This window comes from Seriola aureovittata, chromosome 10 (assembly GCF_021018895.1).
Source record: "Seriola aureovittata isolate HTS-2021-v1 ecotype China chromosome 10, ASM2101889v1, whole genome shotgun sequence".
Lineage (NCBI taxonomy): Eukaryota > Metazoa > Chordata > Actinopteri > Carangiformes > Carangidae > Seriola > Seriola aureovittata.
The window spans coordinates 8,826,927-8,957,500 of NC_079373.1; the positions used below are offsets into that span (position 1 = coordinate 8,826,927).

A 130,574-nucleotide genomic window follows, 5' to 3' on the forward strand; every position below is an offset into this window, starting at 1 on the left:
ACTTTTACTTGTTGACACACACATGCACACACACCCACACACAAATACCCACCAACAAATATATACATATAAAGGTGCAAATTGTTTTCATTTTGATTGTGGCAGAATTGGCTACAGTGAAGTGTAGCATACATCTTTATTGTGTGATATAATGTTTTGTTAGATAATGAGTCATTTGTGGTTACATTATGTAGCACTGAGCATACCCGAATAACAAGGTTATTTATACAAGTTATTCAGACAGCCGGCAATGACAGAAGAGTCTGAAAGCTGAAAGTAAAGCAGATAATTATTTATTCATTCATTATATTTCCAGTAGCTTGAATATCATACTTGCACTAAAAGGATAAACTTAAATAGAGACAAAGAAAGTATCTGTTAGTAGAAATCTGTTTCTTAAATACAAAACCCTTTGCAATACTGTCAGAAAAGAGCATCATTTTGGCAGTATACTGGGACTGCGTAGAACCAGTACAAATCAGAGTAATATCATTCTTTGCATCAATTAATATTGTCCCTACACCCTAAAGGTTGTTGTACAATACCAAAGTTATAGAACTCGCTGACAAGCAAATCAGAAAACAATCTGAATTCAAATTCATATGCACTTTTCGATACAGTTAGTTACAGTACAATATACATTGTGCACAGCAAGGGAAAAAAAATGAATATAGATATTTTCTACAAGTAATCTATATTTAATACAGTCCTATCAACAAGTTAAACCATATCATGCACAATATTGCCTCTTTAGGCTGCTTCAGAAGCTGCTTGTCCCTGTACAATCAATTAAGGTATTTACAAATTCAACAAATACTCTACACGTCTTTAAAAAAAAATAAAACTTGATGCAAGTTAAGAGAAAAGAAATCTTGATCCCATCCAAAGGCCCTCAAGTGTCGTTAGTACAAATGAACATTTTTTTGCCTAATGGGAATTGAATAATGTACTGTATCTGCACACACACACACGCACACACACGCACACACACACACACACACACACGCACGCACACACCTATACACTCAGATATCCATACATTCACACACTGCAGAAATACAATCAGGTACTGTACATACTGACTGCAGAGTTTATGTACCAGAAATGGTTTTAATGTTTTAGCCTGATCCAATGTGGCTACGTTTAGCTTCTTGGAGGAATCAAAGCCAATCCAGTGTCTCAAGGCATTGGGAGGAGTCTTTAAAAAAAAAAAGATGTGAAGAAGAGTGTATGAATTATTCCTCCCTCCACAGGGTCTTCTTCTCAAGCTTATCTTATCCATCCTTGGATATGACTTCTGCAGTCCTACTACTGTCTCTGTTCCAGTCACTGAACTCTGGAAAGAGACTTCAGAATTGAGTGGTGGTTTTGAAGTAAAAGGCACTACCTGCTGAAGGAGCACTGCAGGGACTGAGACGAGAGGCTGTCATACCCTCAGCGTTTCCCACCGGCCCTCAGATCAAGCTCAATAAGCGGAGGTCACATGCAGGGCAAAGGTCATTTGACATGCCATGCAGCATTTCAGCTTCCTCTTCCATAGGTGCAGATGGACCATTCAACAGAGTGGTGACAGATGCAGATGTGTCAATGCAGCGATCTCAAGCAAGCTGTGTGCACTGCTCCTAATATTCAGTTTACAGATAGTTCACTTTATATTTATATATATATATGTATATATATACACACACTATACATGATCTGCATTGCCCACTGTAAATGCATGATGGAATTACATGAATTAATTACATTATTAAATACAGATTTCCTGTACAAGCTTCTGTGTTGGGAAAAAAAAAAAACATGGAGTATAGTGATTTACTGTAGACACTGATTACTATTTGAACATAGTAGATAATATAATAACTGATAACAAAAACAAGTATAGTTCAGACGAGCACTGCATAGTCCGTAAGAGATTCCTGGTACAGCAAGAATGCAACACTAGTTAATATCAAAGTGTTAATTTATATATGGATTTAGGTAATATCAGGTATTTCATGCACTGTTAAAATCATAGGACCGGTTGAGCTACTGCCTGTGTAATGAGCTATGGGTTTCCAAGCCTCTCCATAAAGATTTCCAAGTGAAAACAGAAATGTCTTTGATGAGTTGTGTGTGTTTAATGTGTCATGTGTGGCACTGGGGATGGATGTGTGATCATAAAGCCATGCGGTGTTGGGACAGCCCTCTAAAGAGAGATGTTGGGGATTGAGCAGTCAGTGCAGCGCCTCATGCTGGTCTGTGAGGACAGATCGGCTACACAAACGAGTTCAAGGAGCTCATGGCATTAATAGGAGACGGGGCCTCCGAGCTCTCGTGGCCCTCAGCAGTGTCCCTGCTGGCACTCTTTCCGCTATACTGGCCGATAAACGAGCCATCCTCGTTGAACTGTCCGTCTCCTCCTTCCCCGTAGTCAACTAAACTGTCGTCACTGTCGTCTCTCTTAACCGTCCCATTAGACGGTGTGCGGCTCCCTTTTAATGGTTTATGGTCCTCATTGTCACTGAAGGAGAAAATAACATGCAGGTGTTACAGGTGAGATGATGTGACAGATGCAACAAGGAGATTAGTGGTCACTTTTTTTAGATGGAGCACTGGACAGCCAATGGTCACTTTTACCACCACCTACTGTAAATTAGGCAGGTCGCGGTAAAGTTTTTTACATATTGAGAATAAGTTGACGTATTTCTTTACTTTTTAATAAACTAAACAGCAGCACTCATTAATATGCAACAGTGAACATTTCTGCCCACAGCCTAGGAAGCAAATTTGAATTTGTCTTGCTCCATGTCTAAAAAACGGCAGCTATGAATGATTAGTTGGTTTCCATCAGGCAACAGGGGAATAAAGCTCAAGCAACCATACCCTGTTCAAATTCCCCCTGAAACCAAAAAATGAAGTGGTAAATGTGTTGTTTGACAAAAGCATTACTACCCACCCCCCCACCACCAACCGAAGACAGAGGTTGTGATGAAAAACAGAAAAATCCAAGGCAATGATATGAGTAAAACTTGTAAAGCAAAGTTTCAGCCAAACATCCCCCAAGGCAAGCATGATAATAATCACAAATTGGCAAAATGCATGAAAAATCTGCAAAGAAAGTTTTCTTTGGATTTCAGATAGTTGAAAACATTCCACATCCATGAGTTGAATATCAATGGGCTAAGATCACAAAGCCATCATAATGCTGGAATGTTCTTACATCTGAATATAATAGATCAATATGCAAAAGCATTTTCAGGAAAAAAAAGACAGATCAATGACTTCAAAGATTTCACTGTACATGATGAAGGCTTTATGACCAGATATTAAACTTGATGACAGCCGTGAAAACCTGGGATGTGTATACAGCGAGCATTTTTCTCCACAGTGACTCGACTATCCACTTCACCCTCGTCACATGCTAGACTTGCAGACAATGACCCCACCTCCCCTCCCCTCACACACCACCATCACCCTTACCTTTCCTGAGACCTACACCCCTGGGTTCAGATGAGGAGATCCAGCTGAGATCCCGCACAATACAACAGTCACTCCTAGACATGATTGCACTATGCACACACTTTAAAAAGATTTGATGCGAGTGTGGCGCTTGGACAGGCACGTATGCCATGTACATGTACAGTCCTGAACTGACAGTATGCTCTCCTGCAGTCAAACAAGAACAGCTCAGTTGAGTTTAGTGATGCCTTTATTGACATACTGTAAGGTTCCAGCTGAGCCTAATGAAACAGCATGGATATAAATTATACTCTCACAAAGGCACTATAATATTTGTACACTTTGCCTTGTGATTTATTGTCTACTGTGTTCTCTGATGTCCATCGGAGAAGTTTTCTTGTGGTGTAAAAGGCCCTTCTCCTTATCTTCCCAAACTATGATAAGTTTCATGATATTCTACATTTTTCATAATGTCATAAAATCCCATGAAAAGAAAACAACAAACAAACAATGAATTAATTATACTAACAAGTATTGATTGTTTGTCTAAGTCTGATATATCTCCTTCCTCTGTCACATAGAGCTCCATTATTGTTCAAAAGCTATTAATAACACATGGATAAACCACACTGTTGTGCCGGGAGACATGTTCCTTCGTTATAGGCGCTGTAGTTTATTTTTAGTCGCTTCCCCATACACCATCCTGCTTTTGTAAATACTTACAAGTGTAACAAATCTGCTGCAAAAAATAGTCCCCAATAAATACACAATTTACCCTTTTTATTACCAAAAACTACAGTCCCCAGCTCTTTTAAATCAAAGATTTAAGTCTTCAGTAGATGTACTGAGAGGCATACCTACACATTGTTGGTTTTCGTCTTTTCATTGCATTTTTTGACGATAATAAAATGTAGAATATCAGCACGATCCTCCTTTAAGAATTATTACTATTAAAGACTGGCGTCTGGCCTATTATAAACAGCATTAACTAGCTCTTGTACACTCAGTGATGACTGCTTCCCTCAAACATGCTGATAATTTCATAGTAGATCCATATGCATCTATATACTGTATATCTATATATGACCAATAATTCCATTCAACACATTATTGCCTAGAGCAGATTTTCATATATCAGATCTTCACACCATGCATATCACATTTTTTGTATACTGTATATATCGATATGTATTTATCACAGCAAAAAATCCATAGAATAGATTTATGTATACATAATACAAAAAGGAATATAAAATATAAAAGCAAGACATCTTATAAATCGACTTATATAAAAACAATATTCAAAAATGCTAGCTATACAGAAGTAAAGTGCTTCATTTTTCTTTATTCTGCGTGCGATTGGAGAAGCAGCCTAAGAAGAGGATGCTAACAAGCATAGCTGGGTAACTGCTGTAAGTTAGCAGGAATGATAGTTTCAATGATTTTCAATCCTCTCGGGGTTGTGTATGTCAGTAGCAATACACTAGGCAAAGTGTTAATACTATATATACTGTACACACAATGTATTATGAGTAGCTTATTAGTTGGAGTGGGATTTGATGCTTAGGGTCATTTTAGTATGTGATGCAAATGAATCTAGCTTATTTTTTTTTTCCTGACTGTCTCATTTGAAGTTTTAAAACACCCAAACCCCTAAATCCCTTGAACCTGAAGAATCCTGCTTCTCAAATGACACCACAATGTCATATCAAGCACATACAATACAGAGTCCAACACAAGTAGCATCCAGGACGTCCCAAAACCCAGGAGAAAAAAGAAATAAAAAATCTTGTGCTTCACGGTGGTAGAAGTTCAAATCGGGGTGGGTGGGGGGGCGGGGTGACTTGAAATTCTGTAACTGGTGATCCTGGATCATTTATTGGTCAGCTGTAAGGGTTGAGAGGAGGGAGGGAGTGCAGAGCTCCAGCCCTGCCAGAGAGAGCAGATCTGGGCACAAGCAGGGACGGGGCAGGGGTTGATGGGTAAAATTGGCTCTGGGGACTCCAGAGGCCGGAGCACTTTCTCTCACCTGTATTCCCCAAAAGTGCAGTCGTCTTCTTTCATGGGCTGGAACTCCGGGTCTGTGTGTGCGTCCTCCTTCTCTTTGACTGGTGAGAAAAGAGGAACCAATTTAAACAAACCAGCTTATGAAGCAGAGTAACCTGTGAGGGTGTATGTTCAGTCTTCAGATTGAATATGACTGAAATGACTACAGCAGAGTATTGCTGCCTCCATGACAAATTATTTGTTTAGTTTCTTGTTATTACAAGAACAATTTCTTGTTTTAAATAAAAATCTTGTTCTTACTACACAACACAATTCTGTTTTACTAAGAAATTTGTAATGACTACATATCACTTTTTCTTTTTAAATCACAAAAGATTGTCAAAATATCATAAATCCTTTTATTATTTCAAATATATCGACATGATTGAATTCCATATGTTGTTTTAATGTGAAAAGTTCTCTGCTTTAATGTCATTTAATGGAAAACATTTTTGTATATACTGATTTTGTGTGATAAGAAAGTTTTGTAATACAACAAGATAAAGAGGTTATCTTTACACTTAGAAAAGTTTCAGGTGTTTGTAGTGAAAATTAAAACAATGTGTCTATACAACCCGAGAAATATCTTGTTACAACAAAATAAGTATTTGACTTTCACTTCAAAGACAAAACAAAATCTAATCCTAAAATCCTATTAAATGTAACTGAATGCCAGCAAATAAAGAATTATAGAGCGGGGTTATATATGAGTGTGTCAATCATGGTGCTCACCCGGGTATTTCCCTCCTTTATTCCTCTGGATGAAGCAGATAATGAGGAGGATCAGGATGAGCAGAGCGATGGCACACATGAGGCCAATGAACCATCCCTGAGTGGCGATGTCCACCTGTCTGCTCGCCACAGCTGGCCAGAGGAGGAGAGGAACACTTAAAATTTATGGCTGGACTATCTTTTCTCCATTGGAAAGGAAAGACCAAGGAACAATTATCCACACTAATGTGTTAAAATAAACATGTAACAGGTGTAATAAGTCAGCGTTAAATGTTTTTTTAGCATTCTCTTAGTACTAGTTAGATATTTCTGTTCATGGTTGGACCATGATTGCTTATTGTTACAAAAAAAGACAACTTTCATGTTAGAACAAGTTAGAAATCTCCAAATTAAGCTAATGGTGACTTGAAGTAATTGAAACCACATTAGTACTAAATGCAGGAGATCAATCTTTGTCTCACAAGTGCACACAAAGACTGCCACAGATACACGCATACATACACATACAATCACAATTACACACAAACACATATACAGGTAGGTTCACTGAGTGATATTAGGTTGGATATTGTAACAACATATATTTAACTTCTATATTAGAATGATATCCACTTTTCTAATGACCAAGTCTACAGGACTGACTTCGTTAGGCTGAAATTGAACCAAACAATCATGCACGCTGTTATACGCTGTCTCTATATCACTACAGTACATGCCTTGCATACAGAGTGACCACAGTATATATGTTAAACCCATGCTTGACTGGGTTATAGTTACTCAATGGCACAAACTACTACACATTCTACACACGACACAGTGCGAGGCCAGGCCAGGCCAGGCCAGGCCAGGCCAGGCCAGGCCAGGCCAGGCCAGGCCAAGGTGGAGGCGACCGCCCAGGAACTGCCTCACCTGGTACCGTGACCAATAGCTCCTCAGAGTGGTGGAGCGGCTGGTCGTGGTGACCTTTGGCCACCAAACGCACCCTATAGGCGAGGCCCCCCTTTAAACCCTTCAGCATAACGTTCTGAGAGCCGTTCACAAGCTCTTTCTGCCATTCCTCTTCACCTTCACCTGCAGGAGGGACGGTCATGAAGAGAGGTATGTTTGATGGAGCGAACACAACTTCAAATGGGCCATGGAGGTCATGACATCATGAGAGCTGGTTGGTTGATAAAAAAAAAACATCTACTGGCATGGAATTACGCTACAGGCGATGCTAACTATATTAGATTTAAACAGTTCAATAAGTAATTTAGTCTATTAATGAGTTGCTACAGAGGCCCTGAAAGCACAACCAACTACAACACCAACTTGACAGCACATGTGACAGCACATGTGTAGCATTTAGAAAAAACATTGTGCTAAGTGAGAAAACACAACCAATTACAGAAACTCAACCACGTACAGAAATGCTACACTGCAACGTTTCATATGGTTACGAAACAACAGTTTTAAGTACTAGTAGTAGGTTTAATAAGTTTCTATGGGATAATAAAAAGTGATTTATTGTCCCCTGGAAACACGCTGTTGTGTAACTACTCTCTGTTGTGTTCAGTTACTCTGTTGTTTTCTCAGTTTGCAGAATTTTTAGCCATACACACAACATGGCTCTGAGGATAGTAATGTCAGTCCACCACTTTCCAGACTGAAATACGTTAAAAAAAAACTGGATGGACTGCTATGAAATTTTGCATTCATGGTCCCCATAGGATTATTCCTACTGTCGTTGGCAATCACCTCACTTTTCCTCTGGCAAAACCCTGAGATGATTTTTAGTGAAATGCCTTGACAAATGAGGGATGGATTGCCATTAATTTTGGTAAACACACTCATGTCCACTTCAACATGAAATAATAACTTTACTGATCCTCTGACTTTTCATCTAGCGCCAAAATCAAGACTAATGACAATCCCGTCAACCTGGAGTGTACTTTGTGTTTGGCGCTTATTAGCAAATGTCAGCATGCTAACATGCTAAACTAGGATGGTGAACATATATTATACCTGCTAAACAATAGTAAGTTAGCATGGTCATTGTGAACATGTTTGCATTTGGCTCAAAGTAGCTATTAGTGCCTATTATTACAGCCTCACAGAGCTGCTAGCATGGCTGTACTCTTGTTTTCTGAACACTGCACATGTGGTGTCAAATTGGTGATGTTTTCTTCATTTGCTTTTGTCTGTTTGCATGTGTTTTCTTAAGTGGCAGTGGGTTGAGCCCTCAGGGTCCCCCACGGTAAATGCGATGTGGTGAGGATCTAAATATGAAATGTGTCTGACTAATGATAACAAGATTATGTTTCTGATGATGACATTTTCTAAATTACTAGGATCTATGATCATGATATTTCCCTAATTTAAACCATGAAGCAGTAGGTGTGAGAGAGCCATACTACAACAACATGGTGCTTGTCATCTTCACTGCAGGTGGATAAAAACAATGGAGAGCAAAATCAATTGGCATAACAAGAATGTTTGTTCTGCTTTTTATGAAATTTGTCTGCATAAGTTCCAACGAGATTGTCATGGGAAATGCACGCAACTCTAGTCAATAACAGCACTGACTAATTAGCAATCCAATCACAGGCAGCCTTGTTTATCACATCTGGGTCCACATTGGCAGAAGCCAGCGGCAACATGACTGCCAATATTTCTATTCACCTGCACAAGCCAATAATGAAGTAGGGATCTCTTGCCACCTATGTGTAGAACTGACACAAACAAAGATGCCTTGCTTACTGTTTTGCACTATGTATTCTACATAAACGTTTTTCTCCGGGCCCCAGTACTCCCAACTGATCAGGGCCCCATCCTCTCCGACCGAGGAGCTAACGTTTCCAAAAGGACTCACAGGCCGTGCTGAGCACACAAGAGAGAAGACAACCATCAAGAAAGGTCTGTTGGTCAAAGGACAATCCAATAACTGCCAATTACAAGCTTTGATTTAATTATAGTTTCATTATGTGCTATTAGCATAACTGAATCAAGACCCTCATAGCCTTACACAAGCAATTTCAAATCAGTACACTAAACCGACAAAGAAAAGAATGCACAAAGCTGATCATGTGACAAATTAGACATGTAGCGCACTATGATCACAGCACTATCTGCACCCTCGTGGGGCAGACGGCATGGGGGACACCATGCTATGGGATGAGACGTTTGGGTATTTCCTGTAAACTACATGGAAAGGGGTAAAGATCGCATCACACACCAGACACAAACAGAGACACAAACACTTTCCACAGGCAGGGACACGACAGATGCTGAAGTCATTATACACACTACACACAATTCACCGGCATGCCAAGCAAAGCTTTGCCATGCAGCTGGAAGCATCACCAGGGGCCAAAACGGAAGAAGTGACAAGGGGTCAAAGTTGCCAATAGCGCTTAACAAAAATGCAGCAAAGCGCTTTGAAAAGACTTGTGTAGTTTTATCACATGACATTAAAAAGGCACACGTCACATCTTTTTCTTTGTGGCTTTGAACTTCCCCAGCTTTGAACTCAGTGGAGCATTTTGGTGGGCAGCAGAATTTGAAAGAGGTGGGGGGGGGGGGGTTGCTCAAATCGTAAGGAGTGCATGCTCGTGGCGGGGTTTTGGAGCTGGGTTTTCGACACAGAGAAACAACAGGACAGTGAGACGTTCAGGTGGTCATGCTGTGTAATGCAAGAGTGAATTAAATGTAAGATGATCAGTCTGAGGTTTCATACCAGCGTGGGTCACCTTTTATAGCAATGCAACCGGACAACACGCATGTTCCACTTAACATGGACATGGATGAAGAACATATGATAACATGCTGTGTAAAATACTTAAAAATACAATAAAAGTGCTGTGGAATAATGTGTGCTACACTGTACATTGAACATTTCACATACACAAGTCACATCATAATAATCTGACTCAGCATTAGGGTTACAACTAACAATTATTTTCATGATCAAAATAATTGCAAGCATTGCAATTATTTTTTCAATATTCAATTAACTGTTTGGTGTAAAAAATGTCAGAAAATAGTGAGAAATGCCCGTTATCATTTTGCCCCGGGCCTTTAAATTGCTTATTGTGTCTGCCTGGCAGTCCAAAACTACACAATATTCAATATAAAACAGATATAAGACATCTGAGAAGTGTGTGGCATGTTTGACAAAAAAAATTCTAAATTGTTGTGATCTTGTCGATTATTTTGTCAACTAACGGATAAATCAAATAGTCGTTTCCACACTACTTTACAGAGAACACTCAAAATCAGAACACTGCACTTTACAATAAACAACATTTCAGTGTCTGGAGGAATGTTAAAGCCAACATTTCTTTCGCCAACCCCCCTGATGAAGGTAAGATAGTGGAAAACATTAAATTAAGTATGGTGTATTGAAATGTTCTGTGATGTGCTTTCATCTTGCTGGACTTCAGTCTGCATCAAACACATGATCTGTAGCTTCATGCAAAGTTTGGATCCTCTTACCTGAATTTTATAAAAATCATAAATCACCTTAATATTCCTCTAGCCTTCCAGCTGCAGAAACATGAATACTGTTTAGATCATTTTCTTTTAGTCATCTACTTTTGTTGACTTACCTTCATCCATGACGGTGGACTCTTCCTGAGAAATGGCTGGGCCTGCTCCCCTGACTGTTTTCGCATTCAAATAAAACTTGTAGCGTGTGCTGTACTTGAGGTTGGGCAAAGTGACTGAGGTCTCATTGGCGAGCAGGGCCAGCTCCTCCACTGGGCCCAGCTCATTGGAGTTATTGACTACAGGGATGGAGGTCGGGGTTGACAAGAATAATGGGATGGAAGGGGGTGGAAGTAGTAAAGGTAAGTTGAATGGAAGTAAGAGGAGGAGGGGGGTCGTAGATGGGGTTGGAGTATCAATAATGAGAAAGGTGGAAATGAAAGCATTTGGAGCACAGAGGTGTAGGGTTCAGGAATAGAAGGTGGGAGTGACAAAAGTTGACTTGTTAATTTGTGTTGCTGTAATTTAGGCAAAATAACTTTGAAATGCTCTTAGACTTTTCTAACCCTTCATCGTTATTCCTTTCTGTCTCATAATCTGACTTTGAACAGGATGGCAGTACAAGACATGAAAAAGAATGACAAAACTACAAACTACATGACAGAAGGTGACATCAAACACTGGGCTCACTGATGCCCGCTGCTATGACTCATTACTGTAAAGGCCTCACCTGGCTGATATTTGAGGGTGTAGCCAGTGATGCGTCCATTACGATCATGAGGAGGACTCCATTCAAGGGTTAAAGAGTCCGGGTTTGAGTTGGTGACTACCAGGGAAGTAGGAGCCCCAGGCACTGTGGAAAAAAACATAGATCATGAAACCTTTACCCGAGCTCATCAAAGTAAAGCTAAAGAGGGTTCCACAATAATAAATATTTAAATGAATGATCGAAGAGACGCAGGATGTGACGCAAGGATTTCAGGGTTTCACTTTATGCAGAATGTAAATACCTAAAGTTGCCCTCCACTCAAAAATTCACATAATAATATATGATGCATAGAAACCTGCAGCACACACACACACACACACACACACTGAGAACAAACTTCTCAGTGAAGTAGGAGACGTCTTGCATCCCGCAATTCAACTTTTGAAATGAAAAATATTTATATATTCATGGATTCTGGATTTTTTTTTAATCAAGGAGAAAAAGTAGATGAAATTTCTACTTATTGATTTTTGTTTGTGTAAAAACCATATTGGATACAAATTATTATTCAAAGCAGGGCACTTTTATATACCTTCAATCACTTTCAGCGGGGGTCTATCATTTATTAATAACTGAGCATCAGGACGCATTTTAAAACTGAATTCACTTGTCCAGTGTTTAATCCATAACATGAACTGTTACAAGGGTTTTATAGTGTTTTCAACATCACTGAAGAGTTGGAGCCATAGATGGAAAATGATCTTCATTTTGTATTTATCAACAATTCATAATGTGACATGACACGAACAACATAAAGGGAGAGCATGTCTTCTCTTACCTCCCTCGGGTGTCTCAAACTGCTGGGTGGGGCTAGGGGGGCCTTCTCCTCTGCCATTATAAACTCTCACGTTGAAGGAGTAGAGACTGAAGGGGTGCAGACCAGGAAGCAGCCCGTGGCTGTGGTTCCCACTGAAGGTCAGGATCAGCTTCTCCATATGATAGGGGTTGTGTTTGTGGAGGCTGCGCTCTCTCCAGTAGTACACCTACGAGATGCAGTTCATATGCAGTGAGCATTGAGGGCGTCTGTGTGTTTGTGTTATGGGTGGTGTGCATCTTACACTGCGTGTAGTCTATCTTACTGCACCTTATATCCTTTGAGGTGGCCCCGGATTAATCTGCGAGGCACATGATCCCAGTGCACCTCTGCCAGAGTGCTGTTCAGCACCACAGCTTGAACATTTTCTGGAGCTGCTGCAGGCACTGTACAACAGACAAGGAACACAACAACAGCTAAATACAAAAGTAAACATACTGAGTAAATGTTACATGTTACACAGCCAAGCGCGTCAACCCAGGCTCTTGCACACAGTCCAAAGACTCAGTCTAACTCACAGTCCTCTCCTGAGAAGCCGTGGGCAATAGCAGGCTCAGGTCCAGCTCCGTGGTCGTTCACAGCCTGAACTTTTAGTTCATAGGGAACAAATGTGGGCGTTCCAGAAACAACAAACTTGGAGTTGTTGGCCACAGTCACTGAGGTCCAATCGCTTTCCATTGCCTTCTGCCTCCACATTACTCTATAATGAAGCCCTGGACCATTAGACTGGAGGCCTGTCAGCGGCTGCAGAAGAGAAAGTTTTAAAATCTTATTTTATTTTTTAACAGAAAAGTTACAGAAAAGTTAAGTTTAAATTATGCAATATGTGATTTTTGTTGGCAGATAATAAAGGAGAAATTTTGAAAAGAACAAAGGAGAGCTCATAAGTTTCATGCTGGTCCCCGGACAACAGTAAATGCCTCAGGATTAAAATGGATAGCCTTGTACAACTTTATTACCTTCCATGAGATTACAAGATTGTCATGTTCTGTTCCAACTCCCTGAACACCTGCTGGGTTCTCGTCTGGAGCTGAAAAATATATCAATAAAGACAAGATGAAACATTATCCAATGGAAAACCTTTCCCCGAGGCTCACATCAACATACTCATTTGCTTCTGAAAAGAGGCATCCATCTTACATTAATATGTTTACTCACAAAATAGCTTTGATTGTCAGGATGGAATCATTTAGAAACGGCACAATAAATCATCTGGGTCTCTACCTGCAGGTTCTGTCTTGTACATCCTGGAGGGGAAGCTGGGGCGGCTGAGACCCACGCCATTGTAGGCAAACACTCTGAAGGTGTAGTGGACGTAGGGCGACAGCTTGAGGTGAGCCGTCGTCCTGGTTCCAGGCACCTCGGTCAGATTATGCCAGTGACCTCGGTGGTGCAGCGAGTCTTCATACTGGATCAGGAATTCTGTGTGAAAAAGACAAGCACTTTGCATAATTGAACACTTTGTACACGATCTGACAGTATGTTCGCAAAACTGGAATGAATACCCTCAAGGTTTATTTGGCCACTGTTTCTCAAAAAACAAAAGCTTTAGCCAAAATATGTCTATTAATGTGCTTCCTCCAGCAGTGAAACGATGAGTGTTTACAACATGCTGACAATACTAATGGACAGTGAAGAAGTAACACATGATGCACTGGTGTTTTGAGACTCTTCTATGAATTGTTTGGTGTTTTTTTTTTTAATGCTGTTAAAACTTGTCAACACTGAAATGCATTATAACTGAATGGAAACTACAAACTATCTATAGCCTCCATTCAAGCCTTCAGGGGTGAGTGGTATTTTTCTCCCCGAAACATTGATTTTTGTTTTTTTTGCAGACTTAATTATTGATCATTGTGATTTTGTTCACATATCCCCACTCTCTGCTTATGTTAGTCATCTAAATGCAGAAAATGTAATGAATTAAAAGGCTACTCCAGCTATTTAGGCCTGCAGTTTCATAATGTTGTGAAAAAAATGGTCAAAATCAGACCTCAACCTCCTTGGATATGAATCCAAAAACACTGTATTCTACATACACTGTTAGAAGACATCATGTAAACTGTTTTCACATTCTGAGCAGTAATCTACATGACTGAACTTCATATGTAAAAATCAGTTGCATGGCCGTTTAAAAACTCATTCATAACGGGTAAGGTTCGTGTATACCCAAACACAAAGCCTAAGATACAAAGAAGCTCTCTCTCTCACACTCACACACACACACACACACACACACACACACACACACACACACACACACACACACACACACTTAAGACATACTCTGAATAGGACTGTTATGTTCATCCCCAGGGGTCCAAGTGAGCTGAACACTCCTCTTTTTCTGGTCCGTCAGCTCCAGGTCAGTTGGGGGGTCGGGTTGTTCTGGGGGGGGGGGATGCATAACAGAGCAACATTAACACATTGTACTGGGACGACATTCACACTCACTTCATATTACAGTTACTGAGTATGAAGGGTCCATGCCACGACAAGATGAAGCACAAACAAAACAGTTGACATTCATTTGTTTCCATGATATTATAATATAGTGTGTTGGTAGAACCAAGCACACCTTTCAGTTACTCCTCTATTTCTTTACATGTTCTATTTGACAAAGTTATTCGACCTGCGATACACATGCAGGCGCCACATCATGCATATGAATCGACTGATGCTCCAACCGAGCATCTTCCATAATCACTCTGCATGAAATCGAGTCTCAGGCTCACTAGAGAGGCTAAATTGATGCTCATGTTTTGGAATTGCAGTGATAAAGTGAAATGCATGCTTTGAATAAATGAGTGACGAGCAAATGGTGCATTTCAAAAATATCCCAAGTGGTGAAATGGAGAGATGTTTGCTTTATAAATTGTTTTGCATTGAAGTGTGAGAGGAAATTGCTTCCCCTTTGCCTAAATGTTTAATTTTTGCATCAGTGGTTTAACGCATTCAAACTTACAAACTTACAAAAATGTAAAAACATACAACTTACAAAAAAAATCTGAAAAAAACTAAAACAAATCAATGTTGGCAGATCAAAATGAAAAAAAAAAAATTGGAACATATTCTGTGACTGTCAAAAACAAAAAGCATCTTCAGGCCACAACATGCTTCACTAAAACAGAAACATCTGACAAACAACACAAGGCCGCATCAGCAGAGCACATCTGGGTGCTCATGCACGCTGCAGCTTTACCGTAGAGAACAGCTGGTGTTGGTGTGACCTCTGCCGGGTGGGAGGGCAGGAGTGAAACAGGGAGTTTAGTGGTCAGTCAGCCATAAGAAAACAAAGATTATCTGGCTCGCTAAGAAGGCAACAGTTAAATATTCATGCTGCTGACAGGATAGCTGATTAAATCCGCCCCAACCCTCTTAAGTAAACTCTCAGGTAATTAACCTTGAAGGGCTGAAATTCAATCTGTTGTGTAAGTTATTGGACAGATTCACTTTTCTGGGAAGACCTGAGATGGAGAGAGGTTACACTTTAATCATTTGTGAGTTTGTTTTACCAGTCAGTGAAAAATAGCTTCTGCCAAGCGGTACATACCAACAACAGTGAGTTCAGCGCTGGCTGAATCATGGTCCAGAGTGGTGTTCATGATGCAGGTGTACTTGCCCGCATCGCTCTCTGTCACGTCAGTGATGGTGAGGCTGTCAGAGTCTACAATTAATCTGTCAAGAAGAGCAGTTCATACAGACGGATCAGCACCTTCAGATTATATATAATGCTAAAGTTATTTCACTTGTTTTAGCGCCAGGCAGTCAAGCAATGAATAAACCAGTACGAGAAAGGGGAAAATCCTTCCTTTTAAGAGGCAGAGATCTCGAGCAGAACCAGGCTCAGGGTGGGCGGCCATCTGCCTCGACCGGTAAGATCTCGTGTAAGGAAAGTGGGCTTAACAAATAATGACTAGATCCATTACATCTGATGCAGAGTGACAGCAAACACAAGGTTAATGGTCTAGAAAGTGAGAAACCAGCTCTGACCTTTCATCATCAGGCAGCTCTCCGTCATCTTTGAGCCAGGTCATGGTGGGGATGAGCGACGGGTCGTGTTTCACCTTACACTCAAACACCACAGACCTGCCCCTCTGGATCTGTTTGTACTCCGGCTGCCTCAGGATCCAGGTGGGCTCTGATGGGAGGGGAGGAAGGAGGTTAGGGACAATCAAAAATTAATTCTATAAACCCGATCAGTATTCTTCACGCCATGAGTTTGGAATTGGCTAAACTTAAAAGGTTTATATTAGGGTTCAACTAAAGATTATTTCCTTTACAAAAATCTATAGGCTTTCTTTGATTAATAAATGAATCTAACGAATATAAAATATTAAAAATACCAACAGATGCCCATTTAAAGTTAGCAGCTAGCGGTTCAACAGTTTTGGGTATTCACTTTCTTGCTGAAAGTTAGATGAGAAGCTTGTACTCCTGATTACTCCTTTCCTAACCACGAAAAGAAAACAAACAGGATTAAAATGTTGAAATGAGATAACAGGAAGGTAATATACAAGTAGAGAAAGTTGAGCCATTAAAATAATAATCAAATAAAAATAAGGAAGGGGCCAGAATAAATTATATTCAGGCATTTAAGTATATAGAGTTTCCTGGCATAGGCACTCTTGGCCTTTTTAATACATTTGTTAAGTAGAGAAAATACATTTTTAATTAAACAAAATATATGGACATAATATTTTTTTATGATTGTGATATTGTTAACTGGAAATTCAGTATGCTTGTTCTTCAAGATGACTCCTAACTGGATTTGAAAGAGAAGAAATTTATATTTATGGATTTGGAGCTCAGCCAATCTTACATGGATTGAGACACAAGTTTTGCATCCTGTCTCAAGCATAAAATACAGTAGATGCTTTGTTGTTTCTACATTTTCGTGGGTCTGCCGGGGTTAAACTACAATGATGCTTTAAATGTTGCTGGTGCAAGCAATTGTGGGACAGCATTATCTCCTTTCCTTTCGTAAAGGAAGGTGTACCCTATCTTAAAGGTGATAAGATAGGAAGCATTGAAGCTCCTTTCCTCAGCGTTTAGAGAATCGGACCAGCTCTTATCATGGCTGCCACTTAGATACGAAGAAAAAAAAAGACCCTTTGACCACAGCCTAAATACAAAGCTGGAGACAGCATCTTGTTAGCTTGCTTAGCATAAAGACTGGAAACAGCCAGCTGATCCATAAACTTCAGAACAGCTTCTGAGCAGACATTGTGGTGAGATTCTTTTGTCAGTAATTTTTATTTTATGAATCTCAAACTGTAATTACAACAGCAGTGCGTTTGTTACTTGTATGCACAGAAACATTCTCACCTTTGACCTCCAGGTAGACGTGATTCTCATAGATACCAAGGTTGTTTCTGGCCACGCAGGTATATTTGCCACTGTTTCGGGACTGAGCGATGCGAATCTCTATAGTCCCGTTGTCGTGCAGGGTGTAAGGATCTCCGTCCAGGGTGCTGGACCGACTGTCTTTGAACCTGAGGGAGGGAGAGAGAGAGAGAGAGAGAAAGAGAGAGGCAAGCACTTTGAGCCTTTGAAGCATAATAGCATAAAATCCTCTGTAAAAGTTCATTAACTCACCATGTAATTTTAGGAATGGGTGATCCAAAGGAAGCACAGTCCATCAGGGCCCGGTGATTTTTGATGACCTGGTAGACTTTGTTGGCTGGTGTCAGCACTCTGGGCGGCTCCGCTGCAGTGAGGCAGCAGCAATTATTGACAAGTTATTAGACTCCAGAAATCAATGTAAATGGAAAACAGCATTCAAATACAAATGGATCCAGTGTAGTGAACTTACAGAGGACATTGACAAAGGCGTTGGACAGCAGGTAACCATAGTCATTGGAGATGTTACACTGATAGACGGCGCTGGATCCAGTCTGTACAACGGTGAAGATGATGGTGTCGTCTTCCACCTTTCTGCTAGGATCTTTAGGGGAATCTGTTTGTGGGTGACAGGGGGTTGTAAGATGTAACTCTGGCTTTGTGAATTTCAGTTAAAGTCAATATATGTGAAAAACAGATGACTTTTAATTTAATTTTTTTATATTCTGGGAAATATTCTTCCTATTCTTATAAGAGTAATACATTCCATTCTGATGTTTGTACACTAACAGCAAAGCTTAGCATAAAGACTGGAAACAGCTAGCACATTACATCTTGTTTGTTTAATCTTCACAAAAACAAAATGTGAAAACAACAGGCTGTGGTTTTACAGTTGGGTGTGTGCGGGGACTATTTTTTTTAGGTGGTCGTAGATAAGATAAGCAAACGAGTTCAGGTAATGTTAAATTAATCCTTTACGATAAAATATGACACTGATGCAACTGAGAGGTTTGTCATTGTAAAATAGAAAAAAAAAGATTTTTGTAATAAAACATCTGAACTGTAAATATCAAAAGGAAATAATGCTATGGAATACCAAGGTGGCTAAAATTTGTAATAAATAAATAAATAAAATCCTGTCTCAGATAATGGAATTTAATATCATACTCAGCTTATATGAAAAATTAAAAAAGGCAATATACACTGGAAAGATATTTTCAAAGTAGCGTGAGCTTTAGTCAAAAAGAACAGGTTGCACTCACTCTCTATGGGGATGCCATTCATAGCCCAAGTGACAGAGGGCTTGGGCGTGCCACTGGCCCTGCAGGTCAGAACACCATTCTCTCCTGGAGCTAGGACAAGGTTCCTGGGAGCGCCGCTGATCCAATATGGAGCAGCTGAAAATAGAACAGAAGGCTGGAGAATTAATCACCGAACACGCTGCCCTGTTGGCATCTGTGCATAAATCAATTATGAGACGGAGGGAGAGGGAGAATGAAGTGACAGAAAGAATGAGCGACTGAACCGCCAACAGGGAGGTCTGGCCCGTTTGGACAGTGTGCGTTTCATCACTGACGCACCTTTGACTGCGACACGGATGGTGTGGTGCGCCGAGCCGTGCCGATTTCTGGCGGTGCAGCGGTACTCTCCCGCGTCTGATTCCGACACGTTCACGATACGCAGCGTCTTCTGGTAGTGCAGGAAGAATGTGCGCTTGGCCGGGAAATCGCCGCTCACTTTGGTCCAGGAGAGGTCGGGGGTGGGCCTGGATTCAAAGCGGGAGACAGTGATGATGACACTTGAACAGGTGGACACTTGAGGCTTTTGGGACTGAAGTAATGGCCGATTCTTTCACTTACAGTCCCTCTGCAATGCACTCGATCTCCAGCACCTGTCCTCTCAACACCATCTTGGAGCTGGAGGGGCCAGATGGGATGAGGAAGGTTGGCTTCCTCTCCTCCACGGGGTCTTCTATACTCACACACACACACACACAGATCCACAAAGAAAACTATCAGCATCTCCTCTGCATCAGTTCATAAGACAGCGAAGATCTCAATCCCTGGCCATACTCTGTGGTCTGATGTTAGGTTAGATGTTCATTTTATTGCCATGTTGTGTTCTACTGTGCTGCTTCCTGTGGGTTTTTAATGACCAGTTATAATAAAGACTATCAATTATCAGAAGTTAATTTTAAAGACATGAAGATCTGCTTTCTACTGCGACTAATATAGCAAATCTGCTAAACTAAAAATAAAACATAAAAATGTAATTGTTTATGATAATGTTTTAACAGAGACAAATTGATCATTGACAAAATGAAGTGAGATGAAAATAGCTGGAGACAGGAAGATTAACAACTAGGTGCGCTCTAAAATTAGGCAGAGCAGCAGGGGAAGAGTGATTTTAGAGATGAAGACTGCAGCTGGTTGTTTGAGAGGCAAGGCAAACAGAAAGGAAGAATTTTAACATACATACTTATACCTTACTATACTTATACGTACTATACTTTAAGGAGTTGTTATGTTAATGTTTATCATTGTTAATACGTTCAAATGATCACCTAACTACTTTATATTTAGTTGATATGTAGTTGTAGCTCTGTTCTGATTGTCGAGACTACAGCTGTTGTCCAAGGTATGTAAGCAGCTCAGGCGATGCTGGAATCGTCATGCAGTGCTAGTTTAAGCAGCTCGTAGGAGGAAGTGAATAGATGTCAAAAGGGTTTTGATTGGATAGAGCAGGAGTGAGGGAGGGATACAGAATTAACTTGGAGTCTTGGGTCTAAAGGTTAGTGTCAATGGGTAACAGCTACAGTTCACAGCTCTGTGTTGGGGGTAAACACTAGAGGGTGCCAAATCCCACCCCGAAATAAATCAGTGTGATTGAACAAAGCCTTGGGGTTGTCAGGATGAAGGGTTAGTGTTAGTGGGTAAGTTTGAGTTTGGAGCACTAGGTTGGGGGAGTAAACACTAGGGGGTGCCAAAACTCACCACTAAATAAATCAGTGTCATTGTAAAAAGCTGCCATTGTGTCATTGATTGCATCCACTGTAACACAACAGAAAAATCACACACGCCACAAGTTGAAATCGTCAGAACAAAAAAACATGCAACATGAAATTAAAACTGACACAACAAAACTTGAAATTATTTAAAAGTCAGAGATTGGGAATGATCGTCATAAGACTCTTGTGGGAACAGTCTGCCGTCATGTCACAACAAATGCTACACTGAATGAGAGCGGCCTTTGTTGTTGGTGCAGACGCCTCACAGAAGAAATAAAATGAACGCCTGCTTGGCCGCATGGCGCCATGAGAGCTCTGACAATATGTCTTTTCAGTGGGACGTCGACCACTGGCCTCTCTCAGGATGGGATTAGAGATAGGAAATGCTGTCTCCCTCCTACACAGTCATGCTTGCACATACTACTGTAATTGAACTGTCTCACTCACACACACACACACACACACACTCACACACACACACACACACACACACACACACACACACACAAACACAGACACACACACATACACACACACGCACACACGCACACACACACACACACACACACACACACACACACACGCACGCACGCACACACACTGGCACTCTTCATCTCAGTCATGCTACCTCATTACACCTTCAGTAGATTTCGGCGTTTTCTTCTCCTCAAAGAGAGTCAGACTTACGGTTAAGGACCTTGACGGTGATGGGTTGTTTCTGCTGGATGGTTTGTGTGTGTGGGAAGCGGGCGTAGCAGATATAGTCGTTCCTGGAATCCTCTCGGAGCACATTAGCGAAGTAAAGGTCTCCGTTCAGGGACTGGGACACCCTGGCGCTCTGAGGCAGCCTCTGGAAGTCTGAAATGTACAGCATTTTAAAATACTCTCATGTGTACAGCAGTTTAAATATGTACTCTGCTGCATGTGCTGCCTTCTTTAAAAGGACCAGTTCATCCAAATTATTGGAAAAAAAAACAATTTTCTCCAGAAGAAACAGCCTCTGTTGACAGTGTATTCCCTGGATTATCTAAAGTAAGAGAAACAATTTGTTTTGAGGTGGAGGCAGCAATCTCAGAGACAGAAATATCAAAACCTAAAGAAATTAAACCAAACTGCTGCTGACAAAACAATCTCATCACCAGGTCCGCTCAGTAGCTGTTCTGGAGCTTTCAGTTCTGATGATAAATAGATACAATACAGTCGAAAAGCTCCAGAACAGCTACATAGTGGAGCTTGTGGTGAGATTGTTTCTGCAACTCCTGTGTCAAGAATGAAATTGTAATCAAAATGTTTGAGTCGACATGGAAGGTAAGTTTTTAAATTGCTTGGAAAATTGGAAATTTGAAAATCTACATTTCAAACTCTACTGAGGAAGATCATGTGATATGATCAAAAGCTCTTCAACAGCTGCTGTATGGTCTGAATTGTGGTGAGATTGTTTTGTCAACTAAAGCAATGTATCACTACATTTAGAGATGAAGTCATTTTTATCTGCAACAGCATTTCATATAATGTGATAAATTGTCATGTGCATGCTCAGCATCTTCCATGACGGAGGTGCTCACTATTGTCCATCCAGAATATTATGGGAGGGGGCAGGCCAGCAGGGGGTCGGCACGGCAGCACCAAGGACACGCCCTCTTGAACGACGATTGGCTTGATTTTCTCCTTCGACCACAAGGGGGACCCTGGATTGGTTGGAAAAATGGAAACACACATGAGTGGACGAGGAGTGTCATAATTTGACGGCTGCTAATGGACTGTCGCTGACATGATGACAGAGGTGACGAGGCGAGGTAAGAGGGATGGTGCCTGACTGAATAACAATATGCTGGAGGAAAAATACAAAGGGACGTTCAGCTCTATCCAATCCTAGATCCTGCAAAATAAAACATGCTGCTTTCTACATGCACCTTTACCTTCCAGGAGTGCTCTTAAGATGGAAAATGCAACTTAATTGTTGGAAAAAGAAAAGAAAAGAAAAGAATTTATTTAATATGATGTGAGATATGCATGGTGTTAAGACGATGGAAGAAAAGAAAAATGGAACGTTATCCTCGACTGTGCTGCACTCACTGGACTGTCGAACGACTATGTTGTGGGAAACAGCAGTGCCATGTTTGTTTCTTGCTGTGCACTGGTACACCCCCTCATAATGGTCCGCCTTCTCTCTGCTGATGTCCACCACCAGGGTCCCAGAGTGGGGCTTCATGGCCACATTGGGGTCTTGGTCGATGTCATAGTGGATCCCATTTCTTGTCCAGGAGAAACTGAACAAAAAAACAAACAAAAGCAAACCAGTGTCATGAGCTGATATTCCTTGATAACAAATCGTATGATGAAATTTTATCTTCGCATTTCAACCAATCACCAATCAGTCCAATCAAATCTGATTAAATCCTGATGAAACAGATTAGCTTTAACCGTTTTCTTCCCTTTCTTTTGACTAAGATTTTACTTCAAGTTTTCAGGGACTTTAAATGAGCATTTTAAAAATATTTGGTTGTGCAAACTCTTTTATGTTTAAGTTCTTCATGAGGGTGTTTGACTGTTACATAAGACTTAGTTTTAGCGTAAGTGAAGGTTCGGGGCTAAGAAATGTATTTTGCCAATGAGCTGAATACAAACATGTGTGCAGGCTGGTGTTGGTGCCAGCAAATTAATTAGGTCTTACACTCAGATAAATAAAGGATGGAGGGTAGCATAATTTGGAGCAAGGGATTCAAAAGCATTAGCTCATACTAGCCTCTGGCAAGGCCAGCATGTACTGGAATAAAAATATTCTTTATTTATCATAAGGTTTGTATAAACCAGAACTGCACCTATCACACCTTAGACTGAATTTCTGGAGCGCTGCTGTCAGCTGAGGCTTCCTACTGAAAATTTGATAGGTGGGTGTTGAATCCACACCTGGAATATTTTTGTCTTCTTCTAACAGCATCATGAATGCAAAATCGCAGTTGACAGATTCCTACCTGGGATGAGGCTTTCCCTTCGCCTCACAGTGGATTATAATGTTCTCCCGTGGGTCTATGATGTAATCCTTGGGAGATTGGTGAGTTATGGTCGGCGGCTGCGGCACTAGAGGCGATCAGAAAGAGGATGATATTTAATCATGACCTTTACTGCACAGCTAAGCTCTTTTTCAGTTGCTGTATTGACCACACAAGCAGTCATTACCAATCACATGCGGACTTACCACACTGACTCAAACACACAGCTGTTTGCTGACAGACACAAAAAAAACCTCTCAGAACACCTACAGCGGCAGAAAAGGCATGCAGAACGCTCAGGTACATTTCACTTTATTGCAATGATCTGATGCTTAATGTATTCCCGTCAGTGCTGTGGAGATAACTAATGGACTATAACAGAACAAATGACATAAGAACTCATGCTGTTTGCAATATGGCTCTATGAAAAACACTCTACCACTGCAGGAACACAAGAAGAAAAATGGCAAACAAAATAAAAAAAACAAAGGGATCAATGCATGCAATATACTAAGTTCACAGCAAATCACACTCAGCATCTTATAACATAAAAAAATATAGTCAAAAAGTCAAATATAACCCTTAGTGCAAGAAAAAAAAACTGCAAGCACAACCTCTGCAGTGAATTCACACTGGTTTGACACTTACATCCTTCCAGAACTTTAGTGTTTTCCCCAAGAACCAGCAAACAAGAAAGAAAAATTGTGACAGTAAAGAGAGCCAGACATTAGTGGGGGAAAATATCTTCCTGCATTATTTATGCTTCAGAACAAGCTCTGGACAAGGCCAGTTCCCAGATGAGGAATGCCAGCCTCCAGTGGTAAACAGCTCCAACCAACCAAACAATACATAGAAGATCTACAGCTGTAGCACAGAGACATCAAGCTGCAGAGCTGCAGGTCAGTCTGGAAAACTCTTTTCTTTTCCACATCAGTCACAGCCAGGAATATGGTGTCTAACTGTTTGCTTTATAAAACCAATGCAACAACATGTAGTGAGTTTCCTCCAATAATAAAAAAATGACCTGCTAGAAAAACAGGAATATAACCTTACTAATAGGTATTAGCAAATTATATATAGATACATAGTTAAATGAGTAAATGTAGATCTGAAACAATGAGTTGATGGACAGAAAATTAATCTGCAACTATTTTTATAATCGAATGATCGTTTCAGTTCATTTCATTTCAAGGAAAAATAAAAAACATTTGCTAGTTCCAGCTTCTCAAATGTGATAATAGATTAAGAAGGAATAGTTCTAGATTTTGGCAAAATGCTTATTTGCTTTCTTGCTAGGAGTCAGTTGAGAAGATCAACACTATTCGCATATCATACACCACATTCATGTGTGAGAGCCCAACTGTCCCGCCAACATTTTAAAACCCAAACATACAGAGTTTGTCTTATGTGAAAAAAAACCCAGAAACTCCTCATATTTGAGAATTTAATTTCCTGCCGATCCACTAATCAATTAATTGCTTCAACATAAAACTGACACCTAACGTCAGTCAATTTCCCTCAGCTGAATGTGTTGTGTGGTGTGTTGCTCTGTTGTCTTACGGTCTAGTGGGACCTCCAGTGCGGTGGCGAGGTGTCCCATTAACAGCACTAGCAGTGCTAGGTCCATCCTCCTCCTCTCCATCATCGGCGTGTGACGTGAAGGTCTGCCCCCAAATGCGGCGACTCCCCGTCTCTCTGCTCGGTCACACCGTCTGAGGACACGTGCACACTACGAAAGACAGAGAGAAAGAGAGAAAGAGTGTCAGAGACAAGAGGGTAGAAACACGAGCAGAGATTACTGGGTTGAGTAGCACAGCCAGTTACTGAGGCTATCAATCATAATACTGAGTTTGTTCCATTTTGTGTCCATCAGCTGCTGAGAGAGAGACAAAGGGAGAATGGGCGAGTCAGACACATATAGCTCTGGCCACAGATCGATTTTAGTTGCCATGCAGTGCAGTTTGCTGGAAGCTATCTTTTTGATCTAGTGCACTCCAACAGGGGCCGACACGGCCCACATGGGCTCATTTTGCTCAGCTAATCACTGCCGTGGCCATGATGCCATTAGGCTTCTCTGCCATATCGATCACATCAGCCGGCAGATGACAAGCCAAGGGACAAGGCAGGAAGACACACACTTCACTTTCCATTCCCCTCTCAGCTTTATCTGACTGACTGACTGACTGACTGACTGACTAAACCGGAAGCGAACTGATCTGCAATGAGGTCAGATTTCAGACCCTGAAACATCATGATTTCATGAGATGTCATGTTGTAGTGGGATCAGTCATGAGTGATGGGACAGATCTTACATCTGTGACGTCTGTTCAGTGGGGACAGATGGTAAAAGTTCATCAGGGTGTTCAGGTTCAAGCGAGGTGACTTGTTTGCAGGTTTGAACAAACTGAACTGAAAGGCTAACTGGCCACTGATTAACTGTTAATGAAGTGAGGATTTTCTTTTGTTACACACTGTAATCTCATTACGCCTCCATCACATCTCTAGTGGTGCATGGCGGACGCACTGGGAATAGACGGGAAACCGAAACACAAATGTGTGTATTAAACATAGCAGGTTAGAATTTTTCCTCTTGTTGCCAGGCAGCTCGAGTGCTGCCATGTCACACCTTCATCCAACCAGAAGCAATTCAAAAAAAATGTTTAAAATTATCACTGTCATGGTCATCAAAACCAGAACATTATTCAAGCTTCAGAGAATAATACCAACTACTGAGTCAAAATGACTTTGCTCAATTGAATTTATATTCATCTGCATAATTGAGTGCTGCCACAATGAAATGATCAGTATTATTCATTATTTTTACACGCATGTGAGCACAGCTTCCAAATGATGGATAAAAAAGAATGAGGAAACAGAACTTAGGAGGAGTCGTTTTCTGTCTTTAAACAGCAGCAGCAGCAGCCTGACCTGTTTTTATCTCGCTCTCCTGCCTGTCTTACCCAAGGCATCCGCTGGCACAGTATTAAAATGTCACAGCTGAATTTAGAGCTCAGGCAGACTAATTTGCTGCGTTATCACAAAACCACACTATCAATTTTGGGATATTAAAGCCGGTTACCGTATGAGAGAATCAAATCAAGCCCATGTTAAAAAGGTGAAGCCGGTATGTACCGCTCTTTGGGTGTCGGGTGGGTCAGATGAGGTGGTGGAAGCTGTGTCTGGGACTACGGGCCAGACCGCAAGGCAGTCAGAAGCCTGACCTGGTCCTCTCTGGGGAACTGATGTATTTGTTAGCGCTGCCCTCCAGTCATGATTCAGTACCGGCCCCAAGGCTGGCGTCTCGTAGCATGGGAAGAGACCGAGGCTAATGTCTGCTGCCCCCAGCTTCCACTACACCTCTCGAGGGAGGGCCTGTATTATACGCCCAGAGCACCCAATCACACTTGCTGTGTACACCATCAGGCAGCTCCATCTGAGGATCTGACATAAAAAAAAAAAAAGATCCAGGATGGGGGTGGGGTGGGGGGTGGATTTCATCAAGTTCATTTGCAGGCTGCAGGCAGGGGTGCTGAACCTGATTCTGAGAAGAAAACCTGCAGACTCTCACCTTCAGTGTTTGTTTACAACTTGTTATATTAGAAATGTATGATCAGGTGTCATTTATGCAAAATCTATTCATGTTAATGAGTAAAGGAATTATACTGTAATCACTTCTCAGCTCCAATCTTCCATCTAAAACTTTGTCAAAGTATATATAAAAAAATACTAAAAACTATATTTTTTATATAAATAAATGAATAAATAAAGTACAGTACTTGGCAATGCATAGTCTCAGGCCTGTGACAGCGAGAGAATAAATGTGTTAATTATAAATTTTATGGTGAATCCCCAAAAGCCTGATGATTCTTATCTGGAAAAGAGCCAGGGCTTCATTCAGGATTCATTTCCCAATTTAATGAGGTGTAGCAGCTCAGCTCCAGCTGGTCAGCATGTGTGTGTCTTTGTGTGCATACTGTATATGTGCGCCGCTATTTGTTTGTTTGTGTGCGCTATAATTATCCCTGTGAGCTGCAGTGATACAGACCAACCCCTCTCATCCCTCTCAAGTGGGGACGATGAACCAGCCACCAGGGCTTGAAACTACTCACATCCTGACTGAATGGTGAACATAAAAATGATGAGAAATAGCCAGACTTCACCCTTTTCATGTTAACTAGTGGAGTTTTCTTGGTCTGAATTCTAAAACCTTCACTTTAGCGATGTCCTGTAAGGCAAAAGTTTGCAATAATGAGCGTACTCTGAGCTTGAGTTAAAGTAGTCCTGCATCTTAAAGAAGAAACTACAATTCAAAGCCCACATTTCAGTTAAAAATACAATTCTTTGAGGGGACACACAATCAGAAGATATCCATCACTATTGTTGAACCCTCCTATGCATCTTGTGCTGACAGAACTGGAAAAGCCAAAGTCAATAAAGCTCATTTCAGTACAGACTGCTGAGGCCAAGATAAAACCACAGCACTGTTTGGAGTGCTGTGCCAGAAACTGTCAGACGGCAGATAAAAATCGAACAGTAAATGGTCTCTTAGAGAGAAACACGACAGGTTGGGAAGGACACTTCCAGTGAGGATTTTTAGCTATTTTTCAAAACAGATGCGGCCAAGAGGATAATAAACTGAGCTGCTGTCTTACTTAGAAAACTCAATACAATAGTTACTAAAGGCGCTGCCTCATGAAGACAACCCTTGAACTTAAAGGACCATACCAGTGATTTTACCAGTGAAAGTTTTAGCTCCTCAAACCTGCATTCACAGATTTTCTGTCCACGTGGTGGCAGTGGATACAAGCTGTAAAAAATGACATATAATCACCTTTTAAATAGATGTGTTGAACAAACACATCCAACAGAAGTGGAGCAACATTAGCATTCATTTTGGGTTGTACAGTATGTCCAATATTCACTCACCTTTTAGCTCAATTTTTGGTCTCTACCAATTCCTGAAGGAGGTACCTGGCTCTTTAGCTCCTAAATACTCCACCATGTTCACCAGCTAGTTGCTAACTGTGTCTGTTTGCCATTTGGTGCTGATCAGGTAGCGTACAGTGAGTTTGTCAAGCTTTTTTGCTGAGAGCAGCTGCCTGCTGAGAGCGGTGAGAGTGAACCAAAAACAGTAAAGTTGCACGCTGTAAGACCAAAACAATGAGCCGAAAATCGCTAAAATGCTGCTACAGCTGAGGGGAACATCAAAGTTAGGGGAACTTTCTCATCTCTTGTTTGTCACTGTGAGAGTGACTCCTTGTTTGTTTGACTCCGAGTTTGGTATTTGTCTGTGGAGTTTCCTGAATGCTTCAGGCAGCCATTGGTTTCCATTTATTTCCTTGAGATGTGAAAGACTCTTTGTAACTTGGTTGACTCATGTAATCATCAAAGTCACATTGAAATGTGTTTTTGCTTTTTTTGAACCAATCTGCAATTAAACTGCATTAGCATGAAACAATAACTTGACTTATGTTACAACTTATTTTCGTACAGTTACGAAATGAATGAAAGTTACACAATAGTGAGGTTAGCTATAGTGTAAAGTGTACAGGGTTAGGGTTAATCCTAACCCTTTATGAATTGTATTAAAAGAGGCTGAAATGTGCAAAATCACTGTTAAGGACCTTAAAATGCCAGTACACAAACTAACTAGATGCATTTCTACAGAAGAAAACAATGTGAGCACAGCGAAAGGCTGTAATGTTAATTACTGTCTACAACTACATGAGACCACCTTCACTCAGGACTTGCTGCTTTTCTCTCTGCTCATTTTGTCCATGGAGAAAACACTCAGCACTTGTGTAAAAGCTGCATTGAGCTGTCTGGCCTCTCATTCAGCCAGCCTCTTCAATTACTCCATTGTCATTTTCCCATGGCCAGCTCCTTCACCATCCCAAAACTAATTGGTTTTGTGCACATGTCAGAGACGTAGCACATAGGCAAAGACACATTCATGCACACTGGCCACAGAACGTGCGGGTCAGGACACGTCTGAGCTCACAGATGGAGCTGACAGGGGCACGAGCACTGAGCATTGAAACACACCAGTAGCAGTCAGCAGGAGGAAAAAAAGCCCAACTGAATTTCCCTTACAGCATCAGATAATACTACAGCATATGCTTTATGCTAACCACTAGAAAAGATATTGTCTCTGCCAAACAATGGTGATGCAACACTGCAACACGAACAGAATCACTGCTGTTGCATCAGTAGCGCACAGTTTTAACATCTATGATGAAAGACAAGTCTCTCATGCCAGGCACCCTAATTAACTCCCATAATCAGTACTATTGATGGTTCAGGCAATCAGGGGTTTGTGAGCCTCGGTATGGCCTTAATGGAGCAGCGGGGATCCCCTACAGACGGTTGAAAGTGGGGGTATAATGATGAGAATGGCTCAGCACTCAGGAAGGTGGTGATGAGAAAACGGATACGGTTGGAGGAGTTTATTTTTCTGAGGCTGCCGGCTTCTCTCGTTGCAGCTCAGGATGTCTCTGACTGCCATTCACACCCAGGGCTTCATGCCCATTTCTCTGTGCCATTAAACATCTACAGGGGAGTTGGATGTTGCTTCAAAAGGCCCTTCTGTAAAACAGACAGTCCTTCAACCAAAGTTTAGAAAGTCACAATCAAACAGGATTTGAATGTAAAACAAAGTTATCACTTATAGTCCTCTGCTGTCCTCTGCCTAACACAAAAGCTGAGAGAAACATCCGGCAGCTGTCTTTGATTGCTTTATGGATTCACAGCTAATGTAGTGGACAGGCATTAGCAGCGAACTATAGCTGTTATGTATGAGGTTGAATGTTCACTGGCTTTGACTAATACCTCTCACAGGCCTTTTATCTGCAGCTACTGGATCACAATGGAAATTCTGCGCGTCGGCATCAGCGCGCGTTTCCCATAATCTTCTCATTAGCTTTTATAATTGGGGGATCGTATGCAAATAATTGGTGTGGTTAACATATGAATTGGGGTCCTGTTGTTCAGAGAGACCCTGCAGTTCAAAAACATGCTGTGTCCTTTTCAACTGCACTGTACAATACCAAACAACAAAGTGAGGCTCTTTAATTCATTCCACTGTAAATGTGTTGTTGTTTATACCCTCCTCTTTTCTCTCTTGTTGGATGAATACTGCCGTTCAAACTAAACTGGTTTTGATACGTGGATACGTGCGCCAGAATATTTATAAATCTAACCCTTTGTCTGTTTACATTTACTAATAAAATACCCTCACATATGACGAGCTAAAGAAACACCCCATTAGTTTTATACATCTTAAACTTAAACTCTAGATTGGGTTTAGAGACTACAAGTTTTTGGCCTGTGTTACAAACTAGCAGTGTGGATTTTTAAAAACATGGTTATTTACCAGGCAGGAAATGTCTAATGAGTAAACGTTATCAAGATGCACTATGGGAGATGTAGGCCGTAGTGTATAGGGTAGTAGTGTATAGTGCAGGATATCTCGGTCTCTGCTGGACCAGTTTTATCAGATGTTTTTCAAAACTGTCTCAGTTACGACGGCAAACTTTATGAAAGCTCAATATCACATCTCTGTAGCCCTTTAAAGATCCATCGCTCTGTTTCCCATACTTCTCCCCCAGCTATCGTTCTACAACAACTCTTAATGCAAATAGGCATCAGCTACTAATGCAACGTGTCCGGCAATTTGTTTGGTCCTCCTCCTTTCAAAGAGCACCGCACATTGGCATTCACTAAGCTTCCTCCCCGTGCACGCCAAAAACACTCTGGGATTTTGCTTTCTGTCCCCTCTGCCCAAATGCTAATCACTGCCGGCGCCGGCACTTCTGAGGGGGGGGGGGGGTCCTTTTTAGCATGCAGATGGAAGGTGCACCTCTAGATGGGACAGCGGTGTTAAGGAGGAAATCCCTGCCTGTTCAACCTGAATGGAACTGAAAAGCGTTTTGCTTTCATCTTATCACTGCAGACCAGCTAAATATAACATATAGTCGGTGAGTCACGTCCGCACATTATGCCAGCGCACCCTCTGAGAGGCTTCTCATGATTGGGATGGTTGCATGAAACCCTCTCTTTCTCCTTAGGATAATTGCTGGTGGCAAACTGGAGGTCTTTCAATCTTTTCACTGCCTCACAATGTAGCAAAAGCTTTAAATCATTAGTTAATAAAGTAGCAATGGCAGCAAGGTTGCTGAAAGTTAAGTCTCCGAAGTGCATTTGTACACTTGTCTGACACCTGACTTGTACAGTAGCTCATTACTGGAGAATTAAGGGTGCTGGGAGGGGCATTTTTCAAAAGCATTCATTAAAATGAGATCAGAAGGGGAAGCACAAGGCTGAATGAGCAACTGTAGATCTGAACTTGACCTTTATTTGATAGCTGATCCCTACACAGTAATTACTGCTTTAGAGAAGATGTTTTTCGATATCCCCTTGCAGTAATGCTCGTGTGTATATGTGAATTCATACTCCATTACATCCATTTGCATATGCATCTTCCTTGTTTACGTGAGGTCACAGTGGATGGGTCACTGTAGGACGTCAGACATTGAGGATGGATCTTGAGTGCGACCCTGCCACATGAGAGTGCTACGGGTGAGGCCATTCATATGCTGAGCAGAGGTTCATTATCATGAGCAAATGCAGGAGAGTGGGAGGAATGCATGCCGACTGGCTTTCTGAATAGCTAAAAGGACTCTCAAAATCCTTGCCATACAACATCACAAGACACACTTTAGCTACAGAAACATAACAGCTTCGAGAAAGTAATCAACATAAAACCAATCTGCTGTGGGAGGACAAGCAAATCCTTTGAGACAGCAGACAGAAACCTCCATGCATACGTGGAAACAGAGACAAATGCTGTTGTTATAGTTATACAATATAACCCATGAGCATCGTAGTTCAGCAAATGAATGGAAATGTTTTTTAGCTAAATATAGGGACTCTCCATAGACTTTTAAGCAGAGCAGACCCACTCAAAATTGCACTCTAAAAGGGCACTCTGTATCCATGGCAATCCCCCCGGTGCTTTCAGATCTCCATGCGGACAAAAAGATGTCAACCCTCTCATCAAACACAGACATATGGAAAAAAAAAAAAAAAAGAGGGACAAAGAGGCCTAGACCCATTTGTCATCTCATAAGTAACCTTGGAGAGAAACTGTACGCTTGACATCTGCTCAGCCCTAAAAAACGTCTCAACCTCCTCCAAGCTCAACAAAAGAGGTATGATTACAATCTCAGTTTGCCACCATGTCTACACCGGATGGCTTACTCCACATGTGAAGGGTCTCTCAAGATGGGGCCAATATGTGGAGTTTACTTTAAGCTTAGGGGTGCAGCAAAAACAGTCTGTGTGAGACAGGCAGTGCAGGAAATGTTCACCTCAAGCACACAAAAACCAGCAGCCGTGATGTTTTGTACCAAATGAATCCCCAGGGGCCATGTCAGCCGGGGCAACACAGAGAAACTGTGTTTATATGTGATTGCTCCCAGTCAACAGTTAATACAACCAGGCCTTTCTGGAAAAGCGCTGCTATATAATAAGCAGTCTACTGGTGGAATTTGAATTGTGCTGATACAGTACAGACAGGCAGGGAGCGATGGGTCATTTAGAGCTGTGTGCACTTTGTATGGTACCATTCAGTCTGGCAAAATCTGCCGACAACATCAGATAACAAAGCGTGAACACTGACTGTGCAGTGGAACAATCTGTTACCACTGCGTGTTACCAGAACATGTCATTTGCCAGTGAGAAAGTAGCAGGTGGACAGAGGCACTGAGGTCGAGTCTTATGGAGGACGACCCTTGTCCTTTGGCCACGTCAGTACTCCTAATCATGAGATGTTTCCACAGAGTGAAAAAGGATTCCGGGGCAATCATAAAAGCAAAATAGATCAAACAAAATTAGCTTTTAATCGTGGAGTGTCTTTAAAAGGTACCAATTTATACACAAAAAATTTAAATTGTGAGGTGAGGCTGGTGGGGATGTCATTAGTTTTGCAGGTATTTGGTCATAAACGAAAGAACTGGACAAACTGGAATTGTGACAAAATGATGGCGCCTTGAGGCATTTCGCCACAAAACCACAAATGTGAACCTCATGGTGGTGAAAAGTGAGAAAAGTCAGGGATCACCAAATTCTGATTTGTCTTCTGGGGTTTATAAGTGTTTGTAGAAACGCATTGCAATCTGTCTGACTGTTGTTCAGATGTTTCGGTCTGGACCAAAGTGTTGGACTAACTGACCGACATCCAAAGACCGACATTTCCATCCCTGGAGCCATTTTAGCACAGCTAAAAAAGAACAAATTGTGCTAGCAGTTGTCAAGCAAACTCTTCAGACAACATGAGATAAGAAGGCGTGCAGACTGAGTGAGCGCCGGAACAATTTGTTACCACTGTGTGTTACAAGAACATGTAATTTACCAGTGAGAAAGTAGCTGTGAGAAAATCCCCGGCAGGTGGACAGAGGCAGCGAGGTCTAGTGTTATGGAGTGCCACCTCCACATTCACAGAGCACCACAATAGGCCTCTCCTGCCGCTCCCCTCCTCCTCCTCCACCACCAGCCCCTTCCACTCCACCCCACCTGTGTCTGTGAAAGGTCAGCGCAGAGGAGGGTCCTCACCCCCTCCCTGAACCCACAGCTCCCACTCCACAATCATCCCCAACACTGGAGCCCAGTGCCAGGAAACTCAATCAAAGAGGGGCTTCAGAGGGCTCCAGACCTCTCAAAACCCTGCATTGTCTCCAGAAGGCTTCCCCACACCGTGGCCGGTCTATACGTAACACTGTAAGAGGAGTTGCTCATTACTGCCCGTCCCCGGTTCCACTCTGTCTCTTTTGTGCAGCTGACAGAAGAATCCAGTTGCCCAGCCTGGCCAATAAAAGAGAGAGCAGTTACGTAAAATAAAAAAAATAAATAAAAAACAGAAGAAAAGAAAATGAGAAAAGGGATTCATTTCATTTTCAGGAGTGCATGATGTGAAGACACATGTTGCATGTGTTAGTGGAGTTGGTGGTTTGGCATGAAAGAGACATATAATACATAACTGTCACCTGCAAGACGGCTCTTTAATGGCATCTGTTTAAAATTTACCATTCATCCCACGAGTTAGTGAGTATTGACTGATAGACACACCACACCACAATGTGTGTGAATGTCAGAGCAATCCATTATCACATAAAGGAAGCACTATGTAGTTGCCCTCTCTCTCTCTCTCTCAGCCCCTCCTCTACTCTATTCAGATACGGCAGGTGAATACAAATCATTTCCCCTCCACTGCTCTCCAAAAGGACTCACCATCCAATTTCAGACATAGAGGACACAAACAATAGTCCTTTCAAAGTGTGAGAAAATCAAATCAAGGCCTTTTTTTTAAAAAAGGAAAACGCAATCAGAAGTTAACCCTTCCAAAATGCTAAACTTGAAAAACAGAAAATGTGTTTCTTGTTTTTCTCTCTCACACAAAGACTGAAAGGATCTATTTTTAAGTTAAGTTTACACAATGGAAGTTCAATGCTTTGAAGTGAAATTTGCTTCAGAGGATTATTTTTATTATTGATTAATACATCAACTATTCTTTTGATCAAGTCAGAGATGAGATTAAATCCTGTGTATCAGTGCAACAGGTAAAGTAGAGAAGCTTGTAAAGAGGAGATATTTCTGTGCGGAGGAAGATCATAAGGATCTGAAATGTGTGAATTTGCAGGTGCGTACAGACTGCATCACAACACTAATTAATTCATATGTACAATCGTCCATTTGTCATACAGTTTTTTCGTTTTCGTTGATGAAAACTTTCAAACATCTCGTCATTGCTTTTTATTCAGTTCACTTGTTTAAAGAGAAGCTGGATAAATGATTAAGACATTTCCATTCTGAAGACTGACTTATTGATTAATTGTCTAATCATTCCAGCACTTAATTAAAGTGACACTTTTAAAGATATTTCCGTCACTTGTATTTTCGCTAAATACAGGGAGAAGCAATAATAGTTAGTTTCTGTTAGACTGGACACATGCTGCCATTCAGAGTTTTATTCCTCGTTGAAAACGGTCAAAGCTTTTATTATAGTATCAGCTTTTAAAGATATAATTTTCCTTTAGTCCCGTTCTAGTTGTGGCCAATCGTCATTGGTGCATTTTGTCATTGTTTTTGTTGACAAAGTAAAGAAAGAAAACCAATACGCCGTTGTGAAGCTGAAGCCAGCAAATGCTTGATAAACTAGATAAACTAGACTTGTAACGATGAATCTGTTTATCAAGATTGTTGTGATCTATAACGATTCATGGATTGTCGATCCACAGATTGATAAGTGACTTATGATTTCAGCCTCGTTTTGGCGTTCTCATCACTTTCATATTCACTCTGTAGCCTAGATGCAGAAGCAGTGACAGTAGCTGCTATATTTTTCATCATTTCAGTTTTTGTTGACAAATTTAACACTGATAACTGACTTAAAAATGATTCATCAATTAGAAAATTTGTTATCAATTAATATTCTGAAAGTTGACTAATTGTTTCTGACTTATTTCCATCACTCACTTTATAGTACATGCATTAACAGTGACACAGTAAAATTACAATAAACAACTGCACACACTCACTTCTCCAACCTTACAGATAAGAAAACTGAATCATACAGAATATAATTAATATGATAAATTAAAATACACCACAACACATGCAGAAATGTTGCTTAATGTGAAAGTAATGTGTGTGCCACCCGGACCGATCAAACACTCTCTTTCAGCCAAGTCTGAATGAGCTTTGATTACACTGGCTTGAGCTATGGCCACTCTATTCCTTCACTCAGGTTTTCATATGCTAAACTCAACAAACAACTCATGGGGAAGTGAACAATTCATCAAAGATAGCCCTGAGTAAACTCCTCTGACTGCATTTGAATTGAACAGTGGCACTGTGAATTTTCATTTTAAATCTTCCCCATCCAAAAGACTTTTGATGGAATTTGATCTAATTAAGCTCTGGGACTGAGAAACTTGTGATATTTACCCCCCCCCCCCCCCCCCCCCCCCCCCCCCCCCCCCCCCAAAAAAAAAAGAGAAGAAAGAGACAACATCTCCCTTAAACGAATGGAAATAATTTTTGTTAGGAAGTAATTGGATGACCCCATTTTATTTGAAGCGCTGGTTTTTTATGAAATGAAAAAGAGAATTTTTAAGATTAAAGAATACAATGAAAAGCCCCTGGTGGTGACTGACTGATGGTGTGTTGGCACTTCATCAAGGCTTAGTGTGAACATGTTTCTATCTGTCTCATGGGTGCAGATGACTGAAATGTTAGCTAATGAGTATTAATGACACTAATGAAGGACTAAGCTTTCTCATAAGGAAGACCCTTTATGAGCTGTAAAACTCTCTTCACAAGTTCAGCTGAAGACGTGATGTGAAAACACGCCAGAGACTCAACACTGACAAGAAGGTTTTCTAGTGCTATAGTTTAGAGATTTTCCCTATTACATCCATCATTTGGAGAGTTTTAGTATGTTTTGAGTGGGTTTGGTAGTTTTGCCCAGAGGGCGTCGCAGCTCAGATGAACAGTGCTCCATCCTTACACATCGTCTGGCCCCATCAGAAATAATGGCCCAGACAAGAACTGCTCCATCAGCCCTCATTTGTCAAACGGTGATTCCGGAGGAAACATTGCTCCTATTTAACACTAACAGTCCGCCGCGCTTCCGCTAACAGCCTCTGTCCTGTGTCTGTGTTTGACGGGACGAGACTGGTCGCTAATGCAGGAGAAGTGTCGGCTGAGTGCTGGATAATGCCTGGGTGAGGCTGTAGTGGAGCTGGTGGGGTTTTTTCCTTTTTTTTGTTCTAACTGTGTCAGTCTCTCGCTGCAGGTACTGAAAAGGTCAGCACTGGAAGGTGATAACAGCATGGACGAGGAGTGTGTGACTCGCCTCCGAGGAAGGAGACCAGGGGTGTTTCTGTTTGTTTGTGTCCCCCAGGGTCGAACATGACAGAGGAATGAATTACTGCTTTAACAGATAATGGTCCAGTGTATGTACAGGGACCACCTCGCCCTCCTCTGTCTACTCATGAAGAATGGATAGCCTATATGCATTGTATGGTCACTTACATTCAGCATAAATGTTAAACAGTGTTTCAGTAAACACTTGTTCTGGGTAGCATTTGACCTTCCCTGACACTAGTGCTGATACCATATCTCGGTTTTAGTATAACAAAACAATACGATTGGATTCCAACTTTAAGAAATATAAACATATTTTTCATTTAGAAAAAGAAGCAAAACCTCTGCAGTGTTAAAAGTTATCTCAACACTAATACAGTGTAAAATTGGCATTTTTGGCCACTTTTTGAACTCAACCATGAATACCCTAATAATAAATAAATGAGTTAAGACTACAAATGTGAACACACATTTAGGGCCATCTTTTTGAATATTTTCAATGAGTACAAGGCATTTTGGTCTGTCCCAAAAAGGTATTACAATTTGATACCCAGCTCCATTTACTGGGTTCATATATCTGGTTTCATTTTGGATCCTGCTACAAATTATTAAAATATCTGGATTCAAAAAGATTATGGCCTAATTCATCTTGCCAAATCATTTATCTTCTCTATATTTTTAAACTATGTTCAAAACAATCAGGTAATCATTTACTGTAGCCTATTAGCAACTATGTAACCAGGAAAAAAAAAAGATTTTTAGTTACATCATTATCTCTATAGTCTTGATATTTAAACCCTGAACACCTAAACTGGTGTTCAGGGTTTTATGATTTCATTTCTTCTGGCTGATTAGACCTAGATTTAATCCCTCTACACAGCACATCTGATTGAAGATGGAAGATAAAGCCACAAGCTTGTATGTTATAGAGTTGACTGTGTGAAGGTTATTCTGTGTATTGACAGTACAGCACCATATAAATTAAATTTGTGTTTAATTACAAAACTGACAGAAGTTGGCTGATGTGTGGCATCAATGTTGGTTTACTTTTTAACACAGCTCCAAGTCGCATCTATTGCTTTTAATAAAAGTAAAACCTTGCAATACAAAATCTGAGCTACCCAGTTATAACTGGATGTTGATGTGAACTGCTTTTATAAGTGGGAACTGCCACGTTACAGGTCTTAATAATGACATTAATAATGGCTCCTTTCTATTAAGCATCTTAATATGCCAAGATAGGGAGCCAGCAAGCACAATATCCAAGGACAGGGCTTCACACAGCTAACGGGAGTTAAACTATTATTAATGTTATTAACTACACTCATGTTTTTCTGCTAGAAAATGTCAAAATGTCAAAATAAAAAAAAGGCTTTAAGAATAATAAGGATGGATGTTCTCCAGTTTTTCAGGTGCAAAAATAGTAAAAGGAGAGTCAGAAAGATGTCAATAAAGCACAGTCTGTACATGCCCACACATTCCTGTGAAGAGGTCCAAACAGGCAGAATAAATGAAAACACCTGTGGAGGTGTACCAAGGTAATGTAGAAGGCTTTCAGTTATTTAGAACTTTAAAATTAATAAAAGGCCAAATCTAAAGATATTCAATACGGGAATGGAATGGATTTAGATTTGAGCAGTGGCTTTTATTCTGCTTTCAGATTCCAAAAAATGCAATCAAACACCAACCATATGAATGCACAAAGATGCATGATTTCAGTTTAGTTTATCTTGTCATTTGATACAATAATTCAGTATCCATTGGTTTGGAAATGAAATCTAGAAACAGTACAAACATATTGGTAGATAGAGGCTTGATGTAATTTACCCAGCAGTAGAAATCCACAGACAGAAGCCTGTATACAGCTTGCTGCTCTAGTGTGCTCTCGCCTTTCATATTTAGTCATTGCTTTACTCTCTCTCTCTTTCTCTCTCTTTCTCAGAGGGTACAGAGAGAGATTTCTCATTAGAATTGGCTGAGATGCAGGTGAGCGAGGGGTTACATCTAAATTCAGCCATTTGTATTCCACCACAACACCCGGGGAGTAGGCTGTTTATATTGATGAGCAGATAGACTTGGCCTTGGACCAGGACCTTCACCTAACAGCCACATAAATCATTTGGTTTCTTAGTGGCCCCTTCCAAACAGACAGATCCCAGCAGCTTATTACGATGCGAGGACAATCTTCTGTGTCCTGAAGCTGCATCGATTCCCAGAATCAGACTAAACAGACCACTGGAAACGATCCACAGTATGAAGATGGATCCAGTTTTTTTCAAGTAAAAAAAAATGAAACAAAAAATACCTCTAACAAACATTTTATGCTTTAAGGTGGTTACATGGTCAGGATTTTAACCACATGTGTGGCCACTATGGACATAAATCCTCTACTACCTGCTCTTTGTCTAAATAGCCTAAAGACTAAAACCACTCAGGGCGAGTGGACTACATGCTCTTCTTTTTCAAAATATACCCCTCCTCTTCGGACAGTCAAGTATTCTGTCTTTTTTTCTTCAGTTCAAGTGAGAATTTTTTTTTTAAGTAAGAGCAACATCTTAGAAACAAAAAGTGGACCACTTCATTTAAGGAACAGCTCCACATTTTGGAAACTTCGCTTATTTGTTTGTTTTCTTGTTCAAAGTTAAATCAGAAGATTGAGACCACTCTCACGTCTGTATTAAATATGAAGCAGAAAATCAAAAAAACTCCCTGATAATTCACAACATTTTAAACAAACCTTAGGATAGCTATTAATACACAGTTAAATGTACCAAAATAGGCGAGTAGCTTCCCCTGCTTTCAGTCTTTATGCTAGCTGATTCTTATGTTTATTTAATCTGAACAAAAACCAAAATGTAGAAACGACATATTGTGGTTTAGTATGGAGTTATGTGCTGGAACTATTTTCTTGAACAGAGCCAGGCTAGCTGTTTCCACCTGCATCCAGTCTTTATGCTAAGCTAAACTAAGCTAAACTAGTTTCATATTAGGCGTATAGACATGAGATTGATTAAATCTGTCATATAACACAGGAAGAACACTGATAAGGGTTTTTTTCAAAATATCAAACTATTGAGCAAGAACTTCACACTTCTCAACGGCAGACAGCAGTAACTACAGAAATGGTGGAGACAAAGTTTGAAGGCTGCAAAGTGTGTAACAGCTGTACAAGTTGTAAACCCTTGATCTAATGACTGTTTAGGACCATTATTCTACTAAAAGAAATCGTGCAAACATATTAGAGCATGAAAACTGATTGTTGAATCACAGGGAATCCAGGGAATAAGTCATTAAATTAGCTTTAGCTTAGGTTAGCTGTAACAGTATCAAAATATCAGGTTCTGGTCTAAACTCAGTTACTGTGATTTGGCTTTGTGGAGCAGTACTGAAATAAGGTGACTGCATTGCAAACTGTATAAAAAATGAAATTATAATATTGATTTACTCATTGCAATGGGAAACAGATGCATATGGAGCAATGAAAAAAAACTGCATTCAGCTGTGTAAATGAGAAAAATTTTCGAGGCTCAGCCAGATAATTGCACAGACAGGATGAGTAGTGAAAGTAGAGCGGGGCCTAGAGGAAGGTTGTCCAGATGAAGGAAGGAGAAAAGAGTTAGGAAAAGATGGAGATGCCAGATATAGAACAGTGTCTGCTAAGCAGTTACTGAGTCACATTTGCATGAAGCTGACTTTTCTCCACAACCCTGGAAGATGGAGAAGGAGAGCAGAAGCCCCTCAGGAGTGGCCTCACAACCTCTTTCACATCACTCAGGCTCTCTTTCTCCCTCACTGTCTTTGTATCCATCTATTCATCTGTTTGTTTATTCATGTCCTTCTTTCTGACACTTTAGCTGCTTCTCCCAGCACCTCTCTGTCTCTGCTCGCCGTAGAACCTCAGAGACACTGAAAAACACACACACACGCACTCAATCACATCCACACATGGCCCCTTTCTCACATACAGCAGCTCTTAAACATAACGTGCGCAGGAAGGAGTGTTGACACAGGGAACCGTTGGAGAATTGTCAGGCACGAATCAACGATACACCTAAGAAATATCTTGACGCGCTCATCTGAAACGACGTGCACAGCCCAGGGCCCCTCTGTGTGTGTACGAATCCCTCTACTCATCTGCAACTCGTCTGATCTCAGAACTGCTGCTGCGTAATATCACTACTTTATAACCACATACGAGAGAGCTCCAATTTCACACATAGTAGATGATGAAACCATTCAGGTGCACTCACGTTAATAGAAAGGAGGTACTTTTTGAGAGCTTCAGCGGGTCACAGTACAGTGTTCAGTGTATACCAGTTACAGCCATTGTTATATGTAGGCTCCCAATTTTAGGGCACGGAATACAATTAGACAAATTAAAAGAGAACGTCTGGTTTCATATATTTCAACACTGTCAGACATGGTAAGAAACATGAGCAACAGATGATCATATGTTTGCTTGATGTATGCGGAAGATAACAAAGGCTATACATTTAAATTATTGCCCAAACTGATTGACACAATTACAAATAAACCCCAAAAACCCCAAACCCCAAATTGTAATGTAACAGTAAGAGTTTGGAAGCACTTTTAATAGTATTTTAAAGCATTTTTAGGCATTTCTTCTGATCTTTTGACAGTGGGGCGATGAGGAAATGAGGAGATAGTGGTGACAAACGACATACTGTACAACAATCATCCACAGGCAGCCAGAGTCAAATTGGACTTGTAATTGTATTTTTACCTCATCATACTAAATATTTGGTTGCAAATCCTTTGCAGCCAGTGAGTGGCTAAGATCTAAGACACACGGACATCAGTGGACGGTTGGCACCTCCTCTGGTCTTGTTCTGCCAGGGCTGTGCTGCAGCCATCTGCACTTCTTGCATGTGTCAGGGGATTTTTGCCTTTAGTCTGGTCTTCAGCAAGTGAAACACATGATCAGCTGGGCTGAGGTCAGGTGACTGAATTGGCCAATCAAGAGTTTGGCCCTAAAAACACCTTGGTTGCCTTTTCTGTGTTGAGGATTGTTGTCCTGCAGCACTTTGCTGAAATTGGGGCTATAAAAAGGGGATAACAGTCCTACTGTTCATGCAGTTTGCAGTATGCACTTAACAGAGGCTCAAACACAATCAATTGCCCTTAAAATTGCGAGTCAGCACTTTAACCTCATAGTTTTCACTTCAGGGTGTCGGAGTAAAGTCAAAGAAGGAAAATGCTTTAGTTCACAAATACTTCGCAACTGCACTGTATATGAAAAGATCGGATTATGTAATTCTGTCTCAAAGATTTACAGTCAAATGCCACACTCATATAGAGCTATTTCTGGAGAGGCAAAGCTCTGAGTGGGTGAGCCTCCATATTTTTTTCCCATCCTCCCCCACTTGGCATCAAAACACACAAACAATAATACCACACTCCCTGACGGCCACGTGAGAGAAACCAGTGAAAGACAGCAGTGTGGAGGTAAACAGAAACCTCTGCAGAGCTTCTATTGAAGGGCCTGGGACCTGAATGCTGCTGCTCACAATGGACGCTTCACGCCTCAGTGTGTTTCAAACCGCAAATTCAGTCTGCAGCTCCTAAGTGTGGCCCTCTATGACTCGGCCATTGAAAACTGTGGACTCAGCCTCTCTGGCAGACAGCACACATTCACAACAACAACCGACTGCCACGGCGCAATGACAAGAGAGAAATGGGAAGAATGAGACAAACAGACTGACAGATGGGCAGAGGCGAAGCGAAGGATTGAAACAGGCACACAAATGGATAAACTGAGAGAGAGAGAGAGAGAGAGCGAGAGATCCCCCCTATTGCCCAAAATAAAACAAGCGTAGCACCAACAGCAGAGGCAGATGAGCTCGGAGCCGTCAGAGTCCCTTAACTCTCCTCTCTGCTGTGAGTGCAGCATCCCCGCCCGGCTCGGCGTGCAGCAAAGCCGAGGTGGGATCCTTTCTTCACACTCCACTGGGCGGTGGACACACATCACACCGTGTCACCTCCACTCACAGAGCATTAGATCAACTCCCCGCTGAATCACAGACACACTTTTAGCCCCACAGAATGAGGGGATGAGCCAAAGGTTACAGAGGGTCATTTTCAAAAACCCTGTGTGAGCTGAGAGTCAATTCTCTGGGCTCTAATGCACACAGAGACCTTGTGTTTAAAGGAGAGCTACTTCAACTCTTAATTGTACAAATGCCATTAGGGAACTTTTCTATCTCTGCGAGCTCCATTACGACACATTTTGTGTCAATAAGAGAGGCACTAGGCAGAATTTAGGCTCCAAGTGCTGTTTTGTGATTTCTAAGTATTGACGCCCACTGTCACAGCAGTGGGCAAGGAGAGGGTGTGTTACCTTGACAACCATATGCATCAAACTGATAGTTGGACACCAGCGTACAGTGTTTTGTTTTTATTCCCTGCCAAAGCTCGCTGCCAAAATGGATGCCGACACAAAAACACACTTTGCCAGAGGAACAAATGCCAGTCAAGCAAGTGGCGACCTTTGCCTTACAGACAGAACAAAAGCAGAGACACCACAACTGAGACCGAAAGAGAGAGGAGTCGCAGCAGTGGAAAGGTTGGCTAGTCGTTTAGGGACTTAGCAGGTCTACAGAGAGTGTTAATATTAATACATTCACACTCTGGCTGTATCATAGATGGAGATATTTGGACTGGAGACACTTGCCAGGGATGGCAAACAGACTTACATTTGTGTGTGTTCATATCCTACGGGAGGGGAAATTCCTTTCAGAAGAAAGTGTTTGCTTCTAAAAGGCCCGGAAGTTCATACTGTTTTGGAAAATCATGTTGCTATTGCAGATGATCTGATGGGGGGGGGGGGCGACGACTCTGGAAGAAATGTTTCCAACTTACCAGAGAAACCCCTCTTCTTTCCTCCTCCTCCCTGGCTGGTTGTCTTGTTTCTTCTTCCTCTGTGGTTTTCTTCAGTCTGGTTAAACAAAAAAATGGAAGAGAATAACAAATCAAACTTGAGTATTCGTAATTTTGATTTCTCTCCTCTCCCTTTGAGGAAACAACCAGGACTTTAGCCAAGATAAGAAAATCCAGTCTTTCTTAATAAGGTTTCTGGGTAGGAAGTTTTGCAAAGCGATGCATATTTTCCAACATCCAGTGCATGCATTTAACTACACAATGGGCCCACTACTCTATGTTTGGGTTTATTATAAGCTGCTAAAGTCCTTTTCAGACTGGAGGTCTTCTGCTCTGCCACAGTCAAACCACAGGTTACACACCAGGATGCTCCCACATTAAACCTCTTCTCATCAAACAACTGGTTTTATGAGAGGAAAGATTCTTCTTTTATTTTTCTTAAGCATAATCATCAAACACTTCCAACAGTGACAAGTCTTGGTGGTGAAAAGAGAGCAAACACCCAGGCTGTGTAAACCAGAGTGTGGACAAGGATTTTCGGAGGCAGGAGTGTGTAATCCAAACTGATAGACACTAAAGCCTGTGGCTGAAAGCTGGTAGAGAGACACATCTCCTCCCATGTCTCTCCTCTTGTCTCGTCTTATCTCCTTTATCTCTTCTCCTCTCACCCTCTCCTCCTCCTCCTCTGTCCATCTTCTTCTCTATGCTCCCTTTCCTCCTCCTCCTACTACCTACTGCCATTTTCACTCCTCTGCTCTCGTTCTCTTCCCTCTCACCTCATCTCCTCTTTTGTCTTCCCTCTGTTCTTCAATAGAGTCTTCATTTTCCTTCTCTCTCCTCACTCATCCTGTGTTATCTCAGGGAAGGGTGAGGACCCCATGTGAGTGGTGAAAATATGCAGAAAGTCATGGCGCATTTGGAAGGGCGATATACAGTTGTTTGTCTTGACATCATTTTACAGTTAAACTGTCTGATTTCTCACATGACAACTTTAAATATGTTGTCTAGGGTGATGAAAAAGTCTGCGATACCTTGATCTCACCTCTACCGCCCTTTGCTTTTATCTCTTCATTTCACACACCTCTCTTCCCTTTATTACCACCCTTTTTATTTTCTATCCATGTTTAACTTTTCTCCCCAGTGTTATCCTCCCTTCTTTCGCGCTATTCTTCCATCTCAGAATGTTGTTGTTCAAAATGTTCAAAATGACAATTTGACAAATCTTTACACAAATCATGAGAATCTGGGACCTAACCATGGCATCATGAGCCAGAAAAGCCAAAGGAGCTCTGTCCTAATCTATTCTGTCTAATCCTCTCTTTGTCTTCTCTCCCCCCTTCTCCAACCACCTCCTCACATCACCTTATACTCCCTCATCCTTAAGATCAGAAGCCAATGCAGATGTGGGATATAATATTAAATAGCCAGGCTTATATACTTAAATTCAAGACTGTGCCTTGTTTTTTTCCTTTTGTTTGCAGATGTTGTGGTCATTGACTCCAAACAGCACCTCTTTTACTTTATGTCTTTTTCTGGATTTTTCCTTCTTTCTATGTGTTCATATTGACATATTTAATCTAATTTTGCATGACAACTGTTGACAACTCTTTGCTCTGATCATGTAAATTTGTTGGATGCATGCCCTGCTCTGATCTTTCAGACCCTTTGCTTTTATCTCCTCCTCTCTAATCACATCCTCTGCTCACATCACCTTTCCTCATCCTCCTGCCTACTGCCTTAAACTGCCATGTCTTTGTTTTCTTTATTTCTTTGTTTTCCTCATACCCAATCCTCTCTTCTAATCTCTTCCCTTCTCTTTCATCCCAGACTTTTTCAGCTTTAAAGGTGGGGAGCCCCCATGCAGAGAGCCGCAGGAGATGAGGCTGTACATACTTGATATACAGTATTTTCGATTTAAAAGATGTTTTTTGAGATTCATCCCCCACATTTTTAAAGACAGTACAAAAATGTTTCTCATGATGATTTAACTCCTTGCTCAAGAGAAATCTCAGATGTTCTTTTCTCTTCCCTTTTACAGTCATTCTTTTTTCTTCTTGTTCCATCCTGCTTTCCTTTGTTTAATGCCCAAACCTCTCCGCACTTCTCCTCAAACACTGTCACAATGAACACAGACAAACCGACTGGCATTGATGGGCAAAATGATTGAAGGAGCCAATCCAATTTACTTCTAGCAAAGGCTTATTGACTCCAGGTTGCTGCTGTAAATAATAGTGTGGAAACCCCATTGAGAGATACCACAGTTTCCATTCGGTTAAATACGAACACTGGTGTCGCTATACAGATACAATTGTGAACTATAGGTTTATAGTAATTTTGTTTCACACAATCACATTTTTTTCAGATGTTTTTTTTTTCAGTTTTCTTTCAAGATCAGGAGTGTATTATCACCTACGATTCAGTTATCTTAAGGTTATTTCTCATGCTGCTCTTGCAAAATCTACAGTATTTACTTCAAGCTTTCGTATAATTCACAGATTTGGAAAGCCTTGACACCTGTGTCTTCAGTAGCATATTACTTCTTACAGAGTGTTACACCAGAAAATCTGATCCCACACCTCTGAATTTGAAAAGGATCCTGACCCAGATTTTAAAAACCACTGATATACAGCATCACATTATATTATTGCTGACACCATACCTGAGCACAGAACGACAGCACAGCTGTCATCTTGTTCAGCTCTTGCAGTTCAACCTTATAGCTCATAATTTCTGCCTCACTGTGCACTTACTAGATAGCTGTGAAACAGCTGATTACAACTGAGATCTATGAATAAAACACCACAACAAAATGACCTTTCCACATCCTGTTTGAATGAGCTGAAGGCTGATCCCATCAAACGCTGCCTCCCCCCATGACATTGAGCCAGCCATCCCGCCACCCCACCTCTGCCCTTAGACACCACAGAGTCAGGCTGAGCTCAGTCCAGCTCAGCTGCCATGGTGATAAGCAAAGGAACGCAGGGCCAAGACTGAAAATAGCCGGAGATAGGATGCCGGCAGTGGGCAGAGAGCAGGACTACAAAACGCCTCACAGCAAGAGACCCGCGCTGCCCTCAATACCTCAGGGAGCACTCTCGTGCCATGAGTGCTGACAAACAAAAAGACACCTGAATCTTTGTAAAATGTTGCTGTTCTGTCTACATCCATCAATGAACAAAAGTGATTAGAGTCAAGAACAAATAAAAAACATGTGTCACAATCATCCTGAAACTTAATGTTGCTCCAATCAATATTTTCAGGTAAACAATGGATCAGTGACATCATGACTGTGTGTAATTTGAAAGGGATGAAGTCACAGATAATAATCACCTTACCCTGCAGTTTTTAAGCATCTTTTAGTAATTTGTTTTGGTTTACTGGTGGTCAACTAACTGTTTTTGTTTACCCTCATTGTAAACCATTGTTTTATATGAAAAAGCACTGATAAACCCACTGTGCATTACCTGCCAATAACCAACAGCAGAAAAAATTAGCAGCTAGCTGGTGAAGTAGTGGTTCAGTTAGCACCACTACTTCTTAAGAGCCAGACATATCTATCAGGAGTTGGTGGAGACCCAAACAGAGCTAAAGGACAGTGAATATTAGACTTAAATTCATCAGGTGAACAAAAACTAGGCTCCAAATGAATGCTAATGTAGCTCCACGTTTGCATGTGTAAATAAGCAACAAGATTGCCATATCAGTTTTATAGATAGATAATATGTCATTGTTGTGTTTACAGCTTGTTGTGCTTCCCTTAAGTGCCAAAAAAATAAAAGCAGCCTATTAAGAAGAAGCTGTAAAAAGCTACATGTTAGCTGCTGAAAATGAAATTTAAAAAAAAATTGCATCACTAATAAGAAATATTGGCTGGAGTTACTTTTACAAGCTGAATATCATTATAAATATGATGTATAAAATATTTAGTACCAAGCAATGTGGATATACTAACTAAACACAAACATGAATTGATGTTCTGTTTGTATGCTAGAACAGTATGCTAACAAACGTACATCACTTAACTGTAATACAGCAGCCTCCAAGGACATAGTGCATGTTTCTATTTGTCATATCATGCAAAATATGACACGTTGAGTAAAGTGAGATGTCCACAGGCTGAATAAGCATCGTCACTGCAGATGATGCCAGGTAGTGAGGTGTCACACGTTTTTCTAATGACAGTCTGTTGGTTTTCTACTCCAGGCTGTGTTGTTTTCATGTGTGTGCCTACCTGTGCCTACCACACAGTGGTGTGCGTGTGTGTGTGCGTGCGTGCGTGTCCTCTGACAGGGGAAGGGGGCTCAGCCTGTGGGTTTAATTTTAGACTCTTGGCTAATGAGAGGCAGAGTGTGGCTGTAGATGATACCGCTTTCCCGATGAAGCATCATTACCACCAAAGACGGGAGAAATAATTAGAGCCGGATCACTTTCTTTTTTTTCCAACCTATGATGAATTTACATAAGGGGACGCTGCTCACAGAGACAGATATGTGCCATTAAACTGAAGACAAGCTGAGATTCAGCAGAATAAACAGCAGAATAAAGATAATGTGTTGATTTGTTGATGTTGCAAGTGCCAGAAAAGTGCAAGCTATCCATGAAAATGTTAATAGCATGGCTGATTGTCAAGCTTTAATGGACATATCACTGGAGAAAACGTCTGCTCAGGAAAAGAAACACCCTCACATCCTCACCTTCAAAGACCAAAGCTGGTAGAAAACCAAGATGATTTGCCGTTTACCAGAAATTCTGAGAATTAATTGACAATTTTCTTTATCGATTTATTTTCTAAATTAATCTATTCATCATTTGATTTATAAAATCTCAGAGAACTGAAAAATACAGTATACGTAACAATTTTGAGCCAACCCCCCAACAGTCTATTACCAAAAGAGAAAATATTCAAAACACTATCACATTTGGAAAAGAAAAGCAGAAAATTTTCACAATTGAGAAGCTTAAACTAATAATCAACAGCTTGTTTTGTCTGAGATATACAAAACACATTAACTTACAATGATACAATAGAGAGAAGAACAGCAAATCCTCACATACAAGAGGCTTGCAGAATTAAATATTTTGTGTTTATCCTTGATATTAAACTGAAGATTAATTTTTTGTACATCAACTAATCGATCAAGTGTCTCAGAATCATCCAGAAGGTTTCATTAGTTTAGGAGGGAAAGAAATCCACTGGACTTGGACCATCACCTGCAGATCTTCAGGAGCATCAGAGGCTTTGCTTTCTACACAACAGGTGATTATACGCTCTAAGAGCCCCATGAACAAAATAGAGTATACATCACCTCTATCTCAGCACGTGTCAGTAACAATAAATCCCCTCAGTGTGTGCATCCGTTGCTTCAGAGTATAGTTCAGTTGTCTTAATCCCAGCGGCTGTGTATTCCTCGATGTGTCTGCTATGACTGAGTGACAGCAAAGAGAGAGGAGCCGATTCCCTCACAAAATCAACCCCCCACCCACCCCCACCCCCACCCCTCCAACACACCCACAACCCCTCCTCCCACGTCCCTCCCCTGACCCTCCCTCCCCTCTCACAGTGGGATTAAAACAACCTTTTGTCTCTCTACAATAGGGGTTAAACATTTCCTGGTATCACATGAACAGCGCCCAGAATCTACAAAGTTACGAGTGGTTTTTTTTTGTAAGACAGGTTTGTACAAGAGCATTAAATATTCAAAAAGTTATTTGTTTTGCATCAGATGCAACTGTCTGCAGGATGAGGAGATGACAGAGCATAACATCCTGCAATATGAATTTGGCAGAGCATAAAAGCAAAATTGACACTATAATTGCGGGTTAAATCAAATGGCACCCAGTGTACACTACAATAACTGTCAGCTGCACTGATTGTGCTCGAGTCAATGCAGCTTTCTGGATGTTCAAAAGAGGGTGGAGGTGCAGCAGAGGCAACACAGCAATGCGAATAAAAGGAAAAAGCCTCAAGGCACATCCTAAGGACTTCCTTTCCCATACAGTGAGAAGCCAGAGAAAGTGCTCACCTACACTCAACAGATGTCCCCATGCAATCTAATCTAGTTGACTCGGTGAGGGGAAGCGTATTTATTGCCGACTCCTCACTGGTATTATTGCAGCCCGTTTTAAAAGAATAGATGTGAAAAAGGCCTTTTGGTGTCTGTTAGCTATGGTTGCAGAGGACAACAATGGTTTGAAAGAGTCACTGTTCTCTGGGCTCGGCCCTCAATAATGGACCTCTCACTACAAAAGCATAGAAAATGTAACATAATCTGTCTCAAAGAACATTGTCCATCACAGTGAACAATGATTTAGACTCCGGTAAAAAAACCATTATTTAACACTTTTGTCCCTCTCAGTTGCAGTGGTGGAATGTAACTAAGTACATTAACCCATTTACTGTAAAAGCACAATTTAGAGTTAGGTATTTCCATCCCATGTTACTTTATAAATGTATTCTATTTTCAGATCAAGATTTTGAATAAAAGAGCTTATAAAATGCGAAACACTGATAAAGATTAAACCAGTAATTACCAGCCTGTGTTGATTTCTTGTGACAATATCTAGTTTGGGCTTGTTGTCATGTTTCAGATGTCTGCGAGATGTTCAATTACACCCAAGACACATTTCCCCCCTTTTTTTCAAAGAATCAGATAAAAGTAAAAAAAATAAATAAATAAAATAAAAATGTCAAATGCCCATATCAATCATCTCACGATACCTCAGATCTTGTGAACCTTCAGAGGGACCTTAGCCTTAGGTTGGGAACCACTGAACTAATCTATCAAACAGTACATGCACTACATTGGTTAAAACTAGCTCCAACTTGAGCAGCTACAACAGTGAAATGTGGCTGGCACACCCATGCGTCTCTCCTGACAATATAATAACATCATGATTCCTAATGTACCAGCCACAGGAAACACTGCACTGCTGAACCAGTTCTTTTACTTTTCATAGTAGTATATTTTGATGATAATAGTTCTGTATATTTTGCTGAAGTAGGATTTTGAATACAGGACTTTTACTCGGAGTATTCTCCTTTGTCACTTTTACTTGTTTTGCTTCCACTGGTGTGTAGTGCTCCTTGCAGTTTGGCATATAACCACTTAATAATCCCACAAAGGCATATGACTTCTGTCTGCATCAGGAAGACATGCTCAATGGCTTCACAACATGCCCATTGTTGCATGCTACTGCGCCTATAATGTCCACCCACTTACTGTGATGAACAGATCAGAGCTACATTGGTGGTCAAGAGACCTGAAACCTCTGTGCCAAAATTCCACCTTAATTCACTAATGAACAGCGCCAGTCGATTTCTGTGTAAACATAACTCAGCACGTATAAAAGCTTTCTCAGCATCTCACGTCACCGCATGAGAAGCCATTAATTTAAAAAATGTTTCATAAATAAAAGCATTCATCGTGGCAGAAATCTTTCAGAGATGATGGATGGCAGAGAGGTGTATGGATTATGGTATGAAATGAGTGAAAGGGGCATAATTCATTGAGTGAGGGGCGTGATTGACCAAGTTTAATGGGCATTATTTCTGCACACTGACTCTGTTGAGCAGAGACACTGGGCGATCCCCGCCGGCCCATTGCTCCTTCAGACTCACACTGAGATAGGAGCGGCGCCCTCCCTGCTCTTTGTCATGACACCAATAGAAGAACAATATTTCAATGGCAACTGCATATTTCAATGGCAACTTTTAGCAGAACAAAGTTCATGCTGTGCTCTAGACCAAGCCCTCCTAACTAGAACTGCACGCTGTCTTCAAGTGTGTGTGCGTGTGTGTGTTCATTCGCCTATCAGTGGGTGTTCGTGGAGAGGACTCCTTTCTAGTTTCCTATTCAGAAATGTGAATGGGAGTGAAATATGATTGGCTCGGGAAGAGAATACGGGGCTGGGTTCACAAGGCTATCGGGGAAGGGTGGGGGGACACTTGTGAAATACTTCACTGCTGTCAGAGACCGAATGAAAGGACAAGTATGGATGATTTAGTCCTCTTAAGCTCGCTGCTAACACATTCCTACAAGTAATCAAGTTTCAACGCTTGTTTGTTTGAGTTCTCTTAACAATATTGTTTTGGAGGTCACATCACATCAGTAATTCAAGTAATAAACCATGACAATGCCTTGATAAGACAGAACAGCACTGTCCTCTGGCAGTCGCTTCGCCTTGTCCTCATCCATGTCTGTGTCAATTTTAGCCTCGCTAACTCTGGCTGAACTCATCGCAGCACAATAACAGAGAGGAGTCTGGTGTCGGAGGTATCACATGGCGACACTATCATGATAACTTGGGGTATCTGGTTAACTTCGAAAGGAGCGACATGAAGGTATTTCACACTGAACAAAATGAAACGTTAATTTTGCATCAAGCTGCACTGATGACACAGGCATCAGATTCAGGTTGCGGGGGACAATGAGGAAAACAAAGCGGTCGGGGTCTTAAGGGAATTTACATGAATTACAGCATGAGGCCTATAGGGACGGCCGCGACCTCTCCTCAGCTTTTTGAAACTAAACAAGACCCTGATCCCGCCCATCAGCACACACACACACACACACACACATATATCCACAAAGACACACTGATAGAGAATGGTGTGACTGGTTTCCATGGTGCCATGAGGCTCACTGACAGGGCTGGAGTGTTAACATGCTCACGGACAACAGAGAGGATGATGGAGAGAAAAAGAAAAGGACAGAGGGAGAGAGAGAGGCAGCGAGAGCGCAGTAAAAATAAACAAAGAAAAAGTAGAATAGGAGAGATTTACCACACACAGGCGGCAGACCATCCCTGAGGTTAAGGACCTCAAGTGTCGTGTATCATATTTCTTTTTAACTCAAAGACCCTCAACGAAACAAATCGAAACAGTTCAACTTAACAGAAGCCAGAGCAGCAGCAGCCTCTGTTTTTTCCTTCCCATAACTGTGTACAGCATTAACTCTGTTTCTGTGATGCACATTATTAAAGGATCACTCTGTTCTGATTGTATTTGGCTCTCATTTTGTTGTTTTTGGCCGTCTTTCCTATCATTAACACTGCACTCACTGAGTCAATTGCTTAAATCTGGGAATGCAGCAGAAATGACGCCCGACAGGACATGAAACAAGCAGTCAGATGATTATACCCGTTTTAAATTTGAAGAAAACAATCTTAAAATCCTGGATTTGCACATGTGTGCAATCACTTTGAATAGATAATCTGCTTAATATAATGGATCTGAAATGCATGACAGCAGGACTGAATCATTTTCTGTGATCCACATCCAAAGGAAAACTACAGTTTATTACAACTTTTATTTTTGTAGCCCAGCCACTTGGTGCCTAACCTGATTTCTTGTTGGGACTTGTGACTTTGTTTTGTTTTGCCCAAACCAATCAGCAGCGAGTGACGTGTTGTTCCTGCTAAGTCATTTTCAGTTGACCAGGAGGCTCCAATAGAGGAAACTAGGAGCTGGTAACTTATTGGTTTTTATGTTGATTAAATGTATATGTTGATCTCTGCATGGACGTACAAGAACTTGTACAGCTGTGCCGATCTCATCCAAGCTTGTTGCTATTTTTCTGTTGCCTTTTTTTCATGAATGCAGTCAGGTAGCTCGGTTCCCCAATCTTAATGCCATCCGCTGGGCTCTGATCGGTCAGCTGTTTCTCCAATATCAGATCTGTTGGAAGAGTTCAACAAATTTGAGATGTCAGAGCGGGTTTCAAGGTCTGGAACCTGGTTAATCAGTTCTACGAGCTGTGAAAGCATCGTACACACTAGATGTATTGCTTGAATCTTGGAAGGTGGCAAAATCACTAGAAAAAGGTCCAACACAACAATCAGTAGCAGTCAGACAACCAGATAGGCTGTAAACAAGCAAATATTATGTCACTAATAATCCCTGTCTGCAGAGGGAAACTGGGAATGGGCAAGAATATAGGATGTACAGTAGGTCAAAGCTCAACCAGGAAGACCATCTGTCAGTGACAGATGTTTATATCAGACAGTTCGAGTTATAGTTTCACTGTTCCCCTCGTTTTTTTTTCCTCCAAATAAGTTTGTCTGACCTGGGGTCTGTTTACCACTTGTATAACAGTCTGAATGCTCATGTTTTTTGTCCTGTTGTACAAATTTGCAGCATTGCTGCTGTGCTCCCAGATCTCTGTAATTACTTTGGTGAGTATAATGCACCATCACAGGCGGTAGAAACTGAGAGGCCAGAGCTTCAAAATTAAAACACAAATTGTAATTAACCATAGTTTTTCTTTATGGCTTGGCGATCCCACTCGATGGACATCATACATATCTCAGAAGAACTAAAACGCAAACACACTTGTCAAGAACAATAATGTACTTGTTATCCACATTATTTCTGTTTGACTGCACTGTTCCCCGAGGTTCCTTTAGTTTTTTTTTGTATTGTCTGTCTGCCCTTTGTTGTCTTGCACAGCTTCCCTGTGCAATATGGAATTATTAATGATATTTCCACTGTGGTGGAGCTGAGGTTTAAACTATTGGCTTATACACAACATGTTTGATCATCTGACTGTCAGACTTTATTGGAGCAATGTTGTTGTGTTCCCAGATTTCAGGACTTAACTTGGTGAGTACGATATGATGAGAAAACTACAAAAATGCGGCTGAATTTTTAATAAAGCAGAATATACACCATCTCAAACAGGAATCCCTCCTCCTTTGGCTATTGTTAGCTCGCCATGTACATGCCAGTGACTTTGAGTGACTTGCCAACAATAGTCATACAATATATGGCAACATGGCAACCATTCATGTGATAATGAAGCAGGAGAGGAAACTCTACAGCTTGGTTTGATACAGTATGTATGGGGCTCGCCTCCAACTGCAGAGAGCACCAGCTGAGGACATGACGGGGGATGGAAGAGATCCAAGTGTTTTCTGCAGCAGAGAGACAGAAAGGCCCACTGAGCAGGTCCTCTCCTCTATATGCACCATACTGCCACCAATAAGAAGATCATCCTCGGTCCAGTGAGCATTGACAGCCATCAATAAACACACACTGCCACACACACACACACACACAGACACACGTCCTCCTCCTCTCTCAGTATGTACATGTGTGCTGATCCCTGCTCCCATATGTGTCCACAGAAGGTGTAGGCATGTGTGCACCTCCTTGGCTTCCCCACCAGGACCAATTTCCATCCACCGTCTGTGTGGGAGTGTGCGATCGATGCTGCAAGCGGCACGTCATCCAGGCTGCTCATTACTGTTGGCAAGGCTGCGGCCATAAGCAAAAACAACCTGCCCCACTGACGTATCACACACCGTCCACGGCCGGATGGATGGACGGCAGTTTAACGCTGTGTAAAAACATTACGAGCGGCTACAAAGAAAGAAAAAAAAAGCAGAATTTGAGTTTGCTGCTCGACTGTCATTCCTGGTTTACATTTCATTACTTTTCTTTAGTTTCATTAGCCAACCACAACAACAGCTGAGGGAGCCTGGCGTCTCCAGAAGCCGTCTTTGAAGTGCATGTTTGTGGCAGCAGGAGGGGAATGAGATTTCTCTTCTTCTTCATCCTCACCCACGCTGTGTCCAGCTCTCACACCACCTGTCTCCTTAACACAACCTCAGCCTCCCAAGAGCTCGGTAAGACCCAATCAGGGAGCGACTGTGGAAGTCTACCTCATCGTTTCCAAATGTCTCTGTTTCTTTCCGTCCAGACTACAACACAGCCCTGAAGTTTCAAACTAAAACGGGACCAGCAACGTTTCCAAAAGTCTCGAAAAAGTCGACAGAACACAGCAAAAGACATGCGTTTTAAAACTAATACGTAGAAGTGTGGATGAGGCCTACGAGCCTCGTCTTCTGTACTAGTGGCTGTTCTCTAACAGAGTTGAGTTTTGAGCTAAATGCTGACATCAGCATGCTCACAGTAATATTGCTTGTATGTTGCATGTTTATCAGGTACAATGCTCACCTTCTTAGTTTAGCATACTGACATGCTAACGTGCTAATTTGCACGTACAGCTGAGGCTCATGAATTTTGCAGGTTTCAGTCACAAACCAAAGTGTTAGAAAAACTGAAATTGAGACCTGATGATGGTGCTAGGTCGATGAAAAGTTAATGGATGACCAAAGTGATTAACACAAATGTGTGTACCAAATTTAATGGCAATACTTGTCAAGACATTTCACTTAAAATCACAAATGTCAGCCTTTTGGTGGTGTTAGAGTTAAAGTCGGAGAATATCCAAAGTCAGTATAGGATTAATTTTCTGGAGATGAATGTCTGCACAAATATTCGTAACAATCCATCAAATAGCTGCTGAGATATCTCAGTCTGGACACAAAGCGGTGACTGGACGACATCATTCTGGAAACCAAGCATCAAAGCAAGACCACCAACAGGCCAAAAAGAAAGGCAAAGAAGAAAAGCCTATCAGTAGCACTGAAGACTAATGTGCATGTATATCTATAATGGTTTTGAAAATGCAGCCTTTACACTGCATCAGCACATCAACCTGCAATTTACTGAATGAGCAGAGGAAGGTAATAAAGATAATGCTTTCTGCAGGCTAAAATTAAAGCATCACCTCAAACACACAGCTAAATGCCTCTTCAAAGGTAAAACAGATGGCAAAGCAAAAGCCAGGAGAAACACCTTGAAGCACCTGCATAATAGCAAATGCATTATCATGTAGCACTTCTCTTTTTCCATTAGCACAAACACAAAATTATGGGCTTTCTAGTGAGTCCAAAAACTGACAATCTGATCTTTCACCTCCTACTCGTTCTCTGATGTAAAAGTCCATATGGCTCTAAATGAGTCAATAGCAAAAAAAAAAAAGGCTGAGTAAAAAGAGCAACTTCTGTTCGCTCCTTCAGTACAGATATTCCTATAAAAATAAAAAACTTTGATACTAGTGAAACCGACCAGAGACAGCTGGCATGGTGGGAGTGTCGGTGACGTGGCGTTATGTTGAGGTGTGCTGAGCCAGTGGTGAGGGAGACAGCGCTGAAGGGTTTAATCAGCCTGTCTACAGCAGACTGATGCACACACACACACACACACACACACACACACACACACACACACACACACACACACACACACACACACACACACACACACACAGGTTGCTACAGGTGCCAAGATAAAAATGCAGAGGGAGGGAGACAGAGATTTGAAATATAGCAAAGAAAGGAGATATGCCAAAGGCAGGAGCAAATGAGCAGAGCAGCAGAGAAAAAGACAGGATGGTGTGGAGGTGTTTGCTCGTTAGCTGCTGTGTGTGTGTGTGTGTGTGTGTGTGTGTGTGTGTGTTTGTGCGTGCATGCGCAGTGGACAGTATATATAGTTATATGGGAGAAGGGTGTGTACATTCCTGCAACATGAACGTGAAAGTGTTTGTGCTCGTAAGTGTGCAAGTGTGAGCTTGTGTGCCTGTTTGACACAGGAGTACACAACACTGAAACATGAATCCCCTGAGTGTGTGAGTGTGTGTGTGTGTGTGTGTGTGTGTGTGTGTGTGTTTGTGCGTGCATGCGCAGTGGACAGTATATATAGTTATATGGGAGAAGGGTGTGTACATTCCTGCAACATGAACGTGAAAGTGTTTGTGCTCGTAAGTGTGCAAGTGTGAGCTTGTGTGCCTGTTTGACACAGGAGTACACAACACTGAAACATGAATCCCCTGAGTGTGTGTGTGTGTGTGTGTGTGTGTGTGTGTGTGTGTGTGCTGTGTGTGTGTGTGTGCATGCTGTGTACTGTAGTGTGTGCTACAGCTGGCTAACTTAGTTTCGAACAAAGACTGGAAACAGGGTGAAACAGCTTGGCTGAAATTTTCCCACCTGCACCTCTGAAGCTCACTGACTTACGTGTTGTGTCTCGTTTGCTGAATTCTGACAGATAGCGTAAAACAGAAGTGACAAGAGAGGGTTGCACGTAATGGACTACATGTTGACCACTATGTGAGAATTTAAATTATGTGCACTACAGTAAATAACCACTGCCTGTCTGTCTAACTGACCCAGTGGAGGGAGACCACACAGTCCTCCATCCCTCTCAAGGCTCCTCCATCCACCCACTGCCTCTTTTCTCCCTCCACCTCTCTTTTCCTCCCCTCTCTTCCCAGACTCCACGCTCCTTGGTGCAGGTGACAGCACAGGGACAATGGGATGATATCACTGGTCGGCTCCTAGCAGCTTGTCTGCATGCTGCACAATAACAGACTGCTGCAGCTCTAGTGTGGCACATTGTGAAGTTTGTATAAGAGAGAGAGAGTGAAGGCTTCACAAAGAGCAGGAGAGACAGAGGGTGAGAGAAGGAGGGAGGCAGAGAGGGGGAGAGAGAAAAAGACAAACTGTACTGCTCAACTGAGACCGAGGGAAGAAGGAGGGTGGGGAGAGTGAGAAGGAGAAGCGTCACTATATGTGAACACTGTGGTGGTCATGTGTGTATGCAGAGTACACTCAGCCTATAGCCTGTGTGGCTATAGCTCAATCTGTGTGGGCAGGCCTGCAGACTGTGCTGCCTTATAATTACAGCACTGCTCCTTCCTCCTCTCCGACAATGTCTCACACACATACAAAAACACACACACGCGCAGCAAACAGCACATGGCGCACCTGCCATGAGCCAGATTGGATTTACACTGCATCAATAATTCAGCCTCACATATATCCCCAAACATGCACAATAAACACTCTCTCACACACAGACACATACGCAGACACACTCGACACAGGTTGTTTTTAAGTAACCGACAGTGTTTAGAGGAGGCAGTGGTCACAGACTGCAGGAACACACAGTGAGACTGAGAGAAGCAGCAGATAACTGTGGTTAGAGGCTAAACATGTTCCACTGACTGAGCCTGCATCATTACAGCACACATTACCTCAGTTATTAAGCCTGAATAAAAACAACATCCCTGGGCTTCCTGTTCTCGAGCTCCATCATTAGACTTCATCTGAGACAGGTTGAGTTCCAGCCGCACTGTTGGAGGGAGGCTTTCATCTCCCGCCCTGCCCTGGTTTTTAGCAGCTGAGTACAACATACAATTGGACTTCTGTTTTTTCAGTCTGTTGTTTATCCTTGGTCAGTCAATACTAGTGCTGCTCATATTGAAATAAGAAGAACAGATTACTAGCCTACTATCGATTAAAACAGTTAAAATATCCTGGGCCATCAGGACCATCTGAGCAGGTATTCTCCACAGCAGGTCTCACAGTTAACAGACTAACCCTGCAGGATGTCAACGTGTTGGTATGCTCAACAAAAACCAGGTGACAAGCTGTCCCCTGTGCTGAGGACTGAGGTAGACCTGACCTGCATATATATTTCATTTTGAGGTCTGAAAAATGCCACTGCAAGTTTCCGTTTCGTTAACCCGTTGCCGTTTCTGATCATCCATCTGCTGAGAGAAGAGGAAGAGGAGGTCTCGTTGCAGTGCTCCCAGCGCTGGAGGATTCAATGTGCTTTTTGTTTTGTTAATCTGTTTATAGATTAGAAAGTCTGGCGACTATTTGCTACATATTTCAAGAAGCTATTTAATATTTTCCTACACGGGAGAGGCTATTACGCTGGTTATACACAGCACACGCTGCGCCGGAGGATTCAATATGTGTTTTGTTTACAGACACTTGTCTTTTCTAAATAGTACATTTTAATCTTGTCGGCTAAAGAAAATGTAAAATACATTATTATAATTGTGTGATTAGATGTAGATCGTCAAATATTATTACTGAAGATCTGACCTGCATCTTGAGTCAGTTATGATGTGCTCTCTTTGAATATTAGGGATGCTACTAATAAATGACTCTAATTATCAATTATCTTTCATCTTTCTGTTCAATGTCATGCCTCAGGGCTCCAGGTCATGTTTTCAAAACAGCTTGTTTTGATTAACCAACAGTCCAAGCAAAAGATATTAAATTTGCATGAAAATATAAAACACAACAATTTTGGGGCTGGAACAAGCAAATATCTGGCATTGATTACTAAAATAACTACCAATTAACTTTTACTGGATTGAGTAATTGACTAAAGGTTTCATCCGTAGCATGTAGGACAAACATGCATTAAAGTTGGCTGTAACTAGACATTCAGGATACAAACCATATGTGTTGCTGAGTTATTGTATCAGCTATTTGATGTGGAAGAAGGCAGATTGACTAGAAGGATATTTATTCAGATAAACAATAATCAAATTGATGAGAATTGATCAGAAGACGTGACCACTGTGTTATAACTATGGGTTTGGCGATGTAGCACGATGCAACTGAATCAGCCGTTCTTGGAAATATCCTTGTAATTTGCAACAAAATATCAGCTATCTTTTAGGAAATTATGAGAAAGGTTTCCAGGAAAGTAGCTTGAAAATACACACCTTTAAGTTAGTTTTATATACGCGTATATCTTCTTATATTTCTGATGTTTGATATACAGAAATGTCTTGTAATCCCATGTGTGACGGGCCAAATGTTTGGCAAGACAGAAATAAAAGTAACTACAGGACAACGAGGAATTGTCTTTTAACTGAATGGGATTTTATAGTTCCAAAGTATCAGGGTGATATGATACAAGCCCAAACTACAACATCCATAAATGTCCTATTACAGGTCAACTGGCTCCTGGATTAAAGTGAACACTTACATTGCTCTCCTATAAATGTGTTCAACCATCTTTGTAATTTACAGTGGAAAAGCTCATGTATTGATCACACCACCCATTAGCACTTTCAACCAGGGCTGTATTGGAAACGCTTAAAGTGCATTCCTTGTTTTGAGAAAATGTACCCCCCCCCCCCCCCCCCCTCTGATGGCATGTAATAATGCACTCACAGTGGATACATGCCTCCATTAGACTGAGGCCTTTTTGAAAATATTCTGTAATGCAAACATAAACAACAACAGTTGACCTTGGAGGGTGATTCTTACTGAAATAATGTAGTGCACCGTTGTTCTAAGAGGATCCTGAGGAGGGACGTTGGAATATTTTCTTGGGTATAGTAATTTATTCACTTGGATGTCGAACACAGGAGGGGGCAGGAATTTTGAGGAGTGTGTAACAATTGGGCTTTTCTTTCCCCAAATCTGCATAATTATTGAGGTTAATTCAACTCAGAGCTTGTGCACCATTGTCTTTGAATGTGGCTGCCACTGCTTAAATGAATAAATTAGTGACAAAACGAAGCTGACAGACAAGCTCTGCCTGAATGCACGATGTCAGAGGAACAGGCTCCGAGGAGAAGAAGAAGCTGCAGGAAAAAGCCTTCACTTGATTTGCTGGAGACAACAGCCTTGTCATTTACAGGCCAGAGTTTTCTTAGCGATATGATTTCACTGGTATCTGTGCTACATGCTTAGTTATTCACATTCAACCTAGAGGGATTTCACACAGCTTCTACTATCTGTGTGTTAGTCTTTGTGGTCTGTGTTCCCTCTGACACACTCTTGATAAGCAAAACTAACGTTGCTGCAGTTGTGACAAGACACCTTGTACTCTTCAGGGAAATGATATAACAAAATGGGACAGATGCTCACTGCCGAAACAACGTAGATAACAGCATAGAGATTGGCATAATAAGGAAAGTGATGGCACTTTTTTTTTTTTGATAAATAGATCACCATTATTTTAAATTTAAAAAACAGCTGTAGGGGATTTGTTGCAAGCTGAATGCATTGACAACATGCTTTGAAGTGTTTACCATCCTACCAACACCAGATGTCTTTTGTGGACAGGTTGGGGAGAAAAACAGCAAATTGGTATGCAAGAAACTGCTCTCAAAGATGCTGTGTAGCATATAGAACGATGTTTTGCTTCACACAAATCAGCTCATCGTTATATTTCACCACTTCCTCTTGTCAGGAAGTCAAAAAAATGTATCTGACTTGTGTTGCATGTTTTTATCCGCCTAAATATAAGAAATTATTTCAGATTTTATTGGTGTACATTATCTGTGACCTGTTCCAATTTCTCCTATGAAGACATATTTCACATTTTTACAGCTGTGTTTTACCATATTGTCATTCATTACCAGCATTCACTTATGAATGACCACAGGAGAAATTATAGTTGTTAACAAATACATTAATTAACTCTTATATATGGTATGCACAACTAGATTACAGAGTGTTTTAAACTGTTTATTAAATGTTTATAGTATGATTACTGATCTGCAGCCACAGTGACTTAGAGGGCGTAGACAGCAGCTAAATGCTAATGTCACCAACATGCTAATAACAATGCTAACATGCAGCAGCAGGTGTAATGTTGGCCATGTTCACCATCTTAATTTAGCATGTTAGTAAACTAATAGTGGTTAATTAGCACTAAGCACGAAGTTCAGCCGAGGCTGATGAGAATGTCGTTAGTTTTGCAGGTATCTGGTCACAAACCAAAGAACTGGAAAAATCAAAACTTTGTAATGATGATAAAAAGTCATGGGATCACAATTATTTACATTGATTACAATTCATCCCATAGTGGCACTGAAGGAAAAGTCAATTGATCATCAGTCATTAGGATTCATTCTCTGGGAACAATGAAAGTCTGTACAAATTTTGTGCCACTATTTAGTTTATGTTCAGATATTTCACACTGTCCAAGACAAACTTTGACCTGATGGTGGCATTAAACTCATATAAGCACCAAAGTCAGTGGGGTTCATCCTCTGGGAAAAGTGAATGTGTGTTGAGTATTTGTTGTTGAGATATTTCAGTCTGGACCAAAGTGGTAGCTTATCTTGGCTAAAAATGTGCAATACATGTTGTATTTACTAAAAAAAGCTGTAAGGCTCTGCTCACTCACTCACTGTTTTCTCACCTACACATTATCATCCTACTGCACAGGCAGAAATCAAATTGTACAATTGGTTTATACACCCACAGTTACTTCCCTCTATCCCATAGTGATATCCCTCTTCTGAGGTGGGACTAGATTTGGGTTAATGTACTTAAACGTGTCCCCGTCTGGGCTTTTATGTGTGCAGTGCTGCTGTTATTTCTTCAGGCTCTTGACATGATAGATGTGTGTCCTTGACATGACTGATGACCAACTGGAGACCTCGGAGGGCTCTTGTCAAAGAGGATAATCCCCCTGAGTGGGGGGGGGGCCCAAGGACACATCAGCTTCAGGAGGAGGTCTGAGTGCCGCCTGTCTCCAGCAAGTCCTTCCAGGGCTTCAAATCAAGTCCGTGTAGTTTGACTGACCGACCAGCCCGTCTGGCTGGGTACCTCTGGCCTTTCAAGGTCCCTCTCTGCTTGAGTGCTCAATTAGTAACTAAGAGCCTCGCTGACAGGCTACCATTAAGTCCAATAGCAAAGCTGGTTTAGCACTGTTTTAGTTGTTTTTATAAGAGGGCGACTACACCATGCACACCAAGCCCTGAGGGCAGACAACTATGAACAAGTTGAGCCCCTTCAACTCACTGACAACAAGCAGCGAGACAAGAGAAGACAGGTACTAGTCACACAAAGGAAGCTAATCATTTAACTGCAGGGCTTTTCTGATCCCCTGGCTAAGCCTCTGTAGTCAAGCTGTATTCACTTCACTTTTTAGTTCTTGATTTGTTGACTTTAAGAGAAAGAGGCTTGAAAAGATCAGTGTCAGGAGGACACCTGCTACAGAGGTATCTAAGGTCACAGACTGCTGGCAAGATTATTTTTATAGAATTTAGTCATTTTGAGTATAATCTTTTTTTGTAGGTAGACATGTATTAAAACTGCAGGTTTTCTTGGCTATTCATCTGTTGTGGGTGTAACTGCTGACAAGCTCATTTGATGCCACAGTAATCTCTGTGTTCTAGTAAATAAAAAAAAAGTCCAAGCCTTGGAAGAATAGCCTGGATCAGCACTTTATACTGCATTTCCTCTCTCTATGCAGTGATCACAATGCCAGTTAAAGCTGCCTGCTCCTTTTCCTTCCAGTGTGTACTCATTATAGAGTGGCAAGTCAAAAAGCCCCACACAGTGGCAGGCATCCTGATCCCGGTGTGCCTTTCACATGTAAAACAGTTTCAGATGGGCCCAGTATTGTGCCACTATAATACAGCATCTGCTTTATGGCATGGAAAAAATGCATTGTCACCGAGCGGCAGTGAAAGAGCCATTGAAGGACGGCCAGGGCTTCACCAAAATGCTGAGGCTTTGACCGTGACACAGACTGGTGGGTGGTGGTCAGACAACCTGCACACTACTCCAACACTGAGTCCGTGAAGAAGAAGGCCAAGACAGAAAATGAAACATAAGTGCACAAGAATCAATCCACTGAGGAACTTTCTATTCGGGCCAAAGTTTGAGAACACGAGACTGAACTGCACAAACTAGTCAATATACCGCATAACTTCAATGGAGCTCAAAAGTCTCTAATGAGGCCTTGTATCTGGTCTCAATGCAGCAGTGTTGTGGGTCAGAATGCTGCAGTGAGCACTGGAGCTTAGCCAGGTGGGAATGAGACACTACGCAGACAGAGACAGAAGATGCCCCTCATCCCTTAACTCTCCATTAAACATTTAGAGCAGTACTCCTGCACTCGGCACAGCTCAGAGCCGCTTTTGTGTGTATCTACGGGGGAAAATGTTCCGGTGTCACAGATGTGTTCATTTAAGCCACATCTAACAACAGTGTTGTAAATCATCCAGGACAAAGTACTTCTTGGAAGTAAGAAAGTTTAGTTCTAAGTAGGAGATGAGGTGAAGGAAGCAGAGGGAAAAACAGGACAGTACCATGACAGAAGTTATTTAAATTAGCCCATGGGGATTAATAAGATTTTATCTTGTGTTATATTTAATCCACACACACTGCCAAAGTTATGGTCGGAGTGGTTAGGCTAATCTAAGTGATCCATGTTTAAAGCTTAGTAAAAGACTGAGCCATGTGTGACTGTGCCACTTCGAATCATCTAATCACTTCAGTGAGCAAAGGTAAAGAGAAGCCTTTCTCATTAAAGCTGATATAACAATACAATACATACTGTGTCTGATGAATACCATCCAAAAGCAACATATTGAAATGTCTTGTTTTGTCAGACCAACAGTCCAAAACACAAAGATATTCAGTTTATGAATATGTAGAACGGAAATAAAAACAGCAAATCCTTACATTTTAGAAGATGGAGCCAGCAAATGTTAAGCAGCTTGGACAATGACTCAAATGATAAATAAAACAGTAGCAGATTAATCAAAGTACTTCAGCTCTGCCATCTACAACCAGATATTTTGCTATACTGTTTGTACTGATGTAGCTCTGTGGACGATGAACCAAGAACAGATATTCCTGCGTGGTTATTTTATCTAAAACAGCCTCTCAGTGTGGAGTTTTAGTCATGTGATGGCAGGCGGTCGTATATGAGGAATGAATTATTCCATCCATCTATTCATCCATCTCAATGACATGTGAGGACACTCCTTTCAATACAGGCCACAAAATGTGGCTGAAAGCTCTGGAAAAACAAAGTAAGCGGACCTTGTGATAGGAGGTTTTTGTCATGCTGCAATCATGAAGGTCAAGAATGGACATTAAAGCCCAAGCTTTTCAATTGTTTTTTATTAAAAATGTCATCCATATCGCCCTCTGATATTTCCCATATTAACTGACGAACCAAAAACAACTCATTCTTAGTCTAATTTAAGAAGCCAGTCCTGGCACATATTCATGGCAAACCAGAAAATTAACTCTTAAATACTGTTTTCTTGCCCTATTACCATATCAAGCACATGCCTCACATTCTGCTAATTTTAGCATTACAAAACACAGATATGTTGAGGTTGCTCCAGTTTGAATTCACAGAGGCCCAGTGGTGAATGAAGGAGGTTAGGCATGCAATTGTCCAGTGTTATGTAAAGAGCCACTTTTATACCATTTTACCATGTCTGATGTGAAAAAAGAAGTGGTATGTCAATCAAACTGAAGTGCTATGACGAGCTGTCCTGGGTGGTTTCTCTGGTTTTCTTCCTCCACACAATATGAGTCACAGGAGTAAGAAAGAATGTTTTCACAAGACATTATAGTTAAAAAATGGACCTCCGTCATAGCGGAGCATTAGATCGGCAGCAGGTTTTAATCAGACTCCTCTTTTCATTCTTTAAACCAGCCATTTGGAAGGAATTAATTCAACAGGGAAGTCAAGGACACAGCCCTGCCTCTGCTGCCAACACTGCTTCCACTCGAAAATCATATCCAAAGTCTCATTTCAGCTGAATCACAGCTTAGATAAACAGACAGAGAGAAACAAATTCAGGGGCTTTTGTTTTGCGGCCAGAAGAGCGTTTTCAGCTCTTGCTCTGGCTGCATTTTGATACTAGACTGGGAAACACAACTCTCAAACAATTGAATCCCGTGAGAAGGGAAGAACACATAATAAGCTCTTGCAACTTTTTAAAAAACTTTTGTAGTAAAAGAGAAAAGAAGCTATTGTCCAAGAAAAGTTGCTCATATAATAGATAATAGAATACTAGAGGCTTTATTCATTTGGGTACAGGTCAGTGATACCTTGGAGAAATGGGAAAGGACACATGGGGAGAGGACATATCCCCAGGCCTCCAGCAGGTGCATTGTTTCCAGGATCAAAAGAAAAGGGCCATATTTCAGACTTTGGCTGCATCCTGGTGAGAGGGAGAGCGTGTCCTGGTCACCGGCTCTTCCCCGTCTCTCACCTCGTCCTGACCCCCTCACTTTCCTCACCTCTTCCTCCCTCTATACCTACCTCCTGTAGTCAAACGCCTGATCAATACTGGCCTCCCGTTGTGAGTCATTCTCCTCACAAACGGACTCTTTCAAGGACTGTTAAAACGCAATGACCACAGTAAACATGTACTTTCACTCAAACAAAAGAGTGAGTGAAAAGCAAACCTAAAATTTCAGAGCATACATCCAACCCACATCCTAAAGTCGGGACAAAAGGGAAGATACTTTGCTGGGTTTTATTTCATCTCAAAAGGCAGATTTGAGGAGGTGGGGGAAGGGGGGTTAAATTCTCTCCCAAAGCATGTTTTCTGTTCTCTAATCTGTCTGTCGTTTCCACCCATACAGACACACATCTAATTTGACTTCAAAGCACGGGGGATTGTGAACGATACGGATGAAACTCTGCATGAAATCAGTTTTTCTATCATTATCTCCCCCAAACACACTGACGTTAGTGTAGCTATATGCACTATTTCCTGCTGTGGTGTTGAGCATCAACACAGGCTCCACTTTGGCGAATCTCAAACTGGGATGTCTGATTTGAACTTAATTTACCTGTTTCCAGGATGATGTGAGCGACATACCACTGAACCTCTGCTGACGTCAGATTCAGTTTGCACGGATTTCATCATCAACCCCCCTCTAGTCAGAGCCGGCTTCAGATTATGGGAGTCTAGTTATCACTCTCTCCCAGGGTTGGGTTTTGGGTGCAGGGCCAGGGTAATCCTGGGGAGATTGACTTGCGACGCCTAAGGCTTAATTAGACATTTTTCACTGCTGGTGACTGTGGAGAATCCAATCAGTCCGACCTCCATGTAGCTCCCTTATTCTGGGTTTATTAGCCACTATAGCAGTGAATAACGCCTACATTTAAAAGCAGTGTTGGAAACAGGGAAATCTATAAAGTCTAGAAATATGCAAGAATATAATGAACACTGCTTGTTTGCCTGAGGCTTTACCTCTGGATAAGATTGTGTAGTTCCCAGAATTATAATAATCTATCTCACTAGCTAACTAGATAACTCACCCTAACTATCAAAGCTAACGTTAGCTTGCTAATATATTACCAATTTAGGGTAAAATAGGAAATGGGATATGGTCAACACATCTGACCAGACACCAGAAGTGTTTAACAGGTATTGAGGTTGAAAACTTGTATGTAGGTGTATGAAAAAAGCAAAATCTCACAAAGTGCAATGGAAAAACACTCAGCAAACACATGATAATGAAGGAACTGAAAATAGCAGCAGACAAAAACATTAGGTCTGTGTGGAGTGATAAAGAGACTGTTATGTTCCTTAAATGAACACATGAAACAAACAGAAATGCCATATTTTCATCATGCTTTTGTACACTATCTTTCACAGTTTGAGGTTTGACTAGCATTCTTTTAATTATGTCATCTAATTGCAAACCTCTTCTTCTGCAGTGCTTTAATGGCACCCGACTGGAGAATTAGCACCAACAGCTGTTTCTCTTGACTAACCAACTCCTAATATTTGCATAGTAGTGGATAGAAACGCACATTCATGCGCATTTTCTTTCGCTGAATTTATCGAAATTCGGTCAAGATTGGAAATCCTCCTTATTACATCAGCTAGTTTAGCATAGCCAGATTCCACTCATTCTTAAGTGTATCAATATTAGTCCAACATGCATATATCTCCATATTAATAAAACACAGTATTAACTACACTTACAAAGGATGGGCAGTTAAGATTAATATATTGTTTGCTTCTTTAAAATCACAAGACAGTATATGATGCTACAGTGACTTTGTTTACATAGTGTATTGCTTTTTTTGAACAGGGCTACATTTACCTTTGCAACCAATTTACACATAGACTTAAACCATCAATTTGAATCTAACTAGTAGTTACCAAGACTTAAACACTCACACACTTGATGGATTTAAAAATAGGCACCCAGTCCAGGTTCATGTCAAAAGCAGGTTAGCAAATGTAGATATGAAATACACTCTGAGAGTGATATAATAGGAAGAGAGTCAAAAAGGAAAGGAAATAATCAGAGGAACAGAGAGGCAGAGACTAAGACAGAGACAGAAATACAGTGGTAGAGATCAGTTCATAATCTGCTCGCAGGGCATCGACTGTTCCTTCATTTAAATCACATGGCTACAAGCTGAGATTATAAAACAGGTTTTAATATTTCTGTAAGTGCCCCGCATATCATGATATCAGAGGATGGCTATGAAAATGAAACTACAATTTTAATCATTATCATTCAATCAGGAAAGATTGAGATTTTTTACTGAGATAGGGGTTTTTAACAATTATGTAAAAGCTTCAGATGTGCGCTGAAGTTTAGCTCCGATAACTGACAAAATGGATATAAGCTAGGCGTGGGTACAGCAGCCAACTGCAGCCTCTCATTACATTAACAATTTCATCTGTTATTCCACACATTCTCTGAAAGCAGTCGTGAACATCTAAAGAGTGCCCCTTGACTCATAACTGAGCCATTGACGTACCTTGAAATGTCAACTACTGACTTCAAAACCAGGAGCTATATGAATTCCACCACAGTGACACATCACAAATGACCAACGAGTGAAAGTGTCCTATTTTTCTCTCACAGGATCTATGGAGGCGTGCTCTCTGTCACGCACAAGCCCCTTTGAGTAACATGTCCACCATGGCCCCGCTCATGGAGCGATGTGGTCATTGTGCCTTGAGCCCTGAGAGGCCCAAAACCAGCCAACCCTGAAGACCCAAGCATTAGGTCTGCTTCAGACCAGAGTCTTTTCGACCTCTGCCAGCACAATACCAACTAAAGCAAATATAAGGAATGCCATTCATCTCCAAGATCCAAATATACAACAGTGTGATTGTGTGTAATATATACAGAAAAATGGAGCACATGGAAAAGACGATCTATATCGGTGTAAATGTTTAAATTTATTGGTGTCATTTTCTCTCTGGGAGACTCTGCATTAACACCACAGAGCTTTTAGCTTTAAAACAATGGCAGTCTGACAAAGACTCATTGATATTTCCCCACAGACAAGTGCAGTGCTGAAAAAGCCCAGTGTTGGCCCAGACAGCTCTCAGACACACTAGACATTTGACTGGGTTATCAGGCCAGCGAGCCTCAGAGGAGATTCTGATAAATGAAGTTGCCATTTGTCCGTCCTCCCCTCCTCACAGCCAGGCCCTGCTAGCCCACAGCAAGGAATTATCTTAGTGACAATTACATTCTTCCAGCTCTTAAAGATGCCCCGCACTGAGAAACCAGCAAAGTACTGACCGCAAGGAGATTATACTGATTGATATTCCATTGCTCGCATTTGATCTTAAATTTCACTGGCACAGGGCCCGAGCATAGTCAATTCCAGGGTGAATGGGGGGGGGGGGTTCTTAATAAATCAAATTTACAGACAATTTTCTTCCCATGGTGCTTTCAAAATCATGTCCTTGATACAGAGTGACTCCTGAATACTCATAAAATACCCAAACAATACTCAAACCTGTTTGGTGAGCTGTATTGTGTAATTACAGGGACAGGAAAGCCAATTCAACATGGCATACATACAGCACGGCATACGAATACAAAGTTAAGGCAGTTAGGGCTGTTTTTACTGTAGGTCTGTTTGATTGACATCTTTTCAGTGCACTAATTCAGATCAACAACATTTCATCTCCTTGTCCAAGGTGTCCAGGGCTACGAGTAAGCATTATTTCCAATCTGTTGATTATTTTACCACTTTGTAAAATGTCAGAATTGAGTGAGCAAAAATGCCCTGAGCTAAGGATGATCGATGGTCCTTCATCACACTAACAGTCACAAAAACAAATATTTTTAATTTAGAATGAGAAAAATAGAGGGAAGCAGCAAATCCCCATGCTTCAGAAGATGGAACCAAAAACTGACTTTTTTTTACATAATAAATGAAATGTGATTATTTAGATTGCTGATGATGAAATCAATTAACACATTTCCCACTGTAACTTCTTCACACATGTGATCTCTGGATGGCTCAGCTGATTGGTGTAAAGGAAGCAGAGGGGATTTTGACAGCAGCATCAAATTTTATGATTCTAATGGTTTTCTGACCTCAATCTTCCCTAATCATTTTGAAGCCTGGAAAAAGATTATCCGGGTATAGATTATGTTTTTTACACAACATGTGGCACCAGGACAATAAAAAAAATATCAATAAATAAAAAAAACAAAACAGGCAAAGTCTGCATTGTGCTTTGTACGTTTGGCAACTCATGGAACATGCACATTTATCTTCTGCTGAAGGGAGAAATCTCAGATCTACACTTGGATTTGTTTACCATCCTATTCCTTTGTCTCCCCCGGGAGAATTTTTTTCCCAGGATTCCTGTGGCTGTGTTTGGGGGGTTTAAGGGATGAAAAAGAGGGAAAGAAAAGCCCATTGGTCTCAGCACCACAGAAACAGCATCCAGAGCCAAGCTGTCATCCCACTTGGATTAAGGGCCCTTCACTGGTGGCTGCTGAGCTGCTAACATGGTGTCTTACCCCTGGGCAGGGGTGTGGGAGGGGGTAGAGGGTGGAGCAGAGGGTAAGGGCATTAGAGGGCCCGGCCTAAATAAGACCTCGGGGTCAGGGAGCCTCCTGAACCATGGCAAAGCCACTTTGTGTTTCCATGTCAACTTTATTCATGAGCTGACAGCTAAGTGTCCCCTTCTTTCCTGTTGATTCAGCCACTGTTGCATCATGTGCTGGGGCGACAGAGATAATCTACGCCTTCGCTCTGCTTATCTCTGCAGACCCCCACTTCCACAAGTTTATAGGCCGTAATGTTCAACAACAGGCTGTGGAGGCTTCTGGTGGAATTCTTGGCATGGATCATTCTTTACATCTCCATCTCTGTTTTAAGCAGAATAAGAGCTGCGGTGATATATTTGCTGAGCTATTAGACATCACAAGTGGGCTGCATCACTGTGCCAACAGAGAGTGGGATGTGTGGCCGAGAATTTCTTAAGCTCTATGCAAATAGGAGGAAGATGAATGCTTGAGAACAGACTAGAAAGCATTCAAGTACATACTCGTCCTGAATTCTCTGTGATTTTGGCAAGCCTACACCCTGCCGGTGGAGCACTGCCCACCCCCTGTTGTTCTCAGAACAGGAAAGGGAAGCATTGGTCCCTGTTATGTGCTGCCACTGGGCCACCAACTACCTCTCCAACATCTGCTGCCCATCCAAAGTTGGCCAGAGCTTCAACGGGCCCAGAGCTTTCGGTAGCAAGGACTGCCTCTCCAGGCCTCTTCAGCAGCAACAAATGTGTGTTCAAACAGAGGCTCCAACACCACAGTTTCTATTGTGGCTCTCTTCGGGCATAACCCTGCATCACCCCCCTACACTGCAAGAAAGAGGCTAGAGCAGCCGCCCCGCCAGTACAGACAGAGAAAACAGACCCCCTTTGTTCCCCCTGCCCCTTCTCAGCGTTGACTGAGGTACATGGTCCACCCCCTCCTCCCCCTCTGCAATCCTGAAAGCTTCAAAACAGTCCCACTTTTACTTTCCCTCCCTTCGCTTCTTCTAGTGGGTGGGGGGCATAACAGCAAAGCATCCTAAGCGAATTCAGAAAAGAAATACTCTGAGCGCACATGTCAAATCTCATCTTCATTTGTTCACTTCAGGTCCCTAAATTCGAGGTTGACTGGGAGTCAGATCCAGTAGTATACGCAGCTAGTTAACCTGTCAGGTAGTCTGCTGGGGGTAGAAAGGAAACATAAAACCCATAATATTACATTCCATTATTGCAACCTCCCACTTCAAAAGGGGGAATCTATTGCCGTCGCTCCGCTGCAGTTGGTTTGGACAGAGAAGAGCGTCTCTAAATGCCTTGTTCTCACTAAGGGGTGTAATAACCTGATGTGGGTGATAACAGCACTCCCTGGGCAACCTTGAGTGATTGGGCTTGATGACTGTCATGGTGTAAAGCTCTGGTGTAATGATTCGGTCACAGTGAATCGTCCAGGGACACCCGCACTGACCGCTACTCATCCACCATCTGTCCACGCTGCCTACTGCCCAAAAAATACAACCTAATCTGACAGTGCAGCACCTCGTGTCATAGAAGACAGTGTAAGGGCCTGCAACTAATCACTTTTTTCATTATTGATTAACATGCCAATTATTTCCTCAGTTATGCTTTTGGTTTAGAAAACATCCAGAAATGGTGAAAAATGTTGCTCACAATTTCCCAGAGCCCAAGTTGACACATTCAAGAGTCAGAAATCAAAAGATATTTTTGATCAGAAAAATAACTGCAACCATTAATCAGTCATTAAAATTGTTGCCAATTAATTTGTGATGGATCACAAAGCTATTAATCAACAAATTGTTTCCACTCTACTTAATGTAAGCATTACAGAGCTGCAACTTCTGATTGTTTCATTACCAATTTGTTGTCAATTATGTTTTGATGAATCAATCAGTCTTTAAATTGTCAGAGAAAGTGAAAAACATCCATCACTTCCCAGAATCCCAAAGAGACCACAGGCCAAAACCCTCAAAATAGTCAATCTGCAGTGAAATAAAACAGATAAAAGCAGTAAATCCGAGACCTGGGGATTTTTCACACTTTTGCTTGATAAATAACTTAAACGATCAGGCCTGTGACTAACAGTTGTATTCATTATTTTATTATCATCGATAAATCTTTAATAATGTATGTGTTGTTTTGTCAAAGCAACATCAAAACCCAAATTTACAATTATATAAAGCAGAAAAAGGCAGAAAATCTTCACACCAGAGAGACTGGAACCACAGCATGTTTAGTATTTTCGTTTAAGAAATTACTTAAATGATTAAATCAGTTATCAAAAGAGTTGCTAAATAATTTTCTCTCTATCGATTAATCAATTAATCAACTGATCCTTTCAGCAACAACTCAACACAAGTCGCTGAAGCAGGAGATAAAAGAGAAAAGAGCAAAACAACTGCACAGCTTCATATCTAATTACTCAGGGAACCGTCCTGAGTCCGTCTCTGAGCAACACATAAATCACCTAATATTCATTTTTCATCTGTCACCATCCACTCCTCTTAATATAATGCAGGTCTAAGACGTAAGCATCAACAGTTGCAGCTGTGTGGAGTGAATTCACAGGAACGTGTCAATCCCCATTAGAGCTGCTGCCTAACTGAGTGTGAAACTCTAATTGCACCCACCAGCTTGCAACCATACAGACCCCACTCACAGAGAGACAGAAAGTGAAACGTGCGTGTGTGTGTGCGTGCGTGTGTGTGTGTGTGTATGTAATGACCATGTATGTCTTTCTTTACATGTACTCATGCCCCTGCATATATTTGTCCAAATTACCACCAAGTAAAGTGTTCAGGCAGCCGTGAAGCGGGTGGGGACACCGCTCCCGCTGCGGTCCTCTAATGAGGCGCTCATCATTCCCAAAATGAGACGAACATGCTTGTGACAAGGAGGTCCAGGCGATGTCAGTGCGCTGAGCTGCTGTGTGTGACGGGGCTCACCGGGAAGAATCACCCACACCGCAGTGACACTAATGGATAGGCATGGGCCTCCGTCAGTCCCCGGAGATTTGGCCTCATCACAGCTGAGCAGCACAGCTCTTCTATTCATAACGGCTGCTGGATCGTCTCCACTCAGGGCACAAGTACACGTGTCTCCAAGACACACTCAATCATTCAGTCAATCAGCTGGAGTGACCAATGATGGCACGTTATTGAACTTGGCCCCTGTGCAATTGTGCATGAAAAAGAAATTACTGTGCCACTTTATTATCTTCTACTAGGACCTTAGTTTTATAGTTATGGTCATTATTTCCACCATATAATGAAAACACTGTCCTGACGAAGATAACTGCTGAGATCTGGGAATATGGCAACATCAGTGAACAGAAGTAAGATGGGCAAAAACCACAATCACAAGGTCAAATGATCAAGTTTTACACCAGCTCCGAGGTTAGCTAAACTCATTAAGAGAGAAAACCAGAGAGAACTAACAAGTTATCACCCAAACTGTTCATTGTAAACATTAATCACAGTTTAGAGACCAACACTCTAGTTCAACCTTGACCTTCCAGTACTTACTTTAGTTGTACACAAACACAGTTTTCCTGTGCAGTGACGGACTATTACCAATGTTTCAGCTGTCCTGTGTAACTGCCTGATCCACGGCTGAAACTATTCATTCTATTATTGGAAAAAACGCTTATTATTTTCTTGATTAATTGAGTAATTGTTTTGTCAATGAAATGTCAGAAAATTAGTGTTTTAACCTCCTGCAGCAGGTGACCCAAATCTAAATATATTCAGTTTACAATCATATATGACAAAGAAAAGAATCAGACTGTCACATTTGAAAAGCTGAAACCAGAGAATTTGTGACATTTCTGCTTGAAAAGGATCAATTTCACCAATTTGTTTTTTCGAACAACTAATCAACTGATGAACAAATCATTTCAGTGTCTTGTCTGTTAAGCTTTGGGGAGTAAAAACTCATGATAAATCAGAGAAAGAATGGTCGAAACTTCAAAAGTAAGCCCCATTTTTAGAGTTAACCAGAAGAAATAAAAATGTTGGGTCTTTCAATGCCATTCAATGGAGAGGTCTTTGAGTTTCTTCTTCATATGTCTGCTACTGTAGGAGAATTATAAGGCCCAAGGATGTATGACCTGATATCACCCGGTTGGACACCAACGGAGTACAAGAGTCAGTGTAGGAGAATAACAAATAACTAATAAAAGATATGGTTTGGCGACCAACAGAGTGGGCCAAGACACTTTGACTGTTTGGGAAACATCTGGAAATTAGGAGATTGGGAAACTAGGAATAAACATAACATCGAGGCGTACTGCCAGTAAGAGTAGTGACCTGGGAGGGCACCACTGTGTTCCACCAAGAGGAGCACAGTGCCCTGGAAAACATAGTTGGGTAATAAGTTAGGCAAGAGTAGTATAACAAACACAAAATGATTGGAAAACAGGATGCACACACACACACATAGCCATCTGAGGTATAAAAGAACATGTCACGTTCTGTGTTTGGTTGTTGTTGTCTCCGTCTATGACTGCGAGTAGGCCGTATTGAATAAAGAGACTCCCCGCTCTGACACCTGTGTCTTGACTGTCTGATTCCTTTTTGATCCACCACTTCTCGCCACAACACTATTCTGACTGCAATTTGTTAAGGAATGTTAATAATCTTTCAATACATGAAACAGGCATTTCTTCTTTACAAACTAACCGTGTCCTTGGTGAAATCACCAAGCGAAAGTCTCTCAAGTTCACATCAGTTCTTCTGAGAAATGATGTCATTGTCATCACCAGAAGTGACACAGAACTCTATCTGTGAGACACTTTGTCCCGTCCTGCAGTTGGCGGAGTTCACAATGCTGCAGACGGCAGCTTACAGAAGGAGCGTTGATCACTTCTCGCAAAATAGTCTGCGTGTTTCCCTGGCCCACGCAGTAAAATTAGTGGCATTTTCCCTCCAACACCCAGGCTTTTCCCATAGCCCCCGGGAGCAGAGCTGCCCGCCACTGGTTTCGGGTCAGCAGTGTGACTGACTGGTGCTCTCACAATAACTCCAGCCAACGTGTGTCATGATAATCCCTTAGTTATGCAAATCTCCGAGCCTAGTGCCGTTTGTGAAAGTAAAGATGGCAGCAAAATGTAGGCCACTATCTTGTCCTGATTTCTCCACATTTGTGAAATGAGCTCGAAATGTCCTGTCAGTGGAGCTCCAGTGTCTGTGGAGCTCCAGTGTCTGTGGAGAGGCGGCTCTCTGGGCGCAAGCTACATCCTGACTCTCCGAGATTCAAACTGCGACTGAAGGGGCCACCAAAAGGCTCACAAACAGTCAGGGACGTGCATCTGTAAAGTGGTGTCACACATTTTGCCGCCTGTTTCTGAATGAATGCAAATCAGACATAAGGCAAGGATAGGGGGACATTGTTATCTTCTTAAACAGATTAACAGTAGTCTGCCTGGAGTGAATAAACATTACTAGAAAGTGTGTCAGCCCTTTCAGGGAGCAGTATGAGCAAGAGCTTCAGACAATGAAGCAGGGGTCATTAGCATTGTATTAATTTGGCTATCTGAGCAGTTAGCGAAAGTGTGCAGCCAAGGCATGTGTGTTTGGGTGTGTGTATGAGTGAGAGTGTCTGGGGATGAGCAGAGGAAAAGAGGGGGGGTGGGGTTCCCCCTTGACTGAAGCTTTGACCAAGAGGAGACAGAGGGGGAGGAGGAAGAGGGGATTGGGTGAGAATGGAGGATGGGTATGTGTGTGTGTGTGTGTGGGGGGGGGGGGGGGGGGGGGGGGGGGCGCGCTTCCAGTAAAGCAATTGGTTGGCAATGTGAAATACATGGCATGAGATGTTATTGGTGAATCTCAGCAGGGCTATCATAATCAGATTGAGTGTGATGACTGTGATGGAGGGAAATTAGACTAAACAAACTGATTGGTCAGTCAAAACAAGACAGAGTGTGTGATATGAATATGAAGGGAGTTAAACATGTGGGGAGAAAATCAGCTTAGGACATGAGGGATTTTGGGTATGAGGACAGCAATGTCATCAACACAGGACAAAAAAAACAGCTGTAGGTCTATCTATCTTTTCTTCCAACGTGTAATGTGAGCATCATGAAGGAGAAGACAGATCATATAAAAGGTTCAGACAAGAGAAGTGTCTGAGCATCTTCTCAGCAGCACACTACGTGTCCAGCTTTGGTTTGACAGCAATGCCCTGCATGTGTGTGTACACCTGCACCTGCTCCCCGTGATGACCACATAGCTGGAGGCTAACGCGTCAATGTGTCATGAGAAGTGCGGTTGTGTATTTTTAGAGATTCAGCTTTGAAAACAACCCCCGCGTTCACTGAGGAAAAAGCTGCAAAGAGGACAGTGATTTTACGGGCAGCCTTACAGCATCCAACTGAGTGTGTCAGGCTGCTTCTCTGTCCACAAACTCCTGACAGTGAACTGCAACCTACACGGCACGTGTTTATCATGAATGGCATCGTTTAGCTCACCTTATCTCTTCTCCTCCGCGGTGCGAAACACGAAGCCTGGTCTGTCTCCTCGGTCCCCTGCGACGGAGCGGTACAGTCTGCTGTTTTTATTTACGTGCAGTCCCGTTCAGCGCCGAGCCTCTCGCACTTGCCTCCTCTGCCTCAGTCACTGGTCCTCTCCTCTCCCACCAGTTCACTGACACACACACATACACACGCAGGCGGGGGCGCGCAGCAGCGCTCCAGGGCGTGCGCACGCCCTTTGCGCGCACTGCAGCGCCGCTGCCGATGTATGGTGGCCTCAAGGAAGCGAACCATTCTAGCAAATTGTTATCCAAATAGTCCCGCTAATGATACTTTAGCCCCCTACAGGCTCAGAACCACACAGATGGACAACAGCTGGACGACTTTTAGGATAAAACAACACAAAGTTGTCTTTTAATGCTCAGCAATGTCCTCCTCTGTTATTTAACAGCAGGGAGCGGCTTTTTAATTTAGCTGCTGTATTGTAATTGTTAGATTTAAGCATCCTGAAAATGCTACAAGCACTAATAATGTTAAACACTGAAATAAATCCAAGCCTTAAAGGCTTAATAATCCCGCACATTTTCATTTATCAGGCAGGAAAAAGTGAAGTGAGGTGAAAACAAAACTCGAATAAAACATCAAATCCACAGTCTGCAATTAGTCCGATATGAGTACTTTTACCCTTTAGACACTGAACTTCATTCCAGCTGTTGTGAACCTTAATTGCTTGGAGCCATTTGCATGCCCTGATACACTTTACCGTTTTGCCCTGAGAACAGGATTGCACTAATAATCATACAGTAGCCTGCGGGATCAACCAAGACTCTGCAGGATGAGGTCATGTGACTTTAAAAGGGATATTTCCTCTTTAGTCCAGTCTGCTGCCATGCCCTCCTCTCTCATTGCATGTGTTGGGACTCAGTCATTCAATAGACCAAATGTTTCTTTGCTCCACTGGACAAAGGAATTCACACCCCACAGTTCCTCACGGTTCACACCTGGGGATGACCCTTCCCCCCCATGGACCCCACTGGCCAGCCAGTGTGGGCCAGCGTGTGACATGTGACCCCCTAAGGTGTCACAAACAAAACCAGTCTTCTAGACCCCTTCTCTCGCTCTTCCTTCTTGGCTTGCTCTGGAGAGCAGCTCCAGCCCTCTCCTCTCGGTTCTTCAAAGGGCAACAAGGCCCCAGCCCAGGTCAGCTCTGCTACCTGAGAAACTAGCTCTCTCGCCGGCCTGCAACCAGCAGCCTGCAAACACTCTTCTCCTCCACAACAGCGACCTGCTTCGGATTAACTGTGAGTGAACCAAATCCTCTTCAGAATCAGCGGCTACAACACAAGGCCAGCTGATTTTCCAAGCAACAGGAGTCGTAGCAGAGTTAGCATGGAACAGCTAACTCTGTGAGGAGAACAAAGGAGATACCAGCAAGCAACACAGCCAGACAGGACTTTATTCCACCAGGAAACCCCCCAAACTCACTGGATTTTACAAACCACTGGAAAGGACCTCTTTGCTTGTTCCAAGGATCGGGTAATCTTAACGGACTGGGCCTAACCTCTCCCAGCACAGCATAGCACAGCACAGCATAGCTAATCAGCAGAAGCCTTAACTTGTTAATGTACTTGTTGATTGATGTCTTGTTGTTGTAATGTTCGCTTAGGTTGTGGTCAGTCATACAGTTAATCGAGTACTCGTATGTTCACACACATAGCAGTACGTCTCAGTCCTAGAACCTGCATGAAGCTAACCTTCCCCCTCTAACCTGGTACCTTTAGATTACATGAGCTAGGCTAACAAAGAAACTCACACCTCCCCTCTCACACACACACTAGGTGGTCTCAGCGGCCATTTTAGTAGTTTCTTTGTTTACCGCCATCTTTGTAGTCTTCTTTGTTCAGGTCATGTGGTCACAGTGACCACTTTGAGTCGGCCATCTTGCCTTTGTCTGTGTCCCCACAGACACACACAGACATACACACACACACACACACACACACACACACACACACACACACACACACCTGTATATGCTAGATTAGACATTGTACTTTACTCTGCTCCATTGTAAATAAATGCCTTTTAAGTATAACTAGTGGTGTCTTTAATGTTGCACAAGCGTGAATATTGCCAACCTCTACTCGGTAGAATTCCAATCCTTCAACTGTAACTTACTATTGATTTGGTAATTTGGTTATAGTTAGTAAGCTAATGGTTAATCAGAGTTCCAGATTAATGGTAATAAATTGAGACTAAAACCATATTGGCTATTTTGCCTATTAGTTTAGGCTGGTGCCCCGTGAACTTTAATTCATTTTAAAGATATTATTTAATATTAATATTTTTAATATTAATATTTCCTTAATTTGTGATAGCCAATAAATTGATAAACAACCGAAATCTAACACATTTGGTGTCCAGCTCATGAGGTAGAGTACTGTTAACATAATGGTGCCGCCCGTGTGAGGCCGAGTACTAATGATTTCCAGTTACTAATAGAGCTCAGACCCAACATAATGGTGCCCCGTGTGAGGCCGAGTACTGTTGGCAAATATTCATAATTGTGCAATATTAAATTCATAATTTGGCCAAAACCGCAAAGGTTGAAAAATTTTTAGTCCACCACAGGAGTAAACGTCCAGGTGTACTTACAAACAAGTGCACTGTGGTGAGAATTGGTTTACTAATTTTACCTGAAGTAATATTAGACGTCCTCCAGTTATTAATAGCTAACACTTAAGCCTTAGTATCAAGAGCCTGCTATTGTTGCTAACAATTCCGGTTGAATTTATTCTGTAGGAAATGTAAGAACCTCAGTCCAGCATTTGAATACCACGTGTTCAATGCTATCTAGTAAAGCTGTCAGAATTGCTGCTCCCTTTAACATTAAACACTGTGTGCCGACAGCCCTGTGTAACACAGAGAGCTTATACCTGGCTGTTACTGCCAAGCATTTCAGCCTGAGTAAGAAATAGAGCCTGAGATAGAGCCACAGCGTGCTACCAGCCCTGTGAAACCCAAGTTCTGCACCTAGCTGTTACTGCCTTGCATTACAGCCTGAGTCAACTTGAAGAGATAATCTTTGGACTGTTACTGCCTTGCATCTCAGTCATTGCTTTTTGAAACATTTCTTAAGCAGACAGTAAACCTGCACTTGCCTTTACTGTCCTTAATCTTTATGCCCACTAGTGTAGCTGCCCCTCCTCCGCAGGAAGCTACCCCCCATAGTGTAGGCCACTGCATTGTTTAGTTAGGCTAGTGTACTACCAAACTACACTACAAGGTGTCTGCCAGCGCAACACCGCAGCCAACTATATTGCCTTCTTGTTTTGTGAAAAACTTGTTTAACCTCCCTCTTTCCCAGACACAACAATGGAGAACTCCTGTGTAGAGCAGTTTATTTCTTCCCTAGCACAGAGCCTGAAGCCTGGCTACCTAGAATTTATCAGCAAGTTAAATTCCAGTGAGTGCAGTAAAGAAATAGACTTGCTACTCAGTGACGAAGGTGATGCTCAGACTGCATCCAAAGGCCCATTGTTAAGATGTGTACTGTTGAACTTCCACAGGCAAACCAGCATTTCACTTCAGAGCCAAGCAGCCCTAGAGGAGGAGGTAAAATCGCTTAGAGCTCAAAATGCTTTTCTCCTCCAGGAAGTTAAGGAAGCTAACAAGAAAGCCATGCGCTACTTAGGAGACCTGCATGCAGCAGAGGTAGACCTCTGTTCACACATGGAAGAATTGTTAAGGGTTAAATCAGAATGCTTTGCTCCACCACGATCGGTCAGTGCTTGTGATTCTGGTTTCTCTGCTTCACACTCTTCCCTTAATGACAGGTTAACTCCGCCTCCACTCAGAGGATGGGGCAAATTCCCAACTGACCCTAAGTCCTTGGAAATGAAGTCAGCTCCTCAACCTCCACTGAGAGACAGAGGTTACACCCACCTGACTTCCCATCTTCCTGAAATTGACACTGAAGAGACAGGTAGTTTATCCGGTAGAGGATATTCATGTTCCCATCAGCCACTGATGCATAACACTTTCACCTGTGCTCACCCCTCCAACAGAAGGACCAAAACTTTCCCGGACTGTTCAGCCTCCTCTCTGCACCTCCATGAGAGTGATGACCGCTGTTCAGCTCCTTCCTCTAGTCCAGCTAGCATAGTCTCGCCTTCATCAGTAGGGACCTCACAGTGCCCCCGCCTCGAAGCGCTTGAGTTATTAGCAAAGGACATTGAACATTTTGATCCAGACAGCTCTGATCAACATATTGAAAACTACTTTAGGGAGTTAGATCAAAACTTAATTGATTTGCCCCATGCAACCCAAAGGGAGAAAACTAAACTTGTGTGGAAGACCAGCTCAAAAGCAGTCCACAAGTTTATGCAATCACTGCCTCCCAGTGTCAGAGATGACTACAAAGAGCTCTGTCAAGCACTGACAGAAGAATTCTCTCCTGCTGCAGATGAGATAGAATCTTTGGTTGCAGCTTCTCAAATCAAACACTCCCGCCATGAACATCCCAATGACTTTTACCAACGTTTGAGGCATGCATATTTTCAGGGTAGGAACACACCAGGCTTAGAGCAGAACTCCACCTTCAAGTCTTTGTTCCTACGAAACCTCCATCCCTGTGTACGCACTCATGTTACACTGATGACGCATCAAGGTAAGCCCACCATGCAGGAAATAAAGAAAATGACAAAAATGGCTTGGGAAACCATGGTTAATTCCAAGGCAAGGGGGAAAACAACTGAGCCTAGCAACTCAAACACCTTAGCGTCACACAGACATGTAACCTCAAAAGATCACCCTCAGAACAGATCGAAGGGGGGTGATAAAAGGCCACATATGGGTGCTGAGCGTAACCGCCACGCCCACCAAGTGAGTAGAGATAGGCACTCCCACAACAGGAGCAGGAGACGGCCTTACGCAGAAATTCTGGCTCAGACACAGGACCAGTCAACACATGGATCAGACAATGACCACGTCATCTCTGACCATGTTAATTCAGACAGTGACAATGCCTCTGAATGTTCTTCCTTCAGCTACTCAAAGTGCTACAGCTTTGTGCCACAGGTTAAAGAAAACTTAAAGCACCGGCGCTCCAGAGTTCGCCGCACTGAGTACTGACAGTAAGTAGGCTCAGGGTACCCTACACTCTTCCAGATGGACACAATGGGTTTGTCAGCAGCAGCAGCAAACTAAATTCTGAATCAAATCAGATACAAGTTTAGGACATTGCATATACATGGCACACTCACCCAGACACTCCAAATCTTGTCATTCTAGGTGCCAACAAACTAACATCACTGACTTTCCTGTCCGCACTAACACCATGAGTAACTAGGAAACATGTTAGTTGTTTTACACTATTCGATCATTGTGGTTATTATCTGAACTCTGCTTTGTAACCTGATTGTTCTTGCTTAGCCAAGATAGATAGTGCTGACAAATGCCCGGATGTTACCCGTTGAATGAACTGACAAATGGACTATACATTATGCTCTCAGGATGACACGTCAGGTGGCATCCTGACAACAAAGGGGGGACTGTTGGGACTCAGTCATTCAATAGACCAAATGTTTCTTTGCTCCACTGGACAAAGGAATTCACACCCCACAGTTCCTCACGGTTCACACCTGGGGATGACCCTTCCCCCCCATGGACCCCACTGGCCAGCCAGTGTGGGCCAGCGTGTGACATGTGACCCCCTAAGGTGTCACAAACAAAACCAGTCTTCTAGACCCCTTCTCTCGCTCTTCCCTTCTTGGCTTGCTCTGGAGAGCAGCTCCAGCCCTCTCCTCTCGGTTCTTCAAAGGGCAACAAGGCCCCAGCCCAGGTCAGCTCTGCTACCTGAGAAACTAGCTCTCTCGCCGGCCTGCAACCAGCAGCCTGCAAACACTCTTCTCCTCCACAACAGCGACCTGCTTCGGATTAACTGTGAGTGAACCAAATCCTCTTCAGAATCAGCGGCTACAACACAAGGCCAGCTGATTTTCCAAGCAACAGGAGTCGTAGCAGAGTTAGCATGGAACAGCTAACTCTGTGAGGAGAACAAAGGAGATACCAGCAAGCAACACAGCCAGACAGGACTTTATTCCACCAGGAAACCCCCCAAACTCACTGGATTTTACAAACCACTGGAAAGGACCTCTTTGCTTGTTCCAAGGATCGGGTAATCTTAACGGACTGGGCCTAACCTCTCCCAGCACAGCATAGCACAGCACAGCATAGCTAATCAGCAGAAGCCTTAACTTGTTAATGTACTTGTTGATTGATGTCTTGTTGTTGTAATGTTTGCTTAGGTTGTGGTCAGTCATACAGTTAATCGAGTACTCGTATGTTCACACACATAGCAGTACGTCTCAGTCCTAGAACCTGCATGAAGCTAACCTTCCCCCTCTAACCTGGTACCTTTAGATTACATGAGCTAGGCTAACAAAGAAACTCACACCTCCCCTCTCACACACACACTAGGTGGTCTCAGCGGCCATTTTAGTAGTTTCTTTGTTTACCGCCATCTTTGTAGTCTTCTTTGTTCAGGTCATGTGGTCACAGTGACCACTTTGAGTCGGCCATCTTGCCTTTGTCTGTGTCCCCACAGACACACACAGACATACACACACACACACACACACACACACACACACACACACACACACACACACACACCTGTATATGCTAGATTAGACATTGTACTTTACTCTGCTCCATTGTAAATAAATGCCTTTTAAGTATAACTAGTGGTGTCTTTAATGTTGCACAAGCGTGAATATTGCCAACCTCTACTCGGTAGAATTCCAATCCTTCAACTGTAACTTACTATTGATTTGGTAATTTGGTTATAGTTAGTAAGCTAATGGTTAATCAGAGTTCCAGATTAATGGTAATAAATTGAGACTAAAACCATATTGGCTATTTTGCCTATTAGTTTAGGCTGGTGCCCCGTGAACTTTAATTCATTTTAAAGATATTATTTAATATTAATATTTTTAATATTAATATTTCCTTAATTTGTGATAGCCAATAAATTGATAAACAACCGAAATCTAACACATTTGGTGTCCAGCTCATGAGGTAGAGTACTGTTAACATAATGGTGCCGCCCGTGTGAGGCCGAGTACTAATGATTTCCAGTTACTAATAGAGCTCAGACCCAACACATGTTACACACATGCATTATCTCGGGCTTAGCAATGGTAGCCATCTGCAGCCATAGCACCAGACACAGAGAGCAAGTGATGCAGTTATTACTGGGATAAGCCTGGTTTGGCAAGAAGACAGGGTTTCTGGTTGGAGTTGCCATCCAGAAGCTGGTTGATGGAGATTAGCTAAAATTAGGTTGTGGCATAGATCTGAAGCAAGATGATAATGCGTTGACAGTTAATCATTTAGAAATATGCTGAAGAGCAGTTCATCAGAAGATGCCTAAAGAACGACACTAAATTGCCTTTTTAAAGGGTAAAATCCACAATCTCCTCCAACACTCTGTCACTTTCTTCAGTTCTCCATCTCTTTGATTGATATTTGAAATATTTCCAAAGCTTTTCTGCTTTACTAAACAGCCTGTACTAAAATCTGACTGAAAATCGAAAGAAAGAGGAGCTGACATGCAGCCAAGGTCATTTGCTGGACGTAATCCCCCAGTGTGGAAAGCAGCAGTTTCCCTCATCAACTGGGGAACTGGCGATTCTTGCCCACATCTGCCTTCCCAGTGCCACACTGGAAGTATTGTAATTGCCCTTGCCTCTCGTTTTAGACCGCCTCCAGATACGTCTGAATACCTCTAGAATCTCATTAAAATATTCTCTTAATTTCCCCTATGCATATTATCCATAAAATACTCTGAGGGATTTTCATAACTTCATGGACACAGCACCATGGAAACAAAGTTAGCTAGTTGCAAAGTGGATGTTGTCAAGGCCTTGTGTTGAAATGCAAAAACCCACCAGAGAAGACGTCATCTCTGCTTCACTGGTAACTCCAATTATTGTGCCTATTACTGCGGCGGATCCTTGAAGTCCTCTGCTCACTGAGATGCAAAACTTCACACACGGCATGGCTATTGTGCAGGAGAGACAGAGTCATCCCTTGGCCTGTTTTCTTCACTGATTCAGTGTTATTTCTTTATTCTTTCCAAAACAAAGTGGATAACAGATGCAGCACCAAGCCAAGCCAACCATGAAGCGTCCTGGCTCCCATCAGAGGTGATGATTAAGCAACACAGATTCAACACAGATCAGCAGGCTCAGATCACAGCAGCAAACAACATCACTCAGAATTCAAAATGCAGTGTATTAGTTACAATTAAAAAAAAACCTCAGTTTTTACAGTTCTGTTTATCTTTTTATGACTTTCTCAAAGACACATCATTTTCTGATGTGTGTTCTATCACTTGTGTCTGCCAGTTTTTTTCAAATGTGGCAATCATATTTTGAAATTAAACTCTTCATATCGTATCTCAATATCAGTCGCTCGCTCCAGAACTAATTAAGTGCTAATGAGCTGGGGGTGTTTGCTGCGGTTAAATGTGAGGTTTAATTGAGTAGCAGCCACCCTGAGGATAGAACAGTTGTTACATAACAACAAAGATGGGAGAACAACAGTACCTGTCAAAACCTCCTCGAGATGCTTTCCAGACGTGGACTGGAGAGACATATCTATATTCCAGAGTCTGGAGGTTTGGCCAAAGGTGCAAGAGAAATCCAATTACTGATGTGATTACTGCTAGGGGACGAGTTCATGAGTCAGATCTGTTTACATCGGAGGAGGATGCATTTCCTCTCTCAGCATGCTGTTTCATTACATTATGACTTCTCTATATTGAGTGGGAGCAGCCTTTACTGGCTGCCTAACCATGTTAACTCACAGGGGGGCAAAAGCCTGACATGAATCCACTAAATACAGCACAGTGACAACACGTGGAGCACCTGTGCTTCAGTCGGTAACATGGTGGATATACAGGGACCATTATTCATGTGAATCCTTTATTACTCACTATATTTATGAATAATTTGTACTTAATTTGTACTGTTAGCATCACTTGTATCACAAACGAAAGCATTATGCTAAATAAAATGTTGTAAAAGAGGTTGTAATGAAGATAATCCTTTCTGTTAACAAGTTTAAGCTTACATCTGTGTTTTTACGGTGCCGTTCACTTAGCGACGCTCTTCATTTAACCCTGAGAATGTGTTTTTAAAGAGCACATCTCAGGGTTTAATCATTCCTCACTTCAGTGTCAGAGTGTGAATTTGCTCTGAAAGACACCACTGGACCAAATGAAAAAGGAGAAAACATGTGAGGCCAACATTGAAAGTTAAAGTCATCAACATCAGTGCCTGAATAAAAAGAAGTTGGTGCATAGACAGCTTACAGTATTAATTCTAAACCATAGAAAATGTGGGAAGACCTGTCTTGCAGTTTGAAAGAAATAAACTGTCCCTAAGCCTCAAACATGAAAATGTGTCTCTCAAAAGCTTTGATGCACTGGAAACTCCTTGATAATTTGTTATGGGGTTCATATACGAGCAGGTCTTCTCCTTTACATAGTTGTGACAATACATCCTGTCTTTCAGTGGAAGCTGCATAAGGAATCATTAAAAATAGAGAATACAGATCAAAGGCATTTGTGGACAGTAAAGTCCTCATCACGATGTGCAATGCTCTTTTCCTCACTCACTTAAGTTACTGTGGAACAGTCTGGCTCCCAACACTTTAGGGTTAGACCAGATTCAACAAGTGATCAGAGGACCTTCCCCCAGCAGGTCAGGAGCCTGACCTGCTGGGCCAGGCTCCTGAAGATCCATTAAAGATTTACGAACAGCTGGTATTTACAACGAAGTGGACAGAGTTAAAGTAACTGTACTGATCTTGTCACATTGCCCCCCCCCCCCCCCCCCCCTACTTACAAGGTCAGCAGCAATTATTATTATTGACCTTCATAATTATCCGTGTGTTTTTGCTTGATTGTAATTCTCATGTCTCTGTGAGGCACTTCGGTCATCATGTGCTGTTTTTAAATGTGCTCTGTAAACAAAGTGAAACAGGAACAAACTACAGTCTACGAGCTTTCTGATGGAAACTGAAATGTGGGCATCACGATATTTGATCAACAGACTACACTATTAGATTTCCTGGAAATGGTATTGATTACAGCTGGATACAGGTGCAGGAAAAAACAGTGGGTAGAGAGAAGACCAGGGATTTATCTGCTTTATCTGATTATCTAAGTACTTTATTGTCAAAAAAACTGGCACCAAATCATGGAACAACAGCTTCTTCTTTTTCTGTTATAAACCTACAATTTACTGCTTCTTTGCTTTTGCAGACTACAGAACAGACCACTGATCATATAATAATTTCTAAAGCTCAGAACCTTAATGGATTGAGGCATTAGAAGAAATCAAGGCTCTTCATCAAGCAATGACAGAGTTATTCTCAGTTAGCTGATATTCAGGATGTCATTTTTTACTGGCTTAACAATCAAACTGACATGTTTATTATTTGTTAATTCTGAAAGATATTTTTCTTTCAGTCATGTCCACTTACCTCTTTTATTTGCTTTGTATTGCTGTCGAATGGCCTACATCTGTTGTTTCCACCAAAGACCACTGGTGATGTTGTATGTTGTGTCCTTTGCCTTCTGCGGCCATCGCTGTGTTTTCATGCGTGTAAGCAGTTGGTAGAGAGCTGTGTCAGTGTAAGGTGTTTACGCTGGAGGGAAATGTGATCCATCACTGGCGAGGGCTTTTACCCAGGTGTCTGAGCACAGCCTTGCACAGTCATCTCATCTCACCTTCCTCTCTTTTATGACAGCTCAGGGATGGGCCTTAAAATTACCCTCACCTGAAAAATACAACCTTTACACACACAGGAAAAAAAAAAAAAAAAGACTTATATTTGAGTTAGAAGGAAGAGAGAAGCTGACTGTTCCATAAGTGCCTGCAGTGGTGATTTTCTATATCAGAATTTGTCGCTAATCAAGCCACGCACCTTAGAAATTGAGGTGAGGGTGCATATCAGTCCAGATCTCTGTTGGAATAATTATGCAGTTGTGAGTACAAGTTAGCAACTTAATATCCGCGCGTCCCTTTCTTCCTGAGATGATCCACAGCAGCTTTCCTCAGATCACAATCAGCTAATCTTCATATAATTAGGAGGCAAGATGCGGTGAGGCTCGGTGATGGGTTTTTAATTACATACACTCTCAAACAGTCTTTATACACGACCAACAGGAGAACAGTGGAATTATATTAATCTGGTTAATATCTGTGTCCATTTTACCTCAGGTCCTCTGGGGCCAGTTATACAGTACTTGACCAGGTTAGGCATGGAAATGAACATCTGCAGTGCATTCTTTTTTTTTTTTTTTTTTAAAGACCTAACACAGGATAATTTTCAGCTATGACTAATCAATAAGCAGCAGTCTCTTTTAAGTCAGTCTTTCAGCTAAAGCCTGAATGATTTCAACAAATATTACAGTAAAGCAGAGTGGGGACTGAAACACAGCACTTCAAGGTAGAAAGGGTGAAAGAGGCTTTGGAGAAGAGGCATCAAAGGGAAAGAGGGCACACTGAAGACAGCAGAAAATGTGCATAGCCAGTGGGGAATCCATAAAACCAAACAATCAAGCAGAAAATGATAAAAGCATTTGAAACAACTGAAGTACAATACTATGAGGCTAAAATAATACATAAAAGTACATCTGTATGACAGCGAGGCTTCACCTGGATATTTATTAAAAAATTATAATATATATACATATATATATATATATATATATATATATACATACATATATATATATATATATATATATATATATATATATATATACACATACATATATATATACATACATACATACATACATACATACATATATATATATATATATATATATATATATATATATATATATATACACACACACACTTTTTCTAGATGTATTAGAATTAAATATGCAACTTGCTTACTTTTTTTTTATTGCGATTTTGTACAAGATACTGACTTGTCTTCGTGTGTAAAATCAAAATATAACATGCATTTACAAACAACATACTGTATGTAACACAGTAATGCTCGAAGTGGGCCCTCATGCACCGATGTTACTATTATCAATACACAATTACATAGCTGACCAGTCACTGCATTCTTATATGTGCAAATTTTAGTCATTGCAACAGAAATGTCAGATTGACCTTGATTAGACTATTTTTTTTTAAAAATAGGATTTTTTTTCTCATCTTTTCTTTTTATAATGTTACATATTGGCAGCTCAGTTGAACAAATATTTACATTTTTTCTATAACACGTATATCCCATCTACATATTTTTCTGTGAAAGTACAAACACAGGTTTATGAGGATATATTGGTTGTCATAACAAATCTTTCTAAGGACAGCGAATGGTTAAAAAGTGCTCACTTGGGAAAAACAGTCACTGGTTACTGTATAACTTAACAGTATTCGCCTTTTTAAAGGAGTAGTTCTGCATTTAAGAAAATATGCTTGTTTCTTAAATATGCTGCTTTCTTGCTGCAAGTTAGATGACAGATTAGATTGACACTGGTCTCATTTCTGTATACTGGAGCTGGCAGCTGGTTAGGTTAGCTTAGCATGACAGGAAACGGGGAAACAGCTTGCTAGGAAGATATTGTTATTTGGACAGAACCAGCAAGCTGTTTCCCCCGGCTTCCATACTTTGTGCTAAGCTAAGCTAATAGGCCGCTAGCAGCAGCTTCCAACTCGTGACAAAGAAGTGAATAAGTGCATTGGCCCTAAATGTCAAGCTATTCCTTTAATCATGCAAGCTGCATTTGCTTGCGAGGCTGACAGTGTATCCCTCTACAGGGAGTTCCCAAATCCACACATCATTTGACACATCTTCTTTGAAAGCAACAGTGCTAAGTCGAGAGCTGCCAGCCACAGTGGCAAACAGATGCTTGTTTGCTGCCAAAACTGTAACACATTAACACTAAAATTACTGTCAAAGTCTGAAGTGTGAGTGAGGACGAAGGTAGTGTTTGGCATGATGGAAAATTGTTGGAAATTACCTACTTGTGGATTTACACAAGGTTCTTCAAAGCTACAGGTCAAGAAGTCAACACCTATGACATACTAATCATGTTAACATGACATATTCTGGGAAATTTTGAATAAATGAGGAGTTTGAATGTGAGGTAAAGGTGGCTTGTGTGGGATCTACAGCTTAGAGGAGTGAAAGGACAGACCATTATACATGTCTGCCCTCAGCCGGGCCCACTCTGCCATCCTCTGGACGGAGCTTTTCTCTCGGGTGAGAATGCCAGTGACCTTCCTCAGCTTCTCCTCGTTCCTCTCCAGGTAGCGGATGCCCTCAGCCTGCAGCAGGTTGAGCTTTTCATGTCGGTTTTCATCCATGGAGATATCTTCACTCATGTAGGGGTTGAAGCGGAAATAAGTGTCGGGAGGGAGGAAGGCGGCGAGCATAGCGTGAACCTCTGCAGGGAGCAAGAGAGGTGAGAGTGAGGCCACAGATGACACAAAAGCATAAACACATAATCAACTTTCCAATTTGTACAAACATTCAAATATTGTGTTAAGAGTGAATAGGGCACGCAGAGTCAAAACTTGATGGCGAACGCTGTGACAGCATTACTTGTGTTCCAGAGTAAGCGCTTCGGGCTGAAAGTGTGAGGTAATACCAAGTGAAAATATCTGGCTTGTCTGTCATGGCTGTTTTCATCCGTTTCATCTGAGAGGTTTAAAATCAACAACATTCAAATGCAAACAAACAGGCAGCTGCTAACAGTAATGGGGTGAATATGGGGCGACTATGATTTTTTTTTCTGGATATGTTCCCACATTACAAGAGTGCAAATACTGGACAAAAAGTCAGAACATGGAGTCAGTGGAAACTGGCTGTCTTTGAGGGTATGGAGCAAAACTCTACAGGGAACAATTTATCTGAAGGTTATTCGTAGTGTTTTATCAACTTTCTTATTTTTTGTATTTTTATGATCAGTCAATGTGCTGTACTCACATTTTGAATTATATATAAAAAATATATTATTACTGTATATACAACGATATAAATACTGAGACATGACAAACTTACTTATCGAATAGACAACACGTGGTTAAATCCAGAGATGAAATATGTTTCTCTATTCTATTATAATTTACTCTGTTTGCAGTCAATCACAGACAGTTCAGTCCTGATCTTATTAACTACCAGTGTGCTGCTTAAGACTTATCAGCTGAACAAGTTGGGTATTGGGGTGTTATTTAATAAATATCAAACAGCCTCTCATTCAATGTCGGCAGACGTACAAAATCATCACATCACAGGATCTGATGAATCTCAGTTTTTTACAAGCTAGAGGAAAAAAAAAAATCAATTTACATAGTGACCAGGTAGGTAACCTTCCCAGTACTGCCAGGTAATAAAAAACAAATGATAATGGTCAGTAATTACTGTATTTCAGGGTAATCTATTGTAAATTCATATCAAGATCAATATCTGCAGCATGGTTCGAAAAGCCCATCTCTATAGATGTAAAGTCTGTGCTGAGGTTCACAATGAATCAATGGCTTCCAAAAGCCTACAAGGGCTCGAAACTAGAAACTCGAAATACTATTTCTATAGGTGGTGGTCTCACAACCACTGAAGTGGTCTCACATACCCACACAGCTCCACCTAATCTATGCTCCACCAAACATGACTAAGTGAAATTGGGAGCAAGTTACCAGATACATCCATAAGAGGGTTTGTTTACATCGAAAAGCCCATTAGATCAGCCTTATCTGTCCATAACAACAAACAAGCTCTACTGATACACTTCAAACAAAGTAGGAGGCTGGGACAGGAGGGGAGCTTTTGAAAAAGAGGAAAATATGTGATAAACATTCTTACTAATCTGCCGTTTTCTAAATAACAAAGCCCATTGGAAAGCTGGCGAGAGCTTAATCCCAAATACAACAGGAGGAAGTGCAGAGAAGCATCTAGGTCACACACTGCACCACAGCAGCAGCAACAGGGAGGGGACCGAGCCAAATTTAGGCACAGTGGAGGTGCCCGTGTCCGGAGGTGATAAGGAGACAGAAGAGGTTGCCCCCACAGTGGGCACAATGGGACGCATCCAGAACAAAGTCGAACCTGCAGTGCAGTATTTTCTGCACTGATGACATCAAAACTCAATTCATTCCCTTACAAAATAACACAGAAACATGGAGCATAATTTATCTGTTTGCAATTCTAATTATAGAAAGAGCAGATTATAAGAGCAGACAAAATAATATAAACATAACTAAATCAATAATGCCAACAATACCAGAGGGTTGGATTAGATTAGATACCATCTATTTACAACCATCCATCAGTATACTGTGTGGTTCATCCCTGTTGACGAGTTTAATGTTTTGACCAGTTTTCCTCTTCGTTGATGCCTCTCGTCTGTGTTTGACTGTGTTTGCCATGTGATGTCATGACTTTTCTTTCACATTACATGATAAGAGGTTTCAATTTCAACAAAAATAATGAGACATTTTTTGACACTGTGCCTGTGGTCTTGTGATGCTTTAAAAACCTGTATGTATAATAATGTGTGCCAGACCTCTTTCATAGTTAATCATATCAAATCGACCTTACATGATCCATTTTTGCAGATCTGTTTATACTTGTGATTAAAGGGACACTCCATATATTTATCATTTCACTTCTACCATGACGTTGCAGGACTCACAAGGCAATATCCTGACTTTTAGACCCTAGTGTGAGTCAAGCTCTAAACATTATTGGAACCTACATCTATCAATGCAGCCAATGGCATGTTTTGCTATACCCTCTCTACTTGGTATCCATAAATTTCAAACTCCACTCCAGTTTGTAATGCAGGCTTTCTACTATACATTTGCAGTCTTCAAGCCCAGGCCAAGATAACCCTGATAACATATTCAGGGTTATTCTCTCAAATGTTAGAAAGCTCGCTTTAGAGCCAGAGAATCCATTGTCCAACTGTTTTTATAGCTCGTTAGTACTCTTGTGACAGGTACACTGACATTTATATGTAAAATCACTACAGTGCCCCTTTAAGTTACATTATTTTGTCTACCCACGGTAGAGCTACGCTAGACTAGATTTTATAATTGTTAAACGATGCATTATGTGTTTTCAAAAGGCAGACAATAAAGAGGTAACCAAGATACAATAAGGACTAACTCAGATGGACATTTACGGTCTGAAACTCTAAATTACATAATGCACCTTTAAGGTTTTGCAGCAACTGTCACTTACCCTCAGTGTCTGTGGCGCTGCTGATGACATTGGTGAGTTTGGTTTTGAGGCTCGTGTAGGTGGTGCTGCTCTTGCCCGGGTTTTCAAATCGGCCTGTGCCAAGGGAGACCACACACTCCAAGGGCGTGTTAGGCCACAAACACTTACACTCATGGATAGCCAGGGCTGTGGGGTTGTTAATCAGCAGACCTCCATCCTGTGCACAAAACAGAAGAAGGGCCATGTTAGAGACTCCATTTACAGGCTTTGAATGGTGTTTTATGCCAAGACCACAGTCTTGGTGAAACCAATTAATTGGCATTTGTAACCTAAAACCTTTCATGGATTTTAACAGTCAATAGATGAAATTTTTAAAGAACATCTGATGAAACAAAAACAACAGATCAATGTGTAGTTCAAAAGCTACGTGTAAGTCTACAAAGCACAGAGTTAAATTGTTGTTTTTTTTTTCTCCTTCCCTCACAGTTTCAGTCAGACTGGCTTTGATATCAAACAACCGCCCAGGAGTGCTTTTGCTTTGGATCCATAGTCTACCCAAGGCAATGGGGGAGTAACTGGAGAGGCTGTGGGGATTGTTGAATAGGCATGAGGCTGAGGGGCCGCAGGGCTGTGGGCTGGCAGCAGGATCAAACACATAGGGGCTAGTCCTCATTAAAGAGGCCAGGCTGGGGGGGTGGGAGCTGCAGGGCCCCAGGGGTCTAGGGACACTCTAGGGGGAAGAGTGCTTGTTTATGTGACTGTGTGCGCATGTTTGATCGAAAGCTCATGCCTGCATAGTGTCAATGCATATAATAATGTGGGTACGTGATTCTGGCAGCGTGTGTCACATGGATCCTACACACTGAGGGTTGGGGAGGGGACACATCCCATCTTTCCAAGGCAGTCCAGCAGTGCCGCAGCCTGACGACAATTCTGTACAAATCTGTGAGAGCAGTGTGCTGGAGAATATGAGGGCTGCCTACAAAGGCAAAGGTCTGCTAATCATCAGGGGAGATGGACTGAAAAATTGTATCATCAATCCAAAGACCAGGAAAATAAAATTGGAAAGGAACCTGACAGTGGTAGTTAGACCGGGGGCAACACGTCAACTAATAGCTCCAGTGATAGCAAGTGCTTTGTGAATGACTTGTCAGTAGTATTGTAGTTTTCAATGAAAACTACGAGTTACTATGAAATTACAGAAAATTCAGCAAAGCAAGCCACGAAAGAGAAATAGTTCAACATTAGATAAAAGTGAAACAAGACACTCAGATCCTCATTATATACATAATAACAATTCTAACATGCTTATTTTTAGTAGGTATAATGTTTACCATGTTCACAATGTCACATCGACACAAAGTGTAGTTGGAGCTGATGGAGACCTCATTCGTTTTTCAGGAATTCAGTCAAAAACCAAAGCATTAGAGCAGCAACGATTAGTTGATCAATCAACAGAAAATGAATCGGCAACTATATTGATAACTGATTAATCATTTTGCGTCTTTTATCAAGAAAGAAATCCAACATTCTCAACATTGTCTGGTTTCCTTAATCTTCTATGATAAACTGAACATGTTAGGGTTTTGGGCTGCTGGTCGGACAAACTTGAAAACAGGTAGCCTGGGCTTTAGGAATTTGTGATGGGCATTTTTCCCCATTTTCTAACATTTTACAGACAAATTAGTTTGAGAAAATGATTGACAGATTAATCAACAATATAAATAATGGTTGGTTACAGGCCTATGTTGGATACTACTAGATGACAACTTAAGGTGTCTGTCCCAAATTGTGTGCTAATCCATTTAGTAGATGTTGGGATATTATTCTGAATGAGTGACAACCTTGACCTACTGTTGGTGCCAGGGTCAAGAAAGTCACTAGAATACATTCCCTGGAGACAATGAATGTCTGTATGGATTTTCACAGCAATCCATCCAATAGTTGTTGAGATGTTTCAGTCTGAATAAAGTGATGAATGGACTGACAGCCTAACAATGTCATCCATGCTGCTTATGAAATGTGAAAAAGTACAAATCTCTGGTCCCTCTGAATCAAACTGTCAGATAGAGGAACTTTCTGTGATTAGTAAAAAGTAATCTGTTATGATAATGTAATATATGAATCATTTAATATGTCATACTAGGTTATTAAAGAGAATCTCTTGTGAGAGCCAGAGCCTAAGAGAGCACCCATCTCACTAGCTGAGATGGACAAAGAGGGTTTCACTCTGCCACAAAGCATGGAAGAACTGCTGAGGTAGCCATTTGTCCAAAGCACGTCATTATGCACCAGTAGGATGTCTGGCAGACCAAGAAATGAATCACAGCAAAGGGAGAAAATGCCTGGATTGGAGTTACTCTTAATGGAGACTTAGAGGGACTTGCACTGCAGAGAGCACCAGACGAACCCAGCTGGAAACAAAAAAAACTAAGCAGTTTTCTTATCACTCACACCACTGTGAGTGGCTCCTTTTTCTGAACTCTGGAAATTATGGCAACAGTCTGTGTCTGGTTATGGGCTCTTTGTGCCGATAGCTGGGGGCAAGTTTCACAGGCACAGTGGCCGGCCTTGCACGCGGAGCCAAGGCATGTAACATTAGAAGCCAATTGAACAATGCTCCTGTGAGTTGGGAGTTGAATACTATAACTTGTCTCCATTTCAGTGCACCTGCTTGAGCAATTCAGAGCTGGTGAATATATTTGTGGCCACTGTGGAAAGTCTGGTTTCTTGTCAGTGAGGTTTGCGGTGCCACTGGAAGAATGGTAGGATCTCTCTGTGTGTGGTGCTCATAACTTTTTGAAGAATCAATTATTTAGAAGATAATTTGCACCCGTCATCTTCTTCCACAGCTGTCAACACCAAACAAGCCTCCTCAACAGAGAAGGTACCATGCTCAAAATACAGTGAGAACAGTTTGGCAGATGCTGAAGCCGCAGTGGCAGAGCCTGGGCTCTTAAAAGCCACTTTTCAGTGAGCTATCCATACTTGGTTCACTGCCACATTCTCACACAAGGGTTGCTTGAGGCCGGGGCATATTTGAATGAGGATTTAACTTAGAAACAATGATCTACTTTGGACAAACTGCAAAAGGAGCTTTGCATACAAAACGGCCAAACTCAGGCTGCCTGTCAAACACTCAGTATGACGCAAGGCAAAGGTCACTTCCATTTATAAGGATTTAAAGCTGTAATGCTGCCTGTATTTACAATGACTCAATCCAACTGCAAAAAAAAAAAAAAAAAAAAAAAAAACGTGTCATGTGTCCTCAGAGGGTACACCCCGGTCAGTCGTGACCATCTGACGGAAGTTTAACCCCAGAGTCTGGAGGAAACTGAATTTTAAAAATGCCAAGTTTGAACTCCAGCTTCCTGAAAGGCTTAATAATTTCCTCTGACAGCGATTCTTGATTCTGGAGGAGGCCGCTTGTCGATACTCCAGAGGATCAGAACTCATCTGGTCTCGCCTTTGCCCTTCGGGGTCTAATGGCTGATTCACAAATCGGCTGTTTATTTTCCTATGCGTGAACAAGGCAAGTTTTCAGCTAATTAGGTCTCTTGCACCTATGGGAACATGTTTCTCTTCTTCAGATGACCAATTAAACCAAAATATAGCTTTAAAAAATGAACAGGTTCTTACAGCGTATTCTGAAATAAACTACTCGGATGATATGAGCCATGATAAATAAACAAAATTAAGACATGCATGATTTATAGGTCCCTTGCATGGCTGTTTGAAATGTCTCCACTGTCATTAACTTTTGGGAGCTTATCTTCATTGTGCCTGTTTAAGCTGTCTTAGAGGGGGAGTGCTGATTTGAATAGGAAAGAGGTGCTATCGTCAGGATCAGTAAAAGTCATTTCACGCCCCAGTGTATGTCAGCTCCCATTAGCTGGGACAACAAACTCCATCCTCTTCACTCAGCCTGTGTGCCTCTGTAGCTCTATCTTTGTCTCTAACCCGTGGGTAAGATTCAGTGCTGCCTTGTGAGAGGGTCATTATGAGCGGCCACAACACAGAGAACAGAGCGCTTGCTTAAATCTAAATGAGGTGAACCTTCGAGATACAGTACATCTGGTGTAGCTTTCACATCACAGGCCCAATGAGCAGCTGTAGTCATCACGATTTCCTCTTTGGCTTCTTTGACAGGGCTGGACTGAGGGGCACAGTGCTCTGTCATGAGTTATTATGAGGCTCTGCCAATGAGAGTCCCTTCTCTCAAATGATTAATTGGGGAAGCATTACATAAGTCATGAACATCTGAATGTGCCAGTCACAATAGCCACTCTGTTTTCCAGAGATGGTCATTCAATCGGCAATGTGGATAATTAGGCTGCTATAAAAAAACTATTGTGTACTCTCAATACTTAGAATAAATCTTCACTGGGTAAAATCAATTGCCTGAATAGCATCCTATCCACTTAAAGACCACAACTGTCATCAGCACAGATAAGACAACGGTGATACTGTGGTGAGTCTCACTCTCAAGTGGGTCAAGTCAGAGGTCTTCATGCCATATTATGTGATTACGTCGACCCGTTCGCCTCTTTGCCTTTTTTCTTTATAGGCCCCAAAGGTCACATTGAGGTTCAAGGCATGTTCTCAGGCTGTCAAGAGACGAGGGACCCATCTGTGCCGAGTGCCAACTTTGCCCCAGGCAGGCAAAACAATTGAGATCTACTGCGCAACAGTTACCTTTTCCCACACAATTGGTGAATACATGACCACACATGTTCACCCAGTATTGAAACAATGAATCATCTCTGCCAGATGAAGCCATGCAGTTAACCTTGCAGTGATATAAATGGATGCAGATCCCCCTCGCTCACATTTACTCAGTCCAGATTCCTTTGAGGCTTTATGTACATTATTTGACAACTCCACATTAGAAAGCATAATTTTTCTGTCCATCATAATAAAGTCATCTACTGGACAATTGAAAGCTAATTTCCCTGCTGTGCTGTTCAGGAGACGTGACCGAACACACACTTGCATACCAATACATTGTAATGAGAGGTTTAAAGACTTATTCCAAGAAAACTCATCTGGAGCCGCTGCAGTGAGAGGCCTGCTAAGTGTGGTGCACTGTGAGGAGGAGATGGGTTTGGAGACAGGAGGATTCAGGAAAAGCTTTCATACAGCAGCCAGTCAACGTAATCACTGCACCGGTCTAATCTCCAAACAACTGTGCCAGTCCAATCTAGTGTTTGTGTGTGTGTGTGTGAAAACATATCTGTACAAAAGAACAAAAAGAGCAGTCAATTCAGGAAAGAGGTAATGTGACAATGAGAGAATCCATGTGTGTGCGTTTATACTCAGGGGACCAAAGATCCTGAGTCTGTCTCCAGAGAGGAAGCTGTCTGCAGCCGGGCTCATAAGTCTGAGCTCCATCCTCCAACAGCCTCTGGGCCAAGCTCTCGGGGCTTAACACAGGAGGAGAGAGCTGGGATGAGGAAGTGGCTAAAAGTTAAGATTTATCTTCTCTGTCGCCTGTCTGAATCCAGCACCTCTCACCTCTCTGCTGTGGTGCTGAGCGTGTAATTTATGACCAATACCTTCACCTGCAGTGGTCTTTACAAGGAAAAAAAGGAGAGGAAAAAAAAGATGATCCAAAAAGGTTATGATTTCTTGAACTGCACTTTTGGAATGGTATTTAATTTTGTGAGACCCCAGGCCTCTTTCTCCTCTTTCTCCTCTTTTCTCACACAGAATCAAGCAGCCTGAGTTTTTTTTTTTTTTAAGCCAAATCTCCGACATTTAATGACTTCTTAGACTCATTTATGACTCATTCCCTCTGTCACTCATTAGTGACAAAAAAGTATGGGACTGCTGATGTGACCTACTCCATTTCTGGCTGTGTGAAGTCTTTCTGCTGGACGTGATGCCTCGTTGGGGCTCTGAAGAGCTCGCACAGGGGGTGGTGGCCTACTGATCCCATGTCTCCCATTAAATGCTGGCAGAGGTGGGCACAAAACATGCTCCCATTCCTCCCCATCGCCTCAGGAGACGCCATGGCAACAGGGCAGAAAAAATTGGGCCCTCCTCACCATTCCACGCATGCCCTGGCATCATTATGAAACGTCTCAAGTCTGCTTCTTCTGTGTTCTTTAGAGGAGAGATAACTGAGAGAGCTTTAATGTGGAACATGCGCCTCCTCCTTCCCTTCATCTCCTCTATTTTTTCGGTCTTTTCCCCTTGTTCCCCCTCACTAAGGCATCCCCTCTATGGCTATGGTAGCAAGTGTGAGGCTTTGATAATACCATGGCTTCTCTGCTTCAAAGGTCTTGCTCCAAGTTACAATTTCCCCAATGTACCCAGTGTGAATCTAAAGTTCTGGCTCTGTCGGATAGATTTCTGTTCCAGCCTGCAGAATCAAAGAAACATCAACGAACAATCACAACTTTCTTGAAACACTGCTTGAGAATTCGGGCATTCGTTCAGCACATGGCGTGGCGACTCTGTTGCGCACACCGTACAAAAGGGTGATTGTTTGGAGCTTGAATTAAGTGGAAAACTCTGTGGGCGTTTGTGGAAAAGAGCGAGATGACTCTCTCTCTAGGGAACCCTTACATCACACAGACAGCATGTTATGCTCACGACCAGTTTCAAACAGCCAGCAAATAAAGTCATCAGGCTGGGTGGCACTGAATCTGGCCAGAGGTTCACAAGTAAAGTAAAGCTGCATTAAGCTGTGTATTAGAAGGAACTCATTATAAATGCAAGTCAGTTAGAAAATTGGTGCATGCTGAACTGGACAATAATCAAACTTCATACTTCGATATCAGCATCTTGTCATAACTTAGATTTCTCACAAACTAGATTGCGAATAAAGACATAATGGAAGCCTCAGTAAGTTTTGTCAATTCTTAACCTTTTACATTTCTACTGATGGTTTTCCACAACTTTGGTGGGGTTTTGAAATGTAAGGAAGAATTTAAATGAACTCAACCAGATAAAAGCAGTAGTTGGCAAAGTTGTTAAGGCACAACTTAAACACAAAAAAATTTTGTCTCTGGAAGCACACAGGAGCTGTTCTCTCCTGACAAGTTCATACACTGATAGTACAGTTCAGATGATCAAAAGACTTAAGTATATCATTTGGAAAAGCAGAGGAGCTAGTCGAGTGCCAGTAGAGTATCTTCAGACAGGTTGAACACAGGTACAAACCATCCCAAAAATAAAAGGGTGGAAAGTGGAACAAATGAGCTAAAGCTCGAATCGCACAGGAAATACGAGTCAAGCCAAAAACATAACCTTAAAATATACTCAAAAGATTTATTACCCATAGAAGAACACGAGCAGTGAAAAAAGTCAGGATGGAAGATTTCTTTTTCTAATATCTTTTTCTGAAAGAAAAGAAATTCAAATAAAACACGATTTCATGTCGAATGTGTTAAATATATTAAACTACTGATGGCGTCTCATCTTCTCACAGTATGAGTTTTCCTGCTGGCTGCTGTCTAACAGCGGTTGGAAGAACAGTTCCATAATTAGATTGTCTGTCTTTTCCCTTCTAACGAGGCAGATATAGCAGTCAAACAGTTGTGTGTGATGAGGGAAGTGCTGCATTGGGATAATTTATGCATCTCAGAGTAGGGCGAGACCTGCTAGACGACAAGCTGGGGAAATCTCCCACCACAGGTGGGTTTTCATCAACCAGTCTCTTTCATTCTCTCCTCCTGCATTTCGCCATTCACCTACACAACTAACACAGCTTTCAATTAAGAGTGCGGGAGCTTGTCGACACGGGATATTGCCTTTGATGCAAACACATGCTCACTCACGTGTGTGTGTGCCACACTAGGTCTATGTTGTGTTTGTTAGTCTGTAACCACATCTGTGTTTGGAATGTCAATTCAAGGAGATATTGACATATGGACGCGTCAGGTCAAACACAGGCTGCACCAACAGAATACTCAACAGGACATAATGACTTGTTGTGAGTGCATCTACAGTATGTTATCATGTGCGCTTTTAATCTCTTTTTCAATACAACTACTGTTTTGAGGGAAATAACATCCAGTTGCTTGTTTACTGAGATTCATCTATGTCTCTTACTCACGTAGTTTCTTATTTCTTCTCCTCTCTGACTAAGTCCTCACTTAAAAGGTAAAGAGTAGCTGTACATATTGATCGCTAAAATGGTAGAGTGGACTGGCGGTTTGTTATGTTACTGATGTCTAATGCATACCTGTTTAGTGGAGATGGATGTAAGTGTGTCTCACTGCTACTTTACCCCTCACACTCCTGTCAAAATGTAACTGACTGGAAATAAACACTGACAGGAAGGAAATGGAGATCCTCCCCCCTGCTTGCTGTGCAAAGGATTTTTCACATTAGGCTTTTCAAAATCCCTCTGACTCTCCACCATCAACACAGACTACACAGCATTTAAATCCTGCAGACCAACAATAAGCCCTGTATTACTCTAGCAGAGGACTGCAGAACTTTGTGAATCAAACAGAGCAAACTGCACTCAACGAGGTATACTGACGACATGTTTGTGAATTTATTCATGCACTGCAGGAAAACAGTTTGTAATGATGGTGATCTAGGAATTTAAGGATGAATTAAGAATGAAAATCCACTGCTACAGGTCACATCACTTTACCTTTTCTGTAGCAAAGACTGACAGGAGATATTTCAGATTCAAACTGTATAATTTAACCATCAAGCCTATCACGATCAGAGCCACCCCATGCCACTACCCTAGCCTACTGTTTTGAATGGGACTGACCTGGTGGAGATCATTCCCCAAGGTGAACTCTTGGAAATACCCAGGGGCTGCTGATGTGGCTCGGATGGCCTGCCAGAGTTGGTGCTGGCAGCCCCCCAGGTAGTGTGAGCGCACCCCGGGCAGCAGGTTGTAGTTTCTGAACACATATGCCTTCAGAGCAGTGCCCCGGTTCACAATGGTGCTCACCGCTGCCACCTACAGGTAAAGGACATGACGCACAGCGTGACCATCTTTTTCAGTATGAAGCTGCATTTTACATCCAAAGAAAATACAGATACAATATCTAAACCGGCATGCTGACAGATCTATTTAAAATCATCTCTATTCTCTGAGCCTCGGAGGAGTCTGCTGACGTACGAAATCCTACACACTTCTTGAGCCACACTGCTTTATATGGCTTTAGATTGTATTTTCCTTTAACTTGTCTTGCAGAAAAATGCAAGACTGAGATTGAGGAAGGAGCTTTATGTGTAATAACCTAGTAAATACAAGGGCTCACAGGTCAGCGCCAAAGCAGAACATGCCGGAAGAATGAGTGAGAACATCTTATAAAGTTCACCTTGGGGCATTCAGGGTTTCTTGAAGTCTCCACCAGGAGATGAGAACCCATTTTCTCTCTGTGGAAGGGAAGATAGGATAATGTTATTTTCTGGCTTAGTTAATTTTCGACAGTACTATGACAAGAAATCTTTCTGCAAGGTTCACAAAATCCTCCTGCATATCAGTTAATGGAACTTGAAATCATTTTGTGATCAGCATAATTATTTTAAAGGACCATTCTACTGAACTAAAGATTTTTAGACCATTTAAAACAATGTCTGTATATGACTGCTGACCATATTTAAGTGCACAGAGGAGGTTTTTATTGTTTAATGTCATCTTCCAAATTTTCAAACCATCCTCTGGTTTACAGTCATTTCCATATATTATAATTAACTTTCCATATCATGTGAAAATTTATGGTTAGTCATAATACATTTACATTGCAAATAAATCTTCACTTTTAAAATGCATTATCACACAATGTTAATGTAAGTTTTATAAAAATTAAAGAGCGAGGACGATGTTTAAGTTGAAGGTATGACTGTATGTTAGTTTCATACTAGAGTAAAAACAACAAAATCTTTGACTGCCAGGGAAGAAGGAGAAGGGCATTCAAAAACAACAGGCATTATGGGTTTTTGAATTGTTTTACCATGTCACTATCATGACAGTTTAATATTACTGTAATTAGTTCAAGCACAACCCCCTACTCTGTCATCAACAATAAGAGCAGAACTGACTTGAGGATGTTCTCCCAGGCTTCGCTATCATAGAAAGCATGGCTCCAGCCCATCTTCACAGTGCCAACAATGACGTTCTGCTTGAAAACATCTGAGCCCAACTTCCGGTAAATATCATCACACTCGTTCAGTGGGATTTGGAAGACACCTAACATGAACCCTAGGATAGCACCTGAGGATAAAAAAACAACACACAAATATTCAAAGTGACTGGGAAGTTCTGGTAAACCAAATATACAACATTATATTCTTCTAAACATGAAGTGTAAGAGCTTTAGTCACTGCTTTGCACACGGTAATCTTGGTAACAAATGGGCAAACAGGTAATGTACAGCTCATTGTTCTGTTATTCTAAAGGTGTGGAGTTGATGCAAGGCTATTTGCTTAAAGGATTATAAAATAAGAGTAACATTACCTTTGGATGAGCCATTCATAAGAAGAGAATGGGATTAACATCACCATGACACTATAGGCAAATACTCCTCAACCACTGTCTCTCCATAATTAAGAATCCCTGACAGGATTAACAAGGCACAACAGTGCTGTGATAGCAGAGGTGGAATTGTACCTGAATAATGTGGATGATCAAAGTGGCCAGATGTGGGCCAGGTGGGTTTTAAATGTGTGAACATCATTTGATCTAGCAGTGTGATTACATTATGCTTTGACAACATTCGCTAAATCTGAAAATGAAGTGCCTCCAACTGGTGACGATTAAGAGTGAGAGAACTGAGAAGAGCTGAGCACAAACAGAAACTTCTGGGGATTACCTAAGTGCAATGTGATCTGCAAATAAAATGTTTTTTGTTTTTTTTTCAATCTGCTGTGAAGGGAAAACCAGAAAAGTGGCAGATAGATAGGACAGTGGTACACAGCTCCCCCTTGTGGTAAATCTGGAAAAAGTATTCATCTATTTATTGACATTTCCTGAAACCAAATGTAGATTAATCAATATGAATATTGTAATTTTATTAATCATCTAAGCATCTTACTAACTTCCAACAGCTTTACCCAGGTCTCAAGTGATTGTATAGCAGAGGGGTTGCCAGCAGAGTGGGTAGGTTGGTGAAATTGAGGTCGAAAGTAACGCAGAGCAACAAATGGGTCAGTGTGCGATCAGTGATGCCAGTCTACTCTGATAATCCACACACATGCATACACACTGATACAGAAGTAGGGCAGGAGCACGTACCTGTGCTGACACCACAAATATAATCAAACAGTTGGTAAGTGGGTTTCCCAGTCAGAGCTTCCAGCTTTTGTAGAGTCTGAAGTGCGAGAAGTCCCCTGAAAGCACAAAGTCAGACATACATATAAACAGAGAGCCACTGACTAATAACATGACAGCCACAGCACACAAACTGACTTCAAAGAGTGACTTTTCATAATATATATTATTATATATATTATATAGATATTTTTTTATCCCTTTACAGTTACTGTTTCTCAAGAAACAATTTGCACAAATTGAAAAGTGCTGATAGAGGCAGTGAATTGCTTTTCAAAATATTCTGACATGGCCTTGGCTGCAGTAAATGCTATTTAGTTCCACTTTGAAAAGACTTGATTTCAGTGAATTATATCTTGGAGTAAAGAAAACTTCATAGAAGAGCTAAAGTTGTACCTTAAACCGCCTCCATCTATGGAAAGGATCCGTATGCCACGGCCTTTAACAGGTTTATGGTATCCCACCAGAGCGAGGGCTTCTCTAACTGCTGCTCTCAGGCCTGGGTCATTGGCCTGCTTCAGACGCAGGAGGCAAGGGATAACCCTCTCCTGAGGAACACATAAACGTACCGTTGCAGTCACAAGTGGAAATAAGAACACCGTTAATCCACCATGATGAGGTCAGACCAGAACTGGCTCGACAAATTTACTTGCACAATGTGGGAATGTGGAGTTGGCTTATGAAACAATGAGAATGTGGTCTCATGATTAAGATCATATGGCTAGATAAGTTAGTCATGTAATGTTATGTAATGTTCCCCAAACTGAAAATGCTATATGCTGTTATCTTAACTCTTTTCCCCTGTATTTGCCCTCTTAGTCAGTCACACAGCATCCCTCCTATTCTGTCAGTTTCTCTTTTCAGTTAGACAAACAAGGACACATATACAATGCTTTCTGAATGAGAGGTCGATCCCACTGCCTCTGGTTGAACATTAGCAAGTTTTGCTGCTTCGCAAGTCATTATTTAATCACATTGACTTCAGCAAATCAAACACGGCGTCAGTAATGTGCCACGGGAAATGATTGCACATCATATTTTCATCATTAAGAGGAATGGATGTGGTGAATATTGTTGTGATTGCAGCATGTAGGCGTTTTTACTCTGAACACACCTTTTAAACCTTGGTTGTAAATAAAACATGATACCAAAAGGGTGAATAACATGACTGGCATAAACATATGAGAAGTCAGAGGACATTCTTTTGTCACATCATGACTGAATTTAGACTGAAATTCAAGTCAGTCACTCACCACAATGATTTCCTTCATTTCTGTTGCCATTTATAAACCTTATTATTCTTTCAATGATATGTGGAGCACAACATGGTTCTTGATTTTTCATGAAGGATTAACCTTCCTCACACAAGTGGCCTTGTCTCAAAATAGGTTAATACTGAATCAGTTCCTCACTAGGGTTGTTCATAATTAACCGTTAACCAACAATAAGTATTTTGACCATTAATACTATCGGTTGAACAGTTAAAATATCATCATCATATAAGTAACATCTGAGAGGGTATGCTATGTCGCAGGTCTAACAGTTAACAGATTACGCACCAGACTAACCCCACAACATGTCGACATGTTGCTATTTCTGAATAAAAAACAGTAGACAAGCTGTCTGCTGTGCAGAGGACGAAGCTGGGCCTGTTTATTTTATTTTGAGGTTTAATGCCAGTCCCACTCTGATGTGTCTGGCTGTTCACACCAGAAGCACATTTCTCAGCGACGCCTCTGCTCCTCTGCTCTTTTCTAATCACAGGTGATCTTTATAATAACCTCATGAAGTTATAACACAGAGCTTCTTATGTGTTCCTGTATAAGCTGGGGGCATCACTTCTTCTGCAACAATGAAGTTAAGAGGTCCATCGCCTTGTGTGATGTGATCTGTCTGCAGGGGGTTTCTCTCTTCAAAATGAACATCCCTATTCCTGATCCCATCACAGATAAAGCTCAGTCATAAATAAATGTAGCAGTTCACAGTCTGCATATAGTTACATAGCTCTGACTATGAGCTGAGAGCAGCCTGTAAACCTGTTGGCACAGCTGACAAACTGACATTTTGCCTGGTATGGGAAACTTCCCAAACACAAAAAGCAAAAGGGCATTATCTACATTATTCACATTCTCCAGCTGTTTACCAATTCATGCCAGATATAACACAATAATGTATGCATTAAAAAAACCTGCTGCTGTAAACATCGTCTTTGCACAATGAGCTAGTGGCAAATATAAGAGGTGATACTTCTGACACATAAAGCAGTATCAGACACGTTGCTGAAAAAAAGCATCAGGATGCTAGCATTCTGGGTAAAAAAAAAGAAAAAAAATGCCAGCCTGTTCAGATTTCTCACCTTGACAGCAACACCACGAGTCTCTGGAAACTCCAGGAGATGGTAGCTGAGGTCCTCCACCCTGTTGATATAGACCCTTACATCTGATGCCCTGTGTAAAGCCTGGACCAGAGCTCGAGTCCGATTGTCCACACTCACCCTGGCAATGATCTAGGAGAAAAAAAAATATGCAACCACTTAGATCTTATTGTTAATTATCTGGGATCCTAGCTAAAAATGGACAAGTTGTGTAGGTGATTTAAAAAATAACTCATTTATATTTACAATGTTACACAGTAACTAATAATTGTTGCCATCGTTTCATTTCATTCTTTTGTGACAACCTAGAGTGAGAAGAAACATTTAAATGTCCACTACACAAATACAAAAAGTACTGACTATGACATTTAACGACCTCACTAAGATTGACATGACGGTGTTGTTGAAACACCTCTTAATATGGAACAAAAGAGTATTTTAATAAATATATGTCTGTATATAATATTTTTGTACAGCAGCAATCACTGTAGTAATAAATGTGTTACTGTAATCAACTCATTAATTACATTAATTTAACAACCATATAAATGCTATCATAAGTAGCATAATTCCCTGTGGAGATTAAATCAACATGTTAATGACAAAACTGCCATTGAATAATTGTTATCATACTGCCAACAGACAAATTCCTTCTCAGTACCATTAACTAGTTTTTGTGACCTTGATGTTTCACGTTTCATGTCTGGCCCTTGGATTAAATTCAACAATAGAAGTGCACCATCATCTGTGCACCACATAGTTCTACTGTATATCACCAGCTAAAGGATGTAGGTCATGCCGTGCTTTTGCTATCTGCTAACTCACATATGAGCTCATGTTTCAAAATACTAAATCCATTCTCGCCATAGACTTAATGTCAGGTTTGTTTATATGGCTTGGCCTACAAAGAACACACCTTCTGTGGCCCCTTATCTCTTCAAGTGAGTTATTTTTGAAAACAGATTCCCAGAACTAAGTGCACGACACTAGCATTAGACATATAGAGTAGCAAGAGCTCCCTCAACGTGTGGACAGAAGGCACCCCACTACAGTATACCAGATACTCAAAAATATCTGATGTGGGGATCATGTATCCCTCAAACATAGACTCAGGTCATATCTCGCATAGTTAGAATCTGTGTCTGCACCACACAGACAAAATGTTTACTATGAAACTGAAAAATCCTATGCTGCACCCATAGGATACTGAAGGAACTGATTACTAAAGATACATGCTTACTGTCAATCATATTCCTACAAAAGGAAACAGTTTGAAATATTGCTTTGTTGTACACCTACCTTTTCCCTTTGGAGTAGAAGTTTCTTAGCTTTCTCCTCTGCAGCCTTCTGCTCCTTATTAATTTTGGCCTCAACCTGTTTTACTGCTTCATCGTCAAGCTTCTTCTCCTCCACTGTAGCAGTCTTGGACTCTCCTGTCCTGAACTTGGGGACCAGGGGAGCAATGTAGCTCCCAACAAAGGCTTGCACAGTGGGAGCTGAGTAGGACAGGTAGTGTCCTAAACCCTTCTTAGAGGAAGGAGGGGTAACTGGGGCAGCAGAGTCACTTTTATCAGACACTGACATGAGGTGATTAGTTTGTTGGCCCTGAGAGGAAGCAGAGGAATAGTCCCCATTGTCCACTTTCTTGTCCTGAGTCTTTGTACTGCTGCCAAAGTATGAGTTGACGTGATTGGCCAGGTAGTTGTAAGTCTCATCAAAGCTGACTGAAAAGGTGCTGGGATGGAAAAGTGCTATGGTTTGTTTGGAAGCTGTGCTCTTGTTCTCAGTGTCGCTTGATGAAGATTTAAGCTCCTCTTCCTTCTTTACAAAGCTGGCTTTGACAGCAGGAACAACACGCCTGAGTCTTTTCTCCTTAAGTTCCTGCACAGTTTGCTCAACTGTGGTATTGCCAGTCGCTTGTGGAGAATTGTGAGATTGAGTGGAGGTAGTGGCACTTGCATCAAATGCGGCAGCGGAAGTAGGAACAGGAGGACTGGCAGAAGATGAGTTAACTGTAGGTTGGACTGTAGTAGATGTAGAAGGAGGAGCAGCATTAGTGGGAGCAGGAGTTGATGTGATTGCACTCTCCTCAGCTTTTGGCGCTGACTCAACACTGATCTCTGCTTTATTCAAACCCTTAGGTTTAAGTCTGGCAATTTTGGAGAGAAGTTCTGTATGTGTCCCACTCACAGCTTTAGAAACTGTGTCCAGTGTGCTCCTGACCCGTGACATCTGTTGACTCAGACCAGTAGACCAACGTGAGGCTGAAGTGTTCAAGTACAGGGTGCTGGTGTGGAGTCCGAGCCTTTGTCTAACCTGGTTAGCTTTAAAGAGCCATCCTTTACGACCCCTGCTCCTCAGGTGGTGGAGACAGCCAAACTTGTAGCAAACAGGCTGTTGTATATGAAGCCTGCAGTGATAGGTACCAGACAAGGGAGGTGATGCTGCTGACTTGCGAGCATGTGTCTGCCACAGTAGAAATGCTCTGCTTTCTTTCACCAAGGTATTTGGAGCCCATCTACGACTCATTCTTTCCGGTCATAAGAGTTTATGCCATCCAAAGAATATTAGGTCTATGCTCTCCCTTTTCATTAACCTGGCAATGGACAACAAAAAGCGATGTTTACATGCAAGAAAGAAAACAGAGATGATGAAAATGGCATGTGAAATGAAACTACTAACACTGCTTCTAAATCTGACTTGTAGACATTGCTCAGTTTTCTTCACGAGCAAAATCTCTTCGGTAACTGATCTAAACTGAGAAGTAAACAAAATAGCTAACTTCTAGTCAGAATAAAACATTTCAACATCAACACCTAGCTGCTATATCGGAGAACTGAGTGGCGCAGCTAGCTGACTCGCTAGCATTCATATAGGCCATACAAAACATAACAAACCATACCAGTCTTTTTATGGCGTCGTTTCGTGAAAGCCAGAAATCCTTTAACCCTCTCAGTAAGTCGCCATCCTTCGTTAATGTTAACACAAACGTATAGAAGTACAAACATTCACAGGGTCATTCGACCTGACACCAGAATGACTGAACGACGTCAGTCAAAAGAAAAACAATGGTCACGTGACGCTCAGTGTGCTCTACGATTGGCTGTCTATCACTTGGCTCCTTAAATGGATTCTGTTGATTGGTTGGGAAAATTCGCCCCACCGCTACCGTTGACGCTGCGGGTCAACTTTTATTATGGTCTAGCGTCCGCCGAATCTCGTCCGGACAGGCGGAGTCAGCATCCAATACTAAAAATGAGCATCCACCCTTCTATGCATTACGCGGGACTCAGAAAAGTAAAAATGGAGCGCCACGCAGCTACATGGAAATGTGATGACACTTCTTTCTCAAAACAGCTGTAAATATGATGACTCAAAACTGTACAATTTTAGTAGTATGTGAATAGTATAATATTAATGAAAAACAGAACTACATCGTTTATATTACTTTTTATTAGACGGGAATAATCATCAGAGAACTACAGTGGACAAGGATATTACATAAAAATATTAACGTTGAGTGTACTGCTTAAGGAAGGTCGTCTGTGATTGGATAACTTACTTTATGGATGTATTTTTGCCAACAATAGAATCAATTTATAAATATATACATCCTCCAAAGTCATCATACGGTTGAATTAATACCTCTCTAATACAATAAAATAAAGATAAATAAAAAACTGAACATTATAATCTTCATGGATGTGGGATTTATTGCAGGGTTGTTTTATTATACTGTTTTAAGTAGGAGCACCTAATAAACTGACAAGTGAATGTAGTTATAAATGCTGTAACCATAGGCTACAACACTCTCGTCAACACCAGGGTAACTATCGGTCAGTTGAGGAGGGGATAGTAACAGTATTGACCGACAGAGGGCAGAAACGTACCGACGAGTCTGCTTACCATGATACAGCAAAAGGATCGAAGAAGTAATGGAAACGATGCTGCTGCTAACAACTGTCCCTCGATAATACTCACAACAAACACTGTCATGTTTAACATTGGTTGAACAGTCCATAGGCAGGGTGAGTGCTACAGAACCAGCTCTCCTGTCAAACCCAAAAAGGTAGGTGCTGTGAACCTAAAATGAACTAGATTGTATGGGCAGTAGGTTGTGTTAGCCACCGTCAGCTAATGTGAGGAGTGATGTCTGTAATGACAGCGCAACGTGTAATATTAGCATTGCCTTGCACGAGATCAGGAGAGCAGAGTACTCTATATATATATATGTATATACACACTATACCCAGACTTGTCAGATCTGGACTAGACTAAGCCAGAGAAGCTTAAGACAGTTTCAAAAACAGTCTCATATTTGTGAAACATTTATTCCATTTCAAGCAAAAAATGCTTTCCCCCCTGTATAGACTACTTTAAACCAAGTCTAGCTCAAAACCCACAATTCCTAGATTTGTCAAATTTGGTTTTCAGAAACGAAAAATGTCAAGTTGCCATTATTTGTTTTTTCACAAACAAGAGGCTTTTGTTTTGTTAATCATGTCCAGGGTTGATAAATATAATTGTAACATTAGCTAAAGCTACACTATTGTTGTTTGGATGGAGAAAAAGAAGGGCACTTTTGATTTAATAAATAAGTAAAGGTTTCACTAATCTGGAACTGGGCTATAAGCAGAATTTCAGGCATTACCCAGGATGTCTAGCACCCTTACACAACAATAAGTGTTACACAAAATGAAGAACTGGTCGCTCAATATTGACACTTCACATTCCCTTAACTCTCCCCCTAACTGCACATATTGTAAGCTAACTTCAATTAACTTGTAAACTAAGCAGCTTCTTGCGATATTGTATGGCATAAGGCATTGTTCTCCAGGTGTGTTGGCACCAATTAACACTTTTGCTTTGTTGCATGCATCAAACATTTACTCTTTAAAAAACTGCTATTTTTCTCTCTCTATTCCAGGGGACATCAGAGCTATGGCAGCTGCACAGTCTGCTGTAACGTTTGCAGTGTGCATCCTCATGATAACAGAGCTGATACTTGCCAAGAAGGACTACTATGATATACTGGGAGTGCCTAAAGATGCCTCTGAGCGACAGATAAAAAAGGCTTTCCACAGGCTTGCAATGAAATATCACCCTGATAAGAACAAGAGTCCAGATGCTGAAGTGAGATTCAGGGAAATTGCTGAAGGTATAGTTGATTTATATGTTTTGGGATTGCTTGGGTGTGTAAAGATTCATGTTTCCTGACACACTGGAATATTATTGTTTCTTCTAATATAATACTTTGTCCAGCATGCAGAGTAGAGTGTTGTTTAGCCTGTTTCCATTTCATATTAAGAACTCTGGAGCGTGTGGCCAAAGTTGGATGTTCACCTTTGGGCTGGGATTATGAGATACAGTGCTAAACATCTCCCGCCTTAACTGAATCTTGTCTCTCAATCTTGTCATGTGCAGCTTATGAAACTTTGTCAGATGAAACCAGAAGAAGAGAATATAACCAGTTTGGTGACACCTCTGCGTACTCCACTCAAGGCAGACATACACAGGGAACGCACCAACCTTTCAGCTTCAACTTTGATGACATATTCAAAGACTTTGACATCTACAGCCAGAACAGGCACGCCCGTCACCGAAGACACTTTGATGAACACTCCAGGTCCCAAAAGGATTCCCACAGCAGACACAAGAGACACTTTCAAGGAGGTTTTGGAGCAGGTATCGTTGATGACATGTTTGAAGACATAGAGAGAATGTTTACTTTTGACAGACACACCAAACAGACTGAAAACAGGTTTCATGGTGTATCAAAACAACACTGTAGAACAGTGACACAACGCAGAGGGAATATGGTAACCACGTACACAGACTGTACTGCACCTTAAGATGCGATGTACAGTGACTTAAAACTTAAACTTGCCTTAAGAAGATGCAATACTGGTGTATTGATTAGGTAACTGAAAGCCACTCGGTTCAAATGCTGCGAAATTTGAACTGTGACATTGAAAACTGACATTCAGGCACAGAATGACAAGCACTGACTAAACAGTTTACTTAGCTTAGGTCAAAATTCAAATAAGCTATGTTTTCAAGCTATTCCCTGTGTGGACTTGTAAAAGATTGTAGTGGTTTTTCACTTCTTGTTGAAGTGAGCTGATAGAGAGTATTTTGTCAGTATTTTTTCAAGCACCTTCCCATGATAGCTGAGTTTGAAAACATTGTTAATTTTACTGTTTTAAGAAATAAAAATAGTCCTGGCACACAAATGCATGTGTCAGTTCACCAGTAGTTCACCTGCTACTCTGTTTTTGTATAGTTTTTTGTTTCTTTTGTATAGGTTTTGCTATTGTAAGTTTCAAATCACAGCTAAAGGCAGAGACAATAGCATCCAGTGGAGTTTTGCTTATGGTTGTCAAATGGGGAGCAATGTCAACAAAAACCCGGGACCCTGCACATGTTGGGGTGTTCAGTGGGTATTTTTGGGTTTGTACTACATCTTGTTGGAATGTCTGTACTCTACGATGCCAGTCTCACTTTTGAACAAAGTACATTTTAATGTTGTAGTTAAATCTCAAGCGGTAATTATAAAAGAATTGTAAATGCCCCTAAATTATAAAATATAATTAGGGAAGAGGAATATGTGAATATAGAAATGTTTATGACACTCTTTTATTGGAAGTGGCCTAGATAGACCTGCAAATAAATTCAAGACAAACTGTTTCAGTTTTGATTCAACTTTAATGTAATTTTTGAGGCCATACTTTGTTGTTATTGATTGGATTATTCTGTCAAAGTATTGGCTACATCTTATAATCAGTCCAAAAGAAAAGAGCCAAAGACACTGAAACTTCAGAAGTAATCAGAGTTAAATCAACACTCAAAATAACAATCAAAAATCAAAACAGAGCAAGTTTCACACAAAATTGCAAATGCTGCCAGAACTTTTTCATTGCTAAAAAAATCACCTTGATAAGAAACACGTTTGTTGCAGTATTGCAGGCATTTATATTATATTGTGTATTTCAAGAATATCAAAATATAGATCAAGGCCACATTCAATACAATGGAAAGTCACTGGTTTAATTTATACATTTAATTAAACCTGCTCTTTACTTTTTAAATGTTGAATATTTAATATGGATTCACAGTTTCACTACATGAAATTGAACCACTATTCCTGAAATGTAGGTATTGAAAAACCTCTGACTGACATGTAATTTAACTGGCAGTGGACCACTTGAACCATAAGCTACAGTATGTACTAGAGGTTTCATGACTACTATTGTATATATTTTTGACTGAAGATCAAGTGAAAGAATACTGCAGTACAAAGCTGAAGAAATAATTATATGTACAAACAAGCATCAATGTTCTGCATATGACTAGTTGCTTTAACACTCAGTAAATACTGTAGAAGAGGAAACTTCCTGTCGTGTTACCTCATTCCTGTAAACTAGGTACAGTGACATTCTCCTTTGACATTGTGCTGTGCAATATTTATTTTCTACATTGATGTAAAATATCCAGTAGCACTTTCAATTTTGCATAAAATACCACATACGTGTGTTGTTTTTAAAGAATGTGTTTGGAGAAATAAAATGTAGACAACAAACACATCTGTTTGCTTATTTTTTTTAATGTTGTGTGAGAGTGAAAATGTTGTGTTCGTTCTTGTAGTTGAATTTACCGTAAAGGTTTATTTTCCAAAAGCTAAGGTGCGGACTATAAAATATATTTGGTCATACAGGTTTCACCATAAATGTACGCATTTCATTCATGGGTTTCACATGTAAATATTTTGGTACTCACCTTAGTTACTGTTGCGTAGAGGAAAAATTTGCATCTTTCTTTTCATTAGTGCAACACGACTATGATGTCACCCGTAGGAAATGTAGTTCAGAAAAAGCCGAACCTTGAAGTGTCCCACCGGTGAACTGACTTTAGCGAACTCAAACTCCCATGATGCAACCACGAGCAACTGTTTGCGCAGTTGTCGGCAGAGCCAAAGCCAGTAGCTGTAGCTGAGAGACATTGAATGACTTTGTACCCGTCTCTGGCAGGGTAACGAAAGTTGTCTTTTGACAGGTCGGTATTAGTATCGAGGCTAATGGAGGCCCTTATACCTGTCATAAACAAGCTGCAAGATGTATTTAACACGGTCGGCGCAGATATAATTCAACTGCCGCAGATAGTTGTCGTGGGAACTCAGGTGAGAAACGTCACTTTGCTTAAAGGCTAGCAACTTAGTTAGCCTGCGTCAACTTACTGTTTTGTCTACTTCCATGTACCGCGGGTTTTCTTTCACTTTCATTCAGGTACAATAGACATAAATGTTTAGATTGGCTTTACATACGTTTCGCTTTTTTACGTTCATCCAAATTAACTAGTTAACTGGCAGTACAGTTAGCATTAGCTACATGTGATCTCACATTGTTTGGGTTGACAGGGAACAAGCAAGTATAGCCTTCAGATCGCTATCTTATAATTAAAATCAAAGTCTGATTTTCTGTAACTTCATTAGATTTAGATTGTTACATATTTATAGACCTGCTAACTCAGGAATTCATGTTCAACTAAGCGTTTAGTCAAAACACTGCTGATCTGAAGTTGTATTATATATATTCAAATGTATTGTTTTGTTCGACCAACAGTCCAACCTCCCACAAACTCCCAAATATTCAGTTTAAATGATGTATTACAAATAAAAGCATCAAATCTTATCTTTTGAGAGGCTGAAATCTGCAAATATGTGCAATGTTTTCATTTTTACTTGTAAATTGAAACAATTAATCAATCATCAAAAGGGTTCATGATTATTATTTGGTTGATCCACTAATCGATTAATCATTTCATAAATATATTCCTCTCCTCATACCATTCACACTACTAAGCATCTGTCTTAATGCATAACTTGATTTACTACTTTAAAGATATCCATTCAGTAACACAATAGTGTGCTAAGTTGCCAAATTTTGGGCTATTGGTCATAAAAAATGTTTTTGTTTAAATCAATCAGCAGATCAGTCGATAATAAAACAAATCATTAGTTGCAGCCCTTCATCTAACTAAAAAGTATAATGCAGCAAATTTAACAACACCAAAAACTACAAATGTCCAGAAACCTCAATTAACACTTCTGTTCTCTAATACAGTTTCACCCTGACCACCTAACTACCTTGTGTACACACCAGAGCCTAATTGGTTTAAAGTGGCAGTTTTTTTTCTAACATGTTTACTTTCACTGGTCAGCTAATAGGATGTGGCTGTCTCAGACCTTTTGGCAGGCGTCTCAGGGCATTACAGTGACACAAAGCAAGCCAAAGGATGGTTTAAATGCCTGATTTGTTATGTATGTCCTTGTCGGGGCTCAACAAAGGCCCAGATCTGCTGAGACCTTTAGTTAAGGACAGGTGTAACTAATACTAGATGCCAAGTATTAATAATTGGTTATTCCTGTCATGTCTGTGAGTAGGCCCACCTATAGCAGTCAAAACATTAGATTTATAGCCTCAAAGGAAGTAACTGATTACATTTTAGCCCTCCTCTCCTACCAAGCAAATTAGGACCTCTTCATTAAAAAGGAATCGGCTAGCCAAGTGAGCTAAGTGAGGTATTTCAGCTCACAAGATCTCATTAAGGCTTACACTACCACACGTCAATGAACAAGAAATGACCAACTAGTAGCACCCAGTGCTTGTGTGAATGAAGACTTTACACAAGTTGAAGCAGCCACAATGTTTGTGTCTAATCAGTAAGTGTCGCTCAACGCTGCCAATTTCGCCCCTGAAAGTTTTTTGGCCTAAACGAAAGTACTACCCCCGCAGCAGGGAGCTAAATTTGGGCTAATAACTTTGAAGTAACACCAAAAAGTGTCCAGTAGAGTCAGTCTGAGGTCTGATTTCTCTGCTCAGTGAGTCACATATACATCAGTCTCTACTGGTGGTTTTGTTTACGATGTTGTTGTTATTGTCCACAGAGCAGTGGGAAGAGTTCTGTTTTAGAGAGCCTGGTTGGAAGGGACATCCTGCCACGCGGCACTGGTGTCGTCACACGGCGGCCCCTCATCCTACAGCTTGTGCACATTGATGCAGACGACCGCAGGAAAACCAGTGAAGAGAATGGTAACATCACTTTGACATCTGCTTCTTCTGTATCTTTGGTTGTTTGATTTTCATGGAGTTCTTTATGTATTAACTTCTCCAACAAACAAAATTATTTGATAGTGAGTATTTTTATATATATGCAGTACATTGTGTATGTAGTTTGCATAGTTTTTTTTATTTCATCTCTCATCAGGAAATGTAGCATTTAGCAGACTGTTAGTGTAAATCCACAAAAAATCTAGTCAAGTCAATGAATGCGGATGTGACAGTTTGGACATTATTCTCTCAAGCATCTGAAAAGAATCATGTAAATTGTGCAGAATATTAGTTCTGCGGGATGCTTCGCCTTCATTGCCCAAAAGCATTATTGTTTCTAATATTTAAATCAAAGGAAGATCTGTAAACAGACACCACCACAGTGCAGAAACACAAGTAAAAGTAATTTTATTCAGTTTTAACTAAGTAAGGTGCCACCACAGTCAAGTATTATCATCAATATACACGTAAAGTACCAAAAATAAAAGTACGCTTCATGCAGAATGGCATATTTCAGAATGTATTTTATTATCTTATGTTATTACTCCAAATAATGCATTTATTTATCTTATATTCATTGTAATTATTGATGCATTAATGTAAGCATCACTTAAATGTTGCAGTTGGTAAAAGTGGTACTAATTTTAGCTACTATATATATATATATATACACACACACACACGTACACATACTGTTGGGTATTTTAAAGATACTGTATTCATAATCTCAATCTGCAAGATAATTAGTCGCTAAAGCTGTGGTACAAATGTACTCAGAGTCAGCACTGCTATCTTCCACTTCTGGGTGAAAAGAAGGGGAATAAAATGTGAGTAAAAAGATCATGCATTTATTTAAAGCTGTTCTCTGGGAATGGCCTCAGAGTGACTCTGCATTGCTGCAGAGTGTCATGCAGGAGCTGCAGATAGCCGGGCTAACCCTTTTGTCTCCTGTCGTCTCTCTTTAACCACAGAATCCAAGAAAAATGGACGCCTTTACAGAGGTCTCCTTTTCCTTGTTCTATTTATTACTATGTTTGTATATTACATAACACCCCCTCTCTTTTGCCCATTCTGCCTTGTATTTGTGTAGCTCCTCCAAAGCTGCCAAACCATGTGACTTCATTTTATTCAGCTCATGCCCTCCTCTTCATGTAGGCTGGTCTCTGTCAGTTAAAGTTAGACAAAGAAAGTTAGCAAATTTCTGTTGAAAATAATCATTTAGTGCTTAGTTTGACATTTTTTAAAACTTCCCTAAAGAGCACCTGTAATATCCTCAAATACCAGCTTCCTCTAAGATGACTAACAGACTCCATCCTCCTGAGTTTGTTTCCTTGTTTTTGTCGCAACTTTAATTATTGCAGCAAGTAATTACCTTGTTTTTGAAACACTGTGACAGTCTCTAGGTCTCCACTTCCCAAAATGCACATGCTTTTTTGTTGCTTCAAGTTATAATTTGCTTCCATTACTTTTGTGTGAAAACCACTGTTGTTCCACTGTTTTGTAAACTCTTCAGCTGTGGATCTTTGACTGAAGAGTTTTTCCATCCCATTCTTGCCAACAGAGAAATCCTCCCTTGAGACATTAAACAGCTCCAATAGTAAAAATAGTAACACTGTTCTCAAAGCCACATTGGCTACATCAGTAACCAAAACATCTGTCCTCAACTTTGTACTTCTGCAGGCATCGATGGAGAGGAATGGGGCAAATTCCTACACACCAAAAACAAGGTAGGGCCAGAAAACAATACTCTCAATGGAGTCTTCCACCACTGCTGCACTGTATATGGAATGTGAATGTTTGATAAACCTGGGTCTAATACCCTTGTTCTCTATCCTCTATTGATCCACTGACATTTATGGAGTAGCCACAGTGATTTTGCAGTATGTTTTCAACAGCAACATCTATAAATCTTTAATGAGATCAGGTACACACCCTCTCAGCAGCTAAAAATGTTCATATGGCTGCAGGGTAAATGTCCTCCAAGGTTGAATTGTGTCTCTTTGAGTTCCACATAGTTCTCCATGTTTGAACAAAGAAACTCTTATGATGTGCTGATAGCCTCATGACACTAAACAGGGAGTCTCAGGAAATCTTTCTTTGTAAAGATGTCATGTCCTTTTTTTTCTTGTTTGGTCACTCTTTGTTGTTATTGTTGTTTGAATCAAAAACTGCTGCTTACATTGATTTTACCAACATGTTGGAGTCTTTACCTTTCTCAATTAAATCTTCCTTTCAGATCTACACAGACTTTGAAGAGATCAGGCAAGAAATTGAAGCGGAAACGGAAAGAATTTCTGGCAATAACAAGGTATGCTAATTACACGTATGAAGGGATAACACCAAGAGTTGTCAAACAAGAAATGATATCCAAGGAGAAACTGAATTATCTTAAATGCCTTCTACCACTATCAGTCTGTACAAGTAACCGAAGAAGGTTGTATTTTTTTCCCTCTAGGGTATTAGTGATGAACCTATTCACCTGAAAATATTCTCACCATATGTTGTCAACCTCACACTGGTGGATCTTCCTGGCATTACAAAGGTGAGATAGGTTTCAATTTTGCCTCCCGGTGTTTCATTTATGAACTCAAAGTGATCCTGCACATGAATTTCACACAGGATATCTGCAGGTCTTGTAAAATCTTAAAAAGCATGAATTCAGTTCTCTCGATAAGATGCTTTAGATGGTACGAAGAAGTCCTTAATTTCTTATAATGGGCTTAAATATTTTTCTTGCCTGTTGTAGTAACACTGGTTATAACTTTTAGAACCTGGCTTATTGTTATAACCAGTTTATTGTTTATTATTATTGTTTATCATCACTGCTAGCCACAGTATCTGGGAAGCTCACTGAATCATAAGGTCACATTAATTGATTAATTATAAGAATTATTTCTTTGAAAGCCCTGATAATTGTTATATAAATGTGCCTTGTTGTCCCCACTGGTTCTCTACCCAGTATAAAAAAGATATTGAAAGTCACATTTAATTTTTGTGTACTCTGTCAAGACCCTGTCACGGTTTGAAATCAGCATGTATTTGTTAAATCAGGTGCCTGTGGGAGACCAGCCCAAAGACATCGAGATTCAGATCAGAGAGCTGATCCTCAAGTACATCTCAAACCCCAACTCCATCATCCTTGCTGTGACTGCTGCCAACACAGACATGGCGACGTCAGAGGCCCTTAAAGTGGCCCGCGAGGTTGACCCTGATGGTAAAGTGCCTCATTGTTTTCTTCTTTCTTTGCTTTTAGATTTTACACTTTATTTTATTTATTTTCCTCTAGGCATGTACTTGGTGGCTTCCTTATCTCAGCAGTGTTTTTGTAGCCAGGTGTGTATCTCTGTGCATTCAGGTAGGAGGACACTAGCGGTGGTGACAAAGCTGGATCTGATGGATGCCGGTACAGATGCCATGGACATATTGATGGGCAGAGTCATTCCTGTCAAACTGGGCATTATCGGAGTAGTCAACAGGTAACACTGCACTAATATGTCACGTTCACCTCTAACATCATCCTGAATTGAGACATTTGGGAGTGATGCTCAGTGCAGTTACATTGTTGTTACATTGTTGGTGGTACCAAAGAACAAAAATGTCTGACACACTCTCATGAGTATTTTGTGTTTTTGGTATTTTTTAGGAGTCAGCTCGATATCAATCAAAAGAAGTCAGTGGCAGATGCGATCCGTGATGAATATGCCTTCCTACAAAAGAAGTACCCCTCCCTCGCTAACAGAAATGGAACCAAATATCTGGCCAGAACATTGAACAGGTATGGAGTTGAGATTTATGTATGTATATGTATGTATGTTTTCTGAGTTGTATATTGATCCAGATAACTCTAATATTATCTGACATGATAGATTATACAGTCACCTCTGAATTATATGTATTAATATACTGTTGTAGTCTCCAGGAAAGACCCTTTTCAATGTTTTCTTTTTCAATGTCGTAGGTTACTGATGCACCACATCAGAGACTGTCTCCCTGAGCTGAAGACGAGGATCAATGTGCTGGCAGCCCAGTACCAGTCTTTACTCAATAGTTACGGTGAACCTGTCGATGACAAGAGCGCCACGTTGCTGCAGCTCATCACCAAGTTTGCAGCAGAGTACTGCAACACCATAGAGGGCACAGCCAAGTACATCGAGACAGCTGAACTGTGAGTTACACAACTCTCTGAACTGCATGTACCTTCACACACCACTAAGGGGTGCTAGCATTGGTACTCTCCTGACTGGTCAAATTCTGCTTGTATGTTTAATGCAGTTTCCTCTCTTTTTTTCAGATGCGGTGGAGCAAGAATCTGTTATATATTTCATGAGACGTTTGGTCGCACATTGGAGTCAGTAGACCCACTGGGTGGTCTGACAACCATCGATGTGCTCACAGCAATCAGAAATGCAACAGTAAGTTTTTTGCTACCTCTCTAACTCGTGCTCTTACACGGAACCTTTTTGAAGACTTATATTTTCATTTTACGTGACAGGGCCCGAGGCCTGCTTTATTCGTGCCTGAGGTTTCGTTTGAGTTGCTGGTGAAGAGGCAGGTCAAACGTCTTGAGGAGCCCAGTCTTCGCTGTGTGGAGTTGGTTCATGAGGAGATGCAGAGGATCATCCAACACTGCAGCAACTACAGCACACAGGTGAAAAACAAGCTCACATACACACAAACTAAAGAAAACTAAAGCACAGTGGTATCCTGTAAATACACAAAACTGCAGTGTCTGACATATACAGTATAATGGTGATTGTTTATCTCTGCAGGAGTTGCTGAGGTTTCCAAAGCTCCATGATGCCATAGTAGAAGTGGTCACCTCCTTACTAAGAAAGAGACTCCCTGTCACCAATGAAATGGTCAGGACCTGCTCCCCATGAACACATGAGCATTTTAACGGAAGTTCATTCACAACCAGGTCTGATTAATCAATGTTCTGAATTTCTTTTCAGGTTCACAACCTTGTTGCCATCGAGCTGGCCTATATCAACACAAAGCACCCTGACTTTGCTGATGCCTGCGGTCTCATGAACAACAACATAGAAGTAAGAGACTAGCTTCTACTCTCACTGACGCAGTTGTTTTGTATTTCTCAACTGATCTGATCATGTTAATTGTGAACATATAGTGAGGTTATGGCCTGTCACTGATCTTGATGCTGTTGTACATTTCAGCTGCAGCACAGCACAAAAAAAAAACAACTAATGAAACTAGAAACATTCTCTCTTCTAATCTCTGACAGAGGTTCATTTGTCAAACTTTTGTTTTCATAGGAGCAGAGACGCAACAGAATGAGAGACCTGCCCTCTGCTGTCCCCAGAGACAAGGTACAGTCCGTCTCTATGAGAGTCGTTGATCTTCTGTTTTCTTGTAACAGGCTTTCACAGGTTTTCTACCACTGACAGACTGATGCATTCAGTCTGCTCTCTCTGAAGAATTAACCAACAGAATTAATTAATTACTTAAATCTAACACAGTCATCGTCTTTACATTATGTAAAGTTCCTACGCACCTCTACTTGTAGCTCCTGTCAGTTTTCTGTCCGCTCTTTTCTTCTGATGTCTTTCTTTAGTCCCTTAGAGGCCCAGGTGGGCAATCTCTCTCCCCCACTGAGCCTCCTGCCCCTGAGGGCGAGGTCGCAAAGGTGTGTCTCGTTCACTCACTGCCTGTCCACATTTAATTCTGCCCACCTCCAAGCCCTTTTTCCGATGTCATATATTTGAAAGGCCTGTAGTGTCCTGAAAATGCAGTGGCGTTTGAGGGGCAGTTCTTAACTGATCTGACCTTTGATCTTCACTCTGTGTTGTACATTCAACCCCTTTTTTTTCCTGCATGCTGATTGCTCTGACAGAAGAAACACGACAACTCCAGAATCAATTGGCATGTCGTGTTTTAAAATGAGGAAAACTTGAATTAGTTTTGTAGGAGTGGATGATATGGACAGAATCTTCTATCAGGGTACATGTAATTTTATGACAAAACGATATAGTCTACTGGTCAGAAGTTTTACAACACCTCAGTTTTACCAGCTGTTATTATTTTCTTGTTACTTGTCTTTTTCTCGCCATTCTGATAACAGTATACAGCACTACTTCCTGCAGTATGTCCTAATAATAGCAGTAGTAGGAATAGTTTGCATGAACTTTCAAGGCTTCATTTATTTCCCTTGCTGCAGGAAAGCTGGAAGTTAACCAATTTTTTTTAATCCCTGAAAAAATCTGTTCTCTATGAAAGTTACGTGATATTTCAGTTTTTGTTGACATACCTGGAAAATGGGGTTGTTTTTAAACTATTGACTGAATAAAGTAGAAGAAAAAAAATTGTAGCTAAATGTCTTCTGCTCTATTATCATCATATCACCCAATCCTAAACCTGAGTTATGTAATTTGTGCTCACTGCTTGCCAGTGTTTCTCACCAAACTCCTGCTTGTTTTGTTTCTACTGAAGAATAAACAAAAGTCTGAAGGAACTTCTTTGGAGTGAAGACAAAGAAGGCCTGTGGCATGCTACTGTTTAAGTGTTAACATACACTTGCTTATGTCCGCGCACCGTTTTGTTGATTGAAATTTGTTGATTTAACCTATTTTCCTGATTTCCTGTGTACATGTTGTATTTCCAGTCCCTGAGCAGGATTCTTCACACATTCTCACCCTCTGTCTCTCTCCTCCCTATAGGCAGCAGCTGGTTCTCAGAGCGGCTCTGTCAGCGAGCAGATAGACGGTGGGACAGGGAACTGGAGGGGAATGTTGAAGAAGGGAGAGGAGGGTTCAGCTGGTGACAGGGCCGTGCCCCTAAATCCATTTCCTTCAAGCCCACAGAGGGGCCATGCTGTCAACCTCCTAGATGTGGTGGGTAACAGAGTCATGATGGCTGGTAGCTTCAAATCACTGCACAATAAAATGATTCCACTCACAAATGGAAGCTTGTGCACTTTTAATATTTAGTTTAGAAAACGTAATTTAACTTTTTTTTTTAAAAAACTAAGAAAATCTTTATCCCTCTACAGCAATATTGTCCTATCACATATTGAAAGAATGTGAGGCACAGTGAAAGGCTTCAGAAAAATCTTATGTAAGAGGTTATTGCTGGATAGCAAAAACAGCAGCGAGTGGAAAAACAACTTTTATCCCAGGACAGAATTTAATAAAATTTAATCCCTGACCTGGAACTAACAGGCCAGGGCCAGAGGTAGTGAGTGCCAGAGAGATCATTTGTTCTGTTTATTTTGAGCTTTATAGACAACTAGTCAAATGTTGAAATCAACCCTAATGCCTGTCTGATCAAAGATGGGTGTAATAATATATATTATTAATATATATTTTATATATATATATATATATATATATATATATATATATATATATATATATAAAATAAAATAAAAATATGAATTAATCAATTTTAGGCCAATCGCTGAAATTGTGGTAATTCATCAAAAAACTCAGGTAGGATAGTTATTAATTGTTCAGCAGCAGCTTTCTAGTATGTTCAAGTCCATGACACAAAATTGACTTTCCTTTGCACCTTTGCTGTTGCCTTTGCAGGCTACAGCGTTAGTCAGATATTGATCTGACAGTTTCGTACATGATTTTACTGTTCATGTTTCCATTTCCCTGGTCATTCCCCACAAATTAATTTTGTGCCTGCTCATTCCCAGCCTGTTCCAGTGTCCAGGAAGTTGTCGGCTCGGGAGCAGAGGGACTGTGAGGTTATCGAGAGGCTCATCAAGTCATACTTTCTTATCGTGCGGAAAAACATCCAAGACAGGTTCACGTTTAATTGCCCTTGCTCATTTATATATTATTTTTGAAATGTTGGCATGATTGGTCCCCTCTCATCTGCTTGACTGTATCTTCATCCTATCTCCTATCTTCCTGTTTGGCCTCAGTGTACCAAAAGCAGTGATGCACTTCCTGGTGAACCATGTGAAGGACTGCCTGCAGAGTGAGCTGGTGGGTCAGTTATACAAGACGGCCCTGCTGGACGATCTGCTGACAGAGTCTGAGGACATGGCCCAGAGACGCAACGAGGCTGCTGACATGCTCAAGGTAACAGATCTGTCAAGTGTCACTATGGATAGCAACAAGAAGATCCAGTATCAGTCATACGCTCACTGCTCGATAAAACATTTAAATGTCACGTGAAATACTGGTTGAATTCAACACTGAGATGTTTGCTTCTAAAATAAATTTAGTATATCAATCAAGTATATCAAATAGTAAGTTTAAAGACAGAGGCATTTCAAGCTTGAAAGGATAAAAATTGTGAATTTATTGAAAAACAGTTGTCAGATGCCCATTTAAAGTGGTTTTGCTTGCTGTCATCATTCCTACTGTTCATACTGACCATTAGATGATCCCTTCTAAATTCACTTTCAATCTAAGTGATGGGGGATGAAATGTACGTTTTTCTGAAGCTAATCTGAGGCTTCATCTGCCTGAGTAACAGTCTTTGTAGTATAAGATTTACTCTTAGTGTTTCCCTGTTGAGCTACAGTGAAGGGATTGTAACAAAGAGACTAAAACTGTAGAAGATACGTATCATATTAGTGTCACTATCTTCTAAATTATTGCACAGGAAGTGTGCTGTGGACATTGACCCCTCTCACTTATATTGTAAATGTATTAAGAAGGGTTCATTAAATGGCCAGTATGAACAGCAGGTATTTCAGTGTTCACATGGGCACCTGATTGTTTTAAGGCCGAGGTGAAGAAATGTGAAGCTGTGCTTTAAGGCAATTTAGAGGAACTACACCTCAGTAAGAGGATGATGTCACAAATATTGTACATTCAGTGTATAAGTTGTAGTTGGAAGTAGAAACAGTATATCCCCCCCAAAATAATAAAAAGTTAAATAATCAAGTTCTTTAATTTACACAATTTCCATCTCCGTGCCTTTTTCCATTCCTGTGTGCAGGCACTGCAGAAAGCCAGCCAGGTGATAGCGGAGATCAGAGAAACCCACATGTGGTGAGGGCTGCCTCTCTTCAGCAGGCTCTCTTCATCCCTCATGGACCATCCAACCCCCCGCAACACCCCCCCCTCCCCCAAGCCGAGTCTCCCAGCACTTTGGACTGCTGAGTCAGAACAACCTGAAAATGCACTGGTGTGGATATGTGTATATCTAAACATAGTTTTAATGTACAGTAAGGACTTGGATTCAATGAAGGGCGGAACATATCACCATCTGCATCACACATGCCCCTGTCCTAGATTGTTATATTTTTCTTATGTAATTAAAACAATAAATATATAGATCATGTTGTGCATCACCACTATGTGGATCCCTGCTGAGGAATGTCTGCTCTTAATGTAGATTTGAATTAAAGCTAGAAATGACAAACACATGCTACAACATGTAGATGCTCTCTGTATCAAGTTAATTCTTTCATTAGCTGGTTACAAAATACTGTATCCACTGCTAATTTTCCCAAAGAAATGTACTTAACTTAGATATTTTTATTGTGGAAATACCCTACCATTTTTACACACTCTTCTGTTTCCTGTTGATAACAATATTACAAAGCTAAATTAGACCCATTTTTGTCCCTGTGTTTACATCTCCTTACACAGTAAGCTCTCTTACATTCTTAGCGTTTCAGTATCTTCAGTGAGGTGTTTGTGTGATATTTTGTATGAATATGTTCTGTTCCTGAAGTGTATGTTGGACAAAATTACACAGAAGCAGACAATCTACATAGAGAGGCAGCAGAGTGGATGTAATGACTTATTTATTGTTTTGATATCATGATAATTGACATGTAACCCAACACAACAGAACAATGAATACACGCACAACAGACACACGGGCCAATCACTGGTGTCTCGCTCTGCCTTGGCCTCGTCTGGTAGCTGCTTTACCTCAGCCGGGCTCCCATCTTGCCCTTGCCACGACCTTTGGCACTGGAAGGGGCGCAGGAAAAGCACAGCAGTCAGTGAGTTTACGACAAGTGGAGGCCTTTTAAATCGAAGCATTTAACAACTCGACAAACAAATCGGTCAACAAGGTGACTGTAAAAACAGAAATCCCAATTTAAGTATATTAAGTATGTTACCACTTAAGATGATGTGGAAATAAAATCTGTTTTAAGTGCAGATCATCTTAACTGCAAAAAACTTTGAGGCTTCCTTTGACCTAATTATGATTTGTCTTTCTAATGAGAGTACAAATAAAAGGTTAAGTTTCTCCCCTTTAAAGGCTTGAACGAATCTCACAGATATGTCATCAATAATTCTGCAGTTTCTCTGGTGCTGTTGTTTTGTTGGATTTCAGATGGTCATAACCTCATAACCACTTACATTCCAGTCCACTCTGCAGAATTACTAAGTAGAACAGATGCAAGATGCTCCATAAATAGATTTTACAGGATAAATTTGCAAGAACATTTGCATGCAATGATGCAACGAATAAAAAGGAGGTGGAGAACAATTGGCCTCAGACAGGGCTGTGGCAAAGGATTATCCTCTGTGATCCCTAATCCATTCTATCACTATGACCATAACAAGATGTGTAAAGGAATGGAGTATAAATTGGCATAATGTGAAAAGAAGTAGATATTTATATATTTATTCTCCAAACCTCCTTGGCAACCAACCCAGAAAGAGAGGAAGAGATGGAGGATTTAGACAAGATTTAGACAAAATGGTGAAAAGTCCAGTATTTGTCTGAGTGGGAATCAGGAGTAAATCCACCCAGTGTTTTTGTACTTACCTTTGGTGATCCTGGACTCGGGCAAGAAGCTGGTTAATCTGGAAAGACACATAAGCCTTGCTAAGCATTGTAAAAAAAAAAAACACACACACACAGACAGGATACCTGACATGTCCAGCAGAGGCTGCTAACATTATTCTGGAAAATGGAAAACTCTTAAACCCAACATTTATTGTAACTTAAGACCAGCTTTAATTCTACCCAGTTATAGTTCTGTCATGTTTTATCTGAGAGAAACTACATGATAAGAAGAGCAGCACAAATTACAGAAAAGAAACAGTTTCTGTTGATGATATCTCAACCTAGTATAGAAACAGTTTCTATCTTTGTGCCTCACACTGAGGTAACTTCTAAATTGATAATCATGATTCCTCTAAAGAACATTAAATGTGGGATGAATTCAAATAATTTAAACAATGATGCTGTGTTTGTCTGATTTCCATCATAACGAAGGACATGCTCTTCTTGTTTTGTCACTAGAGACATCATCATTGCAGGATTTATTAAAAAGATAAGCTGCTACCGTGTGTTGATCGACTTACATCGTATTTCTGTCTTTTGAGTTTCTCACTGAGATCAAACTTCTCGGCCTCCAGCCCCATCAGCCACTGCCACAGCTCGTTGGCCTTCTCCCTGAACACAAAAAACCATCAAAAGTTACATCATGAGTCGCCCACATGCAAAAATTTATTCTGTAATCTGCTATAAAACAGAAGTACAGACTTTCACACAATGTTCAAATACACAATGTCCTGCATAGCTCTGTCTCACTTGAGTTTATCCTCGTTCAGATGATCAACACTGAGAGGCTTCTTGCGCTCAGCCAGGATCTTCTTCTTCTTCTCCCTCTCCGTTTGTTTCTTGGCTCCTCTTCTGTTGTCAATCTGTTTCGGTCAAATGAAAGAAAACACACATCGGTCAATTTGAATAAATTAATCTCAAATGGAAACTCTTCTGAAAAGTATTCAGATCCTTTACTTAGGTAAATGTAATAATGCAACAATGTAAACAACAAGTAAAAGTCCATCATTAAAACACTATATTATATTTATCACTGTATATTATTGTATTATTTTTACTGATGCATTTACAGTATGTGTAAGCAGCAATTTAATGTTTTAGTTTTTTGGTAATTTAATCTGCAAAATAAATAGTAACTTACACTAAGTGTTGTGCAAAAAGGTAAAAAATACAATGTTCACCTCTCAAATGTTGCAGAGTAAAGGTAAAAAGTAGCTATTCTGACGGAGGGTATTTAAAGGTCCCATATTGTATAAACTGAGATTTCTATTTTTTTATTTAAAGCAGGTATAGGCTCTATATTAATGCTGTGAAATGAATCAAAGTGCTCCGTCTACAGAGAAATGCACACAGAGCAAATTGAGCGTTAAAACGAGACGTCAGGACTTCTGTAACTTTGTGATGTCAGAGCTATACAGTCGCCGCCCCCAGAACGGCCCACGTGGACCCCTTGCAGGATTTGGGGTTCTATGAGTGTTTACCTGAAATCTGATTTATATCAGATCACTCAGAAAGGTCACTGACCTGCTGTTACTAGAGCTCCAGAGAGAAGCCTGAGGGAGAAGTTTTAAAACTACATTGAAATAGTTTTTGGTACTTAAACACAAATATATCTTCTTATGGATAACAAATCCTCTGACAAAACACTGGAAAAAAGTGTAAAATATGGGACCTTTAAAATTTTTTTTACCCTTTTTAAGGCAACTGCAAAAATAGTCACCACCTCAAAGGGTGTTACTGAACCGGGGAGTTGC

The 130,574-nt window shown here is 41.1% G+C and overlaps 5 protein-coding genes across 19 annotated transcripts in view; 2 read left to right on the top strand and 3 right to left on the bottom strand.

Annotated features, from left to right (window-relative positions):
• Window positions 1-277: 277 nt before the first annotated feature.
• LOC130176038 (neuronal cell adhesion molecule-like) lies at window positions 278-78,336 on the bottom strand. 11 transcript variants are annotated; one of them, XM_056386853.1, is made up of 31 exons: window positions 78,099-78,335; window positions 53,956-54,105; window positions 44,412-44,487; window positions 25,170-25,338; window positions 23,592-23,697; window positions 22,693-22,886; window positions 22,182-22,304; window positions 21,304-21,474; window positions 20,603-20,659; window positions 19,469-19,580; window positions 19,190-19,374; window positions 18,872-19,006; window positions 18,082-18,225; window positions 17,865-17,976; window positions 17,595-17,761; window positions 16,260-16,407; window positions 15,820-15,944; window positions 15,469-15,498; window positions 14,553-14,654; window positions 13,491-13,688; window positions 13,226-13,296; window positions 12,785-13,010; window positions 12,537-12,652; window positions 12,231-12,435; window positions 11,414-11,536; window positions 10,806-10,982; window positions 8,959-9,078; window positions 7,129-7,290; window positions 6,220-6,351; window positions 5,471-5,549; window positions 278-2,503 (listed from the first exon to the last, which is right to left on the bottom strand). In XM_056386853.1, exons 2-31 carry the CDS (start codon window positions 53,982-53,984, stop codon window positions 2,257-2,259), a joined length of 4,041 nt encoding a protein of 1,346 aa, XP_056242828.1. In that variant the 5' UTR covers window positions 53,985-54,105; window positions 78,099-78,335; the 3' UTR covers window positions 278-2,256. The 11 variants fall into 11 exon arrangements, with proteins under 11 accessions (XP_056242828.1, XP_056242834.1, XP_056242831.1 ...); XM_056386861.1 differs by lacking the exon at window positions 278-2,503 and adding an exon at window positions 3,674-5,370 and having other exon boundaries at window positions 78,099-78,336; XM_056386859.1 differs by lacking the exon at window positions 53,956-54,105.
• Window positions 78,337-90,038: 11,702 nt separating this feature from the next.
• LOC130176848 (calcium-independent phospholipase A2-gamma-like) lies at window positions 90,039-111,024 on the bottom strand. Of its 2 annotated transcripts, none has more exons than XM_056388194.1 (10): window positions 110,886-111,024; window positions 109,283-110,393; window positions 107,966-108,115; window positions 106,006-106,157; window positions 105,574-105,668; window positions 104,382-104,553; window positions 103,658-103,715; window positions 103,099-103,293; window positions 94,383-94,578; window positions 90,039-91,587 (listed from the first exon to the last, which is right to left on the bottom strand). In XM_056388194.1, the coding sequence occupies exons 2-10, from the start codon at window positions 110,213-110,215 to the stop codon at window positions 91,310-91,312; spliced, it is 2,229 nt and encodes a 742-aa protein (XP_056244169.1). In that variant the 5' UTR covers window positions 110,216-110,393; window positions 110,886-111,024; the 3' UTR covers window positions 90,039-91,309. The 2 variants fall into 2 exon arrangements, with proteins under 2 accessions (XP_056244169.1, XP_056244168.1); XM_056388193.1 differs by having other exon boundaries at window positions 109,283-110,579.
• Window positions 111,025-111,887: 863 nt separating this feature from the next.
• dnajb9a (DnaJ heat shock protein family (Hsp40) member B9a) lies at window positions 111,888-115,566 on the top strand. The gene is made up of 3 exons (XM_056386212.1): window positions 111,888-112,052; window positions 112,911-113,141; window positions 113,408-115,566. The coding sequence occupies exons 2-3, from the start codon at window positions 112,925-112,927 to the stop codon at window positions 113,833-113,835; spliced, it is 645 nt and encodes a 214-aa protein (XP_056242187.1). The 5' UTR covers window positions 111,888-112,052; window positions 112,911-112,924; the 3' UTR covers window positions 113,836-115,566.
• Window positions 115,567-115,951: 385 nt separating this feature from the next.
• Window positions 115,952-127,624, top strand: dnm1l (dynamin 1-like). Of its 4 annotated transcripts, XM_056387502.1 has the most exons (20): window positions 115,952-116,159; window positions 117,927-118,071; window positions 119,061-119,090; window positions 119,770-119,816; window positions 120,326-120,397; window positions 120,545-120,631; window positions 121,141-121,303; window positions 121,445-121,565; window positions 121,733-121,864; window positions 122,048-122,254; window positions 122,381-122,501; window positions 122,582-122,737; window positions 122,859-122,948; window positions 123,042-123,134; window positions 123,363-123,416; window positions 123,662-123,733; window positions 124,764-124,937; window positions 125,747-125,856; window positions 125,978-126,137; window positions 127,006-127,624. In XM_056387502.1, the coding sequence occupies exons 1-20, from the start codon at window positions 116,058-116,060 to the stop codon at window positions 127,060-127,062; spliced, it is 2,193 nt and encodes a 730-aa protein (XP_056243477.1). In that variant the 5' UTR covers window positions 115,952-116,057; the 3' UTR covers window positions 127,063-127,624. The 4 variants fall into 4 exon arrangements, with proteins under 4 accessions (XP_056243477.1, XP_056243479.1, XP_056243478.1 ...); XM_056387504.1 differs by lacking the exon at window positions 123,662-123,733; XM_056387503.1 differs by lacking the exon at window positions 119,061-119,090.
• A 178-nt stretch (window positions 127,625-127,802) lies between these two features.
• The window catches only part of tnnt2d (troponin T2d, cardiac), a 4,086-nt gene continuing 1,314 nt past the window's right edge, over window positions 127,803-130,574 (bottom strand). The window contains exons 9-12 of the mRNA XM_056387506.1: window positions 129,571-129,683; window positions 129,342-129,432; window positions 128,800-128,837; window positions 127,803-127,991 (exon numbers count right to left, since the gene is read on the bottom strand). Coding sequence (XP_056243481.1) covers window positions 127,946-127,991; window positions 128,800-128,837; window positions 129,342-129,432; window positions 129,571-129,683 — 288 coding nt within the window. The 3' untranslated portion in view covers window positions 127,803-127,945. The remainder of the gene's footprint in view (window positions 127,992-128,799; window positions 128,838-129,341; window positions 129,433-129,570; window positions 129,684-130,574) is intronic.

Bases quoted from the DNA above. Each gene is read 5' to 3' on its own strand.
- dnm1l (XM_056387502.1), top strand. From the start codon at position 116,058: ATGGAGGCCCTTATACCTGTCATAAACAAGCTGCAAGATGTATTTAAC. The intron at 116,160-117,926 runs GTGAGAAACGTC...TATTGTCCACAG, and splicing joins TAGTTGTCGTGGGAACTCAG to AGCAGTGGGAAGAGTTCTGT. The intron at 123,417-123,661 runs GTACAGTCCGTC...GTCTTTCTTTAG, and splicing joins CTGCTGTCCCCAGAGACAAG to TCCCTTAGAGGCCCAGGTGG.
- LOC130176848 (XM_056388193.1), bottom strand. From the start codon at position 110,512: ATGAGTCGTAGATGGGCTCCAAATACCTTGGTGAAAGAAAGCAGAGCA. The intron at 108,116-109,282 runs GTAGGTGTACAA...TTTTTCTCCTAG, and splicing joins TTCTACTCCAAAGGGAAAAG to ATCATTGCCAGGGTGAGTGT. The intron at 91,588-94,382 runs GTAAGTGACAGT...TGCTCCCTGCAG, and splicing joins CAGCGCCACAGACACTGAGG to AGGTTCACGCTATGCTCGCC.
- LOC130176038 (XM_056386853.1), bottom strand. From the start codon at position 53,984: ATGAGATCGGCACAGCTGTACAAGTTCTT. The intron at 19,007-19,189 runs GTGCGTCAGTGA...TTCTATTTTCAG, and splicing joins CATCCGTGTCGCAGTCAAAG to CTGCTCCATATTGGATCAGC. The intron at 10,983-11,413 runs GTGAGGCCTTTA...CCATCCCTGTAG, and splicing joins CACCCTCAAATATCAGCCAG to TCAATAACTCCAATGAGCTG.
- dnajb9a (XM_056386212.1), top strand. From the start codon at position 112,925: ATGGCAGCTGCACAGTCTGCTGTAACGTTTGCAGTGTGCATCCTCATG. The intron at 113,142-113,407 runs GTATAGTTGATT...TGTCATGTGCAG, and splicing joins ATTCAGGGAAATTGCTGAAG to CTTATGAAACTTTGTCAGAT.